This window comes from Buteo buteo, chromosome 1 (assembly GCF_964188355.1).
Source record: "Buteo buteo chromosome 1, bButBut1.hap1.1, whole genome shotgun sequence".
In the NCBI taxonomy this organism is placed as follows: domain Eukaryota; kingdom Metazoa; phylum Chordata; class Aves; order Accipitriformes; family Accipitridae; genus Buteo; species Buteo buteo.
In genome coordinates this window covers 49,128,789-49,237,621 of record NC_134171.1, presented here as the reverse complement: position 1 = coordinate 49,237,621, position 108,833 = coordinate 49,128,789, and the positions used below count along the sequence as shown (strand labels likewise).

Genomic DNA, 108,833 nt, shown 5'->3' with positions numbered 1-108,833 from the left:
GTCAATCACATCATGTTCTCTTGCATTACCATTACTAGCCATGCAGAATAATGCCTCTGGCTGATCCTAGCATTCTGGAGGATTTTTGTAGGGTGATAAAAGTCAGATTTTCATATCTTGTTTTCAGTTTCTCAGAAAAATGAATTGGCTATTGAGTCAGATTATGTCTTTTTTTCCCCATTGTGCTGTATTTGGTCAAAGATATACTCCCAGTGGCAGAAATGCTTTTTGATTAGTTTTTTGCATGGACATCAATTAATCATCATAATAAACTATATTACTCTGTAAGCTTTCTTTCCTCCTAAAAAGTATTCTAGGGAATATATTTTTCACTATGTTTTTAAAAGTCAGTCAGTCCCTGAGATCAGTGATTAAAAAACCAAAAGTCAAGGCTCTGTAGCAGACCTGTTTGTTATTCCATGGTCATTAATACTGTATCTTTTTGAGAAGGATATGTAAGAAATAACACCAAAGAATGTTATGCCAAGAGCTCCAAAACACCAGACTCAGTATCATCTGGTGAAAGGCAACAAGCTTTATTTTTTTCTTTTCCGCTATGTGCTAATTTCAATTAGGTATTTATCATTAGCATCCTCACCTATTAAAGAAAAAAAAGGAAAAAAAGCCTGGATTATATGTTCCGGTTTTGGTGTAACTACTGTCAAATGTTCAATGAGTGAGTAATTTTTTTTAAACAGCTATTTTGAACAAACCAGCTTCAAATCCATCTTTGGAGTCCATCAACCTTTTCTTGTCCTTTCAAGTAAAGGTGTTATAGAAGTACTGGTTTACTGTTTTGTCCTTAGATTGGAGGCAGTAAAAATGAAAATACTCAAAATAATTCAAAATCAAAACTTCAATTTAAAAAGTTTTGTTCAAAATTGGTTATCACATCTTTGAAGCTGTCTTTTTCTTTACCTAAAAAAAAGTCTAGGAGCCCTTACCTTATCATTAACTGTCTAAATCGTTAGAAGATTGTACAAACCTAGGAAAACCATGCATGTCTGAATAGGACATATGTCTTCTCTCTTTTGAGTAGGCATGATATAAAAATCTGCATTTTGGGGTTGTGTATTTTCATTCTTCTTACTCTTTCTTCAATGCTTATGTGAGTTACTGAAATGGAGAGAGTTTTCTGTTAAGTGCCCTCTACTGATATGCAAATTTGGCTGTTAACTTGATAGGAACTGAGGAAATGAAAAGGGGGAATTTAATTTAAAATGTTTGGTTCTTTTTAGGCTTTCGCCTCATCAGTCTTGAGCCAATGGAGTGGGCATTGTCTGACCTCTGTTTTGGACTGACTTCCCGAATTAGAAATCATAAAGGAAAAGTATTGGTTCCTGACTTGCTATGCAAATATTTCCTATACCAACCCCCAGCTGCATCATCCAGCTTTTGGTAGGGAGCAGGTATAAAACAATAGTGACAGGTTTTTGTAAAGTATTTTTCCTTTTTATGGTTACTATTATTGGTTAGTATGTCTCTGTCCTGAATTAGGGCCAGAAGGAGGAGGGTTCACTGCTTAAAAAGCACTAGCAAGATCTGCACTTAGATCTACATTTGACAGCAGTTCCCCTCTCAGCTCTTCCAGCCAACTTTATTTTTGACACAGTAACCCTAACAAATGCTTATATTGGCAAGTGAGCAGTGAATAATTGTACTCTAATGCAAGTGCTTTTGCATCATAAACTAGTACACAATAGTATAAGCAATTATTTACAATTAAATAAAAAAATTCAGAGGACCAAGTTTGCGGGTGTACTATGGAGTTACTGAAAGAAACCATTTGATGTCAAGCTATCTACTTGACAATGTACTTTTTTTTGAGGTAATATATTTCAGAGGCTTTAGTTTCATTCACCACGCCAATGCTAATGGAACAGTTCTGTTACCTCTTGTATGAACGACGCAATGACGGTGGGACATATGGCTTCAGCTTTTACTAAAATGAAAGAAGTTTTGCCAAGAAGCCAGCAGAGGAAGAACCTTCCAAGCAGAATCAGTCTACTTGAAAAGAAACATTTCTGCAGTAAAGTCTTTACACCTTGCTCGATTTCCGAGTACTTTAAAAAGCATCCAGATCTGATTAAGTTAATTTATTTTCTCATCCACTTCTGTGCTCACATCCTGCAAAAGCCTGGGGTTTGTCTCTCGTCTTTGCTCCACCTGACAGGTGTCAACTTATCTGGGGTTTTAGCCGTTACAGGCTGGCCCCGGGAGTTTCGGCTGAGAGGTTCTCCTTCCAGCACTGCGGGTAGCTGTGAGCGGAGATACTGCTCCTCGGTTACTTGTGTGCAGAGAACAGCCTCATATCTGTCTGGAAAGCTGAAAAGCTCTTGATAGCCTTGTGTGAAAAATATTGTCGCAGTGCTACTAGAACATTATTCCCTTTATTTTAGAGCTCATGTCCACATATTCTTTCTCTTTAAGTCTGAAATACAGGTAACACATATGTCCAGCCGCCTGTCCTTCAGCCTTCAAAGTTTTAGGAGAAGCAATAAAAATACAATGTAAATACAAAACAGAGCAAAGACTGAAGATGAGGGGAAGAAAAATACTTCATGACTTTTACTCTGAAGTCAACACTTTAAGATTGTGTGTCAAGAGACACCCTGGAAATGTCTTTTCTTATCTCTACCTCATGCCTGAATCTCAGATCAATGTAAACCAGACTTTTTTTCTTCACAGACGGTGAGTATTATCACTTGCAGCCTCACATGGCTACTCCCAAGATGGGAAACCTTGGGGCAATATATACAAGTAGTTTTTGCTTGCATTTCAATTTAACAGGAATGAAAATTTTAGGTGCCAGTGACTTCACGCTTGCAATAACCATTATTATAGCGGCTTTTTATTGCCCGCTGCAGAGGGATGCTCTCTCATTGAGAATACCTCTGGCTGTGCAAGGGAGTATCTCCTCTTCCTCCTCCTTTAGGACTTGAGCTACCCTGGCAGAAATTAACTCCTTCACCCTAAAGAGCAGCTTCACAAGGCAATGGGCCCTTCCTGAAGGTCACAGGTTTTTCGAGATCAAAGGGCTGGGATAATGGGAAAACCCTTCTGTGCTCTGCTTCTGCTTCAGCTGGAGTGAATCACAGATGAGCATTTTGGGGCTATGTGCTTGTTTCAATGTATGCTAAATTTTACAGGTAACGTTAGTTGCTTTTTTCAGCAGCTTCCCCTCAGCCGGTGAGGAAAGTATTTGCCACCAAGGTGTGCAGTCAGCATCACGGTAGCCCTTGGGGTAGCAGGTATTTCTCAGTTTCCCTTGTCCGTGTGGCAGCCACAGGAAGAAGCAATATGTGTGAGTGTAAAGGCACCGTGGCGAGCAGGAGTGCTGCCCTCCTTGCTTCGGTCAGTCGTGCATGCCCTTGCGTTTGAAAATTGTGAATTTTCAGTCTACTGGGGGAAAAAAACCCCCTCCTTTGTAGTAAAACTGAATGACACAAAAGAAAATGATGGGCTAATTGAATTAACTCGAGGAGAGGTGCTCACCAGTCTCTGGCTTTCGCTTGCTGAGAGATGCGGTGCCAGTCAGTGTAGCTAAAGCCATGTCCTAGGAGAAACTTTCTTTCGAGTCCCCTCTCCACAGCTTCGAAGGTCATAAAGGCACAGCGATACGAAGCTGTGACAGCTCCATTTACCATGGCGATTCCACACCACTTTAAAATTTGTTATTTTAGTTCTTTGGGCCATCTGGCTGGGTTATCAATCCAGTTAGGGGAATGGGATGCTACTGGTTCACCATCCTTTAAAATAAGCTCTGTACCATAAATGCTTTCTTGTTATTCTCAAAATCAGTTTCCATGGTAACCCTGTTACTGCAACAATCATTGTCGATGAAAAGGAGGAAAATAATTTCCTTTTTAGGAATCCTCTGCTCAGCCTAGTAAAATTCGCTTTTTACTTGAACCCTACTCACCTCTAGGGAATCAGGGTTCTTGTGCCCATTCACCTCCACCAAGCGTGCCCTGGGTTTCACCCCCACAATTTCCCTCTCCCACTCCTTTCTGCCTTCTGAGTTGAAATCGGTAACTTTTGCTTCAGGGGTAAAAACATGGGAGGTTTGTGCTGCAGAACTCCTTGGAGTGTGGCTTCCCTCTTACCTTTTGGCTAAAGCTTCTTGAATTGCACCTGATTTTTATCAAAACAGAGTAACTTTGCTGGAGCGCTCTCTGCAGCAAGTCTGGGAGGTAGTGCAATGCAAGATGATGCAGGATATTGTGCCTGTGGCCTTTCCTTCATTGCTGATGTCTTCTTACTTCTCAGCCCCAGGACATGTTTCAGCGGGAGCATTTGATGCCAAGGCAGAGCCCGGTAATCTGCTGTACACTGTGGAGCTTCTCTCGAGGAAAACTTGTGATTGCTCAGAGATTAGTCATGCAAAGTGTCTCTGCGAACAAGCCTGAAATGCTACATGTTTTGTAATGTCTTGCTGCAGAAACAGCTGTCGTGTGTCAAATTGAGATGTGAGATGCAGCTTTAGCCCGCTGTCAAGAAAAGTAGCTCTCTCTGCAACACCAGAAGGCTTCAAGACTGAAGAGGTTTTGTTGAAAAATGTGCTTCCATCAAATGTAACTTAAAAGTGCAGTTGTATTGCAGCCTAGCCTATAGAAAGGACCAGCCTGAGCTTCTCTTTTCATGAGCATCATAAAGAGTATTATTAATTTTTTTTTCCTTAAATGAATTATTTTTTACTTATACTTCCATTTTACCTGCAAACTAAGGAAAAGATCTTACTCCACAGTGCAGTTTCTCCTACTGAAGATTTTCTGGTGTGCTTTAAGCATGATACAGTCTCTTTTGCTCCTGGCCCCTCAGCAGGTTATTGAGTGTTTTTCAGCATCTGCCCTGACATCCCTGGGGGTTCGGAGTACAGCTCTGCTGAATGCCGTGTAAGGCACTTCTGAATCTGTGTCTCTTCAGAGCTTTTCAGGAGACCAAGTTCTACTGAAATCACTGGGAGCCTAAAAATCTGAGTTAGTCTCAGGTCTCTTTCCTAGGGTAGCTAGATGAATTCAAGTAGATAAGGGAGATTTTCTGAGGTTTTTTCCTCACTTAAGCTTTCTGTTGTCAAAGAAGCAGGATTGTAAATCATCCTTTATGGCAGGAGCAATTGAGCCTGGTTCTGAATACAGCAGGAAAATGCAAAGTAGATGAAAGTCATTTTGCTTACTACTGTTTTCAGAGCCCAAAATACCTTGGATAGGATCTGGGATCTCAACAGAGACTGGCAGTAAAGCAGATTTTATTTTTTTTTCTTTTTTTCTGAATAACTGGTTTTGGAATTGAGAGAATTCTCGTGTCCTTTTTCAGTTTGAGAATCAGTCTCATCAGCTTTCAATGCTTTTGAAGGGTGGATGCTTTATCTTCAACGACTTAAAACAGAAATTGAAACAAACCAAGTTTCGAGTTTAGTCCATTATGCTTTCTTTCTCTTCTTTTCTTGTTTGGAATGGGAGGGTTTCCAGGAGAGTTATAGGTGAGTTTGCACTCTTTTTCCTTGAGGAAGTTGCATCAAGCATCCTCTCTTTTCTTTTCACACGCTGGTCATGTTGCTAGGACTATGAATCATGTGGAATATATGATTCTGGTATTTTCATTGCTGATTACTTGCACAAAAAATTGACCTTTTAGAAATATCAGCCTGTCCTCCTTGCTATTGTATGTCATATTAGAATATAAATATGTAAACAATTTTAGAACATTTTCTCCTATGACTTCTTTGACTTTTCAGTTTCATCTATTTTCTGTTGGTAAGAGGTTTACTTAATGAATGCATTTAATTGGTTTTGATCATCCATAATTGTATGGCCACAGATAAATCCAAGTAGGGAGGCACCAATTCAAAAGTTTGCATTGAGTAGTGATCTACTTCTTTATATGCTCAGTTAAGAGAAAATAAAATATTATGCCAACAGAAAATATAATTCCTTCAAACGGTATTTCTAGCTTGAGTGGTAACATGCTTTTACATCCGTATGATTTACTGTCCCTCTCTGTCTAGTCCTCTAGTTCATGCTGTTCACACACGGCAATTACCAAATCACAAATGTATTTTCAGGCTGAAACTTTCACCCTTTTTTGATCTAGGAAAAGCAGTTGCATCCCTCTTCTTGGCATTTCAGGGAATCATGATGGTGATTAAATTGCCTCTTGAGTTTCCTATACTAACAGTTTCTAGCACATCTATAAAAGAATATTATTAGCATCCATTCTACTTAATGATTCAAAGTGTTTAACCTAATTGTAAACAAGAAAAAAAAGTCAGTTTGTAAGTTTGAGGTTTTTTTATTGTACTGATGAATGCACACATATGTGCAAGACAGTAAGCCTGCTCCTGGACCCGAAGACTTTGGAGACTGAGAACAAGGTCTCGGGGTTACCCCACGTGCATGAAGATGGATTTGCAGTGCCTTGACCTGAGGGCATGGGGTTGATGAACCATCACCCCTCTATAGCAGGGAGAGCAGAAAGGGAAGACATGGGCAGATGTTGGCCTTTGGGCTTCTCCTCAGGTCAGGTAAGGGGCTTTGGGCAGCTGAATGGTGGTGCAGGCTGCTGGAGCAGTACTGGATAACGCTTGTGGGGAGTCAAACCTACCCCACGGGATCTTATCCTGATTTTTTTCTTCCAAGACTTGGATGAAACTGCTAAACTGAGCCACAGCAGTGGTGGGCAAGGAAAAGACAGGTGGGTATTCACCATTACGCAGCTCTAATGAGCCCGCACCGTATTTCTGGCTGTTTTTCTTTTCAAACTTGCTGCTCAACTTTAATAACTGAATGGATCTCAAAGTTGGAACAAAACCGAGAGCGACGGGGCCCTGAACGTTCCCCAGAGCATCAGCACTCTGGGTGCCCATCCGTGGCCATGCGCGCACCAGCCGGCTCCCAGGCGGCCCGAGGGCAGGGCAGGGCAGGGGGGCAGGCGCGGTACCCACCGGCAGGGACTCGAGCCCCTCCGGGGCCTGTGACGGGAACGCGTGCTGTCCATCAGCGGGGCAGGCATGCACGCAGCTGCAGGAGGCTGTCGCATTACCAGGCAGCCTCCCTATGACCATCTCTTGCCTACCTCCTCAAAAAATTAAAACACTCAAAAATAGCTTAGCTGCAGGGATGCGGTAGGAATTTCCTTAGTTAAAAATGAACTGGCACTTCTGTGACTTGCAGGGACCATATCCCCAACTGGGATTAAACAGGGTGTGTGTTGTTGCCTGCCTTTTTACAGCTGGGAATAAGCTAGTACCTTGTTAACAGTACCTAGCAAGTGGGAGAAGAAAAGTGGCATTAAACTCAGCTCTGGCAAGGAGAAAAATCAAATGGAAAATATGCATTTTTAATATGCCACTGGGTAAGTATATAAGAGCAGAACAACATTTGTTGTAACCTGATATCCCTCAGGAATGAGGGAAAAGCTGACTGCTTGCTCCACTGAGCCAAAAAATAAGAAAACATGTAAGTGCAAGTGTGTAGCCAGCAGCATAAGGAATAACGCTTCAGAAAGCTGAGGGCAAAGCTGGAGCATTGAATGTTAAAAGGCTAACAGTTTTACATAGAAACACAACCTATTATTTGTAACCTATTTCTATGATCGTCTTCAATATCCTAAAGAAAGTCCTGATCCTTCTACATTTACCCAGCCACCAGATGGCTGTTTTGGCAGAATCTAAGGAAATATTGCATGTTAGCCATCTTCTGTTTTCTTGCTGGAAACAAAACAGATTTTGGATGTAAACACGTAATTCCTTGGAATAACCAAAATGTATTTCCTAGGATGGATGCGTTGTTTTCAGAGGTCTACGTGTTTAATGTTTTATCAAGTGCTTCAGAGCAATACTGCAGTTGCATTTCATTTGAGAATCACCCAGCGTATACGATAGGTTTGGAAAAGCAACACTGCATGGCCTTCAGGCACCTGGCAGAGTACATTTTTGCCATGACATGTGGAGAATTAGGCACCCGGCTTCTGTGGCTGATGGGATCTGTGTGGCTCCTCATGCAGACTGTGCCGGAGCTGTACCCACCCAGCTGTGAGTGCTGTGCCACTGGGAATAGCTGGTGAGCGAAGGGCCACGGCCCCTGGGATGTCAGTACAGCAAATGAATGCATGCACATCCCTGGGGAAAGGTGCAGTGAGGTAAAGCCCTGCACATCAAAAATGCGCTCCCCTAAGGAAGTGAAAGTACCTGCAATTATTTGGAAGGAGGCTGTACAAGTGACAGTGTCATTTTCAGAAGGCAATGAGAGCAATTACAGTTGCAGGGAATTGCAGATGTTCTATGAAAAGAAAAACAAGCCTAAAATTGCTTTCTGGGAAATAAAAAAATCTTCAAAATGTCCAAATAATCTGATTGTTCTGCAACACTTTTCTAGGTAGCATTTGAAAGTGCATTAGCAAGCCGTAAGTATCGAGGCTGATCCCTGGCTACAGGAATAAGAGAAAAAAAAAAGGTGCTCTTTTGGCTTCCCAGAGCCTCCCTGCTCCCCGCCGCACTCTGGGGTTTGCCACAATAAGGGTTTCTGTAGGGACTCCTCCAGAAATCAAACATTTCAAGTGAGGGGGGTGATGTGGCTTCTGACCAGTCACCTCCCCACCTTTCCTCGGCTGAGCCGTCTGCGGGGTACCACTCGCTTGTCGGTCAGCGGTGTGGGGGTTCACGTATATTTTGTGCCTTTTGAGGAATGCTTGTTTGTAGCTGGGCACCCATGCCTGTCACCCCTGAAGGAAGCTTCCCATATTCCCCCACGTGACTTTTGACTTCAGTGGTGGTGGTACTGGGGCCCTGGAGAGGACTTCCATACCCTGTATCTGCAGGACTGTCACGAGATACTCAACTGTTGCTTAGGATTTTACTGCTCTTTGCATTATAGGCATCCAGAAAGGACTGTTGTTGATGATGTGGGTTGAGCTCAGGTCCCATCATCCTTCCCATTTTCATGTCAGACAAGTTGTACCGGTCTATCTTAGCCTGCCACCCATAACACTGCTCCCCGCGCAGCCCAGGTACAAGGCAGTGCCTCTCCTCATCCCCCATTAAAACCAGCCCTGACATCAGTAAAATCAAATGCCGATGCTTTGGGGTGGTCAGGGCAGCTTTGTAATAGCGGTCCTTGTCCTCAGGGACAGATTTATTTTCTCCCTCGTAATACTCTGGCTTTTCTTTCACTAAAGGATTAGCCCCTCACTTAATTTACTGAAAGAACAAGGCGCTGGGGAAGGGCACTCAGTGAGAAACTCGTGGCTTCAGCTGTGCCACCCGTCTGGAGATAGGCGAGCCAAGAAGAGGAGTCGTGCTCAGAGGTGATGCCGCCTCATCGCAGCTCCCGCGCAGCAGGCAGCGAGCTCTGCCCTGGCTGGAGAGCCTGACCTGCGTGTGCATCATGATGCCCTGGCACCGAGCTGGACAGCAGCCAGGCCCCTCGGCTTCCTTGGAGGTGTAAAAAAAGAGATAGCCTTAAGGCTGTGGCATGAAAAATCCATGGTACTTCACAAACCGTGAGCATTATGTTGTTTTGCTAGGTTACCTAAATTCCCCCCCCCTCCCCCCCCCAGTTTCAGATGGAAGTGAAACTCTCACTTGCTGTTGAAAGTGGGGGCAGGATAATTTTGCATGGAAACATCTTTTTCTCAAATGGGTTATTCGATCAAGTAACTGCAACTTGCAGGTTTCCAATTGCTCCCCTAACTACCCTCTGGCCTGTATCACACAAGAAATAAACACATTCAACTTCTTTTTCTTAGAGGAGAACATCTGTAACCTATTAACCTCGGATACTGGGCTGCGAAGCCAGCTTTGGAGCCAGGCCTGAAGCATGGCTTGGGCAAATCCGTCATTCACTTCTCTGAGAGTTTGGCACTCCTGTTCTCTAATATTATCAGCGTGTTTATTTTTGTTATAGTAGCACTTCAGGGTTTCAAAAAAGAGCTACAGCAATATTTTACTGTGTTTAAGTAAGCTTTTAATGGTAGCATTTCCAATTTGGATCTATTTTGAAATGTTTCTTATTTTTGTGCTGTGGTTTTTCAATGTTGTCAGTGCATCTTCCTCCCTCAAATGCATCTGCACACAGGTGGAACTGCTGCATCCTTGACAGCTAAGCTTTTTTCTGACATACTGCAGCACTAAACTGATTCTGGTTGCTTTTTACACCTTTAACAGGCTTTAACCCTTTTGACTAAAATTTCCCATGCCCGTTATCTGCCTCCAACTGGTTTATTTTCCTTATTTTTGGTTGCAGTGAAAAACAGCTCCGCTGGACTGAGGTTAAGTAAAACTACATTTTACCGCTGTTAAAATCTTCTACAGCTATTGGAGTTGAAAATTAAACTGCACAGTAACTCTGCTGTGGCTCACGCAATCTCCTTTTCCGCTCCATCAAGCTTTGCCTGCAGCTGCGCTCCAGTGAAATACCATGGTCTTACGAACAAGGTGCAGCCCACGAGACATGACGACGCAGCTCTCCAAGCGCTGCCTTGGCACCGGGGTGTGCCCAGCTTTTATTGGCAGTATTTGTCATGCTATGAAAGCCTATTTTGCTGTTTTATTTCTAAACCCACTCAGGCCCGATGGCTTTTCACAAAGCTGGTATTTATTACACCTGTTCGCTACAGACCGTCCTTTCGATCTGCTTATGGGCATCACGTAGCTGACTTGATCCGTAAGGTGCTGTTTTACATGGATCATTCCTATTTTTGCATGGGTCTCCCTCTCCTCATCGTTCCTGCTGGTGGCCAAGGTGGCCAAGAGGCTGCTGCCCACAGCCGAGCACTGGGGATTTCACTGGGGAAGTCCTGCGAGGCGGGAGCGGGGATTTTGTGCCACCGCAGCCCGAGGATGCGGGTGACCTTCACCGCCCGAGCAAGGTGGCGTGGGCAGGGTGGACACTTATTTTTGGGACTCAAGGGGATGTTTTCCTCTTGCCTTGAGATGTTACTGGCGCAGTTAATCACTGTGGTTATACAAATGACTTGCCCTTGCCTAGAAATGGTGACAAGCGGGGCTGTATGCTGAAAAATGAGTGCCTTTCGTGAAAGCGCAGCTTTACTGACGCCTGTTTTGCAGCTATTTCCCTCAGCTCATAGATAGCATAGTTCTGTGTTAAATGCTGCCTTTTGCTCCATCCAGGGATGTGCACGCTGCTTGCTCCAGCACGGTGCTGCAGGACGGAGGAGTCACAGAAGCCGGACGTCTCCTCATGGCATGGCTGCCGCGTCACCGCTTGGTTTTATTGTGCACGCTCCAGGCGTTGTTTTCTTTTATTTGTAACAGCTTAGAAATGCACATAGCAATGGCTTAGAAATCATTCCAGAATGAGAGAATAAATATGCATGGGTACAAATCTCAAGGGCAGGAAAAAATTAAGGATGCTTTTCTTCTCCTCAGTACAGGCATGACCTTCAGCAATAGAAACTCAACGCGTGCCCCAGATTTTCTGCTCCCCCCCTCTTTCATGCCTAGGTACCACAGGGCTCTCAGAGCCGCGTGTCATGTTTTCTACATGATGCCATCACTTCAAACCGTGCAGTGAACTCATGGGTTTAGGGAGTCCAGTGTCATTGTCTCTGAAGCTTTCAAAGCTTCGCTTTAGTTTTAAATGCCTCTTTAAGCACAGACAATGCTGCAACAGGCTTGCTGAAACTAAATGAAGCTTATAAAGCTTTGAACGCTATTGTAACATGGTGGGTCCCGCAGGAGACTGCAAAATCCTGCTGTGTGTAAGGATCCACCATGCTTTCAAGTGGATGCACTGTATGTGCTAAAAAATGTAGGCAGAGCAGGGCAAGGAAAGGACAGAGCGTGTCAGCATATTTTTTGAATTATCTAGCACTTGATTAATACCACAACAGTAATGTTGCTTTCTCAAATAACAATAATTTACTATCCTTTCTTTTTCCTTGGTACGCACGGAAGTTTGGGACAGATATAGATGAATATATACTGTTTTCTTATTTGAGATTCCAGAGCCAGTGGGTCTTTTTGAATAGATCTCCTATGCATAAAAAGTGTGGTTTTTTTCCTCCATCTTTCATAAGCTGCACTGTTAAAATAACTTAAGATTGTCCTACATTCATCAAATCTTCTATGTGATCATATAGACGCTTGTTTCACTGTGCAGATTTTTCTGATGAAAAATGCGTGAGAGGGGGAGAAATGGAAAAAGTAGGACAGGTAAGCACCCTATTTTTCTGGCTCTGTTTAATCACAGCCTGGAAAGTCAAAGCGAGCTGGCAAAAATTCTGCTTAGAAACAAGAGCGCAATGTTTGTCATCCGTGGTAATGAGCACGGTGTCATTAACAGCTTATTGGGGCAGTGCCGCGCTGCCTGTTCGCTTTCCCGTCCTCAAAGAGGCGATGGGCTGCTGACCCAGATCAGGCGCGTAAGAGGAGAGTGATTCCTTCCCGACAAGCCCCAACAGTGACAAGTGGTCATTAATTGTAAAAATTCTGCCAGCGTGAGGTTTTAGAAACAATTTGTACTTCTTTAATTACGCTGCCTGGGCAGGCTTTGTCCCAGGCACTCTTATCAGGCTGAATTAGTCTTTAAAAGAATTAGGCTCAGCCCAGCACTCACCAGCTTCGCTAAAAATCTTTGCTGGGAATGGGGGGGGTGCACGATGGTAATTGTCACCAGGAGGAAAAGAGAATCTCTTGTTCCCATATTGTTTTATTATTCTAATGATGTGGAGGCACCCTGACAGAGATCGCGGCCCCGCTCCGCTGGGAGTTACACAAACACTGAGATGGTAGGAGAGTCTCTGCTCCCAGAAAGCTGGCTGGCTACGCAAGCTAGCTGGGCAAACACTGGGGAGAAAAGGGAGGGCTGCTTATCGTCAGCTGTCACACAGGGAACCAAGCACAGAAAATTATGGCTGTGCCCTGCCAGGTCCTCTTTCTCTACTGTTTTTGGTTTTTTTTTTTGTCCTCCCTGTGCACTCACCCGCGAGCTGGTCTTTGGGGAGCAGGTAGCCCTACAGCAGAGGTCGGTGGGACTCGGCTTTCCTTGGGTGGGACTGAGCCCCCAGTGATTTCTCTGGTCACCCAGCAGCGGGTGTTTGGGGAACTGCCGCCCCTTTGATGAAGAATGAGCTAGCTGGGTGAGGAGATGACCCAAGTGAAGACGTTATCCCCCCCTCAATCTCTCTTTGGGATTTGTAGCCTTATCGGCGGGGGACTGGCCATTGCTGCACCTGCCGATAGGGCCAGCCCCGGGCGTACGGGGCGGGTGTGGGGATGCACAGCTGTCGGGCCGATAAAGCGGAGCCCAGTGAGGGAGGGAAGCTGCCGGGGAGGGCGAGGAGAGGCTCTGGGCTCCACTGGAGACTCTTGCAGACCCCAGGACGGGCATAGTTCAGCCCACACTGACGGGGCTTATCACTGCCGATTTCCCGGCTGGGGATGGCAAGGTGAAGATAATACTCCAGAGGGGGCTGACCGCTTCTCTGGGCCTTTTTTTAAAAAAAAATATATCACCTTTGGTGCACACCATCTCTCAAACTGTACCTAATGGAAACCCCTAAATAGATGACTAGCCCACTTACGCTGAGCATTAACCACATATGGTGCAATATGTGGCTGCAAATGAAATGATTGCGTACTTTGACTAGAAAGGCTTCTGCTGGGCTCAGTTCCCCCAGAAATTAATTTTGCCTACTGTTTCCACAGTGTCACATCTTTTTTGAAAGGCAAGTAGCTATTCCCATGCTGCAAGTAATGGGGATTTGTAATGGCATTTAGGGCTGGATTAACTGCTGTGTGCTTTACAATTTGCAGAAGTTTACAGCAGTATCTCCAGACTGCTGTAGGTAAAACAAAGCTCCTTTTCCTTGTAGTTCAAGGGCAAGGGAAACAGCAAAAGTAAGTATTTCAGCAGCACATCCTAGTACTGAAAAACAAGTTAAAGATCTTAAAATATGCCAGTGCAGGAATTTGTTTCACATGAATAGTAAGTATGTGTATAGCCTCAAAAAAATCTTCCCTAGCTGGAAAACAGCATCGTCAACAGGTCTGCGAGCTTTTGAAGAGCACTGACATATTTGCAGGTAGCTGGGGGAGCTGCATGGGCCAGTCCATGCCAGGTTCACGCGGTGGGACCATCTCCTCCCAGTGCATCACCCGACAAGTTCCTCATCCAAATGTTTTAGCCATTGTTTGCTTTTCCAGGTTGAGCGGGGTGAATCTATTGGCTCTGGATTAGCCACTAATTTCTGGGGAACAGAAGAATACCATGGTGGCCCGTTGAAGAGGGCCAGCAGGGACATGCTGGCAGCCTCTGACTTCTCCTGCTGCCTCCTGCGCACCGAGCTCCTTCTCACCAATGGGTCTGCAGCGAGGATAGAGGAGTGAGGCTGCTCTAAATAAAATCAAGCTGCGGCGGTGAGAAGGCGGCAAATGTAGGTCGGATGCAGATGGGAAGCTGGTGGCGGCGGCACTGATGTGCGCATAACCGGACGGGGAGGGATGCGGTGTTAGGGATGCCCAGGCTGCCTAAAGGCAATGCAAGCAGAGAGCGGGGTTGTGTGTCCCAGGCCGACTCGCTGCAGGCAGCGCTGTGGGCGAGGAGGAGCAGCGCAGCCCCCACATGCTGCAGGGGGAGGCGAACCCTCCCTGGGGGAGCGTGGGGCTGGCACCCGCTGAGTGTTGACGGGAGAAGATGGGGTGGCAGAAACCAGTGGGGCAATGGGTGCTGCGGGACACAGGCGTCTCGAGTCCCCTCCTGCGCAACCAAGGGCGATAAAGGCAGACGTTTCAGCCTGAAGGAACCCAAATATCCATTCTCTTATGATTGCAGAAGTCACTTCAAGCCTTACCTAGGAGGAAAAGCTTCCCCCTCTGCTTCCCATTCTGCTCTGCCCACCCAGCATCGTCCCTGCCCTGTCTTCCCCTGCGCCCTCAATGGTGGGTGGCAGGTCTCCAGGCTTTCCTGGGGCTGGCTCAGGAGCATCTCCATGTATTTAGCAGCAGGTACATTTCATTTCATCTCATGCATGAAGAACAGTCCCAGGCATATTTTGCTGGTGAAGGGATGCACAGAGGCACAAGAACAGGAACGTAATTAGGTTGCCTGCTCCCATGTGATATCTGTTATGCAACATGTAGCTTCCCATCCGATCGCAACATCTGCATCGTGGCCCTGATTTCCTCCCAGTCCTGCCCGTTGCATCTGAAAAAGCCTCCAGAAAGCAAGGTGTTCAGCTGTGCTGTCGAGTTGGGGTGGCTCTACCACGACTGCAGAAAGCCTCATGCCCCCCCCCCCTTCCAAACCTGAAAACATGCCCCTTGCTTTTCACAGGAGAAGCATCTCCCACATGAGCCCAGTCCCAGCCCGGACTGCATCTCAGGCCACCTCTCTCGCCTAACATTTTAAAACCTCTTTAGCTAAACCAGTCTCAAGACTGTCTAGGAGAGTTTTTCTCTAAGCCCCTACTGCCAGCCAGACCCCTTTCTGCAGACATTGAAAATGCAGTCAACTTCTAGACTGACAGGCAAAATCATCAGCTCGTGCTGACATTGGTTTTTAAAAACTCGGCAAGAAAAAGCTAATAGTTTAAAATAATATCAGTCTATGGCTCTAACTGGTATTCCAACGGGGATCAGTTGCAAAAGTGGTGGGAATAGTTCGCTACTGAATGCACGGTATGTTCACGGTGCCATGCAGCCCCTGGGTGGGGTTGTTATAGAGAGTTTATGCCATTATAACCCTCTTTCTCTCTAAAGCAGCTATTCAAGCACCTGTCCAAGCGTGGCTGCACGTTGGCCGGCCGAGAAACATCCAACCATTCCCATTTTAAAAGCTGCCATTTCTCCGCAAGCCCTGGGGTGTGCTGGGGCACAGGCAGAGGGGTGCCACGGGGTGCGCCCCTACAACCGGGGCAGCCATCCCTCTGCCTGCATGTGGGGAAGCGCGTGCAATGCCATTAAAGGCGCCGAGGGACGGGGTGGAAACCAAAAGACCTGTCTGACAGGCAGAGAGCAGGAAAAAGGGGGGAGAAGAGAAAGAGAGAGGATGTGGGCAGGAGACAAGACTGCATGGCCATACCTCGGCTGTTGCGCAATATTGGCGAACGCTGAAGCCTTCTCCTTTAGGGAGGGGGTCAGCACTGCTTTTGCTGCCAGCAGAGACGCGCTCCCCGCACACAGACCCCCCCTCACCTCCAGTCGGACCTGGACGGCCTCTGGGAGGGAAAAGTTTTTACAACCAGTAAGGGGAGAGGGCATCACGTAGCTGTCCTGCGGTCGGCGGGGACCGAGGTCTCCAATGGCCTCGTGTGTTGTCTCAGTTCGGGGCTGAAAATGGGTTTTGTCATTTGTTTGGCTTTATTTACGAGCCTTTGGTGAGTAAGCACCATGTTGCCATTGTTTATGTGAGTTACTGTGTGTGATCAGTAAGGAGAGAACCAGACGAAATTTGGGGGTTGTGCAAACCTCATTAGTGGAGTATTTGCTTTCTTTTTTTCAAGGTTTGCAGAACTACTTTAACGACTGTTTTTTCCTGTAATTTAAGCATTTGAGGGTTTATTTTTTAGGCAAAAAGGAGAAGTGTTTTAAAATACAATTAGAAGGGCATGTGAGATGCATGTTAAAACCGTGTGACGAGCAGAGCTATTGCCAGGGTCTGTTCTACACTCCTGTTTTATAAACGCCATAATTACCGGAGAGACCCATCAGGCACCAGACCAGTCACTTAAAACTGAAACGGATCAGAACAGCGGCAGCAATCCTCCGACATACAGTGCTGCTAAGCAGTCAAAGAATACTGAGGCGAACAAACCCCGCTGCCTGTTTTATTTTCCGAACCATACACCCGCCGTTCGCTTTGGCAGCATCTTCCCTAGGAACATCTGTGCTAAGGTCACCAGATCGGGGCTGTTTTTTTTTTCTTTTCCCCCTCTAGCCCTGCTCCCACTCTTCCTCTCTGTGCTCTCCCCTCCCCCTTCACGCTGCATCCTGGCTTTCCTCCCTCGCTCTTTTAATGCTTTTCTTTTTTGCTAAAAATAACGGGGGAGCCCCGAGCCCGGTGACATCCCGCACGGGCCCAAGGGAGGAAGAGGACCCCCCCGCTCCCGCCGCGAACCGCGCGCCAACGGCGCAAACGCGGTAATAAACCCGATTTTGCATCATTTCCCCCCAACGCCTCCCCCGTTCCCCTCTTGTTTTTTTTTTTTTTTGGGGGGGGGGAGGGTCGGGCACCCCCGGGCGCGCCGGGGGCGGGCGCGCTCCCCGCCCGGCCGCGCGCCATGTGCTCGGCGCTGCAGGCGGCGGGCGGGGGCGTGGCGGCGGGCGTGGCCGCGGCGGCGCGCAGCCGCGCGGCGTGGCGGTGGGCGGTGGCCGCGGGAGCCGCGGGCCCCGCCCCCCCCGCCGCCCGCCGCCCCCGCCCAGCCGCAGCACGGCGCGGCACGGCATGGCGGGGCTGCGCTACCCGCAGCAGAGCGGCTACTGCCGCGCGGCCGCGGCCATGAACCTCCTGCTGGGCGTCTTCCACGTCCTCCTGCCCTGCTTTCGCCCCGGAGAGGCGCAGGGACAAGGTGAGGGCGACGACGGGACGGGACGGGGCGGGCCGGGACGGGCCGGGGGAGGGAGGGAGGGAAGGAAGGAAGGAAGGAAGGCAAGAGGGAGGGGGGTGCCGCTGCCGCTGACCGCTCCGGGCGTGCGAGCGGGGCCGCCGCCGTCCCTCCGGCGGCCGCCGCGGCGGCAGCCCGGAGACACAAAGGGGTTCGGGACGTGGCTCGCATCCCCCCTCCCGCTCCGCCCCTGCGCCCCGCGGTGCCCGCCGCGTCCCGGTGTTAGCCGGGCCGGGCGTCGCTGCGGGCCTGCCCCGGCGCGGGGAGCCCCGGGCCGCTGCCGCCTGCGGGCTTCGGCCCCCCGGCCCCCGTCCCGGCCTCTGCGAGCGCGGCCGGCCCATCGGCGGTTTCTCTCTCTCTGCCCCCGCAGCCATCGAGCCCATCCCCGGCGTGGTGGAGCTGTGGCAAGCCGAGGAGGGGGAGCTGCTGCTGCCCGCCCAGGTGAGGGGGCGCCGGGGAGGGGGGGTCGGTGGTTTGGGGCGCGGCGAGGGGTGAGGTGGGCTCGGGGGCCATTACGCGGCCCGAGGGGCCGGGGTGGGGGTGTTGGGTTGGGGCCCGGGGGGCGCTGGGGGGGGCTGCGGCGGGCCCAGTGCCGCGGCGGGGGGCGAGCCGGGCCGCGCTGGGGCCGACGGGGCGCGGGCCCGCGGGGGCGGCCTCGCCCGCTGTCACGCCGCAGCCCCGTCCCCGCGGCTCCCCACCCCACCCGGCAGCGCCTTGCTGCTACCGGGGCTGCGACCAGCAATGGGGTTTTTCGGCTTTGGTGTCCCCCCCCGTTTTCTCTTTACTTTTTTTTTTTTAATGAATGTATTTGTGCACGGTAAATGCTGGATGTGCATATAATGAATATGCATATATTTATATCTCAGACTTGCTCAGGTGAAGCCATTTTTTCCCTTCAAATGACACATCATTTATGATGTCGTTCCTCTCGTCCTAGCGCATTTTTGTTTTGTTTAGCTGCTTTTGTTGCATGCTAACAAGATTTGTTTAATTCTGCATTGGCAAGAGGAGCCAATACGATAAAATGCGTGGCCGGGCTGGTAAGCGAGAAGGGGTGCTGGAAGTGGTGGTCTGGAGTTTATGGTATTTGAGGCAGTCATTTAGCTTCCACTGACGGACTCTGCCATATGTTGAGCTGGGCCTTCCTAGACTTCAAGGCACCAGGCTCATAAATGGGAAGAAGCAGTCCTTAGGGACATTGTCTTATGTGAGAGGGAAGAGAGAGTAATTTATTTCTCTTAAGCCATTATATCATTCTCTGTTTAGCGCTCAGCCGTTGATACCCATTAACATAGGGAAAAATAGCAGAAGTGTTATTTCTTTCCTCAGCTAGCCAACAATTGACGCTGCTTACCAGGGCCTAGCATTTTATATCGTGGTGTTATGAAAGTATTATCTATTGTATAAACAGATAGTTTAAAAAAAAATATATATTATGCTGCTCAGAATTTGCCTGATACGGATGTGATAGTAGCTAAGGGAAGGTGCAGAGTCTCTGCCTAGGGATGTTTAAGGAACTCAGCCTTTTGCTTATACATTCTTTACCTTGAAGACTTTAAGATGCATTAGATGTAGAAGTGTGTAATGCAGTCGTTTATTGTTGCTTCTCATAGCGAAGCTGCAATTGAGCGATGATGACATGATGTTTATTTCCTGAGGAGATTAGGTCCTCTTGGAAAACACTTTGTTCTTGAGCATCCTCATAAAAATAAGTTGTAGCGCGGCTGAAGGAAAACCAGGCACGAATGGCGTCGTTGAACGTATCGTCCTGCCGAGTACTTGCAGCAGTGAAAGGCAAAGCTGAGGCTGCTGCGCCTCTGTCATTTCTGTAGATGCTGTGTTAGGTATGCAGGAAAGAAAACAGATCTTCTGGTTTCAGTTGTGACAGAGAGAGAAGTGAAAATCACAATAGGCTCGCTGAAATAAAAGGCGGACGTTAAAAGCCAGATGAGCCAGTCTCTGAGAACTAGTGGTGCAGCGGCTGTTTTGCATGGCTTTCCCCTCCAAGCTTGGGGACAGCAGCAGCATCTGACGCGTCGGTGTGACTGCTCAAGCTGAAGCAGAAGGGCCTGGGTTCCTCAAACAGGTTTTAAGATAAAGCTTGGTTCTAGGCCCAACCCTGATGCCCAAATTGCTGTTCCGTTGCAGGCTTGGGCTTTACCCAGCACCTCTTGGGCCTGTAGCCAAATTTGAAGCCACCTTTTCCAGTTGTTGGGGGGAGGAGGAAAGAAGACCTCCCTATCTGTCCCTGTGAGTGTGGCGACAGACCCTTCCAACACCGCTTCCGTGGAGTGGTGGCACTGCTCTGTGATGGCTGGTTGTAGCTCTTCTCTGAGCGCCCGAGGAGTTGAAGGTTGCCCACCCTGCCGCGATCCCCTGTGGCGTCTGTGAGGTCCTGAAGGCAATTCGGCATTGTCGCCCTGCTGAGCGACCATTCTGGGCTGGTGAGGGGCATTGGTGGAGACGCCGGCATTGGCTCCAGAGATTTGGAAAACTGCTTCATCTGTTAACATCTGACTGCCCTTTCTTTGTTAGGGGGATGCTTAAACTTGTAAGAGGTTTATTGCTTGTCCGTCTCCACGCTCCACTAAAAAAAATGGTCTGACTTACCACTACGAGGAGGTTGTCCATGTTCTCTTCCTTGCAAGAACAGACTTTCTCACTTGAACCTTCACAGGGGGTTTTTGCCTGTTGTTCGTGTACCATGACAGTGGTGATGCAATGGTGAGGGTCTAGTAAGAGGAAGAACTTTCTTGCTTTTGAGTGGATAATAAACATTGTTTGGTAGGGAATATCCAAGGGTTGCTTCATTCACGTGTTTAAGGATAGGTCTTGGGGAGGACTTTGGGAATGGGAAGTGTCCTGGTTCCTTGATCTGGTTCTTCCTGTTCCCTTTTGAAGGTGTGCGGGTGGGAGTGCAGCACAGGAAAGCGAGGACTTTGCATGCAGAAGTGAAAAGTCCAGGGAAGGAACCATGCATGCTCCTCTCCCAGATCACCTCCCTCCTGTCTGCGTGTCACAGGCTCTGAGCAGAGATATGGTTTAGGTTGCCCTGTCTGCCCAGCCCTTTTGCCCGTTTCTGGCAGGTTACCAATGCTCTGTCTGATGGATGTTTTTCCCTTTCTATCGTGGCTTTGCACTATTATCTTATTTTCCATGCATCATCAGCTGCCTGTGACAGAGCAGTTCTGAGCATTCTTTGCTGCCTGCAGAATTTGAGGATGAAAGTTGGATGGGTCAGTAGCCCATTCAACCGTCGGGTTGCCCGCGCATGCTTTTGTTCCAAGAGCACATACTGAATAAAGACGTCGTGTTAAGAGGCGAGGGAGGGGAAACAAAGCATTTTAATATTTGTAGTTGCTTTCTAGGCCTCTCACAGCATTGCTTTGTCTATGTGAACTGCATGAATTTGCATGCTGGAGCGCAACCGCCCAGGGCCCCCGCGCCTCCACCCCAGTTGGTCGTTCTACCTTCTGTTTCCTCTTGCTTCCCTTTCATTGTTTGTGCTTCTTGTGTGCCCCCTCCCAGCTTCCCTCTTACATGTATTTGTGCTTTTTCCTCCCCCCCCCCTCCCCCCATGCCTGTAATCTTTTGATTTCTGCTTCCTCTGAAGCTTGCAGAGCCGTTTAGGGATGGCTCACCTACTGCTCTTGCTCCGCAGCCGAGCCTGAAGGGTGCCCAGAACATTGCAGTCGGTGAAGGTGTGCGTGGGCTTGTGTGCTGGAGCTGAGGAGGAGCTGGCTATATCTAGCGTGCTGACAGTCCTCCACCCGTCTGCAGCTTCCTCCAGCGTTTTAATGTTTCTTCCTGGGTTCCGTTTTTGCTTTGAGACAAGCTGGGTTTCCCAGTTGGATGTGGTATCCGTATTTCCTTGTGCCCAGTTCCTCTCTTCTTGTTGAAGGTGATGTGAAGTGTGGGGTAGCCGCAGAGCTCCTGCCTTGCTCTCCTTATCCTCCTTGCCCTTGACATCCTTTTTACAGCAAATGTCCCTTGGGTGGGTGACTGGATTTTTGTTTTTGTTTTTCTTCCCATCATTTGTCCTCAATGTGGAAAAATGTAAAGTCTTGCCTGCCCTGATGTTTGGGAGATGCGTAGAAAACCAGTGGGATTTTCATGTGGAAAATCTCAAGTGGAGAGGCTTGATTAGAGCAGTTGTAGTTTTTATTCAGACTCCTTGTAATTTTGTGGTTTTGCTTGTTTGTTTGTAACTTGTTTATAATTACTTAACTAAAATGCTTGGGAGAAAAGCTCCTTTGTGTAGGACTCGACACCCAAGCCCTTCACCATTAAAGGCTGAAAAAACTCCAAATATAAACAGCCCTGTTGGAGCACTTCAGTGCAAAGCTGAAAGCTGGTTAGTTACGTTCTTGGGTTTTTTTTTTGTTTGTTTGTTTTTTTTCCCCTGAAGAGGAGAGGAAAGAGCCCAAGAAAAAGCATAGTAAGGGTGTCAGGCCTGCTGTCTCCATGGCCACAAGTGTATGAAAGGAGAAGCACAAATGCCATTTGTAGTTCATGGTGGGCACCACTTAAAATAGGTATTGGAGAGTTGTAGTCATGTGTTTCCGTCTGTCAGAAACCACTTTGGTGATTACTGTAAGCATCTGAAGGCAGGGGCAGGCGCGTTGGGTACCTGCAGAGCAGGGCATTCAGTGCTCTCCACCCCTTCAGTTGCGAGGGAGGAACCACTTTAAAATGAAATAATGAAGGTTAAGTTGTGGGTCTTGTTATCACGATTGAAAATGACAGTCATCAAAGACAACATACACCAAACTTTTTCTTGGTGTCAGTGCCATGTCTGTCTGATGTGATGGGTTTTCTACTGTTCCTCTGTGTTGCATGTAGGAGATTAGTGAGATGTTTCATTAGAGGAACGCCTTGTGTATGTTTCAGTTTGCTTGCAGATACTTAGGAGATTACAGTGAATGCTTATTTCAGATTACTCGGTGATAATGTTTCAGGTGCTTGAATTTTGGAGGAAGATACCGTGATATTTACTGTATCATAGTCTGTTACAGAGACTGGGCAAATACAGAGCTGCTGCCTCGGTTTTCACTTTAAAGGTTCTGCTCAGTTCTGAAAGATTATTTTATTAATTTTTCTTTTCCCATGTAGTAGCGACTCGGCTTCAGTTCCTGTTCTTCAGTGCAGCTCAGGGGCTAATAAGGTTAATTGTTCTGCTGGTTTCGAAAGCTGATGAAGACCTTGATCTTATGTATCTGAGATACACGGCACTGCAGTGCGTCATTAACAGAGGCGCATCCCATCAGCTATGCACAAATTGAATGTACAGAGTCACCTACTTCAAAGCAGGGTTTGTCTGAAGGCGCACAATTTGTGTGAAAGCCTGAGACAGACTTGAGGTGGGAATTGTGTTCCTCTTTGGGCTGTTAAAAGGCTCCTCCAGCCTCCCAGCTGAGCTTCTGGATGGTGCTGATAGGACTTGGGGCTGGTTGGCCATGCAGATTATGCAGAAGCTGTCAGCCCAGGCTCTTAAGACTTGTGTGACAGGAGAGGGGCACTTTCAGGGGCTTTCTAGCACGAGATAAGCACCTGCCCATATTGTCTGGAGGAAGGGGATTTTTTTTTTTTTTTCCTGTCATGGGTAGGCTGCTGGGACCTGCATTTTGGCTTCAGGAGTCGTTCCCTTCCTTCCATCCCCCTGTAGTACTTGTCTGGTGATATGGGAGTTTGAGAAAGCCTGCTTTTTTTTTTTTTTTTTTTTTTTTTTTTTTTTTTTTATCCTCAGTGTGAGTATACATGTAGCCTGTGCCATACAGAGGAGACAACATAGGAAAAAGCTGGACATGGGGCTCTGTGTGTGTGCTCAGAGTCAAGGGTGATTTTAAAAATTTTTTTCTTTCTTGTACAATTGAGATTTTATGGTGTGGCTGCACTATAGCTTGGGAAGGTGTTTTTATTTTTTCATCGTTGCTTGAGAAAAAGTGAAGAGGAGAAGTGGTTAAGATAGCTAGTGTTAAGGGTGAGCACTGTGTAATGACACAGTCCCAGGTTTCTGATGCCTGGCAGATGTTAAGCCATTTAAAGGAGGAGTTAAGCCATTTAAAATGAGGATAGCTTGCCAGCCTGTTGTGGCAGAGAAGCTGTTTCTGGAGGAGGTGGATGAGGAATCCTCTAATTCTGCTTGGTATCATACTGAGGTCCCCGAAGTACAAAAGGAGCTTGGAGAAGCTGGAAATCAGATGATGGGTTTGTCCTGTGCCATACTGGTAGATTCTAAAAGCAAGGCTTAGCTCAGTCATTAGAGGAGATGGCCAGGTCTTTGTGAGGGCCAGGTGCTAGGACCCCTGGGTAGGTAGGTCTGTGCTGAAGAGCTGTGCTCCAGATTCTGGACGATTATCACAGTGTCTCCAACCTCCCTTTAAGGGCAGGCATACACAAAGACTGTCAAGTCCTCAAATTAACTTGTACTTCCCCGTCAGTCTTGTTACAGATTTGGTTATGCTATGGTAGAAGGCTGTGCCACTTCTGTTGGATGAGTTGCTTGTGGCAAAAGATTGAAGTTTATATGCATCTGGTAGCTTTCGGCAAGATCTGTAATATTAGCCATAAGGTCATTATTTTAGCCATAATAGTGTTAATAATAATATTACCCATATGTACTGCCTTAGTGTAGTTGTCATTTTTTCCCCCTTCACGAGGGGGGAACTAGAAAATAGGAGCTAGAGTCAAAGCGGGTGCCTTGGGCCCTGTTCCGTGATGCACTTACGTGGGAAACGTGTAGGAGGGGTGGTGGAAGGTGCACTCTTTTAATTTTATTAATGTGGGTTGTTTTTTTGGTTTTGTTTTTTTTTCCTACCTTTTCATTGCTAAGGTCTGTAGCTTGTGTCTTGTGCAACCATCACCTGCAGAAGCAGTAGCTGGGAAAACTCACCAGCTGTTCCTGGCAGGGTAACTGTGACCTCTTCCCGAAAAATGTTAATCTCCCTAAAGCTGTCCCTGGTTTCATCAGTGCAGGTTGGGTGGCTGTAACATGCTCCATTTTGAGTTGTACCTAAAGCTTTCTTGGAGATCTCGGCTGGTTCAGAGCAGCTACCTGCTTGTTTTAAATGGATTTCCTGCAGGGAGTTCATTGAACCAACGCTTGAGTTCATTTCTGTAGACAGCTCAAAGTGGTTAGTTGTGAACTGCAAGCTGGCACAGTTTGTTAACTGCATGTCTCAAAAATTACCTTAGTCCAAGCAACTGAGCTAAGCTGTTGTGTTTAAAGCTTCTACTCTCTCTGATTTCTGTACGTGCTGCTGATCACTGATAAGATCTGGGCTTGGGATCTCGCCATCCCTGTTGGAACGTGGTACCTTGCCTTTGCTGTTGGCGCTACCACGTGGTCTGAATTCCAAGGCATTCTGCATCCGATTTTCTCAGGTACTGGCTAATGAAATTTACTGACGGGGGCAGATAGTTTTAGATTGAAATTGTATGTGCGTGCAGAATTTTGTATAGATGCATTTATATAAATAGAAAAATGAGTCTGTTTAATCAATATTTGGAAAAAAAAATAACGAAGTAGCCATGTTAAGTCACCATTTATCTTGGCAAAATGAGCAGAAACCCCAAATGGGATGGCCAGCATCCACCTTACTTGAATCATAAAAGAATTGCTGTAGGAATTTTAGATTTCTGAGTTTGTTTTGCAAGCAAGTCATGTGAGAGTCCACCTTCGGAGGAGTTAAAAATGGTACATATGTTCAGTGTGCCCTGTCACAATTCTGAGATTCTTACGTAGTATTTTCTCTGTTTGTCAGGCTGATTCAGAGGAAGTTGTGGAAGAGCATCCACAAGAGCAAAGGTAAGTGAAACTAAAATGAAAACAAGAGTGTTGAAGCTTGTTTTGGTTTTTGCTTTAGGAAGTAATGAAGTATAATTGGGCGGACTGCTAAAAATTATTTTTTCTGCTGCATATTAAATAGATTTTCATTATTTGTGGCTTACAGTTTTCTCAACTAATGTTAATATTGTTAGCAAAACCAGAAAATAGCGTGCGGCATATGCAAGACTGAAATGCCCTGTTGCATCTCTTTCTCCTTATTCTATCTCTAAGCTGCATTTGCTTTTCATTGCTTTTACCCTAAAAGTTCCATGTTTATTAATTCTGCTTTATTGTATATTTTGTAATTAATTTCTTTAAACAAGAGGACAATTTTCTGTTCCAAAATTTGCAAACGTAAGTAGTCTTGGAGTGTGAATGTGTACCAAGGCAAGGAGGGTGGTAAAGAAGACTTAAAGCCAAAGGCTTATTAGTGTGTTGGTGTGGAACAATAAATATCCTGCCTGATTTCTTGAAATCAGATAAATAATAAAGCTCTTAAGAGCTGTAGTTTCAACTCTGCTGTTTCTGTTGATATCAGGCCTCCTCTATTTTGAAGGGTTGGGTAAATAGCATCACAGATTATTTTTAAATACACATTTTGTTTCCTCTGAGAGTCCAGATTAAAATGCTTGGACATCTTACCAGTGAAACACTTCCTTCCTTTGGTATGTGTTAATGTGGGCACAGCTTTCGGTGGCATGCCAGCCAGAAAGATCACAAGACTTAAAATAAACACGTGTAACACCACCGTGCTCCGATGGTTGCAGTTAGCCAGAAATGCTTTTCTCGTTTATCTCCCATCTTTGCCCTTAGCTTGGGTTTGAGAGCGAGTAGATCTGATAAAACACAAGCCTTTCTGGGAGCTGGCAGAAGGGGTAAGCCTGGGGCAGGGAATGGGATGGTTGTGATGGGTCTGTCCTGCACTGCAACACTTCTCCATGCGCCTTTTCCCCCTCTTTGCTCTATTGGGAGCCTTCTCGTCCAAACCCAGGATCACATTAGGGCTTTGTGCCTCATCTCCATGGGAATGGCAAAGATGGTGTAGAAACAGGATGGGAGGATTACTGCTGCCTCTGACAGCTGGTGCTGATGGTTTGTGCTTGCCTACATCCCCCAATTCCTACCTGCGTAGGGCATTTTTTTTTTTTTTCCCCTTCATGAAAAGAGGGGTAGACTATTGAAAGCTGGCATTTTCCCTGCACAAATACAGAACTTCTTGATTTTCAGCTGGGGACTACTAAGGTTTTGATGCAAAATTTTCACTGTGTGCCTAAGTGTGCTCTCTTTATTGAGAGGTAGTCAGAAGACAGCAGTCTCAAGTGCTGTGCTTAAGGTGGTTTCTGAGATTTTTGTTAGTAGGCAGAGAGATTTAGTTTAGGGGAAAAACAAAAATCTCTGCCTGCCTATTTATCTCTGGAGGTAGATGGAGTAACTGGCTACTATGGCAATAATAAAAATATTACTGAAAGAGGAATAGTTCTTGAGACTCAGATAGGAAATAGGAAAAAGTTGTTTGACTGGTTTTTAGTTTTTTGGTGTTGTGTTTTTTTTGTCATTCAGGTGCTTAAAGATTTTTCTAGTAATTACTCATTTCCAAAAATGAACTTGTTTTCTGAAAGTTAAGTTTATAAGGTTCATTTGCATGGATGGAAACATCCTTCTATTGTCATAATGAAATGCTTCAGGAAACTTGCCTAAACAGACAGTGGTTTGTGTGCATCTTTTAAACTGTTGGTTTGCTGCTGTATGTAAACACCGATCTATGTGTGCTCTGTATGCTGAAGGAATGTTGCAGTGTAAACTTTATGAAGAAGACCTAGCAAAGGTATGTAAGAAAGACTAGAATTTATTAGTTTCTTTCCAGATTAACTTTCATTCCCTTGGCTTCCATTACTATATGGTGAAATTGTGGGGATTTCCTTTTCCTGTAGCAGCAAAACCTGAGAACTTGTAGCATCTCCATCTCACTGTCTGCCAGCATGCCCTAGGGAAATCAGCTAAAGCTACTGAAATTTGATGTGAAGCCCCTAGAAGCAAAGCACCTTAAAGTAGCAGTACAAACAGAAGTTAATGGAGATAGAGAATTCAAAATTTTCCCCAGAGCTGAAGAAAGTAGAGAGAGTTCAGCATCTTGGGGCATAAAGGAGAAAGTCTCTTCCCAAAACATTGTTTTATTCAGTTTTTAGTTCTAGGTTAATGGGCTCTCTTGGGAGCTTGCTAACCTACTTAAAAAAAAAAAGTATTTAACAGTCTGTTAACTGACTTCCTGTGCATGTGCATCACAGGATCTTCCACGTCGGGTGGGATTCTTGGTTTGCTGCTGTTTTTGTGGCAAGGTCACAAGGGGGATGGATGTAGTCTCATTATTTCTGCCTTAGGCTTAGCTTTATCAAGTTCAGCAGTTTGCATGGAGGTGAAAAGACATTGTCAAAATAGCAGGTTTTGCAAAGAGCTATTTTGGAGGTGAATGAGAAATAGCTGATTTGGAGGTCCCTGGGTTTGCAGCTGCCCTGAGTGAGAAGAAGGAAATTAGCAAGTCCTTAATTTCCAGCCTATGATTCCTGCCTTTCTGATTGTTTGGATGCTCTACCACAGGTTGCTTTCCACTGTTTTGTGTCTCTGAATCAGACTCTGAAATAATAAGTGTTGGGCAGTAGATGCTTGAGTTGCTGGATGTACTGCTTCAGGCCACAGTCTTTGAGAGAACTAAAGCCACATGTATTTGGACTAGCCTATTAAAAAAGGTTCAAGTTTCCTTAAAAGACTGGTTCTTACATTTGAAAGGCAGCAGTAAAAAGATGCCTTCCAGAACAACTTTGGTTCAGGAAGTTTTGTTAGAAGAAAGTCAAATGACAGGTGTTGACAGAAAGGTGGGGGTTTTTTTGTTGTTGTTCTGGTTTTTTTTGTTTGTTTTGGTTTTTTTTTCATGCTGGTGACTGTTCAGTTGCCATAGCTGGTAGTACCAAATTTTGAAGACTTAAATGCTTGCTTTTTTATTTCACTTTTGCTAAAGCAGCAGAATGAGTCAAATGCAGAGGTCTGGCACAGATTAAGGGGCAATACTGTTAGGTCATGTGCACAAATTATGCTATCAAAATTTTTAGCTTTCTACTTCAAGGAGGTAGACATTGGACTACCAAGAAAAAAATAAATTTTCACATGTATGATATTCTTAATCCTTGGTTTTGAGGACCTCTGGAGAAAGGCCTTTGAGGGTCCAGTTTCCCAGCTGACGCATTGAAGAACATTTGGACTGGAATAAACTGCTGTACTCAAGATGTGGAGCATGTACTTTTAATATGTGTTGTGCATTAATAGTCCACGAGAAAGGAAAGCCATACGATACTAGAAGTGTGGTATGTAATTATCAAGTAAGAGGACATTTTCCAGCCTTTACCTGTGACAGGGCATATTTTGCTTTGAGTAGATGGGTATCGACTGCTAGGAAAATTTTAAGTGTGATGCAGTTAGCTCAGAGCATTTCTGTTGAACCTTTGCCTTTGATCACTGGGAGAGCATTTGACCCTGTGGACTGGAGCTGCTTGGGGCAAGTAGATGGTATCAGCTCCCAGTGGGTTCCTGCTAGGGTGATAGTGCAGCCCTGGGAGTGACAGCTAGTGCCCAGCACTTTGACCTCTCCTGATTGCCAAGTGGGATTACTCCTAATCCTGCGACTTTTGCTGTGTCTGTGAAATAGTGCTCCAGACGTGGAAGAGAAATTGGAAGGTAAAGGTAGCAAGGGAGTTGCTTTGTTGTCTCTCAGGCAACTAGTAAGCAGTTAAGGTGCACAGACTGAAAAATTACTTGGGCATCTGGCGGATACTTAAGAGATGTTGTTATAAGGTTTGCTTCAGGAAAAATCCAGACTGGCTGGGGAGAATGAGCCCACTTCACGTTGTGAGGCCATATGTGGCAATTTCTCACTGGCCACAACTTCATCTTGTCTCCAGTCAAGAGACACAGATTGGGTCTGGTGCTGTGGATGGACAGTTAAGTCACTTCAGAGGTGACTTAAAGCCTGTGGTCTTAGTGCTGTAATTTCTGATAGTCCAGTGCTTGGAAAGTAATGGCATGGGACTGGTGGTATGCCTGTGTACCAGATCTCTAGCTTGGGCGGTGGCTAAGCCAGGAAAAGAAAGACTGAAAAATAGGTTAGGATCAACCAGATTTTTTTTCCTTCTGCTTTTTCTCACTGAAAATAATAAAATTGACTTTGTGCTAGAACAAATGTCTGAATATTTTTAAAAAAATTGGTTTATGTTGTGTTCCCTTTTTGAACACTTTAAAGTCAAACTGAGTATCCGTTGAGAAAGTGTTTCAAAATGAAAAGCTGAAAAGTACTTTTGAGAGTGTCAGTGAATGCTTAAACTCTTTGAAAAGAACCATCCTAAACCAATATTTTCAAGCTAAGTTTGTATTGAGTACCACTAATCATTTAGATTGTCATTAAACTTACCCCCTAAAAGTATTTGAAAAATTACATGAATTCTTTTCCTAGGATATATGCTTGGTCCTAACTTGTAATAGCAGAAGTTGCTTTTATTAAGTTTTTAATAGTTTTAAAAATTTTTTTTGCAAAAGAAGCAGAAATCTGTGTGTATTAGAAAAGAAAAAAGTGCATTTCTTGGGAAAAGGCTTTTTAGTCACCATTAATGCACTTGCATAAAGTAACACATTTCTATAGTATGCACAGAATGGGTGATTTTACTGGGTTGCATCAAAAACTGCTTCAACATTGGTTCACTTGTTTTTAATTGATAAATTACTGGTGTTGTATTCTACTTACAATTTCACCAGATCACCAAGGGACTACTGATTTTTAAGTTTTACTGGATGCCTAAAGAAATGAAATTTACTTTTATATAATCCTTAGAAGTAAAGCAGTGGAAATGAGATGCACACACCTACCTGTTACGCTTCAGGGAAAATCCCTAAGGAGTTCGCTGTAGGGAACACAGAGGATAATGTGAAGCTAGAATAAAAAAAGCTTACTGAAGAAAATTGCTAGAAGGTCAATAAAGCTGGGGGATCTTTTGCAGATGAAGAAACATTGTTTTGGAAGGAACTATCATTGTTACTCTTCATCTCCTTTCTTATACTTCTGGCAGGCACAGCCAGGGTGGCAGGCCGAACTCTTGCTGCTTTTAATCTTTTATCTCTGTTTTATGTGTTGTAATTCATTCACTGATGAACTTTGCCTTACTGAACTTTGTATTAAATGCTGTTAGGGACAGCTGTGCCCTCGTGTGCATTGCTTCTTCCAAAATATTGGTCCTTCTGCAGAATTGTGTTGCTTGTCTGCCGATACAGGGAGTAATAAACTGTTCTGCTTTCATTTTTTTTCCTGGGACATTGCATGCCAGTGCTGTGTGCTAGCAAATGGGTCAGCTATCCATTTATTTATTTGTTTCTTAGTTGCTTTCAGACATTTCTGAAATGAGAGCAGTGGCCTAGGCCAGCTGTACTGTGTTTCACACCAGACTGAGGAGCTATGGCTTTTTAGGATCTGGAGTTAATGGCAAACAAGACAGTTCTGCTGTGTTTTGCAAAGAGCTATCAAACTTCTGTCCTCGGTGTATGTCCTAATTGACCTTAACTGAAATATTTTAAAGGTGATGCGTGGCCACATTTAATTACTCTTCGATATGGTGTTGCAATCCCACTGACGGTCAAAATCTTGTCTGCTTGCATTGAGAAAACTGTGCTGGTATGTATGTATTTCTCTTGCTGTTGTGAGCCCCATGGTCAGATTGGTGACTGTTTGATCTGTATGTTGGCTTGTATGCTGACCTAAAATGGACTTCCTCATCTATGGGTGACAATTTGACTTTGAAAAATGAAGACCATCTTGGTGTCGTAATTGAGAATTGGCACTTATGCTTTCATATGGCTCACGCTGCCCTGAAAAGCCACACAGGCTGTCTTATGCCAGTTTCTATACTGTTGAAAATAGCAGGCAGTGACAGTATCCTCCCAGCTGGGGCTGTGAGGTTATTGTTTGCGCAGGGATTAGTGTATGTGAAGAAGCTGTATTTGTGGATATGTGCTAGTGGAGTAAACTTTCTCACATGCAATGACCTCTTCTAAATGGACAAGTAAACTGTGCTTTGCATTTTGCTGTCCTGTATCTAGCTTTCTTCTGTTAATGATTTCTTCGCTTTCTTTTCCCATTTTCTGAGCTTTCTGTCTCTTCCGTAGATCTCTTGCGTACCTTCTTATGGCATCTCTTCTTTCTTTCTAGTTTCTATCTGGGCCATGCCTGAAACAGTTGTAGTTTCTGTACTGCAAGAGGAAGAGTCTGTCTTGCCCCCTCTGTTTCCCCAGTGCTGTCCCCTGCCTTGTGCAGCCCTGCAAGTTGTATCGGAAAACTCCTCTGGATGAAAAGCACTGCTTTGTTTTATTTTTGCCAGGTTAACATTTACCTGTGATCATTATCTGATGGGTTTCCCTGTTGCTTTCTGTGGCAGTGTCAGCTGCAAACGTGCACAAAAAGTGCTCCCTCAGTCCCTTCCTCCCGCTGTGCTGGCACCGGAGCCGCGTGTGGCAGCGTGGCTGGCTTGCGGGACAGCATCTCCGTGCTCTTCCCAAGCTGCTCCACGGAGGCCTGCCCCTGTGTTGGTGCGGCTCTGGTCCAGACCTCGTGGCGTCTTCCTGCTCCTTCCTTGGACCTTCTGTCCCCAGTCGTCTTTCTTCTGGCCTGCTGTCGGGGTGGGTGGTTGCATGGTGATACTCATGCCAAGGCTGACTCTCTGCTTCCTTATCTACTGCAGCGCAGGAGGAGCTGGGGAGGAACCCAGCCAAATCTGCTGCTCTGCTCACTGTTGGTGAGATAGACAAGCAGGTTAGTCCCCAAAACTGTGGGACTAAGAGGGAGAACCTCTTATATGTTGGGAGTAGCGCCTTACCAAATTAGTGGCTGTTGGGTAGGAAGAGGGTGTAAAGTGTTTGCATCGGTGCGATGGATAGCCTTGGAGGCCATGGATGGGTTTTGGGTGGATGGTGTGGCGAATCACGCAGCCTGCCGCTGCATGGAAGGTTGAAGACAAGTGCACACACGCATACATCATTCGTTGTGCGCAGTTTTAATTTTTTTCAGGCTCTTGGTAAACCCCTGTAGCCTATGCTTTGGGACAGAGTCCACCCAGAATGCACAGTCTTTAGAGTTAGGACAATCTTGATCTGAGCAGGTGGGACAAGGGCATATGGTGTCTTATTTCCCATTCTGTGTTTGTTTCAGTACTGGCTGCAAAGCTGAGCAGGAGCAGAGACAGATCTTGTTGTGGCACAGGCTGTTGGTATAGTCATTCAGCAAACACATGCGGAAGGTCAGCTCTTAATGCCAAGCAGCTGTGTGCTGCGAGTGCTCTGCAAGTCTGCTCTGGAACATGGCATTTTTCTTGTTAAACTTAACCTGCCTTGTTTTGAAAACGGGTATGTTAGGACACATTTTGTATGTTTAGAGAAGAGGAAAAAAAAAAGAAAGAAAAGCAAACAGCTGCTGTGGCATGTTGTCCTTGTCCTAATCATTGTAAACTTAGTGTCTGTCCCCTTAGCTCATACATGCTGCTTCTATAATGCAAGTAGTTCAGAATAGGAACTCTCTTCTTATGTTTCTACTTTTACATTTTAATACACTAATAACGAATTTCAGATGTGTGTTAATCTCAGGCTAATCCTTCCGATTTGTGGGCAGTGGGCCACAAGAGATTTAGCTTTATATCTGTCTATATGTTTATTATTAATAAATTATCATTACTTCCCTAATAGCTGCTTCTTAGTTGCCCTTAAGAGGGCTTAATTTTCAGTAATTTTAATTTTACCATTATGTAGTTAAACGACAGACAACTGGAATGATAGACCAATGCCAGCAATCTGAAAATTGACACCCTATAAGCATTTAGCTTCATAGTTTTTCTGCTGTTGCAGATTGGCAAATTGTGACAAAATATAAAAAACCAAAACAACAGCTTGCTCACTTTCAGGAATTTGCAGACAGTCCACTTTTGAATCATCAACCCCAGCATGCTGGTTTGATTTTTGTAAGCTGAGAATAAAGTTACCTGAAATCTATCTGATGCGGTGTAATAAAGTGTTACAGGCAATGCTGTTACCTGCCTCTCATCTTTTGTTAGAGACTCAAAGGTAACACAAACCTAGCTTATAATGCCTCACGTAATTTTTATTTGACTAGGAAATGTGCTCTGGGAAAGCTGCGCTCATGCCCTGGCAGTGGCTCTGCGTGCATGACTTGTAGGCAAGTAGGTAAAGGAGCCTTTTCAGTAATTTTGGTGTTTGCCATAGTAACATAAGTAAAAACATGGACACAGCTCATCTGTACCGCTTTCAGCTCAGTCTTGGTTATAAATTCAAGCCTAAGTTTTAAAAAACATCTTAGTTACATTGTCTTAAACATATTTTTAATCCACTTTCTTCAGTAGCTGCTTTGGGAAGAGACTTTTTTCTTTGTGATGGTTATTGCAGAATGACCAACTCCCCTCTTCATCAGGACAAAATAGTCCTGTCCACTTCAGGGAGAGGAAAAGTATGCCAAATATTACACTTGCACATGACGACAGTGTGTATCAACTCTTTTGCAGAGTTCCGAGTACTTACTGCAAATATTTGCTTTATATTTGTGGAAGAGTTTGCTTTAATCAAATAAGCAAATCATGTAGGAGAAACACATGGTCAGTATGAATAATTTAGGTTTCTGCTTGCCCTCTTAGGGGTCCACTAATCTATGTTACGTCCAGGCTGCCACCTGAGATAAGGAAGATAGAGAGCAAAGCTGGCTGTGTTAATAGTCACCTTATCTTCCTCTCCACCTCTTGCCCGCAAAGTGGCGTACAAATAAAGCTGCAGTTTGAGTGTCTTGGTAACTTTTAGAAAGTGCAATGGAAATACTAGGCAAAGACAAGTCAGGATATTTTTTGTGTATATGTACAAAACAGACCTTGCTTTCTGTAGAACAAATGGACTTTATGTTAAACACAGGAATTCCTCAATCAAAAACAATCACTGTGAAGAAGGTTTTTTGCTCAGAATTATGAGGAAAAGGAGAGAGAAGGGAAAATGTTTTCCAAGAGGAGGGTGAGAAGTAGCCCTCTGTTCTTGTTTTTGGTGAAGTTCTTGTCTTCTGATAGCCTCTTTGTCTGCTTCAAGATACTGTTGCACTACCAAGTGAGCTGTAGCCAGTGGTTTACCATCTCACCCACCTGGATATCAGAACACAGATGTCAAAATTAAGAAGTCTGAAATGCAAAATAATGCTTTCTATTACTGCCTGATAAAAGCCAACTTCTTCAGAACTTCGTGAAGACACATGAAGAAGCTGTAAGGGCTTGGAAGTAAAAAGGAGAAAATTAAGACGGTGTATCATGTTCAGTGCTCTTGAAAGCATGGGCTGTGTTGACTCTGGTTCATGGTTTTGTTGTATTTCAGTTAGAAGTTTGGCTTTCTGAGCAAGGAAAGGTTTTGTTGAAATGTTTGTTCATAACAGCATGCTCCTTAAGGAAACATGAGAAATGCCGAAAATAACTCACTGTTTTTTAAGCCTAGAAATGGTTCTTTCGGATGATGGGATGGTGACACTGTAGCTGAGCTTGCATTATAAAAGACTTCAGTACCATTGCAGTCCTAAGATTTGAAACTGGTCTGGCCTTTGGAGATGCTTGTATATCAATAGGATGATAATTTGACACACTTCAAAATGCCTGGAAAGACTTTCAGAAACCTGACTGATATATATGAAGAAGAAAATGCAACCTTAAGTAAAAATTGTTGTGACATACATTCTCACTATTTCTTTTGCATATATAAATCATTATATATTGCTTTCTAATTTTTTTAATTGCTCTTCATTGTTTTAATGTTTCTGTCTGGGACCTGGTTATTTTCTTTGAGTGACTGAAGCATAATTCACATTTGAAACATACTAAAGCATAATTGTCACATATCTCTGCACCTCTGTCTCAAAAAAAAAAGTTAACTTTTAATTAAATAAGCAGTCTCAGCTTTACAAAGTAGATAGAGGTAGATGACCAGTTTGTAATCTGCTTATCTTAGTTTCTGCTACTGTCTGCCTTGTTGGTCGCACATATGTATTTATCTCCTGAGTGGGAATTTCCCAGCTTTTTAAAATCATGTGTGAGTGAATGCCAATACCTGATCTAGCGGAAAGTTAATCTTGTTTTACTGTTCTTTGTTCCTCTCTGTGCCCCCTGAATGCTGCCATGTTCTTAGACCCCTGTTTCCTGTCCTCATTTACTGGAGGGCTTCTCCTGGTCACCTGTGTGGTGGGTATATGCTTGCTTGAAAAGCTTTTGTGGGTCCTAAGAGAGGGTCCCAAATGGGATTGTCATACAGACTCTCAGACTTCCCAAAGCTCTAGAAGACCAGCTTTGAGTCACTGCAAGTGCTGCCAACTCCTGCACACTTCTTCCAGAGCTGACACTGCTTGGCAAGCAGTGGATCCAAATGTTAATGCTTTTTTAAGTTTGTTGGTGCACTGAGGTCTTGACCTTTCCTGTGAAGCTGCTTCAGTTATTTCTGTGATTCCTGGTTATCAAAATTAAGCAAAAAAAAAAAAAAAAAGCCACCTGGCCTCCTGCTTCCTGCTGGTGGTCTTTCCTCTGTGAGCACTTACAAAGAGTTCCTCCGTGGGCAGCACGTGGGTTTGGTGGGATCAGGCAACTCCTTGCAGTCCTTCAGCTGTAGGTATTTGTTTCTTATCAGTGAGACAGAAATGGGTTCAGCAGTCATGTATCAAACTGAAATCGGGGCATATGAATACATGTGTATGTGCTTGAATGCCATCTCCTGGCATTTAGGACACCGGTCCACGCTTGTCAGAGCAGTGTGTTGCACTGCCGTTGGGAATACACTTGGAACAGAGGGACTTTGGAGACTTCTTTGACTCTGAGCCAGCAGTCTCAGTTTGATGTGTTTAGCACTGGAGAGAGAAAAAACAGATGCATGCTTGCTTTTGTAGTATTTGTGAGGAGGATGCTTTGTATGGTTTCCAAGGTCTTGAGGTTCCTGTATATTGTGCTGCCTTTTAACTCCATCGCTGTAGTGCCCTCAGATGAGAGGTGCAGTTTCCGCAAGCAATTGAAAATGCAGGTGTGCCGTTTTTTAAGGCTCTCGGACCTCCTTGCTGCTCTGCGTCAGAGTGCCAGAGCAAAGTGCACAGTGTTCTCAAGGGTTTTCTTGGTGGGAATATGTAAAAGCTGTTAATTACTCATCTGTTACAGGCTGGGTGTTTTATAAACAGGTAGGGTCTATGGGTACATTTCACTGTTTGAAACCCATCTTCATGCACATTGTAGTGTGAGCAGTTGTTGTTGCACAACAGAGCTGAATCCTAAGAAAGTTGTCGGGTAAAAAGCAAGACTGGTTAAATTTTACTGAATTACCTGACAATACAGTAGTTTTATTTTCTTTGAGGATAAATTGCAGTGATTCATTTAAAAAAAGTTGGTTATGTTTGATAGAAAATAAAAGCTGTAATTTTAAAGTAATTACACTTTCGTGACTGCTGCTACTGAGACACTGCTTAGAGTATGAAGATGTACATCGCATGAAATTTCAGTTGTAGATAATACATGTTGTTCTGAAAGATTTGGTTGCCTTTGTAGAAGTTAATGCAGAAATCGCTGTGTGAAGTTGTTTGCTTGCTGCTTGAAAAGTAGCAACAATCTAACAAGGATTATTAGAAGCATCTGAAATTGGAATATAAAAGGTTTACGTTTTTGCCTTAGGACTCTACTAAAGTTATTGGCAAGTACCTGTCATCACCCACAGGGCTGGACACCCACAGTTTGGGTGCAGTCTGGGCATCAGGCACCAGCTCCTGACTGAAGTAATGCTGTAGCAGGTCAGCTCCTGCACCACGCACTAGCCGCAAATCCTGAGCGTTTTGGAGTAGTGGTGCTATCAGTATTACCAAGTACTGCCTAGTGCCATGGTTACACTGGTGTCTTGATATTAAACCTCTGGGTGGAGAGGCAGTGGGGTTTTGCTGCGGGATGTTGGAGGAGGAGGGGGGGTAGTTTTCTTTCCACTCATTAAGTGCCCACAAACTACACTGCAAGGTTGCACTGAGTGCTGTTTTTTCCCCTTTTTATCTCGTCCGGGCTCATCAGACCCTTGTCCCAGCACAGCTCTTCCCAGAGAGGCTGCTGCAAACCTCATGGATGCAGAAGCCTGGTCCCACTCTCATGAGGATCCAGAGCCTGAGGGGCCGTGCATCTGAGAAGGAGGTGGCAGCAAGGTAGCGGTTAAGTGGGAAAACCAGCAGTGTTACTGAGGCCATGAGACTATTTTGCAGTACGTGCGGTATCCCATATGCTTACAGTGCCATCATGGTGTCTGTGCATTGCCCATCTGTTGCTTGAAAGCAGGTCAATGTAGAGGGTATGGCAGTGGTCAGATTGCACCAATCATGATCAAAAATGTGTTTCAAAGCAAGAGCAGAGCTGTAAGGGCAGCAGCCAGGCAAGGTTCACCTGCCCTGTGACCTGGAGCTGGGTCTTGGTGACAGGCAAGGTCTGTCCCCGCCACCAGTATGTGGTTTTGTCTGTGGGGAAGCTCCTTCCCTGGGCACCTGGGTGGTGTTGGAGGAGTAATTTTGGGGCTAAGCTTTAGATGTTGGGAGGCTGGTCACCTCCAGCTCCTTCTGCAGCGAGAGTAAAAGAGGTTTCGCCAGAGGATGGTCAAGGAGTTTAATTTAGCTGCTTTGAATCACCCTCAGGAGCAGGGTGCTTTTCCCAGTCCTTCCGAGGGAGGGGGAATGACAGGTTTCCTAATTTCAGAGCCCAGGGTGAGGGAGCGCTCGCATCCCCCCGAGCTCTCCTGCCTCCGCTGCTTCCCCTGTCGTGTGCAGCTTCCCCTTGTCGCAGAGGGCAAGGCGGCAGGTGAAGTTGCAGTAACTTGTTCAAACCCCCAGCATTTCTGACTTGCACAATGAGCCTGGCCTGCCCTCTCTGCTCAGGTTTTCATGCAAGTTCAGGGACTTGAGATGCCCGGCCTCCGTCTCTGTTGTTCTGGGCCAGAGGCTGTGGCTGGAAGTCCACACCTTGGGTACTGCAGGACTTTATCCTGCAGAAGCAAAGGGCACCCCTGCAACCACCAGACCTTTCTCAGGGAGCTGCTGCTTATGGCTCCTGTCGGCTTCGGTGCACAGGGTGCCCCTCTTCAGCCAGCTGCCTCTTAATGAAGCTCAGAGCAGCGCGTTGGTTAAAGCAAAACCCTACCGAAACCGGACGCTGCCATCCATGCATGGTCGCCTGGCTGGGGAGAGAGAGGCTGGGCAGCTGGCGAGTCGCACGTGATGCTGGTGAGACATCTTGCCTAACGGCACTGGAAACCGCTCAGATGTGATACTGGACCTGTCTGGGCTAGAATTTGGCAGCGGGGTGTCCTGGTCTTGCCTGGGATAGAGTTACTTTTCTTTCTAGTAGCTGGTATAGTGTTATGTTTTGGGTTCAGTATGAGAACAATGTTGATAACACACTGATGTCTTCAGCTGTTGCTAAGTAGTGTTTAGACTAAGTCAAGGATTTTCTGGCTTCTCTTGCCCAGCCAGCAAGAAGGCTGGAGGGTCACAAGAAGTTGGGAGGGGACACAGCCAGGGCAGCTGACCCAAACTGGCCAAAGGTGTCATGCCCAGTATATGAACTAGGGGGAGTTGGCTGAGGGGGGGGAGGGGGCAGATTGCTGCTCGGGAACTAACTGGGCATTGGTCAGCGAGTGGTGAGCAATTGCATTGTGCATCACTTGCTTTGTATATTCCAATTATTTTATTATTACTATTGTAATTTCATTATCGTTATCATTATTATTTTCTTCCTTTCTGTCCCATTAAACTGTCTTTCTCTCAACCCATGAGTTTTACTTCCGTTTGATTTTCTCCCCCATCCCACTGCGGGGACGGAGGGGGAGTGAGTGAGCAGCTGCGTGGTGCTTAGTTGCTGGCTGGGGTTAAACCATGACATGGGGGAAGGATGGGGTGTAATTGCCAGAAAGGCGGGGGGGGGGGGGGGGGGAGGGGGAGGGGGAGTATGGTAACAAGAGAAAAAATGACTAAAGATTGTGAAGAGAGAAAAAAAAAAAAAAAGGTGTCCCTGATAAAAAACACAAAGTGAATAAAGATACTGGTAGGAAGGGAAAAATGAAAGCTTGCTTATTATAAGTGATAGGCAAAACTGATAAGGGAGGACAGCAGATTGCAATCTAAGGATGAAAGGAAAGATACACAATAGCAAAAGGGAAGTGAAATGAGAGAAAGGATGGAGTGACTGATTCATAACTGCTTGCACTTGTGTAACCACCACCTCCTTTTATGTAAAATGATTTTAAGGGTCCATGCAAAACAGAATCAAGTCTCTCCACTCTGGCTGGCAGAAGTGTGCCACAGTCCTGCTGCACTCTCATTTAATGTCAGCTATGACACAGGGTACAAAGCAGTCAGCAAGTCAGACCTCCCTAGTGACACTGTAGGTCACCTCTTACATTTTGCCTACATACTTATTTTTTGTGCTGAATTACATTGTCCTATTGACTGAAATTGCGGGTTGGCATTTTAAAATTAAGGTCTCTACAATAAACACATCAATAAACATACAAACAGTAAAGACCTGAACACAGAGATGATGAATATGTTAACCATATGTAAGCATAGATTGTGTAATTACTTTTTTTTAAAAATGAGACTGGAACAACAAGGAGCACTGCGCTGCCCTCAGGAAGTGAGCAGCCATGTAATATTGTAGAAAAAGTTTTGTGCTTCATTATCTTTTTGTGGATTTAATGTGCCTGCTTAATTTTTGTGCCTGCCTGCTAGTGCTGTGTGCCATGTGCATCGCTGGTTCGTGTCTAAATCTTGATTCCTGGCAACTGGAGGAGGGTAGGGAGTTGAAGGGCCTGTACTTGACCGACTCCTTGACCCGTGCTTTATGTGCTTTGTTGCTATTAACTGCCTTTCTTCAATAGCTATTGTCTGATTTCTGTCTTGGTGTGTTGTGTCTTTTATTCGAGTCCTTTGCTGCAAGGCTGCTGCCTACAACCCATGAGGTGCCTGCTGCCTGCTTAGGTATTTTCTGTGGCCTGTTGCTGACCCAGTTTCTGCAGCATTTAAACTGCCCTTTTGAAAAGGGGGCATTTCTGGCCTTTTTGAGCGTTCCCAGTGTTGCTGGGATAATGTGGCTGATCCCGCAGATGCGGGTAGTCACTTTAAAACAAACACACCCCTGCCCTGGTCCCCATGCTTTCAGTTTTGCTTGGATTTTTTTTTTTCCATTGTAAATAAAAAACAATTATTAATGCTTTCTGGTCACTGAAGTGGTGGGCTGCGTTTTGGTGGATGGTTTGTTCTTGGAATAATTACTGAAATGTTTGCTGTGCAGGGCGGGGAGGGCAGTGCCCAGCCGTAAAGACCGAGGACTTCCAAATTTTAAGATGGGGACCTTTTCTTTTTTCCCCCAAACTGAGGAAGCTCGTTTGGGACTTGGAGAACTGCAAGGTGCCCCATGTCTGTAGTGCCTTTGTTGCGAGGTCTGGCTTGGAGGTTAGGTCATGCTGGGTGTGAGTGCTGGATCCGGACAATGACACTTGGTTTGAATGCTCGCACCTTTTTTATTTTCCTTCTATCTGCTGAGACTTGACGAGCTGTGGAAAGGTAAGATGAGGTGTTGAGAACATGACCTTGTGGTAGCTGCAAATCCATGTGTTACCTACTGCTCGCAGTGATTCGGGGCAGCACCTCACACTTCCTTATTCCCTCTGCCTTTTGCCATACTCCTGCCAAAAGCCACGTCTTCCATTTTGAAACAATCAGAGATCTGCAGAACTTAGTGCAGGTCCCATCCGGTTCCCGCGCAGGACTGTGACGTTTATTTGCTTACCTTGCAGAGGAAGGAGCGGTGAGAAACGTATGGCCAAGCTCGGTTAAATGCACCTTTGGGCTGCAGAGAGATCTTTGCCCTGTCCAAAGGAGCTTTTCCTCTCACGGGCAGCTTGAGAAACTCTATGTCAAATAGGTTAACATGTGGAACGTGCAGAAGCAAAGTGCATCCTTTATTGAAGTGGAAGCACACCTCTGGTTTGAGGCTTGTTAAGAAACTAAAAATTTTTACAGGTGAAAATTTCAAGTTGGTGAACTCTGATTAGCTTCTCAGCTTTGAAATAAAGGAGGAAATGCAAGAATCTAGGGGAGATGGAGTCTTAATATAGTACTTGATTGCAAGGACTTTTTTTTAACTGAGACAAAATAATCAAAAGCTGACTTCCTGCTATTTTTTTCAGCTAATTTTTCTCCTCTTCCTTCCTCCACCAGCTATCCTGCTGAAGGAAGCAAATGTTAACTCATTGGCTCAAGGTGCCCCTTGCTGGAAATCAGAGCTCTAGAGGTTAATGTGCCAGCTGTAATGTACCTGAGGTTTTTTTGGTGGTAGACATTTTGTTAATAAACCTGTGAAACAGGGTGTGTTTCATACGGTTCTGCTTTGTTTAATAGCAGAAGGTTGCAGCATTTTGTACGTCAGAAGAAATTGGCTCAGAGCATATACTGTGCATTGGCTTCAGCAGATCCCAGATGTTTTGTAAGGACCTGGTAATTTCTGCAATAAGAGTTGTAACTACTAATCCTGGTAATGCCAAAATTTTTGAATTTTTGCCAGTTTGAATTTTCTGGTATAAAAATTTTTTCATAGTTATGTTTTCTTTAACAACGTAATCTAATGAAGTATAAATACACGGTAGTACTTAAGAGTGGGTCACAAATACACTGTGAGAGTGCTCCCTTTTATTAATAGTACTAAATCATGGAGCTGTCTTTTCATTTTGCATACCATGGCCCAGAGTGCTGAGTGACACAAGACAGGCGAGTGCAGCAAGCTGCTCTTTTCAAAAGGGGCAGCTGGGGGAATTCGGCAGACTGTCCGCGTGGTGTCCTGCCACCATGGGGCTTTACTGGCTTTAGGTGAGAAGTGGAAATGATCCAATGCTGTGCAGGATTCCCTCATTCTTTTTCTGCCTGCAGGAGTAGAACCAGAGTTTTGTATGGGGAAAAGAAAAGCTTTTACTTTAAGATTAGGTATATATGACTGGACTGTTGAAGTGTATAGATGAAGATAAAAATGCACAGTGCAATCAGTTAATGAAATATGAATGAACAGTAAGTAGTCTGCAATTTTTTTTGTCACTGTTGTAATTTTAAAAGGTTCTTCATAATGGAAAAGTTCTGTATTTTTCTGGAGAAAATACATGTCCTGTCTAATAAATAATACTACACATCACATCTGTAAAATGGCATAAATCCAGTAGGGTACTGCACCAGAACAAAAAGCTTTGTCAAGTGACACCAAAATATTTGGAGGGGGACTAAAGAGGGTATAATACATCCCCACTGGGAGGAGTGGAAAATGAGAACAAAAGAGTGATGCTCCTGTGAGATGGAGATGTTGATTTTTTTTTTTTGGGTGTTGCTATTTCAAGTTGGTTTTTTTGGTGTTGCTGTTTGGTTACCAACTTATCTTTAACTTCTCCTCCTTAAGATTTGGTGGTGGCCCCTGGGGTGTGGGAGAGCAGCTTTGTTCCCCTGCTCTACATGGGAGGACTGTGTAACCACAGCTTCACCCTGCAGCACCGTGCTTAAAGTACCTTTAAGAAAAGTGTAACCTTGCTCCTTCTCTTTATATTTCTTCTTCACATCGTATTTTTGCATTCATATATTACGGCTTGTGAAGATGCTGTTTGATGGCATGAAAAATTAGGTGTCCTTAGAATGCAAGTATATGTAGTTTAAATTTTGGGTAGTTTGCACATGCTTCAGAAAGTCTTGTATGAAGTTTCATCTGTTAGAGGAGAGAATTAAGTTTTTAATAAGCCTGTCAATCAATAGCAGCAATAGTTTTTCTCCTTGTAAAACTGAAACACAGCACTGAGAAGGCTGGTCTTGGTGTGTTTCTCAAACAAATGCTTGGTAAAATGATTTTGAAAGAGGTGCGCGTATTTAAGTTTTCGAGAGACTTCCACAGTGTCTTACCAGTTTGTAAGATAATTTACTGCCTAATGCATCTAAACTATATATTGTACTGTTTGCTTTTCCACATTTGTAGCAACCTGATAAAGTACTGTCTAAATATAACTTGTGCAGTTTTCCATATTGAACCCATTTTGGTTGTCTGTCTTCACACGCTGGCTTAAACGAGGAATGGTATTGGATGCTCACAGGTAAATTACCATGCTTAAAGGTTGATGCTCAAAGATTACGCTTTGTTTTTAAAGATTTGGGCAGAAATTCACAAAAGAGAAGAAATGCAAAGTCCAGGCTGATGTTTTCCACTACTGTGTTAAACTTGGATTTTGCAGCTTTGAGACGTGAACTTACTGACTTTTCCATGGCTTCTTTTCACGGCAGGTGGTATCAGGTGCATTGTCCAGACCAAAGGGAATAAATTAAACGCAGAAATTATTACTTTTTAAAGGCCTAGGTCTGGGTTTTCTTGTATTTGCTTAGCTTCCTTTTATGTTCTTTTTTCTGTTTCTGTGGGGGAAAAAAGGGGAGGGGATTTTTAGTACTTACTGTGTTCAGTGTAAAGGTTTCCTATGGGCTGTTAAGATCTACCAAGCAAATCTGTGCCTTAGCTGTCCTACAGGCCTGTACTCTTTCATTATAAAAAGAAATGAAAAGGCTTGGATTAATGCAGAAATAGCAAAAGGCTGCTCCCGCAGGAAGATTATCACTCTTAAATGCTGTAGGAAGATTATCACTCTTATTTATTAAGCGGGTCAAGCTTATCAGCTACCACAGAGCTCTTTCATGCATTTTGCTGAACTGTTCTAACTTGAAGTGCTTTCTGTCAAGATGGAAGTTTTTGGCTGTGGCTGTAAGTAGAAAAAGGAAATGGTTGGGTGCAATGATATTTGACAAGAATGTAACTTCCTATTGCTGTGAGCTTTGCAGCCCCACTGTGTTTCCTGTCAATGCCTCCCCCCTTCTCTCAAGGCAGGAGCCAGATTCCCCAAGCCGGAGAAATACTGCATTGCTCCGGCATGTGAAAGTGAAACACTTGAAGGATGGTTGCTGCTGAATTGACAGAAATTGGCCCTTTGCTTTTCAGGTTGGGGAGGTTTTTTGAGTAAAGTTGTGTGTGCTTGATGAGAAAAATTTTTATTTTAACCGGTAAAAACAGAATTGCAATTGATACACTAAAAAGGTGAAGTCTGTTCACTTGGATCCCTTCCTTCTACACTGCTAATTGTCCTATAGACACTCTGCAGGAGTAGAAAACAAGTTCATTGTTATTTATAAGGGAATTAATTTAGTTGAGGCAGGTGTGATAAATTCGGTATTTGTTTATTCTGGAATATCTGTCTCTTCCTTTATTAGATTCCTAATTATTTTAGTGCAGGACTAGGCTTAAAAACAGCCCTTGCCACTAAAATCTTCTGCCATGGTTTCACCGTTGCAAGGACAGAATGAAATACTTCACTGCCTAGTAAGTAAAAATAAGTGTGCTCTCCTTCGGTACGAGGCAGGTGGGTTTGTGGTCTGTCTTCTGCCTTTCTTAAGATTCTCTTATCCTACCTCTTTCATGGGGCCATGCTGTGAAATTTGACTGCTTTCAGTAAAATGCTTTGAAAACTGTGGGTAGGGAACGGTCATTTAAATTTCATGGTGTTTCAGCACAAGGCTTGCAGTTAGTGCTTTGCTTTCAGCTGGAGAAGGCAGCGTGCTGACACTGTGGAAGCCTTTTCTGTGGGTACTTCTCTGTGCGCTCTTTCTCTAGGGTTCATGTTTTCAAAGTCTGAAAAAGGCTATGAGCAGCACATCTCCACTTGAAAATGTTTCATTTTCAGTTTAGAGACTGGGCAGGAGTGTGGATAAATGGCATGATCTTTCAGAGGTGTAGAGTCTCATAGCTCCTCTTGAAGTGATTTTGAGCTGAGAGTTGAGCAGCGTTCTTTCAAAAAGCAGTCATTTATTTACATGTATAAAGTAGGCCAGGGTCCTTTCAGGTTTGACTGCCTTTCTTAGTGCTTGTTAATTAAGATAGGCAAAAGTTAACATCTCAGAGATGATTTGTGATCTTAGTGTCAGTTTTTGAAGAACAGACCTGGGTTATGCAGGCAGTTTAAAGGGTTTCGGTGCTTGAGTTTTTTTGGTGGGTTTGGTAACTCCAGGGTAAGCAAATTACTCAAAAAAAGTCAATTTGGCTAAAAAGCTTTGAGGTATAAAAAGAAAAAAAAATAGCATGAGCTGCTTTGTGTGCCTTTGGGATTTGTGTTTTTATTTCACATACTCAGGGGCTAAAAGCTTTCTTTAAGAAGACATAAAATGCAGTATTTTCTCATAACCTCAGAAGTCCAAGACCTGGTAATTCAAGATAAAATGTCAAGAATGCCAAGGCTTCTGATGGAGCCAAAAGGGTGCGTTTGTATTAAACAAGTGACTCTTAATTTGTTTTGGGAAGAACTAAAAAAAAGGTAAAACTTTATTGTTTCTGCGATTTTAACTGTTTAACAGAAGGTTGCTGACTTCTTAAAAAAAAAAGTTAAATTTTAAAGAAGCTTAAAAAAAAAGAAAGGCAAAATAAAGGTTTTATTTCAGACCAGTTATCATTGTCTTAAGTACTTAGAGATCACCTTATGAAATATTGCAAAATGAACAGGCAATAGTTAAATTATATGAAGCAAAAAGGAAAATGAAGGTGGATGTTCTGCTTGCTGGGATATCTGGGATTTGCTGGCAGTGGTAGAGATGCTTCAGAGGGAAATGTTTGGTGTGCATTTTGAACTAGTGGGCCCTGTACACTCATCCAAAACAAATAACTTAGATACTTCTCAGCCTAGCTGAAACAAGACTCTTTTTTTTTTTTTTTTTTTTTTTTGGGTGTGTGTGTGTCCACAAGTAGTTGCAGGTTCAGCCTAGGCCACATGGGTGCCTGACTTGCCTGCCCAATTCACTGATAACCCACTTACTGTTCTCCCAGGTCTGTGCTTGGGAGGTTCTAGGGGTTTATATACCTTTTGATTTTTAAAATTTCTGTTTTTTCTTTTTTTTTTCTGCTCAAGCAGACTGTCCAAGGTGCCTAAAAAATACAGGACCATCTCTACAGAGTGTTGGTTGTTGCTTGATGTCTGGGTGGCTAAAGGATTTTGAAAGAGGAGGTTTCAGAAAACAATTTCAAATGAACTCAAGTCATTGTGAATTAATTTCTTAATTTAGTACAGATTTCAGTTATTTCAGAAGTTGAGGACTGATTTATGGGAGGGAATAATTCTGTTCTGCTGTTAAACACGCTTTATTGTACTGCTGCTGCTCAAATACAAACCACAGGCACATCTGGAGAAGAAAGCCTTCTCTTTTCACCAGGGTGCTCACTACAGCACTTCGTGCTTCACTGCTCATCACCTCCGCTAGATTTCTTTGCGAATCTTATTCTGATTTTTATCGTGGTCTTCATTTAACTTCTTTGGATGTTTTTCAAGGAGACTGTTTGGGTGTGAGGGTAGGGAGAAAAGCCAATTTTTTTTATCTGTGTCCTTCCATTTACATCCTGTTGAGAAATGCAACTTCACAATACTGTGAGTTTGATCATTGCAATTTTGTTGCAGTTTTGTAATAAATAAAAGGGTTTGTATGAACATTACTGCAGAATTTTGTAGGAAGAGGGAGCACAGGCAGTGAGAGGAGAGAAGGTTACCCAGAAAGACAACTAATGGTAGTGGAAACACCAGGACTAGAGGAGAGGAGCTGAGGAGGCTGCTCACAGTTGCTGAAGGAGAGCGATGCACAAGGGGCCAAATGGAAGTAACAGAGAGTGGTTTGTGTGTTACATGTTGAGCTAGGCTTACATACCTCTTGTCTTGGTACTGTTTAAAATAAACTCAGTATCAGCCCATTGAAACTTCAGTGAGCAGGTCTTGGCTGCTTTGCCAACTTCAGAAGTTAAAAAAAAAGAGAAAAAAAAAAAAGAAGATAGCTAGACCTGTCTGCCCCCTTAAATCATGACTTTGGCCATAAATCGTGGGTTTTGTTTTCAGAGAGATTGTCTCGTCTGTTTCACTGGTTTATTTTGGTTTAGCTCCCCTTACCTATTTTCCTGTAGCCAAAACATGCAAAAAAGCAGGCATGCATGCACACATATTTGATGGGCAGCACTGTTTTGGCCTTTCCTGCTTTCCACAGTCTAGGATTCGGTCCCTGATGTATGTAGCGTAGTTCAGAGAAAAAGATGACCACTCTTCCAGAAGCAGCACAGCTCCCTGGTAAAGCATGTAAGTGAATTCCTAGGGATGGGTTGCCAATCCCCAAGCATTCAGCAGCAGTGAGTCAGTCCTCCTCCTCTTCCCTAAACAATGCGGTGCTAAAAATACCAGAGTTTTTTGCCTTCTAGGTTTCCAGTGTTTAAAATCCACATTTTTGTTCTTTTACCTCCTGGATGTTTTTTTCTTAAAAAAAGACCTCAAAACCCACAAAAACCACAAAAAAACCCCCACAGACTGGTTCGTTTGTTATCACCTGAGTCTTACGTAGGTATGGGCCTTCAGGAAGAGTCTTGAGGTGGTGAGCATGGCAGGGCTGAGGCCATGGGGAGCCACGCTTCTCCAGGTGCTGCACATATAGCTTGCCTGTGAGCTGTGTTGTTGCAAGGTAAACTTATTTTCTGATTTCTGATTACTCTTTCTGCTTCTAGGAAAAAAATAAGTTTGGTTACAAAAAAAATCATAGTTTAATGATGTTCCTGTTTGTGTTTTTGGCAGATTTGCCTTGGTGGTGAACAAAAGTTTTAATTTTGTGTTTCCAAACAATTTTATCACCTCTTTTAAAGCTAGTGTCTGTCTTCCAGGAGCTGCAGTTCAACCTTCATAACTACTGCTTGGTGCTTTTACTGCCTTTAGTAAATGGGAGGTTGAGAGAAGAGAGGGGCTAGGTGATGTGACAAACCAAAGCTTTGTATCAGCTCTGCGGAAGACTTTGGTTCAGCTGCTGCTGGGTTCTGTTTTTATTTCTATGTTAATTTCCTCTTAATTAACAATTTTCATTTGTCAAAATAATTTCTTTGCATCAGCTGTAATCAGAACTATTAAAAGTATTTGGGTTTGGTTGTCTCTGTATGTGTCAATTTCATTTTCTTAGTCTGCTTTTTGTTTATCAGGTGTAGTCTAGAGGAATGAATCTAAAATTAGTCAGTAAATGAGGGGTTTTAATTTCATTTCTCTGTTTCAGTTTACATATAAAAGTTGTGCTTTCCTATACAATACATACATGCTTTCATATCTCAAAACCTCATCCTGTGGGTTCATTAATATTCCTGCACTGAACGTATGAAGTGCCAAAATGCCAAACCTAAGTAAAACTTTGCTTTTATCAATATACTGAAAAATAAAACAGTACTGCCTAAGCAGATTCACTCAAAAAGGTCGTCTTGTACATTGAAGAATCCCATCCTTTTTGCCTGCTGCTTCCAAGAAAACCCTGCAACCATAAAGAAAAAGACCCAACAATAAAACGCTTTCCCCAGCTTGCTTTTTCTTCATCTGCTGTGAACAAAGGGCACAAAAAGGAAGGATGAAGAAAGGGCACCAAGTAGCAATTACGATTATTCTCAACTACAGACATTGCTCTCTGAATCATCAGATAACATGCATCCTAAGATAATCTAAAGTAATCAATTAAAGAAATAAAGATACAAGCAGGAGTTGAAGGAGCTGATAGAAGAAAAAGGGACACTGGGATAAACTTCCTTCCAGGAAATGTACCTTTGCTTCTGCTCAGATGCAGCTTATTCTGCAGATTGCTGAGTGTTTTATATGTATAATTAGGTTAACTCAGTTTTGAAGTTTTATTAAAAAAGCACAACAATACCAAAAAACCCCAACACAAAACCCAGCAACTTATTCAGAGTAGATTTGGTCTTTTGTTTGGATTTTTAGGAGAAGTACTTATCTTGCGATTTTAACTAGTGAAGTATGAATAAATCTGTTAAGAAAGATCTTTTTCTGCTGGACTTTGGGGGAAATAAAAGGGTCTTTGCTTATTTGGATCAAATGCTTGTGTGTAATATATATTGCATATAAATATTAGGTTTGGGGCCTGTGAATAAACACATAAAATCATGCTGACCTGGTGGTTTACCTGTTTTTACTAATTACATCAAAGAGTAACAGAACTGAAAGAAGTGAGGGCAAAACAATTTGAACTATGTATTTAACAGTGCTCTCAGCATCCCTGTATTAGCATCCCTCTTTGGTAGTCCCACATCAACAGGACACCAGAATGTTCTTTCCTGGAGCAGGAAGTGTTGTGAAAGGCTGGAACTGCTCCATGGTCTCTGATGCCCTTTTCCTACAGATTAGCACCTCTGGGTCTCCTCAGTGGAGGGAAGATGATGGCTTCAGATTTTACAGCTCATGTTTCTTTTAAAAAACAATAATAAAACCCCAAACCTGCTGCCCTGGAGTGACAGATTTCTCTGCTTGCGCAGGCGGTCGGGGGTTCCTGCGTTCCTCCATCCTGCTCTTCTCCCCTGGTATCACCCCTCTTCCTCACCCCGCCTTCCCCTCCAGCCACTTTTTGCCTGCTCCGCATCCGCCTTTCTCCCCGGTGAGCATCCCTGGTGCTGGGAGTCGTGTGCATGCTCAGGATTTGTCCCTCTCTGTTGGGTGCTTTCTGTGGACCGGGGTGATGAGCTGGAGCTGCGGGTCTCTCGGGCTCAGCCTCTCCTTCCCTCCAGAGCCTGCCTCCCATCTTCCCCCTGCCCTGGGTGCTCTGGGTGACCATGCGGAGCCCTCCCTCGCCTCCCCAGTGTTTCAGCTGGTCCTATCCTTTTTTCCTGGAGATGGATGGTTCAGGGTGTCAGCAGTTTAAATATATGGTGATGACGGAGAGGAGGAAGGGCGTTGAATTGCTGGGCTGGCAAGTGCTAATGGGGCCAGTTAAAGTAGATTTTTGATACAAAGACAATTACTACTAAGTGTTCAAAGTAGTTGCCAGGAATTGCCTTCCCCTCTTCTATTTCTTTCTCCTGTTTCCCTCCTGTTCTGTTCACTTGTGCTTAAAAATGTCCCCTGAAATGTTGGAATTGACCTGCCGTATCAAAATTTATCATTCAGAAGTCTCCATTCAACTGGCCAGCCTGAAAAAAGAGAGAGATGCCATTGAGTGTGGAGTCTGGCTTTGTTAGACAGTGTGCTTAATGTGATGTTAGCTGATTTTAAAAGCAATTAAAGAGTAGTTGGAAACTAGGCTTTTTGTTGCAAAGAGGACTCTTTCTCCACATTTGTTGTTTCAAGACATCCATTCTTAGGCTGATGTTTGTGTGCCTGTCCCAGGCTTGTAATGTTCTCATGAAATGACCCGTGTACTTTTTTGGACATGTTGCCTGCAGCCAAAAGAGAAATTTTTGGCATAATTTGAGGTGAATCTATTAGTGAGATGAGGTTCTTTGAATTATTTATTTATTTTTTTAAAATGTAAATGCTTTGTTTTAAAAACTGACTTCAACTTTTAAATGTCTTAGTAAATTGCCTTTGACATTTATTTCCGTGTCACATCGCCTGCAGAGATCTGAATGTGTTCAATTGTGTTTGGAGTGTGGGGATGCAGAAGGGTGTTCTGCCAGCTTCCAGCTGGCTTTAAGAGAATTGTGGTAACACATTGGAGAAGTACGCTTTTAATGTAGATGGGCTTGTTCCTTTCTCTCTATAGTGGTGGGCTTTAAAATGCATCCTAGTTGTTGGTTGTTCAGGTGTGGTGGACAGAATGATCCCCTGCCCATTCCTGCTATTCCAACCTGTCATTTTCTCCCTTGGGGGGAAAAAAGAACCCCAAACAGCGGTGGATTTCTGTCCACTAGTCCTGCCGTTGAATAAACTCAGCTCTCAAGTTATGTTTTGGCACTGCTTTGGGGCTGCTGATAAGCAGTGCAGACACCCTGGAGCTGGCCAGCAGGCAGGGTTATGAGCGCAACGCCGTAGGAATGTGGCTGTTCTGCTTTCGGGGCCAGGCTGGGGCTTGGAGCAATTCGGCAGCTTTTGTGGGGTGCAGAGCAGAAGCTGGATGTCTTGTAACCACGGTCCCGTTCTTGGGGCTGCTGGGTAGCGGTGTGCAGGGTTGCTCTGAAATTGTCTTCCTGCCCAGGAGTCAGATTAGAGCCTGCAGGGTGCGTTAGCTTCAGCCATCCCAGGTCCAGGCTGCCTTCTGTAGAAGGAATGGGATGGCAGCCCTGGGATCCTGCTGCTGCTGCTGCTGCTTTCACAGGGCTTTTCCCTTTTTCTGACTAGTAGAGGGTCGACTGTGATTGTTGCCTGAATAGAAATACAGTGTGTTTTTAGGAGCCAGTGCTACAGCATGGCCTTGTTCACCCAAACCAAAATGAAATGCAGACTGCTACATCCACAGCTAGGTTTGCACCCAGTTGGTGCATTGGGTACCTATTGTAGAGAGGGTTGAGAAGAAAAGAGCTGATTCTGCTAGAGCTCCACAGAAGGAAGATTAGTAAGTCATGGAGAGCCACTGCCAATTATGCGAATTGGCACAGAGGAGCACTCGGCTTCTTACCCTTCTTAGCAAAGGTTTTTCTGGCGGGAAAAGGTATTTCAAGCAGTACCTGTAAGATGCTAGAAACTTAAGCTGTGATGGGGTTTGGGGTGATACCATAGTACATAAACTGCTGGCTTAACTTTTGTTTTGCTATATATGTGTGTGCATATAAAAAAAGGATCTGAGGATCCTTAAGAAATGTGCCTTCCCTCAAATGTCTGCGGCTTTTACTGTAGTAGTAATTTTAATTTGTATGTGTTTACAACAACAGTACTAAGACTTTCCTTCTGGGTATGTCTCTGAGGCTGACTTTTGGAAGGGGAAGAAGGTGCTAGTTGCCGTGTTGTTTCTAGGAAAGGAGTAAGAGTTGGCTGAGGTAGACACAAGGTGGTTGGAAGGAGACTGTCATTCAGCCAGACTTTGTAGTTCTGCATCATCTGTTTTTTCGTTATTTTCTAGCAGCTCCCTAGAAGTGCTGCCTGGATATATTGCCTTCCTGCTACAGCAGCAAGGGAGTTTGCTCCCTTGTATGAGAAATGTTTTCATAAAAGTTGTGGGTTTTCATAATAATAAACCTGATTTTTCTGACTGGTAATAAATTATGACGTCTCTATTGGTTTGGAATATAACAACAGAATTATGTAGGTACTTTAATATATTAAAGGTGTAATGTTACAGAACTACACTTTTAAATTGGGGACCAATTAACTGTACTACCACACATTATGCAAAGCAGCTGGATAACTAATGAGACCACAGTCTGTCCCTCCCTTCTCAGATTCATCCTTGCTAGGATGCCTATTAGCATCATCCAGTAAAGGTGAAACTGGTTCTGGCTATGCAACATGCAGACTGCTTCTGGGGAAGTTTTTAACAGCATAGCACTGGCTGCGTAGATGTAATGAACAAGTGCTGGGCTTGTTTTTTACTGCTGTGGTTGTTGGGACTTGTGGAGGACAAGTTTTAATTGAGAAAGTGATGAAGATACCCTGGGATTTCTATGTTACAGGGCATCGACTCATGTTGAAATAAGCTAAAAATGTGCTAGAACTGATGGGAACTTTATTGAGAATTTTCCTAGGGCAAAGGAAAGATGATGATGTGTGTGTTTCACATTATTTCTTACTCTCTTTTGCATGTAAGAAATGAGTTGGCTTTTGCATTAAAGCCACAGCTAGGCAAGCACTTCTTTTGATGTCAGCTTTTGCCCAAGCTATTTACTCCTCTACCTCTGTATCTCTCAGGTGTGCTTGTACCAGTGCTTGTGTGAATGTCGAGTTGACAAGACTGGGGATCTGCTCCATGCTGACGTAATTTTCATTCCCCAGGACTCTTAAGTTGTTTTCCCTCTGTAGTTCACTGTGCAGCCCCATAAAAAGGTATATCAGCATGTCTGAGGGGGATATGTGCAAGGAAGGGAGGTTGTTCAAGCCAGAATTACCTCTAAAATGGGATACTTCTGCACTTCTATTGGCATGAGCTTTCCAGCATGTGCTGTTGTATGGAAACCTTCTTAAAAGGTCAGTCTTACGGCAGCAAGAGGAATGTATGAAAAGATTTGGAAATAGAGTTGTTTAGAATACAAAGAGTCAGAGCCTGTAACGTATCTTCCTTCCCTGCAGTGTGTAGCATCATGCCCACTAAATATTAATTGTGGCTTCTTTTCCCTTTTTTTCAGCTTCTCAGCAAAGATGCCTCCAAATGGGAAGGCCTTACATTTTCACCCGTCAGTTCTGCATTTTGGAATGCAGTGAGTATCTTATGTTATTGTTTTTTTGATTAATAATGAAGTGCGGAGGAACAACTATACTGGGCTACATTTGTGTAAAGAGCATTAGCTGAGATCATGCCATCCTCTGAAAAAAAGAGAAATAGTAAATAATTGCTACAGAGTTGGAACTGTGTTTCTTGCCTGGCAGTACTTTGTAAATGAAAATCAACATAGTTCTAGGAAAAGGGAATAGGGAACCATAACACATTCCGGGTACGTTTCAGGTGATTCTGCATGGATGTCAAATCAGTTCTTCATGCTGGTGGTTCATTTCTTGAAAAATTGCCTTTCTAGTAGAGGGGGAGCTTGTTGCTTCCTTTAACTTCTGAAAATAAAATCCAGAAAGTCCCAGGCAAAACATACTGGTAGAATGCTTGAGATTTTTATTTTTTTTAGTTCTTCTCTAAGAAAACTTTAAAAACTATTCTTAAATGATAATCAGCCTTTGGTCCATCAGTAACCAAAAAAACCACAATCGCCTTTTAAGTTAAAGCAATGTTTCAGAGCATGCACAGAATGAATGTATAAGCTGCTGGGTTTTAGGAGGTATTAGCTAAAGCAAAAGCCTTAAGAGACTTGTTGCTGTAGCTGACAAAACAAGTCTTTGGTTATTTAAACTTTTTTATTCAAAACTTTGTGCCTCATAAGGGTTGGGTTTTTTCTTCAACTCCTGGTGACTCAAACGAGTTTTGGCTAAGTGCACCTCTTACATCCCAATGTTACTGATCTGCCTTTGTATACTAAAGGATAAAATTTTTTTGGCATGTTTCCAAAGAATGGTTACAACTGGGAAATTGTTGCATATCGACATGTTTTAGAGTGATTTGTGTTTGTTGCTTTTTTGTATATTGCCTGTGCTTATAAAGTGAATAATTTCTTTCTCTTTTTTTTTTTCCCCCTTTAGATTACTGGGGTTACCCAGAGCTAAAATGCTGCATGCCTACAACCCTAGTAGAGATAGAGAAGTTGTAGTGAATTCAGTGTTTACAGCTACTAGACAGTTTCATGTGTCTCCTGCTTATAGCCGGGTAAGTGTTGATGTACTTTTGGAAACTATGTAATGGCCAAGTGCCAAGCCTTCATGCTTCCTTTGGCCTAAGCTTTTCATTCTGTGTTTTCTCTTCGTGCTTTTTTGTAGGACCTCCAACTTTTTTTCTGTTTTGCTAGCATTTTTTCTGCTTGCTTCTGCTTAGACTGGTGAGGGAGAAGACATCCAAAACCTACAGTAGGAAATGTGTTTTACAGTAACAGAGAAAGAGAAGAATTTTTCAGTGCTAAAGAGGCTGTTTAAATCACATTCTGCTTTATGCAGCATTATGCAGTAATCCACAGGCATGTGGGTGTTTTACAGCCTTGAATTTTTAGTCTTTTGAATGGTCTTGCATATTTCTCAAAAAAAACTGCAGTGAAATGTTTTATGCATTTTGTATTGCAATTATGAGCATAATTGCGTCATGATCTAAGACCATTATTTTAAATTGGAATTTTTTTAACAATGTATAACAATATAACACATGTTAAGAATGAATTGCTGTGATCTCAGTTTGATGAAGCCCAGATTTTATCCTCTGCTGATGTGCAAAGGGTTTTTATTATACTTTCATCTGATTTGTGTTTTTACTATGGCTGAATGGGTAAGACACTGTGCAGATATAAACGTCATTGTTCTTTCAGTTAGACCTATTTGGTTACTAATTGTGTTGCCCAAGTTCAGCTTTGACTCATTTGACTATATATCACGGTGGGGATTGATTCAGTTTGTAATAGGTATGTATATGCAGGGAGGAGGTGTTTTTGTACACGCAGAGGCTGTTGGTGCTGCTTGATTAACTCGCGTGCCAAAAGGAGTCTTGACTGACGAGGCCTGAGCTAGCCGAGAAATTCCATCCATAATGTGGCGAGTTGCTGCATGGTCTCAGTTCTTCTCCATAGTAAGAGTTGAGAGCTGTGGACAGATGGAAGTTCTCAGGGCTGAGGTTCTGCTTAGTGGGATCTACAGATAGGGGTGTACATGTGGAAGAGTCTGTTGGGCCATGCAACTGAATGGTGGGTGTTGTGGTCGCCGGCTCTGAGCAAGCAAGCTTCTTTGTGGTCTCTGCAGGTGATTCCAGCGATGGGAAAAATTTCTTTCAGAGTACTCTTCCTGCCAACAGAAGAAGGCAGTATTGAAAGCTCATTATTTATAAATACCTCATCTCATGGAGTACTTTCATATCAGGTAACTACTCTTATTTTTAGTTTGGATTGAGTTTTGGATTTACTTGTGTTTTGAAAAGTGATTTTCATACATCTTGAACTTAGAGACTTTCCAAGTTCGTTGAATTCCTGATACAAATCAGGTGGGGTAATGTTTACAATTCATCCCTTTTACCAGATCTTGCTAGTCTCATGATCCCATATACATGTATATGGTTAAAATTACTACTGTTAGTGGGTCTACTTGCGGTAGTAAAACTAAGTGTGTTTGTATACTAAGTGTACCTACAAGATCATGGTCCTGTCACTATTAGTTGGTTTCATATAATACTGCAGTCTAGACTGCACTGTGCTGGAATGCATTTGTCATGAAAAACCTATTTAGGAAATATTTTAGGTGGTTTTCAGCTACTCTGCAGGATTTTATGTAAACACATTGGGGATGTAGCACAGGGTGGGAGGTTTAGGCTCTTAAAACAGGAAAGTTGAAGTAATGGTTGTGCATTAAAGCTGTCTATTGCCTGATTAACTAGTAATTCAAACAAGTCTTAAGCTTTTTTTATTTTTATAAGGGACATTATATACTCCAAATTCTTTGCTTTTATTAATTTGTTAAAGAAAAATCTAACTCTGAATTCAGTGATTTAAAAACAATGCTAGCTTTAATCAACCATCCAGCTATTCTGTTCCCATACTTTGATATTGTGCTGGAAAACAAAGCTCCTTAAATTGAAGCATAGGTAAGTCCAATTGAAATACATGGTTTTTAATATCAATGTTGCATTTATTTAGTATTTATTAGAGGTATTGTTGCATTTGACAGGAACTTTTCATCAAGTATGAGGGAAGAGTGCATTATAGAGTGACTGACCTTTTCTTTTTGACATCTCTTCTCTCCTTGCACTCACTCCTGACCCCTTGATTTATTGCCCGGTCAGCTCAGCCAGGGCCTTTTATCAACAAGTTGTGGGGAAGCAGTTGCCAGTGCCACCAAAAAATCAGTTTGTCTCCTGTTGGACTGCTGCTAAAATCAGTAACGGGCTAGTTTTCACGGACAGTTCCACCAGCCACCTGAAACAGAGGAAGTAGCTGCTCATGATTTCAGCTTGCATTAAGTTTAAGAGTTTCAAAATTGGGCATAACTCAAGTGGTTGATGCACAGTTACAGTGCTCTTGAGAGCCCAAAAGCCTTGAAACATGTTTGATGTTTCTAATGCATTTATGCAAGAGTATGTACAGAAGATTCACTCAAATGGAGAAGAGGTACCATTATAGTAAAATGTATTTTGTAAATGCCTCCATAAAAAAACCAGGCATATTCCCTTTGATCTGCTATTTTGTATCTCTAGTCAGAGATCTTCAATGAACATAGAATGCATTGTATAATCCTCTTAATTAAAAACGTGGTTTTTTCTATTAAAAAAAAAAATCTTTGCATACAAGATGCAAACCCCAAGGCATTTTTCTTAACCTCAATGATTTTTTTTTTCCCCTGTTATCTTGCATCTCATTGTCATAAACTAATCTTGGTGGAATGGAATATGAATGCAGTAAAAACATTCAACTTGCAAATCTTATAGTGCTCTGAAAACTGCAGACTTTAAAAAAGAAAATGATCAAAAATTATTTTACTCAATTTTTAAGGCAAAACCATTTAATTCAATATGCAGCTGGACTAGTAACAAAGTTTTTCCAGAAATTACTGCACTGCCAAATGGTGATATGTGTATTGTAATTGCCTGAAGAATAATAAGAGAGCTTAGATACTTTCTTTTTGGGATCACCTATGGCCTGCTAGTAAGTGCTTTGTTTTGTTTCTGTAATAAAGCCTGAATGAGCAAAGATGCTATAGTACCATTTATGTGTATAGTTACTTTCCACGTTGGAACTTTATATCTATAAATTGTCTTTTAAAAGGATATAATGTGAAAAACCAATCTGTTTCTTGGGAAGATTGTTATTATTAGCAAAATAGTTTTGTATGTTACTGTGATAACTGAAATATTAGGTGTTGATGTAATGACCTTTTTTTTTTTCAACACCAGGTTTTTGGAACAGGAACTCTGACATCTTCTCCAGAAGAACCTAGAGTGCAGCTATCAAATGCCTACTTACTGCTTCCACACATTCAAAACATCCAGGCGTCACACACACTGGTATAGTATACATTTCAAATGGAGACGAAACATAAAACTTAGACATAGAAGGGTTTTGTTGTCAGGTTGTTGGGATGCAAGGAACATTAACAAAAAGTCCAAGTACCAGTGACTGCAGGAGAGACATTGCAAGATACAGGGCTGCTGTGATAGCTGGTCTTCTGGTTTTATGAGACAGTCTTCGACATTTAAACTATTTCCACTTATTCTCGTTCATGCTCCTGTAGTGTGCTGTCCTCTCAGTTGTGCCGACAAAACTATTTGTGAGGCCCTCCCCTGAACTAAACTGGAGAATTGATCTGTCCTAAAAAAAATAAACTTTGTACTATAAAGTTGGGGGAGGCTGTTTTGGTTTGTTCTGTTTTTTACTTCAGACCCCATTCCCCATGACAGTTCACAGCAGGGCTGCACCAAGTTTGCCACAGTTAAAAAGCATGGCATGCTGCATGGATGAGAACAAGAGCTGGGAGTCAGGCTGGAGTATACCCTCCTGCCTGTACCAGTGCTGAAGATACCAGCTTCACTTACGTCTGTTTGACTAAAGCAGGGAGCTGTGGAGAATACACCAAGGTGGATTTACGAGGCATAACTATTTCAATTGAAAGAAGCTTTAATGATTTCTGTCATTTGGTTACAGTTGGAGGTATTTTCATAGTCTTCCAGGCCATACAGAACCTTTCAAATGAATAACTAACCGGAAAAAACGATCTTTCAAATTTCCTTTTGTATTGTACAGAGACTTAGTTTTTTCAAAAACATATTTAGAATATCTTAGCACATAACAGAATTGAATCTTTTATCTAAATGTAAGCTGTATTGATTGCCTTCGTGATGTCTTCTTCTGTTCTACCTGAGAAAAATTCTCAGCTCAGATCGTATTTTTCAGTCTGCTACGTATATGTTAGGTCAATCTTACCTCTGCCCGAGCATAATGCACAATTTCCTTCTCTTCCTTTCTTTTCCTCTGTACCAGTCTCTTTCTGTAATCACATAAGTGTGCTTGCTTGTGGGTGTACACAGACAGACTCTTGCAAAGGAACCAAAAATCCTCATGGTTTGTAATTTGGTGTGCTAGGGTTAGAATGGAGAACAGTTTTTTTGGATGCTGTTCATGACATGTCTCTTTGCATCTTTATGTGTAGCTCAATGGGTTGTTGTCAGGTAGGTACTGTCTGAAGTTTGGATCCATGCTCTGCTACTTCACAGTTCAGTCTGAATTCCTGCGTAGAGAAGTTTTGGGGGGAGCATTTGACATTTTCCTTACTGTATAGTGAGGAACATTTTCCTGTGCTTTATTTCTCTAAGTACAAGCTTGAGGTCATGTTTGGCAGTGCAGCAGGTACCACCTGGCACCAGTCTTGTTGCAGGACATGAGTTGTGAGAGAGTGTTGACTCAGTTCTCTTTGCTGTGGGTGTAATTTTCCTGTGCCAGGCTATAATTGAGGAATTACTCTTCAGTTCGCTGAATGTTACTGATTTGGATAGAAATGCTGCAGCAGTGGGACAGGCTCCTCAGCTGCTGAAGGTGGTAGACAAGATCTAAATACTGAAGAGGACCTTATGGCTTGAGTTTGGGTTCCTTTTAGAAAAATATTGCTCTATGGATAGCTGTCCTCTCCAGAAATGCCTTCTTCAATTCACTCTACTAATATTCTGATCCAGATCCCATAAAAATTGGTATGATTCTGTTTTGTCCAGTTTATATTTTAGGCTCAGAAGCTGTGGAAGGAAGATAGGTCTATGAGGTTTGAGTGAGGGACTACATATGTGCAAACTTAAGAATATGTAACTATTAAACATACAATGGAGATTTGTAGTGAAAATGCATTTAAAACAAACCAGTCATACTCACTTAACTGTCCACATTTGCTTTCCCTTGTTTATTTTTAACTGAAGTAAATACCAGTGTAAGTTCAGGATAGCATAAGCCTCATTTACACATCCCTTGTCGTCTTGGGATGAATCGAGTTGTAACCTTGGGCAACAATGTCTGGTTTGATATGCTAAAGGTATCCTTACCTCTGAAGTCTACTGATACTGCTTGGAAACCTGGGAGAAGGCTCACCGAGTGCTGCATGGTGTGTGCCTATTTTTTGTCTCTATTGTCTCCTGTTTTAAAAGTGGTTGTGTTTAAGCTGTTTGGTAATATTGATGTCCTTGATCATCAAGGCCAGAAAGGTAACATCATTTAGTCCCATCATGTGCTTGGTAAAATGTGTTCTCAGAACTGCTGGAGGCATTGTTACCAGAACCCCGAATAGTTGTTCTTACTCCTTTGATGGTTGGAAACCTACACCTGACTTTCAATCTGAATTGCTTTGTGGCTGGTTTATATTTGTTTCTTACGATATGCATTTAGTTTATATAACTCCTCCTGCTTCTGATGCTTATACCCAGAAGCATTTGCAGGTGGCATCACATCTTTCAGCTTTTGCTTTGCCAAGCTGAATGGTCCGTGCTCTGTAGTATCTTATCTTCTTCAGTGATGGGCTGTCCATTTCTTAACCAGACTGACAACCCCTTTCTGCAGCTTCTCCAATTTGTAAAATTTCTTTGGAAGGTGAATGGCCAGAACTGTACATATGGATATGGATGAAATTTTGCCTCTACGAAGTATTTATGTTGGAAATATGATGGGAATTACAGACGAAAGTTTCCCTCTACAGTAATATTTCCATTAGAAATACAATATGCAACAGGTTTGTGTTTGCATTTTTTGTGGAAAATGAACTTCAGTTGATTTTGTGAGTTGTTTTTATACTTTAATAGGCAAAGGTACGCAGGCCTTTCTTTTTTCTCCATCATTCCCCCAGGGTTTTTTAGCAGAAATTCTTGTGATTAATGAGAAGAAGAAGAAGAAAGACAAAGTTACCTTTTCTACTGTTGAATTTCACCCTCTTTCTGTTACTCTTTTCAAAATTTCAGCTTTTGAAGGGTTCAGGATCGGCATGCTCTGGCTGTGGTCCTGGATCCCAGGATTTCTGGGCTCCTGGCTCACTCATCAGGAGGAAAGAAGAGCTGTGTCCAACACTGTGAATTCATAGTACGTCCACGTGGCCATTCAGCAGTGGCTCGTTACCGCTAAGCCGTAACAGATGGTGGAGCCCATATAGGTCATCTTTGTTTATCCAGCTTCTGGATGTAGTCTTTGCTCCAATTGCCTGGTTTTTGGCATTATTTAGTATTTGGATGGCACTAACAGGGCAGCTACGTCACTGCCTTGTTGTGTTCAAAATGCTGTGCAAACACACTAGAAATGTCATTGGTGGAGTGACCTGCTGGGTGAAATGTCTTATCATAGGAGACATAGGCATCACTTTGCTGACTTTGCAGAGGAGTTTGAGCCAACAACATGGGAAATACTGCATGTACTGTCAGGAACCCAAGATTCCTTAAGCTGTGTTTTGTGCTGGTGGACAGAGTATCAGAGAAGCAAATGTGTGTGAGTGTGGTGCTTGGGTGTGGAGGAGGAAGGTAACAGGGCAGTAGAGTTTTCTTGGTGTGCCAGCCTGTTAACTGCCTGCAAAAAAATGAAGGAACTCTGCTGAATCATTATTACAGGGACAGCTTATTAACACCATTCAGAGTGGCAGTTTCTCTCTAGGGCCAGGGACTGTCTAGGACAGAAACTTTGAAGTATCAGCCTGCAGGAAGAAGGGGAAGCTTGTTCGGTGTTTGTTCTTTTTTAATTACACTGTAGCCAAGCTCCAGGAAGTGGTTTAAACTCTAAAGTCCTGATAATGATGCAAGAATATCTCTGAAAATCTTGTATAGAGCCATGTCCGATTGACAGGGCACCTAGGGCAGAATAAGGAATTCTTCCCCTGAAAGTGACCTTGGGTCTGTGGCTGCTTGGTGGCTCTTGAGCTGGCCTGTGCCACCTGTCCTGTTGATGCTCTGTCTCTTTTTTGATGGATGTATTATTTCCTAAGTAATTACCTACAGTACTGTCCCCCAGCGAGAATCGTAGACCTTCACCAGGAGAGCAGGGCTCCTTGCAGATCAGATGGTTCAGGTTTTTAGGGTTTTTTTGAAAGAGGCCTCTGTTTCTTTAAAATTTAAATGCAGGAACTTGCCAAAACTGCTAAGAATTTCATTCGTGGGGCTTCTATCAGACTTCTCTGTTCAGTTCATATAGGATTTGTGGGTGCTGAGTGTGTGTGTATGTACAAGTATGTATGCATGTGTACCTAATACAAAACAGAGGCACCAGGTAATGAAGTGGCAGTGGCTGTACTGCTTTGCAGTGCTTTTTCTAGCTTTTCCCCTTGTGCCATGCCTCTCGTTTTCAGTTCGCCTCTGGTGCAAACATACGCTGCATAACTCAGCTCTCTGCTCTGATTCATAGGCAGTGATTTTTACAGTGTAAATGGAGTGCTTGCACTGCTGGGAGATGTGGACATGGTCCTGGGTTTGTCTTCCTGGAAACTGCTTCTGACCATGTTTTCTTCTGAGATGCTTTTATCTTCTCTTTATAGTTAACGCAGCTGTCTTACCAGTGTTGGAAGATAGGGGGCATGACAGTTATGCATCTATTGTCTGCCTTAGATAACTGAAAATGCTTTTCCTTTTCCAAAGATAGCTTCACAAAAGGAAATAAAAAATTCCCATAGAAAACAGATCAACATCAAATACACCCCTATAACATTTTTTTATCCCTCTGTGCGCCTTACATTAGCAGCTTCAATTTTAAGGTGACAGCAGTTTCCCATGTAGATCTATGCCAGGCTAAGAAGTTAAAAAAGTTGGAAAAGTGTGATTTAGCTAATTTTTTTTATAGGGGTGTGGGGTCTTAAATTGCTTTAAACTACAGTGGCACTGAATAAGGGCTAACAACTCATTATTTAGGACCATGAAAGTGGTAGTGTTCTCTCAAGCTTGAACCACTGAGAAGGGAAGTCTAAGCATCAAGGTTTATCTGACCAGAAAAGTGACCCCCAAAGTTGTTCTTTATATAATCCTACTGCCTCATTAAAGCTCCACTAGCAGTCGTAGCCATGAGAGGTCAGAAAATGGTGCATGTTTTGGAAAAAATTTTTTTTTCTGGTCTCAAAATTTGATGAGGACAAAAGCGTTTGTAAAAAAGAAAGGAGGTGGCAGGGGTTCACGTCCCCCAAAGAGCTGGGCTGGGGGACAGGGTTTGGGTCGCTGCTAACCACCTTTGCAGAGGTTACATCGCCCTCTTGTGTGAAGCCCCAGTCATTTTGGTATGAAATCTGGTTGAATCGGGAATGCAGAATGCATGTTGGCTTCCTTTTAGCTGTGCTTTTATAAAACTGGACCCCCACATGTGTGGTAAATCTACTCTCTGTTCCGATGCACCTTGCCCCCTTCTGCCTGTCCCAGGGAGATAGGAAATAGGGTGTTTGGACACTTCAAAAACTTTTCTTCACTGTTTCACTTTTCGGCATCAAATTATTGAAATTCTTTAAAGTCAGTTGCATCGACACTTTCAGAGACTTGAACCTGCAGATACCCCACTCAGATATTTAGTTCATATTGCAAGAGAAACTGGGGGTGGGTGGATGGTCCACATCAGTCTCAAAATCACCAGGTAATTTTGCTGTAATTAAGGCACTGATAGAGTGACAAGTCTATCACTCTAAATTTTTTTTTTTTTTTAATTTAGAATCAAGATATACTGTCTCAGCAGTTTGTGAGAGTAATTTGACAGTCCAGATTTCCAGATAGCTTTCATGAACTGTGCTCAGCTTTGTCAGTGCTGTTGCCCTGTTAGATTTGAGTGCTTTACAAACTGGCACAATCATCTTTTCTTTTCCCTTTCCAATCAATAAAAAGGCAAAACAAGTATTTTCTGTCTGTCCATTTTGGCATGAAGCTGTGTCCAAGAAGCTTTATGTTCTAGGCCTAGTAACTATTTCAGTGTCCAATCAGCAAAGAAAATATACAGAAAACAAGGCAAGAAGCTTTTAAATTATACAAAAAGGTCTTTGTTGAATACAATTTATTGACATATGAAAGTTTATAAGGGTTGCTCATGTTGATGCTGTACAAATATTTAATAATCATGTATAATAATAATTTGATAAGTAAGTAGATATTGATGGAGTTCCTGAGAATTGGAGATTGATTGCTGGCCTACTGTACAGAGTAATTGTATTTATTTTAAAAAAGTTTCTTACATTGCTGTGTCATGCATATGCAGAAACAGTCCTATTATCTTTATAAATTGTGGTGTGTGAATCGGATTTATGTGATAACACCTTTTGAAACAACGTGCTTGATGTTTTCTTCACTTTTCTTTCTTACAGGCAGAAACTACGAATGCCAGTCTGTTACGTGTTCACCTTGAATGCAGTTTACCTAATGACGCATATCAGCAAGTTAAGGTATGTTTTATTATAATTTCATATCTATTTAAGTCTTTTTATTTTAATCTGAGTTTAGAGGGGCACTTCCCAGAGCTCTAGAAGTTTTAGCAACAATGCAGTTTTGAATGTCTCAGTTTAAAGGGGAATTGTGCTTTTAGCTATGCTTTTATAAAACCATATCCTGTGGTATAAATTAAATGTCACGCACATCACAATATAAGCTGTAAGAGAGGGGGAGATAGAAAAAGACACCCCCACCCCGAAAAAAAACCCCAAAACCAAAACCCAAACCAACCCAACAGGCTAAGCGTTTTAACGTGTAGGTATTGTATTACTTACATGGCGTACAAAAGTGATAAGATTCCTGTAATTTCCTTTCTCCAGAAATGTTTCACAAGTTTCTGGTTCACACTGACAAGAGATCAGAGAGCTGAGAGGCTGAAGTCTGGGCTGTTCGGGCCATGTGCTCGCTCAGGAGGCTTCGAAGGTGGCCTTGGCGTTGGGCAGAGCTGAGGAGGGGGGAGCTCGTCAGCAGAAACGCGCCCTCCAAAAGCTCTGAGCGTTCAGGACAGTAGCTCTCCTCCTCCTCCTGGGCAGTGCCGTCCGAATCTCCTCTCCCCCCCTCTCCTCAAATGTCCTTACACAGTAAATGGGTGTTGGTTCCCAGCAATGATGGTACTCAGTGGGGTATTTTGTTGGATCAGATATATAGGCCCACGCTGTGGTCTGCAGCACCTTTCTTCTATCAAGCGTGACAAGACCCAGACTCCCTAGCTGTTTTTCTGTACATTACACATCACAGTGATCCTGTGCTGGTTTACTCCCTTGTTTGATTCTTGGCTTGCTTTGGTGAATAAGCCTAGGCTTGAGATGCACCTGAATATTTCGGATTACATGTAGTGCAGCTGCCCGCTCTCTGATGCGAGCTTCCCAAGGGCACATCATCCCTGTGCTCCAGTCTCCACAGCAGCCTCCTCTCCTGCTCCTGGCAGCCATTTCAAGTGCTGAGGCTTCCTGTGATGCTGTGTGAGCAGTGAACTGGCATCCTGTTCCCCAAGACGCTTCCCCACTCCCGCTGTACCTCCTTGCGGCACTTCAGATGAGCTGAAGGTGTTTTGCTGCCACTTCACCAGAGCGCTTCACGTGCCGGGGTGGATGTTTTCTCCTCCTCCTCCTGAGCAAATTAGGCCTCTTGGTAGGGCATCGGAGCCTCAGTTTAGCGACCTTCATGGCATGATGCAGGACAAATTCATGTTACTCGCTGTTGATTGTCTACTTTTGTTTTGCTTTGTCGGCTTTAATTTTTTGTGAAATGGTGTCTGTGTCTTTGTATTTGCTAAGACTCAGCTGTCTTAACAGCAGCCCCTACTTACAGAAGGAAATAAGATCCTACTTGTATTTATCTGAAGTATTCTAGCCAGACGACAGTGTTTTCTATTAAGAATTGTACATGTATGTTTGTTTTTTTAAAATTACTTCAGTGAGAAATGGAGACAAAAAACACAGGATTTGGAAAAATTAACTATAAACAGACCAGTGAACATGAACTGTCTTCCTACCATTAAGACACATGCATCAGTCTGTTTATGGCACATTTTATTGAAGGCAGAGGATTTAACAAAGGAAACTGTTTTGCAGTCCCTGAGGTGAGACTGACTAAGACAGTTTATAAATTTGCATTCTTTCAAGGTTCAGTGTCCTTTTTAGTTGTTTTTCGTCTTTGTTTTTGCTGTGCTGTCTGTACCTGCACTGTCTTTGGTTTCTGCTGAGATTTTAGCAGAGGTCCTAATTGCTCCTATTTTGCCAGCACTTTGGTGCTGGAAACCTTGTCTGTTAGATAATACCTTTGATTAAGTTCTCAAAATACCTTACTGTAATGAATTTTTTTCTGTTCCCTCCCCCACCACACACACACACCATATCCCCTTGTCTCGCTCCAGAGTTGCTGTTTTATGTCCGATGACCCAATGCTGCTAGAAATGACCTTAACGGTAAGAATGGAAAATGCCCAACAAGATTTTGTGGAGCACAGACAATACTTACTGGAGAATCTTTTTGTAGTTTATGTAGCAATGGAAAAAACGAAGACCTCAGGTAAGTCCTGAATATGACTTAATTGTAATAGAACTTGGTTTGATACATAAGTTGTGATTTGATGTGCTAAATTAAATCAAATTCAGAAACAGTTAAATTTTGCGAGTAAGTGAGAACAAATCAGTTGTTAAACACAGCTTGTCAGCCACTTTGTTTAGGGCAGAGTTAACTGCAAGTGCAATCCTCTTTATAAAAAGGTAACTACTGTAAAGCTGTAAACTACATCAGTTCCAGTCTTTAGTCCCCCATGCTTATGCATCTGCTTAAATAGTATGAAAGGATGTCATGGTCCTTCGATTTCTATGACTGCATTTCTGGTTTCCCATTAATTAAATTAACCATAATAGGACTATGAAGGCAGAATGGTTTGTACAGTGCTGGGGATAGTGGCTGTTGTGGAAAGTCAGGTAATGAGGTAATACAGATGTATGCATCATTTGTTCTTGTAAGCTGGAATTCCACAGGCAAAACAATCAACTCCTTGAAGTTTCTTTATGCTACATTTATTGGGTGAACAAATCCTCTAAATCAAGGGGATTTTTAATTATTTATAGAGCTTTGCAGTCTGAATAGCTTTTTTTAGACATTTCTGCTGTTTTTACTTTCTGATTGAAGACGAAGAAGGAACTGCTTAAGAATCCAGATCAAAATAATTCTTTTTAACACACTAGTAAAAAAAGAACATGATCTTTTTGTCTTTTGAGAAGTTTGATTAAAAATCTATCACAAAACAACATATGCTGTTCCCCCTGTGCCTGTTCTGTGATGTGATATTTACACAGAGCTGAAACTGAAATACCCACTGTAAACCTAGTTTCCCTGCTGGTGAGATGCCAGTGCTTTGTTATGTTGAGTTGTGGACTTACGTTTATTCTGATGCTGGTAGAGAATTGTTCACATCTGTCGTGTCAAGGGTGCTCGCTCTTAGCACTTTTGGTGGTTAAAGTACTAGAAGTATGCTTTTAAGGCTGTTTTCTATTAAATATAATGCACTTATAAGTCCTCACTGTGTTAGAGACTGATCATATAAGCCCTTTGGACTTGCTGTCGGTGGGAAGTTCCGTGTCTTGCTCCATCAGTACCGGTGGTGGCTTTACCGTATCAAACAGCAATGCTTGCTTGCCTTCTGTTTGTATAATTAAATGAGAGACCTGGTCTTGAGGGAAGGATCTAACAAAAGGGAATTTTGTGCTGTGTTAGTCTCAGTGTACAGCACATGCGTTAGCACCTAGAGTGGGACAGCAGGTAGGCAAGGTCTGCACAGGGGAGCTAGCCAGCTGGAAAGGTTGAAGAAGAGTATGTGGTTTAAACACCTGTGGGTATGTGGAGCGTCTGCTCACTCAGAATCAACATCTTGAACCCTCTTTTGGAAGGTGGCACCTGTAGTCTTGCTTTCAAGCACCTGAGCAAAGCACACTCATTATTAGAAGTTGTGCCTGGTGAACTGGGAGAATGTCCTTTTACGTCAGCCTGCATCTACTTATGTAATTCAAGTATGAGCAAGAGCAAGAACTCAGGTTGTCTTCCTTCGTGGAAGTGTGATGACCACCCTGGTATAATAGTCATCTCTTGTTCTGTCCTGCTGCTCTTCTCTTGGTCCTCTAGACCTTCCTGGTGTCCTGTAGACAGGAACATAGCTTTGCCAGTGATGAAGGGTGGTTACCCAATATAGCTGTACCACCTTATCCGCAGGTGAAAGCGGAGTTATACCCATCTTCTGTTGCTCTAGTCAATAGGTCACTACCCTACCAGGTGATAGGACCATTCCTCTATTAAGCCCAGAAGGTGGTAAGCACCAAATCCAGCTTCACAATTGTCTCCTGAGAATGCTTGCTGTTCAAAGCAGGTGAAGCCAGGATCTTGTGTAGCTGTGTGTGTATATAGAAGAGTTTTTACTGGACTCTCTCATGCTATTGATAGGTTGGCCCTTAGAAAGTTATGGCAGTGTCAGCCATCCTTCTTTCCTTCAGTTGTGCCTCCAATCTCCCTGCCCCTAGGAAAGGGGAGAGTTGTGCTCCATCTAGCATTTAAGAGATAACGAAGGAAGATTCCCTATTGATGCTTGCCTTTGTGTTTGTGGCCAAAAATCTTGTTGAGTGGATTTTTACTCTTGTATGACATGATTGCCAGCTCAAGATGTGAATAGTTCCTCCTTTTTACAAGGGTAGCTGTCACACAATGATTTTTAAATTTAAATCAGGATTGCTTCTCATATGAGTATCTGACAAAGCAAGAGTGCTTCCATCCTTGGTGAACTTACCACAGTGTTCATTCTTTTGGACAGGTGATTCCTCAGTAGATGTGTACATCATGCATTCTGGGAACAGCCTTGTGCATATACAGGTAATCGTGGGCTTCATATTTTAGGGTGTTGAATTTGGTTGGGGAATTAAGTAGCCCCCTGGCTTGCTCTCTAATAGCAGATTGATTTTGCTGGTGGCAATGTGATGCTTCTGTATTTTTAAAATGTGCCCAAACACCTAATAGATCTTTTAGATGACGAGTTGTAGTTCAGTGATGGCTGTTTTTTTAAAAAACATAAGAGCTGTTAACTTGACTAAAAATCCATGGGTTGATTTAGAAGATGGGATAAAATGGCAGATATTGGCTTGCAAATTTGACAAGAAGATACACTAATACAGGAGCTACAATAATAATAGTAGTACTGCTACAACGATCATTGTGTCTTGTCTTCATGCAGGAAATACGGCAGTTGTCACAAAAAGACACATCACCTGTGGAGTTTGAGCCAGTACTGCTATCTTCATCATCTACTAACTTTACAAAAGTTGCTTCTATTTCTTGTAAAGGTACAGGATACATATACTTATAGATAATATAATTAAACAGGATTTGATTATAAAAGGGTAGCTTTTTTCAGCAGATAGAGACCCTGAAAGATCTCAAAATCAACTTGTCTGGACTTTTTTGAGAAAGAGGATGAATTCTTTCTGCTAAGAGTTTCCACCATTTTTGTGTATATGTGCTTCCTCTTACGCCAGTCGAAGGCTCTAAGCTATATGTATTTCAAAAAGGGGAAGAAAACATTTGCTAAAATGTAAGCTGATTTTACAATAAGCATAATTATTGAATATGCTTTTTCACCATCCTTTTATAATTTGTGGTTATTTTTCTGTTTCCAGTGTATTTTCTAAAAGGCTATTGTGCTTGGGTGGTCATTTTCTATGACATTTCTTGGCAGGATCATTGAAGAGGCTTGCCTGAGACCAGGCCTGTTTGTGGAAGAGCAAAGATTAACATTTAAGCATTCCTGACTCCAGCCTGTTTCCTATTCTGACCGCTAGACTGCAGTGCATAGACTTTAAACATTTATGAAACAGACTGCTTTCATAATGACATTGGGACTTGTTTTTTGTAGCAGAAAAGGGTAAATAAGAAGAAAGAAGGGACTATATGTTATGTGATTTTTTTTTTTTTCAGAACAGTTTTTCATTTATTAATATCAGTAAGAATGCTGTGCCAGTGACAATGTGGTTAAAATTGGTGAGGTTGCTTTTCACAGCCTTGTTGTGCGTGTGGTTTTTTTGAAAGTCTGTAGCATTCATAAATTCTTCTTAAAGCAAGGTTTGGAACCTCTGAAAATTAGGACATAAGCAATTAGATGCTTTGCTCACCTCTGAGAATTAAACCAGCAAATGTTCCCCTTTGTAATGTTCTTCCAAGTCCTCACATGAAAATCATTGCAGATGTGCTTTTGTTCTGGCTGATGTTGTATTCTCCTGTATGTCTGTTCTTTGCACAGCTGCATCCTGTGGCAGTGAAAGTCCTTATGCTGACAACAAGAAGAATAATCTATTGGAAGGCACTACAACACTAAAAGCCTGTCTTTCCTGTTCTGTGATGGAAGGGTAGGTTGACAGTGGATTTTTGTTTGTTTGTTAACTTTCACTGATATTATAAGAAGAATATTGTATACCCTATTGTAAGAGATGAGGTTAGTTTGCTTTGTCACTGAACGATTCCAAGGACAGTGAAAAGGCTTCTTCCTATTGTTGCTGTGTCATTTGCCAAAATAGACCTGTGACATTTCAAGCAATATTTCTGTATTCAGGAAAAATTTTAGGACCCAGTAAAAAGATGTGCCTTAGCAGCTTGTATCATGTGAATGTTGCTTAGAGTCTGTGATAAAATTTCCACCATCCTTATTAATCCAACACAAAAGTAGGATAATTATAGAAAAAATGTGAAGTCTTTTGTTCAGTCTTCTATTGCCAATTTCATCCAAACTACCATATCACAAAGCAGTAGGCAATGTTGTCATATAGCATAGCAAGAGGGTGGAGTGATTACCTGCCTACCTCTTCTACATTGTTCTTGTCAATTTTTACTCTGATATTATATGTAGGTATTCCAAAGGAAGTAATTTTGTTCTTTCTCCTTAAAACCTTAGAAGAGCCTCATTATGCAAGAATACTACAGTTATCTGCTCTTGTGTGGACCGCTTATGTGTGTTCAAGGACAACTGCAGATGTATTTATTTTTCTTCTGTATTTACTTTCAGGTATTTTGACGTAGATCCTTCTGCAGCATTGTTTCATATAGAACCACATCATAATACTTCAGGATTTTGGTCCATATGGTTTACAAACAATTTTGACTTCAGCATTGAACTGAATGAAGTCTTCGTAGCCAGAGAAACGAAGAACATTTTAAAGGTAAGCTTTATTTCTGCTTCTTACAATGTTGTCTTTGATTTAAGGATGATCCTCTGACGTACAAAATAGATTCTTTGAAGAACTTGATGTTCGCAGAGCTGGTTGAAGTAAGTTAAAAATAAAGGTGTGTGTATGCCTGGAACTATTAGGTCCTGAAGAGGTTACTCTCTCGGTAGGCATTATTCACTCTCCGGCTATTTTTTGTGTTGTTTTATTAGCAACTGTTCTTTCATTTGAGTTGCAGCTACAGATGCATCAAATTATAGACCATTACTCTGTTCTCAGAATTGTTGCAGTGTTTGTGCTCTATAGGATTCAGCATTTCTTCATAGGCTGTAATGGAAGTCTTTAGTACATAGATGAGCTTTGAAGTTTAGAAGGCGAAGCCAATAATTTACTCGCGCAATTGCTTGATTCAAACCAGACAAATCTGGTTTATGAATAAGCACATGATGTAGGCATCTAATTGGCTCTTGGTATATTTAGATAGGAGATTTACATATGTGCACTGTATGGATCAGTTATGGGTGCATATGTGTGTGTAATAACAGCAAAAACATGATGGAAGAGAAAGTTTACATTCTTCAAGGTACCGCTTGCACCAAAAATACTGCACTGATTTTAATTCAGTTGTCTGATTCTTTCTAGATTCTGAACTTTGCCAAACCTTTGACTCTACCTCCAGGCTGCTGGAATGTATTTTCTTTGAAGCTCATTGTGAAAGACGCTGTAACAAATGTGCTTTCTAGTATTTGTTTGGCCACAAATGTGGGAGTGATGTTTGAAATACCTCTGCAGATATATTCGACTGTGTCCAAGGTATCGTATTCAGTTGTGTTGAATGGTGATTATGCACTCCAAACCAAACTGCAGCAGCCTCTTTCATAGGCCAGAAATCTGTCCCTCAGTCCTGAAAGAAAAACTCAGTACCAGACCAATCTGTGAAACCATCCTGTAGCTTGAGATATTAAGCCCCCAGAGTTGAACAGCAATGGAATTACAGTTCTCTAGGCAACCTTCATTCTCTTCTTTGACTCGTCCAAATTATGCACTGAGAAACTGGAATTTGTCCTGTTGTTTTGTCATACAGTCAGTTGTAGTTTTTGTTTTGTTTTTCCAGCAGGGAGATCTTAATTTTGAAGCGATTGCCCACTGTGATATTCAGTGTTACTTGGGAAAGTCTGATTCAGGTATGCTCATCTTGGGTTTTTTTTTTTTAGGCATCTGATGGTAGTTTTATTGTAGAAAATTCATTTTATGTAGCAAGACTTGTAATGAGAATATTGAGATTGTTCATGCAAGTACTAAGTTTTATGTCTTTTTAAAAACATCCACTTTTCTGGGAGTATATAAATGGCTTTGAGTAACCTGTACTAAGTACACTGTGCAGTATCTCAGACCTCTAATTCCATAGCATGTGCTAAGCTATTGTTCTGTCTTGAAACAGTTTTTTGGAATTAATATTTACGACTCCTCTATAAGTTCTCATTGGTGGTGTGCTGCTCCTTGCTTTCTTCATATGCATGTTCTCCTGAGATGTTGAGGTAGAATGATAAAGCTGTCAACTAGCTCAAAGTGATTAGAAAATGTGCATAATCTGGGCCCAGAACCTGGGAAGTCTCTGATGAAAAACAAAAAATAAATGTTAACCAATATCCTGCCTTTAGCTAGAGTTAAATTTGAAGGCCTTCTCTTTATCTCTTTCTCACAGCATTAATTTAATAGATTTCTGCAAAAGATCATTCATCAGGCTTATAAAAGAGCATCCTTAATGCTGTATCATATGCAACAGAAGAAGGGGTCTCATTCTTTCTGGAACTGAGGAATCTCTCCATGTACTGTACTGCTGGGAGCTATTTTAAGTACCTGGCTGGTGTTTACCAAAATACAGTGTTTGGTATTAAATAGACACGATACTGCCTGAAGAATGTTGAATCTGATGAAAGCTGATTCAGAATAGTGGGGGTTTTTTAATCTCTGCTCAGTAAAGAAGTTCTGTAGGCAGTTGAGTACCATAGGCTTTAAATGTTTCAGTGAGTGCTCTCCTGAATGTGTTTTTAAGATGATGCTTTCCTAAAATATATTTTCGTATGAGGATATGAAGAAGGCAAAAGTAGTCAGTCAAATGTAAAAAACACGTGGCTTGAAGAATTACTGATACATGTACATGCTTAGGTACCTATCTTAGAAGCAAGTGTTGTTTTTTTGTTTGTTTTTTAAAATCTTTATAAAGAAATATTGCTGATAGAAGTGAGCCCTCATTGCTTGCTTGCTTTCCATTCTAATAACACACATAATCGGATCTTTGCAGACAGGTATTCTGCCTTCTAATTTAGGATACTAATATTTGTTAAATAGAGAAGTCTAATGCACAAGCCTGAAAAACACTGACCCAAAGAACTTGTAGCTGAATTATTCCAGTCATCATCAATCTCAATTGGCTACTTTAAACACTAAGGATTGTAAAATAAAGTACGTGTACTTTCAAAATAAGCCATTTTTGTTTTCTTTCAATAGAAATTTGCTTCTCTAACTCCTTTCTGCTGTGTGAAAATGCTTGAACCCATATGAACTAACCAACAGAACTAACTTTCTAAAAGGCATTAACCTTTAGACTGATGTAAAGCCTTGCAATTTAATCTTAAGAAGAATTTGAGAAAATTATCAGCACCTTGAAAAGTGAAGCTAAAATGAAAACACCATTTCTGCCAAACTGTGGGATTTGTTTTGCTCCCTGCTGTGCTGTGATATTGTAATTTTGTACCACTATGTAGAGAATAGTATATGATCCTGATGCTTTGTTGGCATCAGTGGAGGGTTCTGTGTGAAGGCTACTGATAATGTAATGACTTTTCAATGGCATCCATTAGAAATAGCAACAGTAAAAAGGGCTTACTAGAGCATAGAAAGCCTGTGCGACATCCATACTCTTGTTTACATGTAGAATTACTGTGTTTTTGCAGATGTACATTTTTAGGCAAACCAGGTATGGAGAATAACATATATACCCTCACATATGCTTGCTCTGAAGGGAAAAACGGGGTTGCCTTTTATATTTTTGTGTCAGGACCCTTTGCAGATACTGATTACTCATGTTCAGAAGTAGATTGATGGAAGGAGCAAATGTTATTTCTGTAAAATATGAAAAATCTGTTATCGTTTTAGCAAATCTGCTTTGGCAGAAGAGTCTCTCTCTGGACCGTTCTGCCTGGGATGTGGATTCTGAGCTTGCAAGTGAACTTTATGAAAGATGGCAAAAAATAAGACGTGGGGAAGCCTGCAGGTCTGTACAGAATCTGTTGAGGTTCTTAATTCAAGCCAGTACAGTGTTGTAAGAATATTTCTGTTCTGAAGTATTCTTAATTAGAACAAATGTTTTTGACCTTCCTGCACTTAAATTAGTTATCTTGAAGCACCCAGGGTATCGGAGCACCTCAGACACCCCCAGCTTCCATTTCAAGGCACTGCCAGCCATAAGGAAACATTTCAGGTGCCTGAACTTCAGAATGTAAATAATGTTCTGACTATAATAACCTCACCACAGCTACCCAATATGAAAGCAGTCAAAGCATGTTCTACCAGATCATTTATGGAGTTGCACGAGTCCTTCATCAACAGGTCACATAGCAGTCTTTTCAGGATTAGGGTCTTTGAATAGCTTTTAAGGTTTTTAGTCCTTGGCCTAATGGATATTGCATACTGGGGGCGTTGGGAAGGAAGCAGTCACTGTGACTGAGCAATTCTTGTAGAGATGGTGCATTGGTGACATCAGCCCCTTCCAGAATAAGGGGGTAGAGCTGTGGAAACCACAGTCATGTTGCAGGTGGAAAATTGGAGACTGAAGGTATGCACATAAGTTACACTGACTCTCTACTACTAGGTTACAGCTTTATGGGCTTTATTTTGTGAAGAACATTTTCAAGGATAGATTAGTTGACGTAATTATAGGTCCTGGCAAATCATCATTTTTTTTGTTCTTTGCTTGAAAGAAAAAAGAAAATAAAATTAACAAAGCTTTCTGGTTTTGCCAATAAAGCAGGAGGAGTATTTCAGGATCGGCTCGCTTTATTCATCAGAAGAAGCCTGAAGAGGGGTTCTTTGCCTTTTTCTTGCCACGGTTGACTACAGAGCCTGGCCTTACGCTCAACTTCAGTGCCACAGCAGTTAAAAGTAGTATGGTAAGGATAGTTGTTGTTACGCTTTTTCTGGATTGATGTATGTTTAGCTTGTTTTAATAACAAAGTCTGTGATTAATGTTTGGTGATGCTTAGCATTTTCATACTGCTTGTGGATCAGTGTTTTGAACTCTAATTTAAAACACCAGTTTTGTATCCTCTTGGCTCTTTGATAAGTTCTCTAGCTACCTAGTTGTAATATTTTAATACAAGGAGAGGAGTAAAGCAGTGTAGTCTTAACTAACAATTGTTCATGGTTGTTAAAGCTTTCCTTGCATCATTGTATAAGTTACATGCTTGTGGTAAAATAATTGAACAAGGGACTAGGGGTAGGATGTACTGTCATTAATGTTGCATGTGGTTATGGGATGGCCTTCCTCATGCCACTACCTTATGTAACAGAAGCGTGTAAAACACTTGCAAGAGATATACACTTGAGAGATCAGCAGAGCAATGTGTCTTCCAACCACAGTTGTTTCTTCCTTGTTTGTCAGATTTAAGTCACTACTAACCTAGCCTCGGCCAGAACCAATCATATGGAGATAGTTTTCATGTGCACATACTGTGAATTACATTAATATTCCATTTGTGCCATTTCATTGCCAGTCATTATAGCAATGTGTATATCCTGCTTGCACTCAGACTTCTGTAAGAAAGGGTGGCACCTCACTAACTTCACCTTCTTTGGAAGAGCTTTGTTCATGTCTGCATGTGTAAATCAAAATCCAAATGAAAGGGTTGTCTGGGGGTGGGGAATTCTCTATTTTTGCACATGTGGTTCTTCATGCACTCTTAGCTGTTTTTGCAAATGGTGACATTGTGGTGATATGTCCTGTTGTTCCATGCAGTTTTGTGCACATATGATTATATTGCATTAAGAGAGAAGCCAGGTTGAAGTCCCTTGAAAATGCAGATCATGTTACCTGTGCTGAATTATTTTACCTTCTTGTTCTCAAGTATGTAGTTTTTAACTTTTTCTTTTCCCCTTCAAACTATTTAGGTAAAATATTTCGTACTAAGAAACCCTTCATCCTTCCCAGTTACGTTGCAGCTTCTGCCTCTTTCTCACTACCCTGATCCCCAAGCTTCACTGAGTCTGCTCAACAAATGGTAATGAGTATAACTATCTCAGGATACTGTTTTCCCTTTTAAAAGATCTATTTGCTGTGCCTTATGTTTGTTGCTTATTGTTTGTTTAATTTTTTCCAAGTGCAACTTGGGTGGGGACAATGTTCTGACCCATTTTGGAAGATATAATCATGTTCAGAGCAGCTCCCTGTATGACACATGACTTTGTAATGTACCTGATCATTGATAAAACCAAATTGAGCATGTTTTCATCAAGTTTATGTCTGCCAGCCATAAACTATAATTGGTCATCTTTTAAGATCTGAGGCTTAGTGTGAGCTTTTGCGGGCTGCCCAGGTGAGGTGAGCAACTTGCAGAACTGGGCACGTGCATCTCCCTGCAAGGCTGGTTGGGAAGTACACAGTCTATAGACTGATCAGTGAGGAGGAAGGTAACTGAACCTTCCCCGCCCCCCCCCCCCCCCCGCCCCCCCCCCCCCCCGCCCGGAAAAAATTTCTTCTTAGTTTTTTCTTGGGTAAAACCCCTGGTTGAGGAAGAGGAAACAGGAGCCACAAAGAAAAATTCAGGTCCAGAGCCAGTAACCCCACAGTAAATGTTTAGGGCCAGCTAAGCCAATGTTTCTACATTGTTTTAAACTTTCTGTTTTAGAACTGAGAAGATCTAATGAGAAATCTAGATAAGAGCTAGATGAACAGTATAAAGGGTCATGGTGAAGTGGGCTGAAGTTCATGAAAATAAGCCCTGGCTGTTACACTTAACTTTGAAAAACTGTGTAGTTGCTAGGACTATTTGCTTGGTTGGAGCCAGTGGGACTACTCACATGCTTAAGTGTAACTTGCTTATTCGGGGTCCAAATGCCCGTGTAATTGCTTCTTTAACCTCATTTCTTTACATACATATGTGTATGTGCATATATATATATGCATGTGTGTATATATATGGATATATGCACATTAATAACTACATCTGTTTGCATACTAAATATAATTTCCACATAGACTCTTTCTAGTGGTTTGAAATTACATTTTCTCTGTTTTTGCACACTTTTTTTTCTACAGATCTTCTAGATTTACCAGAAATCATGTCCACTAACTGGTTCTTTTTAAGCTAATGTCATAGAAAATTGTGGCAAGTGAATCTCCAATTCAGTGTCTGGAGGTCCATTAGTCCTCTGTAATCTAAATTTTACCTATTGTTTTTAATACCTTTATGTCAAATGCTTGTAATTTTCTCTCAGGCAAATAATCAACTGCTGTAAGTGAACTGAATTTGCAAAGTATGTGAAAGAAAAATAGGAGTTTGTCTGAAAAAAATCATGAGTAGAAGGACGGATGTTTGAGTAAATTAATGAGATTTGATAATGATTATTTCTTAACACTTATGTGGGCAGAAAAAGCTTCCAGGCATTTGTGTTTGTGTGCCTTAGAAATTGTATTTCTTGATTGTAATCTTTTGCAATATTGTATGCTGAGAGATCTAAAATGCCCAGCCTTTTGTCTGTTTTCCAAATGTGTGGAATCCACATAAAACTGATTTGTAGTGTATTCTGTTAAAATTCAGACTGACATTTCCACTGTATTTTGCATATGCCAAAATGCAATTGTAAAAGTATTCTTTATTTAAGAATAAATGTCATCGTGTGAAAATAAGTCATTGTAATTCTGACAGACTAGGTTTGAAGTGCTTAATTTTTTGTTTTGATTTATTTAGGTTCGACATAAATGTGCAAGCTATTAATTTCACAACCACTGAATTCAGGCTCATGGATGAATGTTCTCACAGGGTAAGATGGCTAATTTTGATAGAAGTGGTCTGACACACTAGAAAAAACTTTTTCTAGCTACACTACATATAGTTGTTCCCAAGTGCTATTTAAAGCAATTTAATAGTGTTTCCTTGATTCTCTGTCAGGCTTGTATCTTTGCAGTTAATTTTTTTTTCAAAGTTTGAGTCTGTTTTGGAAACAACTATAGGGAGGGAGCATGTGCATGCTTGCCTGCATGCGTTGAAGAGGCCACCCTTTGCATTCTGTGTTGGGACTTATATTTAGCCCCAGGTTGACCATGAAGTGTAAGGCTTTTGAGTTGGTGTTGTCAGAAGCTAGCTTATAATCTTTTCAGTAGAGGGAAATACTGTCCAGTAGTTCAAGGGAGGAGAAGGCTGTTTTCTACACTTCACCTCAGTCTCATTGCAACTGCGGGATTCAGGTTGGAATGTCATGGCTCTCTGGTTCTGATTGCCTCATTTTTAACATGACTGTGATAACACTTGACTGTGTCACACCAGTGCTGAGCTGTGGTTATACCCTGGGGGGTTGTGTCATGGATGACAGAAATAGAGAAGATGCTGTATCAGGGATGTTGGCATATTCTGACAACCAGAGTACTGTCCAGGGTACCTGGAGAATTCTTCTTAGACTTCTAGTTTGTGCAAAAGCCTGGAATTAACATACTTTCCTTGCTGTTTGGGCATGCTGCAGCCACATCTTTAATGTCCTATGTAGATACACATTTCTGCACATATGCTTTAAGACCTTAATGAAAGATTAGTACCTTATAAAAAGAAAAGATTATGTTTGCTACACTAATCAAAGCTGACCTTTCCTTTCTGGCAACAGTTATAAGAGTTGTTGTAAAAGAGAGGAGGCAGCAGTTCATAAATCCTAGCCTGTAGGCACATGCTGAAAAAGAGGAGGTGGTTCCACTAGTACATGGGTAGGACTGAATTTCCGCAGTCCCATATACCATACTCTTGACCAAATGGAAAAATAGTGGTAGATCTTGACATCAGTGTGTGCAATATCTGTTTTTCATTAGAGACTTGAGGAGCTAAGGGGAACATGTATGGTTAGATAGGTATTCAGCACGTATGAGACAGATCTTGCCTTGTTAACCAAATCACTAGTTGTTAATATTTACATTTTTTAATTTGTCATCATTTGCCTAGTCACTTTATATACATGTGTAATGAATTGTTAGGCTCACATTTGAGTGCATGTGTATCTTTGTAGGGAGTGACAGGGTGAAGTTTGCACATGCTGTACGTGGTTTGCTTTTAATAAATATTGACTGTTAAGGCAGGTTCTGAAACTTCTTTCTATGTTCTTTTTTCACAAAATAGGCTAAGAATAAAAACATTTTAGACTGGAAAAGATCAGAAAAGCCATTAGTACAACAGCCATGAATTGAAAAACAACCAAGCAAGAGCCTATTTTCTAATGATTATGGTTGTTTTGACTGCTATAGGTGTCTGATCACCCCTTTCTAAGATGCCCCAGTTCTGGAATAGAAATTTTTAGGGCTATTTTCATTTTTTTAATGGGAAAAAGAATAAACAGCAGCATTGAAACAAACAAACAAATGTACATTATTTCCAGACTCAGTGAACTTCTGGTAGTTCTGGTCTTCAATTAATATGGTAGGGAGTTCACTTTGGCTTGTTTCCAGTGACTCAAATGATCAACACATTTGCCAACAGTCCTTTTCTCACTTAAATCAAGTTGCAAGTCTTACGCTGAGGGGATAATGGTTGCCACATTTCCCTGTGCAATCAGTATACTGTCAGTTCTCATTGTGTTGTGAAATGTTTCAGGATTCCTTGAATATGAAAGACACTATATCCTTTTCCATCTGAGCAGATAAAAGCTGTTTTAAAAAATGAAGTAATACATTCTTCTTAACAATAAGTGCAGTAATATGAACTTTTGCTCAAATAAACAACTTTATCTGATGTTTTATGTTGTTAAATTGAAAGACTTCTGTATAACACAACAAGTTAGTTAGCAGTTATTGCACCTTGCCAAGAATACCTTGTGTGGTACTAGGTAAAGATGTAGTGTGTAGTGCTTCCTTGATAGAGATCTTTAAACACACATGTTTTCTGTGAATAAGATGTGCATATTTGTTTAACAGAATGCACATCAAGAGGATTTCATCAACAAGAAGTGCAGTTCTGAGCTGCTTTGGTTAAGTTTACAGCCACTGGAAACCAGAAAAGTTGGTGTAATTTTTACACCAGTTGACTACAAAAGAGTAGCTTCCCTTATTTTAATCAGGTAAGCCAAGTTTCAGTTGTAAGTGAGAATCAAACAACTCAATGTAAAAATCAATTTGCCAAATCTTGGAGCAAAGACAGATGGTCAAAATTTGGAAGTCAGAATACCTCCAGTTTAATAAAAATTGCTTAAACAGTCTTTGTGTCTTATGTCTCAGTCATTAAAAAATAGAGCCTTTTTTTCTTGATATGCGATCAGTGGCTTATAAAATGCATATGAATGTACTGAGGCAATTTTGAGTTGAGAGCAACACATTGGGTGGCTTTGCTATTTTCAGCTTAAATCCATAATGATAGGATTTAAGTATCCAGTGAGTCTAATGTGCAGCCACACATTGGTTATCTCTGGAGGAAAAGAGAGTTTATGGAAGCAGCAACCATTTTTACTAGGTGGCACTGTTGTTATCTGGTGACAGTGGACACAAAGCTTGGTCCTTCACTGTGTCAAATTCACTGGTGACTGTTTCCAGAGTGATCCTGTCGGTATTTAGGGGAAACCTATCCAGGTGTGGCCAGTGATTCTGTTACTGAAACACTGTTGTCTTGGATTAGCACCTAGATAGCAAAGTTGGGGTTTTGTAAACTTCGTTTGTGTTTTAGTGGCTGATTGCTTGATTTTTATATTATGGCAGAAACAACTTGACTGTTCTGGACGTGGTCAATGTAGAAGGCTTTGGAGCCAAAGAATTGCTTAAAGTAGGGGGAAGACTACCCGGTGCAGGAGGGTCTCTTCGATTCAAGGTGCCAGAAGCTACACTAATGGACTGCAGACGACGTGAGTAAGAAGAAACAGGTCTCTGATTTTGTAGCTGGCTGCATTACTCCGTAGTGGTACTGATACGGTACAGTAATGTTAAGTAAACAGAATGTTGAAATAGAAAAAGCTGAAGAGCTTGGTCATGAGAGGTGTAGATTTTGTTTTCTCAAAACACTGACTGAGGATAGTTACAAATTCTAGAAATACACTACTGCAAAACAGTATGTATTAAAATGTTGGTCAGTTCGGAGTTCTTTATTAGATTGAAAGTAAAAACAGCATTTTATTTATAAAAGTAAGAAAATAATTTTTAAGCACTGTAAAATAATTATTCTTTTTTTTCCCCTTTAAGAACTGAAAGACAGCAAGCAAATTCTATCCATTACGAAGAACTTCAAAGTAGAGAATATTGGGCCTCTTCCTATAACAATTTCATCAATGAAAATCAATGGTTACAGTTGCCAAGGATATGGATTTGAAGTGTTAGACTGTCAAGAATTTTTCCTGGCTCAGAACTCATCACGAGAGATCAGCATTGTGTAAGCACTGACAAATTTGCTGGCAAATTAACTTCAGTGGAAATTTAAAATAACTAATTTCAGTGTGATGGGTTAACCCTGGCTGGATGCCAGGTACCCACCAAAGCCGTTCTATCACTCCCCCATCCTCAGCTGGACAGGGGAGAGAAAAAATATAACAAAAAGCTTGCGGGTTGAGATAAGGACAGGAGAGATCATTCACTAATTACCGTCACGGGCAAAACAGACTCAGCTTGGGGAAAATTAATTCAATTTATTACAAATCAACCAAAGTAAGGTAATGAGAAATAAAACCAAATCTCAGAACACCTTCCCTCCACCCCTCCTTTCTTCCCGGGCACAACTTCACTCCCGGATTTCTCCACCAACCCCCCCAGCAGCACAGGGGGACGGGGATGCGGTTTACGGTCATCACACGTTATTTTTTGCTGCTTCAACCCTCCTCAGGGGGAGGGCTCATCACACTCTTCCCCTGCTGCAGCGTGGGGTCCCACCCACGGGAGACAGTCCTCCACGAACTTCTCCAACGTGGGCCATTCCCACGGGCTGTAGTTCTTCACAAACTGCTCCAGTGTGGGTCCTTTCCACGGTGTGCAGTCCTTCAGGAGCACACTGCTCCAGCGCGGGTCCCCCACGGGGTCACAAGTCCTGCCAGAAAACCTGCTCCATGGGGTCCTCTCTCCGCAGATCCTGCCAGGAACCTGCTCCAGCGCGGGGTTCCCGTGGGGTCACAGCCTCCTTTGGGAACCCACCTGCTCCGGCATGGGGTCCTCCACGGGCTGCAGGTGGATATCTGCTCCACCATGGACCTCCATGGGCTGCAGGGGGACAGCCTGCCTCACCATGGTGTTCCCCACGGGCTGCAGGGGAATCTCTGCTCCAGCGCCTGGAGCATCTCCTCCCCCTCCTTCTTCACTGACCTTGGTGTCTGCAGGGTTGTTTCTCTTACATGTTCTCATTCCTCTCTCCGGCAGCTGTTTCTCACTGTCCCAACTTTTTTCCTTCTTAAAAATGTTATCACAGAGGCGTTACCACTATCGCTGATTGGCTCGGCCTTGGCCGGTGGCAGGTCCGTCTTAGAGCCGGCTGGTATGGGCTCGCTCTCTCTCGAACACAGGGGAAGCTTCCAGCAGCTTCTTACAGAAGCCACCCCTGTAACACCCCCGCTACCAAAACCTTGCCACACAAACCCATTACATTCAGTCACAGGCACTCCAGTAGCACACCTGCATACAAAATTTGGTGACCTTGGAGTATAAATTTCATAAGCATTTCCCCTTTTCAGTAAGGGTAATACTAATAAATTGATACTATAATGTTTCTTTATAAGACTCCATTATTTTTACAAAGCAGCATACATGCTTTTGTCAGTGCATTATGAAGTAATAAATTAAAGTAAAAGAGTTGTCACAATAAGAAAGTAAGAAATGCTTTGCCACTGCCTTTTTTTTTGATTGTTATTCTCTAGCTTGTTGCAAGTAGCCTGACCACAGTCTAGTCATGTTTTCCTAATATTGCACATAGTGTAAAACTGATTCTTTTAAAAATCCTGTTGAGTGAAAGTCATGACTTAAGCGTAAGTAGAGTTAATAATACTGTATTACAGTAACTGTGGTTTCATATGCAACAAGTGTCACCACTACTGATTGCAAAGGCAAGTCATACCTTCTAGCAGTACCCATGGCAGTCAAATAGAATAATGGTATAGGTCAGGGAAGTAAGTGGAAAGAGACAGATATCATGTTTTCTTCTGCTTTCCCTATCTTTCCAGCCTTGTTCTAGACTTACCCTAGTACCTGACCCTTTCTGAAGTAATGCTGCCTGTATGCTTAACAGCTGTGCTTTTGGTAAAGAGTGTTTTGGTTAACACGAGTTGATCATGTGCACCTCCTTGAAAAAAGGAAAATGAGTCACAGTAATGAGTATTGTGAAGAGTCACAATAAAAACACATATTTTACTGCTTGAAGATGACCTCAAGGTCATACCTGTGTTAGGTGCTAATGCCATCTGCATAGTCTAACCAGACAGTGGTCACTTATTTCATTGTCTTTTTTTCATACTATTAAATCAGAAGGGTTTTTGTATTTTTTAGTATTGGCATGACTTCAAAAAATGAAATTCAGCCCAACGATGGGAAAATAACATCAGGTCTTTCTGCTTTTCCTGATAGATTCACTCCTGACTTTACATCTTCGTGGGTAATCCGGGAGCTTACGCTGGTGACTGCTGCTGATTTGGAGTTCCACTTCACGCTCAACGTGACTCTTCCTCACCATCTGTTACCACTATGTGCAGATGTGGTGCCAGGACCCAGCTGGGAAGAGTCTTTTTGGAGGCTTACTGTCCTCTTCGTAAGGTAATGCTTTCAGGGCCCCTGCACCAGTTTGAAAGGGACCCACCAGTGATAGATCAGCAAGCACTTGTTGTTAGGCTTCTGTTAGATTTTTAGTGCTGATAGGGCCTAAATCTTTGCTGCGTCTGTCTCCCGAGAGTCCTGCCAGCTGGCTGTGACAGCTTAGGTGTGGTGCAGTAGCTGGTGATGGATGTCAAGCATTTCTTGCTTCTCCTCCTGATAAACTTCCACATTAAGGCTGCAAAGAAAAAGGAATGCCTAGTGGATACTCCCCTTGCTAGAAGACTTACTCCCACCACAGTAGAGATCGATGTGTAACATACTAGTATCTGAACATCATAAATAAAATTGAGTGGACTGGTAGATTATCTTTAAGTATTTCTTGAAAATAAACATTAATTTAATTTATAAAGTTTCAGACAACCGAGTGAGGACCTGCTTTTCCTTCTGCTTCTTTCCTGCTTTCACTTGTTAGAAAATAGTTGTGTTTATTGTTAGATTTTGCTAGGCACTCTGCTAAACAGGCTATCCCAGAAAGATGATTTGGCTTGTGTTAGCTGACTCATTGCTTGCACATGGTAAACTGCTTTTAAGAGGACAACAATTAAGGGTTCTGTTCCTATGCGTAATTTTTTTGTCTTCCTTTACTAACCTTTCACATTGTGTAATGTGAACTGAATGTTGTGTTTATCTCAGATGATGTCCAGTGCTTTTGTCACACCAACCCTGAATTCCTACAGCCAGTACTAACAAGCAGCGAGTGTGACTGTCATGGTGATACATACATGTGCTGATGCATAACTAACTGACATGCTGATGTATACTGTGGTTCTACTTGCATTGTTGTTTTGATATTGAATACAGAGAACAAACGAAGCAGCAATAATGACCACGTTACATGGTTCTAGATGCAACAGAAGGAGACTACAGGGATCTGAAAAATCAGGAATTTCTCATTCTGTTTTCCTGCTGACAAAATCTATACTGCATGATTGAGAAGGTGGTTTGATGAGTTACAAAGATTCTTGTTCTGATTGATTTATATTTGGTGCAGTTAATACACCATAGAGAAAGAGAAGATATTTTGCAGCTTCACTTTTAGCAGAAGTATGGTGGCATTTTGTAGCCCATTTTATGCCAGCTTTTTCTCTAGGAAAAGAAAGAGACAGTATTAACTAAATTATCAAAATAATGACATAATGTCGTGGTTTAACCCCAGCCAGCAACTAAGCACCACACAGCCACTCACTCACTCCCCCCCATCCAGTGGGATGGGGGAGAAAATCGGGAAAAGAAGTAAAACTTCTGGGTTGAGATAAGAATGGTTTAATAGAGCAGAAAAGAAGAAACTAATAATGATAATGATAACACTAATAAAATGACAACAGTAGTAATAAAAGGATTGGAATGTACAAATGATGCGCAGGGCAATTGCTCGCCCCCTGCCGACCGACACCCAGCCGGTCCCCGAGTGGCGATTCCCCCGCCCCCCCTTCCCAGTTCCTAAACTAGATGGGACGTCCCATGGTATGGAATACACTGTTGGCCAGTTTGGGTCAGGTGCCCTGGCTGGGCATGAGAAGCTGAAAAATCCTTGACTATAGTCTAAACACTACTGAGCAACAACTGAAAACATCAGTGTTATCAACATTCTTCGCATACTGAACTCAGAACATAGCACTGTACCAGCTACTAGGAAGACAGTTAACTCTATCCCAGCTGAAACCAGGACACATAACTATCATGCATAAATAGAAGGTACTCAGAGGACTGATAAGTATCATACTATGATATATTGCTATTGTGTTGTAGTGAGACTTACTTCTAACTGATCTTCAAATCAAGTATTAGCTTTTTTAGAATGGATTTTTTCTTTGTAAAGCTCATGGCTGAGTTATGTTATTGAGAGGGCTATAAGGAAAAAAGGAAAAGAATGTTACAACTGTTATTTATTTTAAACTGTATTTTGAGTTTTCTCATCTCTCGTCTTACTTAGAATTTACTAACAAAATATTTGAAAAGCGCATCTTGTTAGAAGCTTTTTAACTCTGTCACTGAATACTCCTGAAAATTGTAGACACCAGTATCTGTTGTTTTCTTTGGCAGTTTGTCCCTGCTCGGAGTGATTCTGATAGCCTTCCAGCAAGCCCAGTACATTCTAGCAGAGTTCATGAAATCAAGACAGAGGCCAAATCCTAGTTCTTCACCACAGCAGAACAGCAACTCTGTTGACGTAATCAGCTCTGATTCCTACAAGTAAAAATACTCTTTTCTTCTTTTGAATTGCTTTTTTTTTGTACCCTGTTTATTGTGGAGTGGTGCTTTTTATCTGTTTGTATTTTGATATTGCTGTGGGCTGGTTTAGAGGAGATAGTGTTCCAAGCAAACTCCTTCAGAGAGCTTTCAGTGTTGTAGTGTATATTCATCTTCACAAAAAAGAAATGGAAGAACTCAAAGGGTTTATTAATCTTGTATATTGTCAGTGGTACGTAGGGTAGAAATTGTGTGATGGAAGTAAAGGATAGACTGTGTGCGGCAGCCGTGGGAAGAATGGAAAATACATCAGTGGTCCTTAAATCTGACCCTCTTGGGTGGTCAGTTAGGCACTTACTCACTGAAGCATATAAGCGTTTGAAGTGTAAGCACATACTTAGAGTCTTGCTCAACTCTCACTGAAATCAGAATGTGCTTAGCTGGTATGATAAATTGAAGACCTAATGCAGTTTCACAGCTTGTGAATATGCCCCCCTTTCTTTTCTTACAATTCATGATAGCTTTGTATATAAAAACAAATCTCAAATAATTTATTTTTTCACCAGGGGAAGCTGCAAGACATTTATGGATACCTATAGTTCTTCAGATAAAGGTAAAGGGAAGGGCTTCCTGTCTGTAGGCACTTCATCCAGCCGAAGTCAGAATGCAGCAAAGAGAAGTCCTGCGACCTACAGCCACTCTCAGAAGAAACACAAATGTTCAGTTTACTACAGTAAGCAGAAACCAAACACAGCAGCTGGCAGTGCCATTGCAGCTACTGATGAGAAACAAAGTCAAATTGCAGAGAACCAAATCTCAGCACCAAAAGAGGACATTTGCACTGATGTTGTCAGTGAAAACTGGGTAACTCTAAAATATGCAAATGGCATAAATGTTAACAAGAATTTAACTCTTCCAGAAAACTTTCTGGGTAAAGAAGAAAGTGCACTGAAAAATACAGTTCTCATTAAAAATACTTCTTCAGAATGTGATCTGAAAGAAGATCTTCAAACATGTATGTTTCCTAAGGAAACTAACCTTAAAACTTCAGAAAATCTAGTTGAGCTCAAAGAACAGGAGTTCTGTCCTGTGAAGATGTCCAAGAAGCTACCTGAAAGTCACTTGTCCAGAAATTCACCTCAGCAACAGCCAGAACTGCAAGAAATTTCTAGGAAAAATAGTGGTAATTTTTTTCAATATCTGTCAGTTGAAATTAGCGAATGAAATCTTCTGTTGAGTTCACTGCGATCAGGATTTTGTCTTTTGCTTGGGACAAGGAGATGCGGTATTTCTTACGTGTTCACTATGATTTATCTGCTTACATTCCTAAGGAAACAGCTTGTGTTAAAATTTGTATCATAAATTTGCCTTGGTTTACATATTTCAAGCTTGTGCTGTAGCATTTTAATGGTTAAAATAATTGATGTCATAGATCTGCTTGTAAGGCATGACATGCCCTTTTCAAATATTTAGAAACATCCCAGTTTGTGATTTTCAGGTCCACTGAAAATCCAATACCTGATTTTTAGAGTCACCAAGCAAGCATGTTCAGTACTGGATATTCAGAACTTCTTTGATAAAACCACCTAAAATAACAAAAGCTGACACTAGAGGATTGTGAAATTATATTTTGTAGGAATCTGCAGATCAACATTTCTCTTAGTAACTGCATAGCTGTATTTTTTTATTTGGGTGGGTTTTTTTGTTTGTTTGTTTGTTTTTTTAATTGTGGAACTAAGCTGCCTGGGAAGTCGTACCTCTTAGCTTCACAACTCAAAATTTTAAGAACAGCCTAAGAGCACCTGGAGGAAATCAAGGGCAGGGTAGGAGAATGTGTCCTCTGGAAGCTTGGCAAAGTAGTTGAATGCTGAAGACTGGCATTTGCTGTAACTGTGGCAGAGTTTATTTAGTGAGTGAGCCATCATAGAGGGAGTTCAGGCCCTACTGTAGTGTGTAGTTGTTACCCTGGGCCCGTTGCTTCCCATTGTGTCATTATCTGTGAGATACAGCAAGTACAAGTGTGCTGTCTCAGATGGAGGCAGGATAATTTCACTCATACTTACAAAGTACTTTAACATTCTTCATGTGCTCCTAAACTGCAGAGTGTTGTTCATTCTTTGCTTTGAATTCGGAAATCAGATGGCAGGGAAAAAAGAAAACCAGTAATTATGTCTTAACTGCATTTAGGTGCACAGGAAAGTAACTTTGAGTACAGGCTGCAGATATCATGTTTATACATAAACCAATTGGGAGATACTAGCCTTATTTTCATTGACAAAACTTCCACCTTGAGAGAGTGTTTCTGAAGTACTGACAGTTACTTGTGTTCAGTGGTAAAGCACTACAGGTAATCTGCCGCCTTGTCTTTTAGCAGTTGTGGTTTTCTGCGCTGTCAGGAATGTGAATATTTCTGTGTTTTAAGAAGTTTGGTAGGATAAATGAAGTCTAAAGAATACCATGTTGCAGTGTTTGTGTCTTGATTGTAGTTACAGACTTGGTTTTGTACAAACAGGGAGTCTTCAAGACCTCAGGTACTCACATGTTTGTATGCTGGAGAGCAATGGAGCATTTTTCAGAGCTCTGGCAGCCTCACTTGCCTGCTGTCTCTGGTGTTTCATTCACATGGACTCCTTTTGCAGTCATTGTGACTGCCTGCTCCAGAGGGGAGAGGGCGGCTGACTCAGAGCTAGGATGTTGGTTGGTAGATAGGAAATCATAAAAATGTGTGGGTGTACCTTTCCCGTTTGAGAAGACCAGTTCAATGCAATAAATGATGGCATTTCGCACGCAGTGCAGCCGAGAGTCTCAGTAGCAGATCAGTGTGGATGTATTGCAGATATCTGAGATACCTGGAACCGATCAGAGCTGAAGTTAATTCTGACATGTCCAGCATTGGCAGGGCCCAGGTGGAGGACGGTGACTTGACTGGGCAATTCAGCTAGTTGTTAAGGCAGGCTGCTTCTCATTTTCTTCACCTCCTGGATTTTGTTAGACAAGACTAGTTCTTCTTCCTCAAAAGTCTCTCAAGAAAATGAATTTTTAACGCAGAACTCATCCTAAAGAAAGGATGACTTCCCTTTGTGTTCATAGTGAATGTAGAGGGCGCTTAGGAGATATAAAGCACCAAATAGAGGCTGTCCTTATTTTGATCTACCCATTTTTGAAAAGTCTTCTCCCCACCCAGCTTGCAGGTTTTTTTAGCCCAGTATTCTCTGGCTTCAGATTCTGCCTTACAGATGCGTGACTGGGACTCAGCTCAAATTCAGATGAGATGAGCAGGACTTGGGTAATTTATATATGTGCTAGGAGTGGTGGGCCCATAAGCATGAATCAATACAGAGCTACTTTTTGCAACTGCTGTAAGAATTTTTATACAGCATTAGCTTTTGATTTTGATATTTTCAGCATTGTCAGCCTAGAGGTTAGTCTCCTAGTCTTTTGGAAAGCAACTCAAGTCTGTTTTTAAAAAAAGGTAGAAGATACTGTGGTTATGATTGGGAGCCCATTCCCTTCCCCATCAAATGGATGTTACTGTTTAATTCTAGGGACTAGCCAGCAAGTGCCTCTCAGGAATGAAACAGAAAACTGTGAGACTTTGAAAAAGCAGATCAACCTAAAGCCTTCCACGGAGAAAAAGATTAATAAAGGACCTAAGGAAGAGACTCCATGCTGTGCAAAAGAGGAGATTACTTCTTCTGAGGTTTGTATTGTGATATTTCTGCTTTTCAAATTTAAAATGATTTTTTGTTGTTTATTTATATATGTATGCACCTATAGGTATATATGTGTAGGTAGGGATTATTACATACAGTCACAGATCTGAAAGAGTGTAAATCAGATGAACGAGGAAGTATGCAGCCATGCTGTCTCACATCCATTTCATATTAATGCTGCTTTATAGAATGATGAACAGTTTGCATAGTAATTAAAACAGTCCTTGTATTGTGATATTGGCTGTATCACAATCAGAGATACTCTTTGTTATTGCCAGAGCAGGCATAAATGTACTGGAATCTAATGCCAGCTGTCAGCCACAGTAATGATGTGGGAACATACTTGGGGGGGGGTGTGTGTGTCCTAGATGGGCATATCAGCCTTCGTTGGCAGACCTGATCTCCAAATACAGGGCTTTACATCAGAAATTTTCATGTCAGAAAACAGCACGCAGAAGCCCCTTAACAGATTGTGAAGCTGCTGAGTAGGATCGTTCTTCACCCCGGTTTCTGAGCTTGATAAACACAGCAGACTGTGCCTTTATTGCAGGCAGCATAAAACAGTTAAACTTCATCTGGTAATTAGTAAACCCAAGAATTTGGATTATGTTTGTGTCCCCGTCTACTGGATAGGAATCCCATGGCAGAAAGGTGTAAGGAAGAATTGCTTACCATGCTTGAAGAATATGTATCAGAAAAGACAGGGTCTAGTCTTGTTTTGGGAGCTGTTGTTACGAATTTCTTTCCGTGTGTGGTTGATGGTGCTCAGTTTGTTTCTTGCATTTTTTAAAATGACTATTATTTGTTGGTTAACTTACCCCATAATTTCCTCAGTTGTAATTCAAATGAATGCTTCCCCCAACCCCCCAGCTGCTGAGGAAAGGGAGGATTTATTGCTCCTGAACTTGCACACAAACTGATCATAAATGTGGCAGATGTTTTTTGGTTTTAGCACATTGGGAATTTTATTGACTGCTTTCCTTTTTCTCCCCCTATTTTTTTATTTCCCTGGAAGTCAGAGCTAGATGCTGTGAGGGGGAAAATGCTAACATTGGGAATTCAAAAATTTCTCTCATCATCTGTTGGTGTCTTGAAGGACAGAGTCTTGGAAAGGCTGGTCAAATTGATGGTGCTGGAAAGACGATGTGCTGTGGAAAGACACTAAATCATGAAGTAACTATGCATTTGGGTCGGGTCGTTTTGTCCAGAGAAATTTAGCTAGAAAAATCCAATGGAGTTCATTTACTGAGTTAACTTCATTTTATAATGTAGGTATTGTCTCAGCTCATATTTTTACCTTTAGCAAGAAGATGCGTATAGGAAGAAGAAACCTCAGGAGAAGAAGGAAGGAAATGTACCAAATATGAATTGGAATAGAAATAGAACATCTAGAAAAAATAAGAAGAAGAATGTTAATATATCTGCAAGGTATGTATTGCCTCACCAAATCATGAAGAAATCCAGGGTTGCTGTAATGTTTCTGCAGGTTTTGCATAGTACATTAGGCAGGATTGCTTTATCTGTTTAAACAAACACACTTTAATCCTGGCCAGAGCCTTTATTTTTAAGAATGTGCAGTACTAAGTAACACCAGAAAAAAAAATAAAATATTTTTCCATTTGTAAATCTGCATGTGCATAGACACCCCATTCAGCATAGCAGTGGTTGCTCTCAGTTATAGTCTGGAATTTGCTCTCTGAAGTTTGGACGGTTAACTTCCTTTCCACTGTGTATTGTGTGGGTAAAATCCAGTTATGTATTCTCTTCAGTGAAAAAAGGAAAACAAAGTTATTGATATGATTCCACCTTCAGGAGAATCATCTGCTTTATTGAGTAACTGAGGGAATGTTGTCTTCTAGTAGTTTTGGAAGAGGAAGAGAAATATGTAGAAAAGGGACAGTGGCTTGCATTTTTGCTGCAATGATTGAAAAGATTAGAGCAGCACTAGGCTCTTAATTATTTTTTCATGTATTTTAAATTTAAGTTATTTTGGTGGTTGTTAAAAAATACCAGTTATAAACTGCTACTAGAATAGAAACACTTATGAGGAGAAAATCCTCCTTCCCTTCCCCCAGCCCTTTGAATTAAGGTCATGATCCTACAAAGCCTTCACAGATTTGATCTTTATTGCGAGTGGTCCTATTGAGGTCAGTGGACTTAACAAGGAGATTGTAAATCTGAAGGGGTTGTTATAACTCCTTATAAACAAATTACTATTTGTTGTGTGGGAAGTCAGCACATGTAAATCTTTGCAGGGTGCACACCTTTGTAGGTAGGAAGGATAAAAAAATGGAAATAAAATACTGAAATTTGGTGGCTGTTCCTTGAACTGATTCAGCAGTTGCTGCTTTCTGAGTTAAGATGTAACTGTTTCCTTCCTGTAGAAACTTGACAGCTGGATTTTATTCATTTTCCCTTAGTACTCTCCGATTATAATATTGGATCCAGATATTTCAGTTTTACTAGCAAAAACTTAAGATTACTTCAGATGATGGTTTTATTCTAGTTATAATTATGCCAATGATATAGACATAGGGCACATTTTTCTGTGTATCTAGATCTTTGTACAGTGCTAGACTGTGTTTATCACTGTAACATCTGATTGCCTCCTGCAAGTGCATTAGAGAATGGAGTTAAACATACACACATTGTTTTGCTTCTCCCCCTGAGAAGCAGTCATCTGTGTGGTGGGATATTACATTTTGGGAAAGGTTTTTAGGTTTCTGTAAAGTTTGGGAATAAGACTCCTAAACCTATTCCTTGTCCCACATCCTGCTACGATAGCCATGTGAGTTGAAGTGTTTAATGCCTGAAAAGGAAAAGTGCAGCTGAAATGTAAAATGCAAACATGTTTCTTTGGGTGTGGTTGTATTAGGGTCCCTGAGCAGAGCGAGTTGAAGCATATGTGCAGTGAATTTGAAAGGCCGGATCTGAGAGCAAATATTGGAATAAGAGCCTGGTGTCCTCAGGGTAACGGGGAAAATTGTAAAGCAGACCAAAAAGCTGGGAGCTTGTCTATACAAGGAGAAACAGGTATGAAATCTTAATTGTCTTAAACAGGGGAAGAAATGTACTGTGTTTTTTGTGGCAGTAGAGCTGTATTCCCTCCTTGAAAGAGTTGTGCTTCTCTCCCTTTTGAACCCCTACACGAAGATGGCAGGACCGGCACGACGCAGTGCCTGAAATAATACCTGCTCACTTCTGAAGTGCTCCGCATGCTTTCTCCATGGGGTTGGTTGGTGGTGCAAATCAGAAGATGAATCAGTCTGAAGCCATAATCCATCAGTCCAGGGTGAAGGACTGACAGTCTGCTTGTGTGTTCAAATTAAAGCTGGTATTAACTGAAGCAGCTGTATTGCGAAGGCCACCTTTAGAATAGGCAGGTGTTTTTTAAAAAACACCACTAGCTTGGGTTCCTGTTTCCTGCCTTTCTGTCAGGATTTTAATCAGCTGTTTTCCCTGGCTTTTGGGAAGAGGAGGGCTGAAGAAGGTATTAATGTTTATAGGATTGTCCTTTGCTTCCCTGATGAGATAATAAGAAAGGAAAATCTATCGCTTATGAATTCATTGCTTGCAACATTTGTCATTGCTTTTAGTATGCATGTTCCTACAGCCAGGCTATGTTTCATGTTTAAAATATTAACTATATATTTCAAAGAACAGTATGGGCTTCCTATTTCAAATTATTGCCTCTAACTGCACTGTATCCTCACTTGCATTTATTGTACTGGGGATGTTGTGTAGGTCATAAGCTCCTCATGGTAAGGGCTGGTTTGTTTATCTTGAGGCTATGAGTAAATATTATTTTCTGTCCTATTATGAGTAAATTCAGAGAATCCATGTAAATTTATATTCCAGATGACTTTTCGCTGAATCTTCAGCTGAAACACGTTCTTAAACGTTTTGTGTTGGGGTTTGTTTGTTGGGGTTTTTTTTTTCAACTTCTTTAGAAAGCTTTTATCAACGGACCAAAAAGAAGTGTTTGGAGAAGTTTTGTTCTGATTCAAGCTCAGACTGTGGAAGTTCATCGGGAAGCGTTCGTGCCAGTCGTGGGAGCTGGGGTAGCTGGAGCAGTACCAGCAGTTCAGATGGAGATAAAAAGCCCATGATTACTGCCAGGCATTTTCTTCCATCCAGTAAGTTCTGCAAATACCACCTCTGCACAGTAGTGGGCAGAGTTTCAGCCTTCCTTCTGAATGGAAAGGGGTGCTGTGGTGTGGGGCATGTAACTTGCCTTTTATAGGGCACCTCTCAGAAACACGAGGAGGGATTTAAAGAACTTGGTACTTGGAAAAAAAAGTACCACAAGTTTTGTGGGGATGAAGATGAGCTGTCAGGCTACAGAGAAAGTATCAGGCTCCTCACTGAGGATGGTGCACAATTATTTTTCATGGAAAGGTGGAAGAACTGGGGGTCACCAGCCAAAGCAATTTTTGCCTTTGAATTTATGTTACATCACATTATTCTCTTAAAAACGTTATAGCTGTTTAAGAAATCTACAAATGAGAAATGTGTGAAAGCAGATCAAATCTGAGGATGCTGGGATTGGATAGCTGTATTTGAGGCATAAGTAGGCAGGAGACCTGAGCCACTTGCCTAGTATGAGAAATGGGAACTGTGGTTCATTACTGCAGTTTTTTGAATGCCTGAATATCATTCAAATAAGTTGAAAGCCTAAGCCCTGTCACTGCCATCACTATCCAGATTGATGTAGCACTAGATGTAAATTTTAAAGAAGAATAAAGAAAAGTAAACCCAGCTTTGAGTACCTGAAAAAAGCTGTTTTGAATAATTTAAAAATATGCATGTACTTACATACACATACATGTATTTGTGTATGTATAAAACTTTGCATTACCAAAAGTATATTATATCTGAAGCTGTGATTCAATAGATAACGAACTGTGTGTACATGACTTTTCTGTTTGTTCAAATTGTAATGCCTCTTAAAAAAAAAAGAAAATAAGTAATTTTAAATTCAAAATGAATTTGGTAGTAACAAGGAACCTCTCCATTAAGTCATAAAATACATTTAAGACCATGTGGATGTAAATAGCACGCTTTGAAATTAGTGCAGTTAGTGATACTCCGGTCTAAGAGAAAATTTTATTAACAACATTGATGATTCTGTTTATGTGTATGTATATTCTGTGCATACTTCTTTTTTTAGGATCTTTGATTTTCACAGTCATTCTTTTCTTTAGGAGAGAATATTTCACAAAATGATTTTCCATCTGAAACTCCTATCACTTTAAATCTGTCTCATAACATCTGCAATACCAGGTAAAAAATTTGAATCTACACCTGTAAGACATTAAAGAAACACCACCAACTTGAAATTTTGTCTCAGTTAGTTAAATTATACCTACCTGTTGTCTTGCCATTTTTTGTGATAATCTAATTGTACTTACTAGTTGGAAGAAGAATAATCTTCTTCAGTACATTAAAAGATATATGCAAAATGGATTATGTTGGGGAAATACGATAAAGGCTTCCAAATGTAAAGTAAAATTGGGGAAAAAAGAAAATTGTTCTTCCCCTCTCATTTTTTCCAGCTTACTACATTTCCATTACCACTTAGTTATATTAAAGTAATAACGGTTTAAAAAAAAAAAAGGTGGGAGTGAGACTTTCAAGTTGATGTTATTCTTTTAATGGGAATAATGTTCTCCTAGGATATACAGCATGAAAATTGATTCCCCCCTCCCCCACATTCCCTTCTACGTCTTTACTGTAGTAGAGATAGCATCTCCAATTTTTATTACTACGAGTCCTCATTTCACTTCTCATTCATGACTGTCTGTTTTCACTAGCAGAAGTAATTTAATCCTTTTCCTCTGGTATTCTGGTGCTTGAAAATGTTCTCTTTCCATTCATATTGACTAGTTTTTTTCATGGGATTCGATGAATATGAAATTGATGTTCATGTGTGCCTATGTGTTTTCAGGCACGTAAAAGTAAACTTGCCTGAAAGTTGTTTGGAGCATTGAAACGTTATGAGAGATCCTACTCATCTTTATGGACTATGGCTTGTTTTCCAATTTTAGAGAAGAGCTGTTGAATTAATTTGCAATAGGTTGATACTTTGATAATAAAAGTGGGGTAATTAAGACGTATTGATTTTATTCTTTTTGCATATGTATAAAGTAGCTGGCTTTTAATTGGAGGAAAAAAAACTTTAAAAAAATTGCACAGTGGTTAATAAGAAAAACCAGAAAAGAGTGGAAAGCAATAGCAATCATGATGTTGATGAGAATATTTTTTACATCTCTGTATATTTCCTTTGAAATAGTTTGCATTATGAAACATTACAGTGTCTAGACTTAAGAAATCAAATTTTCTTTTCGTTCAGCAGAGACATGAACAGCATCCCCCAATATCCTGAAACCTTATGTCCGAATTTCACTGACATAGCTGCAGATCCCGACAAAAATAAAGGTCAGTTACCTCATTAACAACTGAAGCTTTTTTTTTGCACATTTTGTCAAGCAGTTTCAGTGATCTTACTAGTAACATTTGTGTACACCAACTCGGTAAGACATGTTGTTACTAGAACTTGACTTACTTCCAAAGGAGTTAAGAGCAAAGTTAGCAAATGAAGGCTTAAAATCTTGACATTTTTTGCTGCATTTTCTCTGTGTGAAGACAGCATTTAGCTTTCAACTCACATGTTAGGTCTTCTTTGTTTTTTTCTCCTCTTGCTTTGCACAGATTTATGTCCAAAAGTAATGTGGTTGGGAAATCAAGAGCACTGGTTGCTGTGTTAAAATGAAACTCGGCATCAAATCAGATATGACCATTTTTCTCTCTCAATTTCCACAGTCGGAACTTGCTCTCTTTGAAAGCAATAATGAATGAGGTTGGGTTGGGCTGTTAAAAGTCTTGAGTTTTCATTGTTTGTATCTCCAAGGGAAGTAATATTAACTTGTTGAGTGGGATTCATAAAAGCAACAGGCTACATGGTGACTTTGAAAGCTGGTTAGGAGACATGGTTCTTTGGGCAGCAGAACTGCCTGCCCATGGCTGTCCTTTCTGCTGTAGGTTTAACCTGTGTCTGGTAGGATACAAATGCTGATTAAACTTTTTCTCTGGTGGCAATATTCATAATATCTATTGTGTGAAATAATGAAATAGAGCTAACTTTGCAACTGTTGTCTCATGGAGAGTGCTCCTTTGGATTTTTTCCTTTCTCCAGCTGCCTGTTCTCACAGAGTTGATAGGAACCAAGTATCTGTGGGTAGTCAGGGGACTCAGTCCCTAGAGAGCAGCACAATGAATATCTGCCCTAGGGGCTAAATACAGCCGTAACAAGTTCATGTATTGTTTGGTTGTGAATGGCTCTTGTCTGTTAAAAACCCGTCCCTGTTCCTGCTGCATTCATGCGGTTGGACTTCAGAGATGGTTACTGACTGATGGGTGGGGTTGAGGGGGAGGCCGGTGGGGATCCACCTCCCTGCTGTCCATCCTGCTGTGAGGAAGGGTGCTGCCTTGGCACTGGCAGCTGATGACTTAAGGACTTGCTATAGGAATTTCTTGCCCTGTTTTGTTGAATTTCAGCTTCTTGGTTCAAGGTTTTTTTTATACATATATTTTTAGAAAGTAGAAATTTTGAGGTTTGGTTAAAGATGGACATTCATCACAAAAAACGTAATTGGTTAGTAATACCGGATTTTTTTATCTAGCATAAGAATAAAGTGTCATTGTGATAGTCAGAGTTTGTGGAGCCTCCTTCCTGTTGTTCTGCATTTCATTCCCTTTTCCCTTTTTAGGTCTTTACCCAACAGGAGACTTGTGGCCTGCCCAGCCAGTCTGCCTGACAAACAGTTTAAACTACAACCTTGAGAATAATATACCGTGCATGATCCAAGAAACCCCCTCTGTCCACAACAGGCAAGTTATGTTCTATGTAAATAGTATGGATAACACTTTGTTCAGGTTTCTGTGATGCAGAGGACTGTACTTGAGCTTATCTTATAATATTTGTAAGGCAGGTGATAGTTAAAGTAAAATTCTTGCTGTCGCTTCAATCTTAGTTCTAGTTGTTTGTGCTCTTCCATTAGTACATCATGATTAATTTTGCTAAGACAAATTCACTGGTGTTCCTGCTTATATATAGATATTCCAGAACTTCTTTCAAAATTAATTAAATACTTTTTGGAGAGCTTTTAATTTCTTCCACTTCTTTTGCATAAGGCCTGACTTCTAGGTTCGTTGCCCTCTTGCTAAATACATAGCTTCTGTATATCATGGGGTGTGTTCTGCAGTGTGTACTCCTGTTAAATGGCACGGACAGACATTATTAAATAAAGGCAAATAGTCCATTTTGAAGGTGGTGTAAGGATACAAGTTGGTCTGATTGTTTAAGGCTCTCTGTTGGGTTGACCTTCCTGTAGTAATGAACTTGAGTAATTCTTGTACTGTAGACTCTCCACACCGCAAATTTTACTAATGAAAGATGCACTTCTAACCAGTGAGAAGAAATACTCTGCCACCACACAGCAGTGAAATATGGCCAGTTCTTCAAATCATATCTTGTCATTCAAAATGACAGAGTGGTAACACAGAAATCCCCAAGTGATGGTCTTGTGATCTCAACCAGCCTGCTAACCTCAATTCTAACTGTCATGTCAACAAGCTGCAGCCCTGATGATTGGGAGCAATGGCCAGCAGTCTGTCTGACTCTCAAGTCAGATGAAATACGTGGTGATTTGTGACAGATTCTGTATTATGCTACTTTGCTTTCATACGCCCATCTCAATTTGGGCTTCATATGCAAAACTACATGTAATTATTTATTCATATGTAGTAGTGATAACTTAGAGTAACTTCTTGCCTGAAGAGTAAAACTGAATTAGCACAATGTGAAATCCTTTTGTATGCCTACCTTGTCCAGACTAGGTCCAAACCTGGACTTCTTCAGGCTCACTGCATAGCGGAGCTTGTTACACTTCTGACATATCTTTAAGAATTACTTTTGAAAAGTCTTCTTGAGATTCTGAAATTATTTTAATGAAGACAAGTCCTTACAAATTAATGTGTAGTTTAGAAAACATAATTGTTTAACAGGACTTATAACACATGGTAGGGAAAGTAGAAATCCCCATTTTAATTGCTATTCTCAGGCATCCAAATGCTTGAGAATGCATTACATTTTCTTCTATTTAAAGACACATTATTTCACTTTATATCTACCATTACCATGGTTGTGGGAAAGAAGTACAATTATTTTCTTTTTACAGAGGAATAAGTTGAGCCCAGTTAGGTGTTGCAGGACTCTGGTAGCTGTCATTACAAGTTCTTTATCCTCCCAGAGCAAAAAGAGCTCAGTGAGAAAATCGCTGTGATTACATAGTGGCACAGAGTAGGTACTGGCAGAACTGGTAAGCGGAATGTGAAAAGCCTCATCGTCAGTTACAGGCATTTTGCATCCAACAGCTTTACATTAAATAAGTATTTCTAAATAATTTTCAGAAGTTCTGCAAATTGTTTCTGACAGCAGATTTTTCTTTTTCTTGGGACAGCTTCATCGACTGGAATGCAGCTTGTGACAGCCAGTTTTCCAACATGTATTGTCCACTAGAGATGAATGAATATGGTGCTTTCCCAGAAGGTAGGATAAAGTAAAGCTTATGAATTATCACTGAGCATGGTTTTTTCTCTCACCTTTTGTAGAACAAAAGGCTGAGCTTGTCTATAAACATCTGGGCGTTCATTGCTTAAGCGGACTTTACGGTTTCCAGCTGACTGGGTGCTTTGTAGTAATAAACAATGTCTGCATGTGACGGATGAGAAGACTGATCTTCATATGGAGTTGTTAAGCCTGGAAAGCCAGTATACAGGACTGTGTCTGAGAGGGAATAGAGAGAAATGCTTGTGACCACAGTATTACACAAATCTTTTTGCACAATTTTCTTTGTTTCCCCTCTGGCAGACTTCTGCTTTCCAGTGTGTGAAACAGAACGCCTCTTGTGACCAATTACCTTTCCAGGCTAGAGTTTCTTGGCTTGGGAAGCACACTGGCAGCAACCTAGAATTCTTTAGCATTACCTAAGCAATAATTAAAGGTCAGGCTACAGTATCACAGGCAGCACGGTGATCCCTTGGGTGCTTAGAGCTGAGGCATGTTGGCAGTGAAGCCTGGGTAGGCTCTGCCATGCACGTTCTGTGGCTAATAAAGACTCTGTTCTCCATTAGAGAGATTGCCAACTCTTTATCCTGTCCTCCTGATAGCAATTTGTTAGTGGGTCCCTAATACAGAGTGGTAGTCTTGTTAACAGAAATTGTTACACTTTGCTGCTGTGCTGCTCTGAAGCTGCCTGAAGTCACTGAAAGTTTAGGTCGGTTCCAGCCTGGCTCACTCCGAGAAGATTCAATGTTCCTCCACAGAAATGTTGGTAGTGTTTATATTGCAAAAACCTTATTTTGTCTTTCTGCTTTTGTAAACCACAGAAAACATGAACTACCCCAGTGGCTTCCCGGGCACTGCAGCAGTGCAGAATACAGCCTTCATTGACCAGAACTGTCCCTCCACCTGGAATGCGCCTCCCAACATGCCACCTACCTGGGAGCCTGCCAGTTACGTCAACTCCACAGTGAGTATTGTCACTGCAAGGTGCTGCCTTTGAGTGCCTCTTCAAAGCCTTTCCAGTGAATTCCAGTCTTTCCCCTACCTGTTGCTCACACGTTCTTCATGAATCGTTCAAGTAGCCTGATGTATGTATTTGATGCTGGCATTTGTAGTGTGGCTTTTTCCCAGCTGTTGGTCAAGGTTGTTACTGGACCTTGTCTGTGAAATTTTAAGACAGATCCTTTTGCCTGAAAATTGACTAAAATTAACTTGCATATGGAAAAACATTTTGGACTTGTGTAGTCTACTGAGACCTCTTCCTATCAAAATCAACCTTTCCAGATGAGGGTAAAACAGAAGAAGTGCTGACAGCAAAACCCAAAGAGATTTGGAAACTGTAGAGCTGAATGGACAGCTGCTGTCAGTGACTTTGACGGTTTTTTTTGCTAGGAAATCCAAGTGATTTAAGCTGGATTTGTGCAGATTTCTGAATGCTGACTTTGACCTGTTACACTCCAGACTAGCCATGTTTAGGTCATCCCATAGTGCAATGTAGTGACTTCAGTTCAAGGTGGTCTTTCTGCTCATATTTCAAAATCTTCTGGTTTAGAATTTTATTTTTTTTTATTTACAGTAGGTTTATTTTGAATAAAACTAACCAAATAAAGCAAGAAATATTTCCAACTGCAAAAGTGAAAATTCTGCTGTGTTAAAAAGTGGCAAAACTGGTAGAAGACTGTTTCCTAAAATAAACATGGCTTTATTTCATATTTTATTCAGGAATGCCAGGAAACACAGAAGGTAGAGATTGGAAAATACATTAGATAATTCAGTTCATTTCCCTGGCGAGCTTTTCCCCACAATACATTTCAGTGTTTCATTCAGTTTTAAAAGTCCCAAGACTTCCATGACCTTCTCTGAGAGACTTCCTCACAGACTAACACATCTTGCCCTCCAGGAGGTTCTTTATAAGCTTTCAAAATTTTCTAACTAAATTCCCTAGCTCCCAATTATAGTCCCTCTTCCATACTGAATATCCCTCTCTGCTCCTGGCGTGCATATTCTTTCAGTACTGACACATACTTCAACCTTTTTCTTGTCATTTCTTAGGGGTCCTTCTCTTTTTAATTTTAACTCTCGAAACATGCATGGTGCTCTTCACGTGTCTTCCATTTCTCCCTTATTTTTCCTAACAGCCTGACCAGAACTGAATATCGTACTCCTGTTACAGTAATATTGATGCCATGCAGGGAGGAGCTCATATGGCTTCATTTAGTGAAGTGCCTTTGCACACACACACGCACACACTAATGCTGCTGTAATATTTTCTGCAACCATATTGCTTTATAAACTCACGTGCAGTTTTCTCCTTGTGTGTTTCCTAAATTCTCTGCATAAATGCTGCTTCCTCCCATTCAGTACTATGCTTCCACGTTTTCTTTGGCAAATGGTTCATTTTGCAGTTTCCCATGCTGATTTTATCTTGCCCTACAGCCCTACCTCTCAAGCACCCGAAGCTTGTCTCCAATGTCTGGACTTTTTGGTTCCATCTGGGCACCTCAGAGTGATGTTTATGAAAGCTGCTGCCCTGTCAGTGCCACGACCCAACACTCAACCCACGTGGAGAACCAGGCAGTTATGTGTAAGCAGGAATACTATCCGAGGTTTAACCCCTTCCGTGCCTACATGAACTTGGACATATGGACTACAGCAGCCAATCGAAATGCAAATTTCCCACTTTCGAGGGACTCGGGTTACTGTGGAAATGTGTGAAAGGCATTTGATTTAAAAATGTGAATAAAGATGCTTGCAATTTTGATTACTAGAGTAAGCTGGTTGTTGAATAGATTACAATGTTGGTGGATATTTTGGCACTTTTATATTGAAAATAAATTTTTTTTTACTGAAGTCTGAGCATTCAGTGCATTTTAAAAAGCAAAGCATATTCAGGATGCTGTTATTGTCAGGTGAAGGCTATAAATTTAAAACTCAAATTTTTTCAAGAATAAGGTTAGTATTAGATTCTTAAAAGCATTCACGAACCTGTACTGCACATGTTTCTTCTGAAGTTTACATTCTGTGGTATAAGCTAGGAGTGGTTTAGCATTTGTAGGTACAAACTTAGACCTGTAAGTAATCGCATCTGTACCAAACAGTAACACTGGGGACCTGCCTGGTGATGCAGATCAGAGATTTTCCAAGTGGTGCCACTTCTACTGCTGACATAGTTATTTGTGGGTGTAAACTTCTGGCAGTAGAAAAAAAGGCTGAATTGTGGCTTGTTTATCTGGCTTCAGAATGCAAGCTGTCACTTGGACGATGTTATGCTTGTGCAGTGTGGGTAAGTGGGCATTTCTTCCAGGAGCTTTTCTTGCGAATGACTCCTGACATTTTGCGTTTATATTTTTAGCCTTCATGTTGCAATAGCATTTTCAGTGCATTTAATTGCCCTTGTTTAAAATGCCAGAGCTTGAGCTGGAACAAATATTTCTTTGAGAGCAGAGTTCACACTCTCCAAAACAGAACAGCATTGTGTTAGCTCATGTTATGAGACTGCATCTTTGTAATGGGAAAGGCAACCAGGGAAGCACTGCCACCCATGTCAGGGCTGAATCCGTCATGCAAGCTGTCTCTGCTTACTGTTCCTGTAGAGCCTTTTCTTCTGGCATGGCAGAGTGTGTCTGGGCATCTTCACTTTTAGGTGTCAAAGAGGGGAAGGCATCCCTTAGATTCAGACATGTCTTCATCAAGGGGACTTGTTAAGCCTGGAGAGAGTGAAGGGGGATCCAGTAGCAGCCTTGTACAGCTGCTTGAAGGAGAGCCATAAAGATGGCAGAACCAAAGCGTGTGTGGTGGCTGCAGGTGTTACGGCAAATGGCAGCAGTCATAGGTTGCCACATGGGAGCTTCAGGTTGAACATGGGGAAGAGAGACTTCCCTTGGAGGGTGGTGCTGCAGAACAGGTTGCCCCAAGGGGTGGACAGATCTCTGTGTTTGGAGGTGTTCACGACGTGGCTGAATGAAGCCGTGCATGACCTGCTGTAGTGGTGGTGGCAGTCTGACCTCGTGGGAGGTTGGACTAGAGACCACCAGGGTCCAGTCACCATTTTGAGGATTCTATGAACTTGAGCAAGTTCCTTACTTTTTGCTACTTCAATTGTTTTCCTCTTGTCCTTTGAACACAGACTGACTGGACGACAAGAACTCTGATGAAAAGATGTTGAGGCTTTCGCATTTGTTTTTATTCAAAGGCAGAGGAGGAAAGGCGCTGCAAAATAGCTGACAGCCTGCATGCAAGGCTACTCCACAGTCTGGGCTCCCGGACCTAAATTCTCACTGGGTTGCTGAGCTATCAGACCAGCTCCTCCAACTTGCCGATTTCCAGAAATGCCATCCCAGGTCTTGAAATGTTTCACTGGAAACAGCGCGTTTCCGCAAAAAGTTTGCTTCAGTATATCAACAGTTCCTGCAAAGAAAGCTTTGCTGAAAGATGGCCTGCCAGCTCTGCTTTCACGTGCATTTGAGTTAGCTCAGAAGGAGGTAGCGACTGAGTGGGATACTCAAAAGGTGCTATGTTTACCCACTTTAGCTGCTCATGCAGAAGGTGCTCCTAAGCCTTCCATTGGTTTCAATGTCAGAAAAGTGGAATCGTCACTGAATGCTTTTCCAGACTGGTGTTTTAATTGCTTGATCAGGAACTAGTGCCTGGAGTCTTTGGCTGCTTTCTATGATGCATCATGCTGGGCAGGAATCTGTTTGACTCTGGAGTTTAATCATAATTGCTTGTCATTCTGAAGGAAATTTCACGTGTTCATATGAACTTTGATGCTCCTGAATTCAGTACTAAGCCATGAAAAGTAGTCATAACCACTGACATGCTTTCTGTGCACCTCTTGCCTGTGGCAGGAGACTTCAGGAGGAATAGACTGGGAGTGCAAACAAAATAAATACAGATTAAAAAAAAGTGATCATTTGGTTTGAAATGCGATGAAGTTCTTTGTTCCCTGGATAATGCTGCTTGTTGTATAGCATGTTCATTGAATTTTGGATATGCAAAGGCACAGGAGAGGAGAGAGTACGTGCAAAGCTGTGCTTAGTTAGGTTACTCAGCTCATTCTGTTAATTCTGTTAATTGTTTTAAGGAAATCTGTATTTTCTGTGCACTGAAGTGAAGGTTTTCCTCGATTACCAGTGTAAGGAGATGCTTTTCTTGTATCTGCAACAAACTGTATCAACAGCAAAACCCCACAGAGTTCTCTGATCGGCACCAAGTCCCTGTTGTAAGTAATGTGTATGTTCCAGACAGAATAAATCACTGGGAAAGAGAGAAAAAACCCATGTAATAAACCAAGCAAAGACACTGGAGAGTTCAGGGAGAGCAAAAAAAGTTAGAAATGTTTGGAAAAGATGACCTCTGCAAAAAAGTTGGTTGGAGTTGTTAAAGTGCCAGCAAAAGACAAGGGAAATGAGAGCCACAAACAACTTGAGAAATAATGCTAAGAAAGAAAACGATCATTCTCTTTAATCAAACCAGAACAGATCAAGAAGTAATTCCCCCGGGAGCTGTGTAGTATTAGGCAAAGTATTTCATATAACTTTTCGTAACAATAACTAAGGAATGTAACAAGCTCATTAAGATTACCAGGAATAATTGCTGCCATCAGGAGACAACTGTAGCTTAATTAGCAAACCACTGAATGCAAGTGGATTTGGGCTCAGTTGAAAATCATTCCTCCTACAGTAAAGGGGAAGATGAAATAAATAATTCCACTACAAATTTCTTTCTACCAAAATTATTATAATGCTACTGGAGTGAAACTGAAGAGGTTGCTCTAAAGACATCTCATTATTGTGAGCAAAATAATTCCTAATTTCTTGCCTTGTGGTGGGAGTTCCTTATAGCAGGATTGGGAGCTTCACTGATCTCTCTGAAACTGGTAGCTTTTTTTTTTTTTTTTATTCTGAGAAACTTCAGCAAATGAAGTTCTCGGTTAACCCAAGAAGTGCTTAAGATTGCAAAGGGAAGAACAAAAATACCAGTATAAAAGAGGAATAGCTTGCACAGTTCACTAGTAGGGCTGGGGTTGGAGAGGGGTGAAAATTATGGGCAGTTCCAAGCATTCAGTGTTAATTTCTATCACAGTGTGAATGCTACATAAACTCAGGACATTCAGTGTTTTCCCAAGAAGAGACCTGGGAGAAGCGACAGCCACCCCTGCTTCCCACTCCCAGCAGGTTTGTGGCTTCTTATACTGCATCGGGAACTGGGGGTACCCAGTTATCACTGTCTTTCATTTGCACAGGCCATCTTGGCTAAGCCTGCCTGGTTAGTCCAGTATTTCCATCCTGGAGCCAGAGAATATTCTTGGCACATTTCATGAAGGTTTATAGGTACTATGAGAGGCAGCATTTGGACAAAGCCAGCATCTGCTACAGGGATGTTCAGCTGCCCTAGCCTTGCCAGGCTGCAGCAAGTCCCTCCTGCAGCTGAAATTCGCAAGCCCGTCCTAGCATTGGGCAGAGGAGCATCCAACACAGCTTCCCTGTAGGAGAGGGCAGTGCTCCACTGGGACCCTGTTTCTTGGTAAGTGGGGCTGGTACGGTGTTGAGCTTGCTTCTGCAGGGAGGGATTTGGACTACCCAGCAGCCTGGCTCCACTGGTCCAGCCTGGGAGCCGGGTTTGAACTGCTGGGGAACAACAGACTGGCCAGACTGAGCTGCAGATATCGCCTGTGGGGTTCAAAGCATGTGGGGGACGGTACAAATCCCCAAAGGCAGGCTCAGCTGGGGACCACGGTTGTTGCTTGCTCTCGTGACTTTGTCAGGAGCATGGTGGCAATTGGCAGGTCTGTCCTACAGCTCCTGCAGCTGGACGTGGGCACGCAGGACCGAGGGCGTCCAGCCGCTCGAAGGAGCAATGACCAGCACGCAGCTTTACGTTGCGCTTGACCAGCACGCAGCTTTACGTTGCGCTTGCAGAAATGAGCCTGAAAGCTCTGAGAGATCTGATTGCCCGGGGGGCAAATGTACTCATTAAAGAGAGCTGTTAACTATCTTAATCTGCTGAAGACGGCGGAAGGGGAGGAAGCAGGGGAGGTGCTCACCACCTGCACTTGGGGCTGGCAGTGCCCTCAGCTCCAGCACTCGGCTTCTCTCTGCCTCGGGAGAAGCCCTGGTGCCGCCTGGGAAGCCGCAGCCTCAGCAGAACCGCAGATTCCCGCGGAGGCAGCACGGCTATCCTTCCAGGTGAGCTCTTTACGGTGGTAGGTTGGGTGTTGCTTTCCGGCATTTGCTTTCTTCCCTTCCAGCCTCAGGGAACACCTGTTGTTCATTTTTCTTAGTCATCAAGTTGCCTCCATCTTCTTTTGCTCTCTCCACATACTTGCCTTGCTTTCAGCAATTTGTGGAAAAGGTGCATGTCGGCACCTCCCCGTCACCATGGGCGCATTTTACTTGTACCTTTGATTGTCCCATCCCGTTGTTCAGTCTGCCTGTCTGCTTCTACGGGGGAAATGGGTCAGGGCAGGGCTTACTGCATCTTCTTCTGCAGCACCCTTGGGTGGGCTGAGGGCTCACTGTCTCCCCAGGACTGCTGTGCTGCTGCGGCCGTCCTTTGTCCCAGTGGTAATGCAACACTCACCCTGCCTTTCTGACAGGTGGGGGGCTGGCAGAGGTAGGTGTCCCAGCCGGATAAGGACATCACTGGCGTTGGCTGGGGCAGTTGGCTAGTCCTGCACTGGAGGAGGCTCTGCTGGACGAGACCCAGCGATGCTCCCTGTCTCCGCGAGCTGGGGGACGTGGAGGAGCGGGAGGCAGTGGGCGAGCTGTACTCTGCCCCATTGTGGGTGAGCGACAAGAGCAGAGCAGGGGGAGGATTTATTGTCCCAGCCCTATAAGGCAGTGTTGCAACTGAGGTCCTGGGAGCTCGCAGCCGCCTCTGCAGCTCATCACTAATGCACGGACACAGGGGCTCCCCCGCTGCTATAAGCTGAATACTGCTGCTCCTCCCTCCATCTCTGGAGCGGTTTTCCCTGCAAAAGCTGTCTGTCCGTGCCTGTCTGGCAAAAATGCCTCCTTTGTTGCTGTGGGTTGCAGCCCATGTGACTTGCTTTTTCTCTGACCTGCTGTATTTTGCTTCTTGCTGCTTTCTTCAACAATGACAGCAGCAGCACAACCCCTCAAATCTTTTCTAACTCTCGGGTTGCTCTGAAGGGCAGCTGTTCCTGGTCGCTTCCCTGGTTGTTTGGGGTTTTAGCAGCCTTGTTGAGAGGCAGCGGTGGTGGTTTGGTGTTTCCACGCAGCCCCACACACCTCTCTGGATGCTTTTGTTGCTTGGAGGCTGCCAGCAACCCGCACAAGCGGGGACCACGCCGGTGTGGAACGAGGGGCCTCCCCAGTGTACAAACCGGTGCCAGATGAGCTTCTCTAGCTGGTGTGGACAAACATCTCATCTAGCATAAACCAGTTATTTAATCATTGTCAGCTAAACTACCAGCAGCCTGGCTTGGCTTGCAACCCAGTGCGTATGTATACATCTCTTGGAAGGAGCACGTTGCCTCCATGAGTGGACCAAAAAGCCCCCGTCCTCTTCAATAAACCCAACTCGCGTGCAGTGATTTTGAGAAGGTGGCAGGCCATACCCCTGGCCATCCCTGCCACGCTGTGGGGTATAACTGCCATACCATGGGATGAAAGGCTCTGCCAGACCTCCTTTCTCCAACCACGCTGGCAAAACGCTCGGTTTGCTGGGAGCCGTTTGTTTGGTTTTAATTTTGACTGAGTGTACAGTTTGCAAAGTGAAGCTAATGCTTTCGCACGTCTTCGTTAGCACAGATGTGTAGAAGCCAGCGCACCGGACCTGCTCCAGCTCTCGGAGATGGCGACGTGGAAGGCGGGCTGCCTTCACTGGGCTGAGGGTCAGCGGATGCTGTGGTGCGGGGGTGTCTCAAAACTAGAAATAATCTCCTTCTCACACAACGCTGAGGTGCTGCAGCAACGTGCTTGGCCATCAACACCCTACAAGAACCTGCTACGATTGCTGGTTCTGATTTAGGGAGAGAAATGTTTCACTTCATTTGCTTGACACAGCCTTGTTAGATCAAAGGTGTTTTGCAGCGCGGTGTAGGAAATGCTGAAGAGCACAAACCAGATGTTGATGCTGATAAGGGAAC

At 42.3% G+C, this 108,833-nt stretch overlaps 1 protein-coding gene across 5 annotated transcripts; it reads left to right on the top strand.

Annotated features, from left to right (window-relative positions):
- The first annotated feature begins 17,379 nt into the window (after positions 1-17,379).
- TMEM131L (transmembrane 131 like) lies at positions 17,380-104,635 on the top strand. 5 transcript variants are annotated; one of them, XM_075029612.1, is made up of 35 exons: positions 17,380-17,526; positions 17,933-18,003; positions 25,326-25,369; positions 53,617-53,688; positions 54,614-54,737; positions 55,811-55,927; positions 57,951-58,061; positions 64,334-64,411; positions 66,334-66,487; positions 68,772-68,830; positions 69,189-69,297; positions 70,251-70,356; positions 71,010-71,163; positions 71,812-71,982; positions 72,284-72,353; positions 74,329-74,446; positions 75,203-75,341; positions 76,339-76,448; positions 78,138-78,210; positions 80,339-80,481; positions 81,113-81,255; positions 81,590-81,776; positions 83,948-84,133; positions 86,237-86,386; positions 86,950-87,566; positions 89,929-90,083; positions 91,400-91,524; positions 92,972-93,129; positions 94,047-94,232; positions 95,301-95,379; positions 96,452-96,534; positions 97,866-97,986; positions 99,618-99,706; positions 100,546-100,688; positions 102,158-104,635. In XM_075029612.1, exons 1-35 carry the CDS (start codon positions 17,403-17,405, stop codon positions 102,434-102,436), a joined length of 4,848 nt encoding a protein of 1,615 aa, XP_074885713.1. In that variant the 5' UTR covers positions 17,380-17,402; the 3' UTR covers positions 102,437-104,635. The 5 variants fall into 5 exon arrangements, with proteins under 5 accessions (XP_074885713.1, XP_074885705.1, XP_074885696.1 ...); XM_075029604.1 differs by having other exon boundaries at positions 75,200-75,341; positions 102,158-104,634; XM_075029595.1 differs by having other exon boundaries at positions 96,449-96,534; positions 102,158-104,632.
- The last annotated feature ends 4,198 nt before the right edge of the window (positions 104,636-108,833 follow it).

Coding starts and splice junctions, on each gene's coding strand:
- TMEM131L (XM_075029587.1), top strand. CDS start 17,403: ATGGCGGGGCTGCGCTACCCGCAGCAGAGCGGCTACTGCCGCGCGGCC. Junction 78,211..80,338: donor TGGATGAATGTTCTCACAGG/GTAAGATGGCTA, acceptor TTTGTTTAACAG/AATGCACATCAAGAGGATTT. Junction 97,987..99,617: donor ACCCCCTCTGTCCACAACAG/GCAAGTTATGTT, acceptor TTCTTGGGACAG/CTTCATCGACTGGAATGCAG.